Source organism: Vitis vinifera, chromosome 16 (genome assembly GCF_030704535.1).
Source record: "Vitis vinifera cultivar Pinot Noir 40024 chromosome 16, ASM3070453v1".
Lineage (NCBI taxonomy): Eukaryota > Viridiplantae > Streptophyta > Magnoliopsida > Vitales > Vitaceae > Vitis > Vitis vinifera.
This window is the reverse complement of record NC_081820.1, coordinates 26,641,452-26,781,751: the sequence shown is the minus strand read 5'-3', so window position 1 is coordinate 26,781,751 and position 140,300 is coordinate 26,641,452. Positions and strand designations below refer to the sequence as shown.

The 140,300-nt window shown below is 35.5% G+C and overlaps 18 protein-coding genes, 2 long non-coding RNA genes and 1 pseudogene across 24 annotated transcripts; 7 read left to right on the top strand and 14 right to left on the bottom strand.

The window, feature by feature from the left end:
- The first annotated feature begins 2,246 nt into the window (after nt 1-2,246).
- Nucleotides 2,247-9,017, top strand: LOC100853219 (two-component response regulator-like APRR5). Of its 2 annotated transcripts, none has more exons than XM_010664632.3 (8): nt 2,247-2,713; nt 4,594-4,755; nt 4,865-4,995; nt 5,094-5,249; nt 5,836-5,950; nt 6,039-6,378; nt 6,928-7,705; nt 8,448-9,017. In XM_010664632.3, exons 1-8 carry the CDS (start codon nt 2,518-2,520, stop codon nt 8,577-8,579), a joined length of 2,010 nt encoding a protein of 669 aa, XP_010662934.1. In that variant the 5' UTR covers nt 2,247-2,517; the 3' UTR covers nt 8,580-9,017. The 2 variants fall into 2 exon arrangements, with proteins under 2 accessions (XP_010662934.1, XP_003634174.1); XM_003634126.4 differs by having other exon boundaries at nt 5,779-5,950.
- A 2,192-nt stretch (nt 9,018-11,209) lies between these two features.
- Nucleotides 11,210-12,196, top strand: LOC100233032 (NDR1/HIN1-like protein). Its single transcript, NM_001281037.2, has one exon. The coding sequence runs from the start codon at nt 11,366-11,368 to the stop codon at nt 11,996-11,998; it is 633 nt and encodes a 210-aa protein (NP_001267966.2). The 5' UTR covers nt 11,210-11,365; the 3' UTR covers nt 11,999-12,196.
- A 4,564-nt stretch (nt 12,197-16,760) lies between these two features.
- Nucleotides 16,761-18,179, bottom strand: LOC100854009 (uncharacterized). Its single transcript, XM_010664633.3, has 2 exons — nt 16,954-18,179; nt 16,761-16,868 (listed from the first exon to the last, which is right to left on the bottom strand). Exon 1 carries the CDS (start codon nt 17,855-17,857, stop codon nt 16,979-16,981), a length of 879 nt encoding a protein of 292 aa, XP_010662935.1. The 5' UTR covers nt 17,858-18,179; the 3' UTR covers nt 16,761-16,868; nt 16,954-16,978.
- A 13,332-nt stretch (nt 18,180-31,511) lies between these two features.
- LOC104882247 (E3 ubiquitin-protein ligase RHA2B) lies at nt 31,512-34,030 on the bottom strand. Its single transcript, XM_010664634.3, has one exon. It carries the CDS (start codon nt 32,474-32,476, stop codon nt 31,913-31,915), a length of 564 nt encoding a protein of 187 aa, XP_010662936.1. The 5' UTR covers nt 32,477-34,030; the 3' UTR covers nt 31,512-31,912.
- Nucleotides 34,031-36,465: 2,435 nt separating this feature from the next.
- Nucleotides 36,466-39,017, bottom strand: WDR1 (WD-repeat 1). 2 transcript variants are annotated; one of them, XM_010664551.3, is made up of 2 exons: nt 37,893-39,017; nt 36,466-36,718 (listed from the first exon to the last, which is right to left on the bottom strand). In XM_010664551.3, the coding sequence occupies exon 1, from the start codon at nt 38,901-38,903 to the stop codon at nt 37,893-37,895; it is 1,011 nt and encodes a 336-aa protein (XP_010662853.1). In that variant the 5' UTR covers nt 38,904-39,017; the 3' UTR covers nt 36,466-36,718.
- A 14,531-nt stretch (nt 39,018-53,548) lies between these two features.
- On the top strand, nt 53,549-57,044 carry LOC100854106 (flavanone 3-dioxygenase-like). Its single transcript, NM_001281065.1, is given in 4 exon segments — nt 53,549-53,749; nt 53,837-54,084; nt 56,302-56,626; nt 56,802-57,044. Coding segments are annotated over 4 exon segments (1,017 nt in total).
- A 4,607-nt stretch (nt 57,045-61,651) lies between these two features.
- On the bottom strand, nt 61,652-64,470 carry LOC100232862 (caffeic acid O-methyltransferase; the record flags this gene model as incomplete). The annotated part of the gene is given in 5 exon segments (NM_001281171.1): nt 61,652-62,109; nt 62,434-62,498; nt 62,715-63,025; nt 63,495-63,502; nt 63,976-64,470. Coding segments are annotated over 5 exon segments (1,137 nt in total), but the record flags the coding sequence as incomplete, so codon positions are not given.
- Nucleotides 64,471-71,381: 6,911 nt separating this feature from the next.
- LOC100854172 (caffeic acid 3-O-methyltransferase) lies at nt 71,382-74,400 on the bottom strand. The gene is given in 5 exon segments (XM_003634113.3): nt 71,382-71,558; nt 71,560-71,814; nt 72,154-72,218; nt 72,435-72,745; nt 73,793-74,400. Coding segments are annotated over 5 exon segments (1,185 nt in total). The 5' UTR covers nt 74,209-74,400; the 3' UTR covers nt 71,382-71,420.
- Nucleotides 74,401-79,511: 5,111 nt separating this feature from the next.
- On the top strand, nt 79,512-80,420 carry LOC100853301 (RPM1 interacting protein 13). Its single transcript, XM_059743438.1, has 2 exons — nt 79,512-79,796; nt 80,289-80,420. Exons 1-2 carry the CDS (start codon nt 79,512-79,514, stop codon nt 80,418-80,420), a joined length of 417 nt encoding a protein of 138 aa, XP_059599421.1.
- An 861-nt stretch (nt 80,421-81,281) lies between these two features.
- LOC100854239 (nascent polypeptide-associated complex subunit alpha-like protein 2) lies at nt 81,282-83,542 on the top strand. Its single transcript, XM_003634115.4, has 4 exons — nt 81,282-81,566; nt 81,656-81,752; nt 82,769-82,887; nt 82,967-83,542. The coding sequence occupies exons 1-4, from the start codon at nt 81,501-81,503 to the stop codon at nt 83,315-83,317; spliced, it is 633 nt and encodes a 210-aa protein (XP_003634163.1). The 5' UTR covers nt 81,282-81,500; the 3' UTR covers nt 83,318-83,542.
- On the bottom strand, nt 82,967-85,692 carry LOC100854291 (peroxidase 5-like). Its single transcript, XM_003634116.4, has 4 exons — nt 85,461-85,692; nt 85,199-85,390; nt 84,962-85,127; nt 82,967-84,866 (listed from the first exon to the last, which is right to left on the bottom strand). The coding sequence occupies exons 1-4, from the start codon at nt 85,677-85,679 to the stop codon at nt 84,454-84,456; spliced, it is 990 nt and encodes a 329-aa protein (XP_003634164.4). The 5' UTR covers nt 85,680-85,692; the 3' UTR covers nt 82,967-84,453.
- Nucleotides 85,693-86,147: 455 nt separating this feature from the next.
- On the bottom strand, nt 86,148-88,790 carry LOC100853331 (peroxidase 5-like). The gene is made up of 6 exons (XM_059743437.1): nt 88,736-88,790; nt 88,556-88,635; nt 87,515-87,661; nt 87,214-87,405; nt 86,811-86,980; nt 86,148-86,759 (listed from the first exon to the last, which is right to left on the bottom strand). Exons 1-6 carry the CDS (start codon nt 88,788-88,790, stop codon nt 86,318-86,320), a joined length of 1,086 nt encoding a protein of 361 aa, XP_059599420.1. The 3' UTR covers nt 86,148-86,317.
- Nucleotides 88,791-88,962: 172 nt separating this feature from the next.
- Nucleotides 88,963-95,098, bottom strand: LOC100853355 (uncharacterized). Of its 2 annotated transcripts, none has more exons than XM_003634129.4 (6): nt 94,989-95,098; nt 93,965-94,737; nt 90,795-92,443; nt 90,232-90,420; nt 89,961-90,138; nt 88,963-89,897 (listed from the first exon to the last, which is right to left on the bottom strand). In XM_003634129.4, the coding sequence occupies exons 2-6, from the start codon at nt 94,716-94,718 to the stop codon at nt 89,161-89,163; spliced, it is 3,507 nt and encodes a 1,168-aa protein (XP_003634177.2). In that variant the 5' UTR covers nt 94,719-94,737; nt 94,989-95,098; the 3' UTR covers nt 88,963-89,160. The 2 variants fall into 2 exon arrangements, with proteins under 2 accessions (XP_003634177.2, XP_010662937.1); XM_010664635.3 differs by having other exon boundaries at nt 93,965-94,753; nt 94,989-95,085.
- A 1,205-nt stretch (nt 95,099-96,303) lies between these two features.
- Nucleotides 96,304-98,655, top strand: LOC109124237 (uncharacterized). The gene is made up of 3 exons (XR_002032160.2): nt 96,304-97,654; nt 97,832-97,962; nt 98,547-98,655. It is a non-coding gene; the product is annotated as an uncharacterized LOC109124237 (long non-coding RNA).
- Nucleotides 98,656-98,658: 3 nt separating this feature from the next.
- Nucleotides 98,659-99,623, bottom strand: LOC100853393 (heavy metal-associated isoprenylated plant protein 28). The gene is made up of 2 exons (XM_019226094.2): nt 99,500-99,623; nt 98,659-99,063 (listed from the first exon to the last, which is right to left on the bottom strand). The coding sequence occupies exons 1-2, from the start codon at nt 99,621-99,623 to the stop codon at nt 98,822-98,824; spliced, it is 366 nt and encodes a 121-aa protein (XP_019081639.1). The 3' UTR covers nt 98,659-98,821.
- Nucleotides 99,624-106,360: 6,737 nt separating this feature from the next.
- On the bottom strand, nt 106,361-108,842 carry LOC100241862 (heavy metal-associated isoprenylated plant protein 9). Its single transcript, XM_002269239.4, has 5 exons — nt 108,205-108,842; nt 107,889-108,078; nt 107,622-107,794; nt 107,436-107,526; nt 106,361-106,998 (listed from the first exon to the last, which is right to left on the bottom strand). Exons 1-5 carry the CDS (start codon nt 108,220-108,222, stop codon nt 106,535-106,537), a joined length of 936 nt encoding a protein of 311 aa, XP_002269275.1. The 5' UTR covers nt 108,223-108,842; the 3' UTR covers nt 106,361-106,534.
- A 94-nt stretch (nt 108,843-108,936) lies between these two features.
- Nucleotides 108,937-111,682, top strand: LOC109124236 (uncharacterized). The gene is made up of 2 exons (XR_002032158.2): nt 108,937-110,416; nt 111,006-111,682. It is a non-coding gene; the product is annotated as an uncharacterized LOC109124236 (long non-coding RNA).
- Nucleotides 111,683-112,819: 1,137 nt separating this feature from the next.
- On the bottom strand, nt 112,820-116,212 carry LOC104882248 (IAA-amino acid hydrolase ILR1-like 5; annotated as a pseudogene).
- A 3,127-nt stretch (nt 116,213-119,339) lies between these two features.
- On the bottom strand, nt 119,340-123,347 carry LOC100246990 (IAA-amino acid hydrolase ILR1-like 5). Of its 2 annotated transcripts, none has more exons than XM_002269190.4 (5): nt 122,677-123,347; nt 122,474-122,599; nt 121,292-121,606; nt 120,462-120,590; nt 119,340-119,822 (listed from the first exon to the last, which is right to left on the bottom strand). In XM_002269190.4, exons 1-5 carry the CDS (start codon nt 123,004-123,006, stop codon nt 119,448-119,450), a joined length of 1,275 nt encoding a protein of 424 aa, XP_002269226.1. In that variant the 5' UTR covers nt 123,007-123,347; the 3' UTR covers nt 119,340-119,447. The 2 variants fall into 2 exon arrangements, with proteins under 2 accessions (XP_002269226.1, XP_019081708.1); XM_019226163.2 differs by having other exon boundaries at nt 121,292-121,643; nt 122,677-123,323.
- A 1,248-nt stretch (nt 123,348-124,595) lies between these two features.
- On the bottom strand, nt 124,596-127,643 carry LOC100255616 (NAC domain-containing protein 91). Its single transcript, XM_010664637.3, has 6 exons — nt 127,328-127,643; nt 126,951-127,228; nt 126,209-126,523; nt 125,841-126,113; nt 125,212-125,643; nt 124,596-125,125 (listed from the first exon to the last, which is right to left on the bottom strand). The coding sequence occupies exons 1-6, from the start codon at nt 127,491-127,493 to the stop codon at nt 124,853-124,855; spliced, it is 1,737 nt and encodes a 578-aa protein (XP_010662939.1). The 5' UTR covers nt 127,494-127,643; the 3' UTR covers nt 124,596-124,852.
- A 6,508-nt stretch (nt 127,644-134,151) lies between these two features.
- Nucleotides 134,152-137,712, bottom strand: LOC100260686 (uncharacterized calcium-binding protein At1g02270). Its single transcript, XM_002270085.4, has 10 exons — nt 137,038-137,712; nt 136,843-136,947; nt 136,634-136,739; nt 136,222-136,442; nt 136,046-136,122; nt 135,838-135,946; nt 135,623-135,748; nt 135,293-135,403; nt 135,073-135,180; nt 134,152-134,980 (listed from the first exon to the last, which is right to left on the bottom strand). Exons 1-10 carry the CDS (start codon nt 137,188-137,190, stop codon nt 134,741-134,743), a joined length of 1,356 nt encoding a protein of 451 aa, XP_002270121.1. The 5' UTR covers nt 137,191-137,712; the 3' UTR covers nt 134,152-134,740.
- Between the last annotated feature and the right edge of the window lie 2,588 nt (nt 137,713-140,300).

Below are 140,300 nucleotides of genomic sequence, written 5' to 3'. Positions count from 1 at the left end.
AAACGTACCTCTTCTGCAGCTCCCCTCCAGGTGTCAATCCCTGATTGCTCCTCCAACTCCACTATTGTGATTCTCTAGCAGCTAGTCAAAATGTGACACGTGGCTTCCCCCAGATGGTGACACTTGGCTAAAAGCAAGCTGCAGAAAATGAGCCCCAAATGGGGGTCTACACTTAGGATTCTCTTTGATTGATAACATGTTTGCTCATTTCTTAATACTCTTCACACTCATAGTTTATAATTCACCTCAATATCAATAAATTTAAATTTGCTTTTAGGAATAAATAAATAAAAATAAGAAAAAAATGTTAAGAAAAATATTTTTTAATATTTAATTTAATATAAAACATATGAAAAATAATCAAATATAATTAAAAGAAGGAAAAAGTGAAATGTATTTGAAAAAACATTTAGAAATAATTTTGATATCATATTTGGTTTCAAATAAGTACTAAGAAAAGAAAAAAGTTTTAAAATTATTTTCTTATTTTGTTTTTTCATGGAAAATTTTGATATAAATAAAAATAAAGTAAATTTAAATAAATAGATAAAATAAATGTTAGCCCAAGGGTTGCTCTAATAATTTTTTTTATGATAATAAAATATGGATAGAGTACTAATAATTTAAAATCAAGAAAAGTTTAAAGTATTAATTAAAAGATTTAAATGAGAAATTAAGTTAATCATCAAAGGATCCAAGAAATGCAGGATTAAGAGAGTATAGGACTTTTCAAGTATAGGATCTTAATGTAAGATGAATATTTGGGTGCATTTAGAAATTTTGTTTCATTCATGTGTCATTCTCATAAATGGGTTAAACATTAAAAATTTATTTTATTTAAGCTCAAGTATTTATTTAAAAAAATTTGGTAAATTCACTCAAAATTAGTTTATAAACTTACATAAAAACCTTGTTTAAGTGTTAGAATAAATTTGAATCGAAAAAGATGGGTTTTTTTTTTATAGCTAAAAACGTCTAATTGAACAAAGATGGGTTCAACCAATTAAGGAACTAGGTGACTAATTACCTTTTCCCAATTGAGGATTGATGGGTGCAAAAGTTTTTTCTCTCTTCTAGAATGGTTATTCTCCCAAAATGAGGAAAATCCATTTTTTGGTTAAGGGTACCTTTTCCCATTAAACCTTCTAATGATTATTTGTCAAGCATTAAATGTCCAATAATTAGTCAATTGCTCGATTGAACCTTGATGAGGAAAAGCCTATTGGTATATTTTTTTCATGTCCTATATTGAGAACCTATAAATAGAAAATTTTTATTCATTTATTACAATATAACACTTACATGAAACTCCGTATTTATTTATTTCTCATTGTCAAAGCTCTCGTTCTCTTGTTGGTTTATTAAACTCTCACTTGCAATTCATTTTCCGTGCATCCATATGTTCATCTTAACCTTCTTTGTATGTGTTTATTAATTGTGTTAGGTTTAAATATTTTATTTTAAAAGAACTTGTGGAGGGTAGACGTAAGTTGAATTGATCGAACCAATATAAAATTAATGTTTACAATATTTCTAACTCTCTTTTCAATTCAATTTTTTCTTAATTATTGCTTGAAATTCTTTTTTTAGAAAAATTTTAAAAACCTAACTCATTCCTTTTTTTACTTGGGTTCGTTAGCCTTAATTTCAATTTTAAACTTATTATTATTATTTTTCATATTATTTTTACGTTGTTTTTTTTTTTAAATATTTCAAAAACCAAACACAAGATGAATTTATTTTTCATTTTTTTATTGTCCACTCACGTCTCAAATCAATTCAAGTCATATCAATTTAGGTTGACTTTGTCCCATTGAGAATAAATCCACGCCATTGAATTTAAAAAATTGCCTAGAAAATAATATAATAATACTCTGACTTAGAATTTAAGATTTGAAGCAACCACCCACCACGGCGGCCAACAAGGAGGAGAGTAGATGTTACCTTATCATACTCGCAGGTCTTATATCTCCAATGTGGCAGCGAGTAGCAAACCACTTTCAGAACCTCGGCGAGTGGGGAATCTGATTAAATATAAAGGATGGCGGTGGGAGAACTTCGAAGCCACAAACCAAGCACTCCTGATATTCTTCCACGTGTCACAATTCTGTCCACGAGATCCAATACCGGGTGAGGACGGCGCAGTAAATATTATAAAAAAAGGCAAAAATATCTTCCAAAGTAGGACCCACGCCCACACACAAAATATCCTAAAAAAACAGGCAGTTGAATGAAGGCCTTACAAATGCGCCAACGACGAGAGGCCAATGGCACCTTTCCTTTTGATCTGGCTAGATTTTACGCTGACGTGGCACACCCGGGCCCACCCAACACTCCTTTGAGATATTTTGTGCCTTCTCGGTTTGAGGCGGTCATCGGTGAGCTTTGCGTCTCCACCGTCCGATCGTTCAATCTGCGCCGTCAAATTCACTGCGGCATAGATATTTTTGTATTTTAGTTCTAGTTTCTGGGGCAGACGCTGTACCGGTGTAGGTTTTGTGGGCGTTAGGGTTTTTGATGGGTGAGGTTGTGGTGAGCAGTGAGGCAGGAGGAGGAGGCATGGAGGGTGAGGTGGAGAAGAAGGAGGTGGGCAGTGGGGTTGTGAGGTGGGAGAGGTTTCTTCCCAGAATGGTTCTCAGGGTTTTGTTGGTTGAAGCGGACGATTCCACCAGGCAAATTATCGCTGCGCTTCTCAGGAAATGCAGTTACAAAGGTTTGTTTATGGGTTTTCTTTGCTTGCTTCAGGTTTTGATTTGTGTTTGGTTTTTGAGCATTGTTTTTCAAAATTTGAATTGGGAATTTGGGGTTTGGGGTCTTGTGATTTGGGAAGATTAGGCTTGTGAATTTGGGGTCTTTCGTAAATTGGGATGTTGAATTGCCTTTGTTGTCAATATCTTGGGAATGTTTATTTGATTTGGAGGGATAAAAAAAATGCTTCTCTTTAATTTTCATGAGCAAATGAGAGCAATGGTTTTATGAGTAGAGTTGCTTAAACAAACTTCTTCCAATTTGGTCTGTACAATTCATCTATTTCTTTCAAGGGTAAAATTTTTAAGGTTTTATCATCAATACCGTCATCTCTCATGAATACCCTCCTTGATCTTCTAACCTCCTATTTCTTGGAAACTATTTCCATTTTTTCTGGTTCATTCTAATGGAGTTGTGTTTTGGGTTAAATTTTTGTTTTTGAGTTTACGTGATATGGGAATGAAAATATTCCTTGTTCTGCTGAAACAGAGCAAGAATTAAGTGTTAAGCAAGGAGTTAAGAAAGTTGGTTTTGGCTTTTTATTTTCCCTTTTTCTTTTGAGTTTGTGTCCTTTGGGTTTTTGTTTGGCTAACTTTTTGGGAAAATCCATGTTTTTGCAATCTGATTATTAGTGAGGCATGTTGGTAATCTTTGCTCTTTAATGTTGCAACCGATGTTCCAGATCCCCTTGATTGGCAAAACTATCTTCACAGGTTGATGCTAAATACTAAGTACAAGGTTTCTTGCACTGACCTGATCATTCCTTGAACTACCCTTGAGTGTCTAATCTTTGGGTAGGAGACTTTTACCCATGGTCTTCAGGGACTTGCCAGGTTCAAAAACTGAAATCTGTATATGTGGGCTCGTATTGTTCATGTGATTTTGTTTATTTATAATCTAGTTCGTTATGGACAACATGAATCTGATTTTTTCTTTAGACATAAACAATCGAGGGAATCATTTACAAGCAGGAAAACTCTGCTTAAGTGTATAAGTCTCCGTTATTAGAAGGATGGCAGTAGGCAGGTATAAAGTCAGAAGCTTAATTTATCTCCCTGTATACTTGGATGCATTGGCAATACTTAAGACTATGTTGGGGTTTGGACAGTCTCCTTAGATGCTCCATTGACACTCCAAGGAGCATCGGCAGGGTTCCTCAGAATATATCTTTTGGCTCTGTCACTTGTATTCCCAAAAGAATAGCATCAAGTTCATGGCTCAAAATAGGCAGTTTCTATAGCCTTAGAAAAAGTGCAAACAACTTTTCTAATTTAAATTGAGTCCTGGCCATTAATACCACTTGTAGGCTTCTTTCAATTGAACTGTTTGGGTCACCTGTGTGAGAAGAATGAACGTTCTACATTTGTACACCCAAGCACTGATAATAATAATAACCAGCTGAGGTCAACTTTTCTCAGGAAGAAACTTGCCATTCTATAATTTGATTCTATTCATAATCTTGTCAATTAGATTTTCACCTTGAAGGCACATCTAGGATTAACAAAGGAGGAACAATAATTCCTAAAAGATCCTGGGCTAACAAGGAATTATCTGAAACAACCCTACCTTTGATAAAGACTGCTTGAGCTTCATGAACTGATTTAAGCAACTTTTACCCGTCTGTTAAAAACTTAAACTGTACTTTTGTGTAGAACATTGAGATTTGATGATGTTAGTAGGGAGTGCTGGATTGGTCCCTTTAAGAATAAGTGCAAGAGCAGTAGCATTCACTTGAAAAGCAGTTCACCTCTAATGAATATCTCCTTCAGGCCCAACTATTTTTCTATTGAATTCATGTAGATGTATTGTTCTTGTAACTGAAAACAATTCTTTTTCTATTTGCAGTTGCTGCTGTTCCTGATGGCTTAAAGGCATGGGAGGTACTGAAGGCTAGACCCCACAACATTGACCTCATATTGACAGAAGTGGAGTTGCCATCAATATCTGGCTTTGCTCTCCTCACCTTGGTTATGGAACATGAGATCTGCAAAAACATTCCTGTTATAAGTATGGAATAGTGAACAATAACTTCTGAATATGCATACCGCAAATTTGATTTTCACCATGTTAAATTTTATCTTAAAAATAATTTAGTGTTTCTTGTGTGATAATGCAGTGATGTCCTCACATGGTTCGATAAACACGGTTTATAAATGCATGTTGAGAGGTGCAGCTGACTTTCTTGTTAAGCCTGTTAGAAGAAATGAGCTGAAGAATTTGTGGCAACATGTCTGGAGAAGACAATCGGTATGCTTAATCCTTAAACTTGTCAGAAATATTATATGCTTCCTTTTGGTTTCTTAATAACTTATAACAAATCTTGATTTACTATATTGTACTATCAGTCAACTGTTAGCGGAAATGGCCCCCAAGATGAGAGTGTTGCACAACAGAAGGTCGAAGCCACTTCTGAAAACAACCCCACAAGTAATCACTCAAGTGATCATGTTGCTTGTATTCAGAAAAATAAGGAAGCACTCAATAAAGTGAGTGATGCTCAGGTTAGTGTTTCTCATTTTCTGGACATTCTTTTGATGGAGCAAATGTATTCCTTTTAATATATAAGGATCCATTCATAATGTTGTCCCATACAAATAGTAGAATGCAACAAAGATGTGTATTAATTGATTGGGCATTTCCTTTGACCTGTGTGAAGAGACATTTGGGGGTCCATGGAAATGCAATCATTTATTTAACCATAATATTTACATTAGAATTGGCTGTAGGATAGGTTGGGCCTTGTTCTAGAACCCTAAGACAAGCCACCTTAATGGTTTGTTTCTGATGCCATGTAAAACCATACTGGATTGGTTTCATTTTTCCATCCAGTATGCTGCCCTTTTAGCTGAATGTAGATTACTCATGGATTATTTAATTATGTTGCTGGGTATATATCATGTATACATTATCCAGGATCCATGATTATATACATTTATAAGGCTACTTATGGGTAAAAGGAATTTCCTCTCAGTTTAGGTTGGCTACATGAAATTTCACGTAGAGACTGCATGTTTGCTGTCTCTTGTGCAGAGCTCTTGTTCAAAGCCAGACTTGGAAGCTGAGAGTGCCTACATGGAAACTATGCAGGATTTCTCAAATCCGACATGGAGCAGATCTCTTGTGAGTGACACAAAAATGCAGAAGAATGAAGAATGTGCCAAATTGGGCCCGAAATTTCTTATGCACAATAAAGAAGCTGGGGGTAATACCCTTGTTTCCATTTGGCATCTTGTTGTCTGTTTGTTTAGTTCACTAGAGAAGAATCTTATATTTGCAAATGTATGAAATAGGAACACTGGAGGCTGCCTGCAGGGATGTGAACACAATGACTCAGCCTGAAGCAGTGGAACCAGAAAATGATGGGCAAGGTGCTAACGCTCCTAGTGAGGCTTGTGGTAACAATGCCATATTGGGCAGCTCATCTAGAGAAGCCATCGACTTGATTGGAGTATTTGATAATTCTAAAAAATGCACTTATGGAAATTCTTCTTCAAATAATGGCACCAAAAAGAGTGATTCTATTCCACAGTTGGACCTTTCCTTGAGAAGATCTCATCCTAGTAGCCCTGAGAATCAAGTTGCTGATGAAAGGCATACACTGAACCATTCTAATGGCTCGGCCTTTTCACGGTGAGTCTCCATTTTCTATTCCTGATTATCCTTTTATGATTAGTAAGTGGCAACTTTATTATTTCTCCATCTATTTTCTAAACAGACAGTACATGGTTTCTGTTGGGGAAATATTATGCTTTAGTGCTTAACCCATTTAAAGTTTAAAACAACTGTTATGTATTCTTCAACATTTTATGCTTTAGGCTCTTTTGGATGCTGAAAAGAATGAGGGAAAGGAAAGGAAAATGCTGAAGATTTCTTCAGAATGGCTTCCTTTTTCAAGCTATTATCATTATGTGCCTCTTCTTTGTGTCATTCTCTTAGCTCCCAGTGGAGTCTTAAGGTGCATAAAAGGCAAACATAGAAATAAGCTGAAATTATTGTAATATCAGAAGTTCTAAAGAGGAAATCTGATCTATTTGAGTCATTTTCTCTCGTTTTACTCTTTCTATTTTTCTTTTTTACTTTTTGTTGGGATGGGATGGGGCTCCTTTTCTAAAGTACACCATACTTTGAATTATCAACCAAGTTCCTATTTTCTAATCAATTCAGAGATCTTTTGTGCAGCTACATAAACAGGTCATTGCAGCCACCACATCTACCATCAACAGGTGTTTTCAATCAGCAGAAAAACTTTGGAGCTGATTCTGATAAACGTTTATCTCAGCTGGTTACTGGTTATAACTCTGATATTACTAGTCCCACACTGAGTACTCAAAGAAGTGTGATCTCTCTAGCTACTAGTCCATCTGGACGAGTTGAAATTGCACTTTGTGGCCCTCAACAGAGAGCTTTTCCTGCTCCAGTTCCAGTGAGAGGTGTAAGGTTTGATGGTCTGTGTACTGGTTATAGTTCTGTGGTTCCCCCAATATTTTCTGCACAATCAGGCCCATCACCTATGCCAAGTCCGGGTTCAGCTGGGCAGCACGAACTCTCCTTTCGAGCAAATCCATGTCACCTATCCAGACATGAAACCAGTGATTCTCAACATCTTTGTAACGCACTTGAGCAAAATGCCAACAATTCCACCAGCCAGACTAATCACAAGCCAGAGCACAAATTGGACTCACTGGAGGGTCAAGGGCACTTCTCTCCTGCCACTGATCAGAATTCAAGTAGTAGTTTTGGTAATGGTGGTGCAAGTAATCTGAATAGCTTTGGGTGTGGAAGCATTTGTGGAAGTAATGGGAATGCCAATACAGTTGCTGTTGTTCAGGCCGCTGCAGAGGGCAAGAATGAAGAAGGTATCTTCAGTCATGAAGGACACTCTCAACGATCTATCCAAAGAGAAGCTGCTCTAACCAAGTTTCGCTTGAAGCGGAAAGACAGATGCTTTGAGAAGAAGGTATGTTATTACTGCTGTTGTTTCTAAATGTCTTTTTCATAAACCATCCCACATTTTACCCCAAGTTCTGCAAGACAGGCAGTTTTCCATCCCGATGGGCATTGGTTTAAACCTATATAAAATGAACCAGAGGCTTCCCAGGATCAAACAACTACCTCAGGGAGATAACCTTAGTGTCCTTTAGATGAGCAACCTTTGGTTTTTACATGTGGATGGCAGGACATGGTCTGTTTTGCCTGTATTTTGTCTCCTGTTTGTAAACCTTGTTCCTGAAGAACATGATTGTTTCAGCTGATAACATACCTTGAAAGAGTAGGGAAGTGATGGTTTCCAATGAAACTAGTATTCTTATGGCTGTGAGGTTGGTTTGATATGTAATGAGATGTGGAAAACCAGTCTTTTTCTGGGAATCAGCCACCCTAAATTGTGGTAGGAAGTCAAGTCCTTTATTCTGAAGGATTATGTTTTCTTGCAGCTTGAAATCTCTTGAATCATTTCCAAGCTTGTTTCCTCAAATACCAAATGGAGCTGAAAATGAAAATCAAAGCAAGAATAAAGCTCATTCCCTGCTAAAACTCCCATTATCATTATAAGCATTAGTACTGTTACATTGTACTTGCGAATTACATAGATGTAGCAACAGGCTGTGCCCCATATGTATTAAGTAATCGATTTTCAGTTGCAGATCACACCCAATGTGCCCATTTGCTAAAATTTTTGAGACTCAAAACTTTGTTCACAGGTTCGTTATGAAAGCAGAAAGAAGCTTGCAGAGCAGCGACCCCGAGTAAAAGGACAGTTTGTTCGACAAGTGCATACCATCCCCCCACCTGCAGAGCCTGATACATACTATGGCAGTTCGTTTGATGGTTAGTCACTCAACTTCTTCCAGAAGGGGAAGCAGATGCACCTAACTGCATTGAAGATCTCAGATGATCTGCAAGCACGAAATTTCCACCTCTTCGATTTCTTGAAGCTTGAGGAACAGAGAGGAGGGAACACAAGGAGCATTGAAGGTACTTTCTAATTTCAGTAGCTTCTTGTCTCCCTTGTGGGTTTTGACTTGAATAGTCTTTGTATTTGTTGTGAAATGGGTTTTGTAAATTTCCAATCCCGCCTTTCTCTGCATTATGTGCAGGAGCTGTTGAGTTAATTTTTTGTTTTGTCCATATGTAGATATCTTTATTCAGTAACTCTCATACATTAAATAGTATATAATTTTTGCATTACTCATCCATATCCAAGTTTAAATGATCTTGGGTCCAAGGGCTCTGTAGATTTTTATGAAGTGAACATTGGTTACTTTTGTTCAGACAGTTCCGTGTGGTTTGCCTTTGCCCAACTCTGAGAAGGTTGGTGGTTTGGCTTTTTTTCCAAGTAAAAAATGGCTCGTTGTACTGTTTCAAGCGAGGACATGTTGATCTTTGACTACTAACCTAATAAAACTTTTTCAAATGCAACAATATTTTGATCTTACTTTTTACTGTAACTTCAGTTTGAGATGGAGCTATCAAGAACAATCTGGTAGCCGCATATGCCCATAGAGAAAAATACAAGGGCTTGAAAACAATACATTTCACGGGCACTCCTACCAATATGGTGGTAGCAGAGCTATCAGACGTTGTATCTTTCCTTCTGAAATGTTTGGTAATGCTCTTATGCTTTACCAGAAAGTAGTAAAGTACCATACCACCATAAAGTTGGGTTTAATTTAAGTGCCTTAAAACTGCTGGATTGCAATAAGGTTTTTACCAAACACGGTAGACTTAGAACCTGCAAATCACCGGGTTTTCGGGTTTTCTAGAAGACACAAACAGCCAGTAGGGTGTAGGTGATGGGATGAGAAACCCCATAATTGCATACTTCCTATTAAAATTCAATGAAATAGAAAAGGTGAAGATCTTTCTTTACCTGTTCTAATCCAAGACATATGGGGCTTGTTTTGGTCCCATTGCGAAGAAATTAAGCCAAAAATAAAAAGGAAAGAAAAGTAGAGGAGAAATCACTTAAAAAACAATGGGGTCGACCAACTTTCTCTTGATTGCAGGCGGGGCTCGATATAACTGAAAGGTTTTCAAAAGCAAAACAACTCTCCCTAATTTCAAACCCCTTTAATTCCCAGACTGTAATATTCTTTTGAAGATCCTGGCCAGGAGGGGTCCTACAGCTTTACCAAAAACATGAAGTTCCTGCTGCTAAACCATGACAATCACCATCCTACACCAGTGATCAAAAGATGGATGGTTGAGATTAAATCAGTGTCATCTCAACTAACAATTCTACTCTTTTCTTAACTCAAAAGTAACAGCCAAATGAGACGCTATAATACCCTAGGAAAATGGATGCTTCCTAGGGCCTTCCTAAAAGCCAGTTTTCAGATTCCCCATGTCTTCTTTCTTTTTGAAGTCTTTTTCCGTGCACAGCTCAATAAACAAACGATACCCATAACTTCAAAACTCTTTCATTCCATACAAATTACACATCCTTGCTTTCACTTCTCTACTTGCCAAAACTGATTTCATTTTCATGTACAAATTTTTGTCTGCCAAACAAGGCGGAAACAGTAAGAGGCCATTCAGCTATTGTATCATTTCTAACTTATCTCCAAACACTATCTCTTAGCCCTTTATAAAGCTCTACTTTGGTCTCAATCATTCTATAAGCGTGCACTTTCCCTCTGATTCGGCTCAGATAGATATCCCCGCATCACTCTCTCAATCCCATCAGTCATCATGGTGTGCATAAAAATTTGTAAAGCAAGAATAAAATATGCAACTTGTTAAGCACGGTGTCTCTCCCTTATGAGATAGCAAAGATACATGCATATTCTTGATAGGAACTGGGAAAGATGGACCTAACAGGGAAAATTGATACCTGTTGTATTTTGGGTGTCCCTACATGTATGCTATTTCAACCATCAGAGTTGTTTCAGCTGGTAATCACCATGACACCTTGCATACCAAACTTTAGCTCTGATAAACTTGATTAACATATAAACTATGTACCACATTCCTAGTGGTCTTCTATTTTCATGCTAACTACTCAATAAAACGGCGTTAAAAGGTGAATAGTTTTTGGTGCATTCAATTTTCATGGAACATGATCAACAGGGTTATGCTTGATAAAAGTATCGAAACTTGAAACTTGTCTAGTACCAAACACCTAATATAGAAATGATGGTAGAAGGAATTCATGTGTTTTTATTTGGAAAGTCAACAAATATGAACATCGAAGAAGCTTTACCTGCTTTTGAAAAAGGTTAAGCTCCTCTCACATCAATGGCTTGTTCCTAATTCAGTTGGTAGACTATGGCATGCATTATATAATCAACAATGGAAGCGTGGAGCGGGGACTACTTTTAAGGGGTAGTCGACTGATCCAACGGTTAAGAAGATGATTTTCAGATGGGGGAATCATGTAATTATTAGCCAAAGCGGTTCAGCCTAAATATAAACGTTGATTTGAGAAATCAAATGAGTAAATATCTCACAGCTACCATCCACCACCAGGAGGAGCTGCCAGTCAAAAGGTGGGAAGGGCAAAATAATTGCTGCTTTCTGTTCCCTATTGCTCCTCCCCTTTTTAAATCCACTACCTCTCATTGCTTAGCCTTGTAAACCTCCTCCCTCTCCTCCTCCACCTTCCTCTCGCCTTCTGCAAATGTCTAAAGTCGATTCAAAATCTCCCAAACACTGTGCCGACAAAGGATTGAACATTGACAAATTCTACAAGAAGCTATATTGGTCTGGCTTTACCTTTCTGTTCTCTGTTCTCTCACTCATCTTACTTGTCTGGCTTATCCTACATCCCACTAAGCCTGAGTTCAGCCTCAAAGAAGCCGATATCTATCAGCTCAACCTCTCAGGGCCTCATCTTCTCAACTCCTCTATCCAACTCACACTCCTCTCCAAGAATCCAAATACGAAGGTTGGCATTTACTATGACATGGTACAAGTTTATGCCTCTTACAAGGGCCAACAGATAACTGTTGACACCTCTCTTCCTCCCTTCTATCAAGGTCATGAAGAAAGCAATCTCTTGACGGCGTCCTTGGTTGGAACTGCCCTACCGGTGGCTCCATCTTTTGGTTATGAAGTTGGACGTGATCAGACGGCAGGAAAACTTGTTCTGAGTTTAAAGCTCGATGGCCGGGTTCGATGGAAGGTGGGGACTTGGGTTTCTGGCCGATACCGACTTAACGTTAATTGTGTTGCTGTGATGGCATTTGGACCCTCCATCCCATCTGGTCCACTGAGTTCAAAAGAAGGAACTCAGTGCTCTACTACTGTTTGAATTAAGATTTAACTATTCACATCCAGTGAGTTCTTTCTTTGTGTTTGCATTGTTACCTATTTTGCTGTCTTAAGGGTTCATGTGTTTTGCTCTTCAGTATCTGTAATTAATAAGGAAAGATAGGATTGAAAGTTACAATTATAAGTGAGAATGAAAAGCTTGTTTGGATTGTGTATCTTATCTTCTCTTTTTCCATCATTCTGACTTCATTTCGCCTCACATGTGATGAGGAAAGATAGAAAAAAGAAGTTTTCTAGTATCTTTTTTAAGCGGTTTTTTGAGAGAGTGGAACGATGAGGCGGGATTCTTTCGCCTTTCCTTCTTTGATTGTTTTCTGGGCATGGAGAAAGATGAGATTCCAGGGAGAAAAGAAAACATAAAAGGCGGGAATTCTACTGCTTTCTGGGTAAGGAATCCTAAAATTTCCATCTGAATCCCTCACCTTTAAATTATTATAGAGCTAATGGAACTCTTGGATCCCTGCACAGCCCCAACTGCTGGGTCCCTTTGTGCCTTTGGCTTTCTGTAAATTTTTCTCTTTCTTGGTGCTTTGAATCATCCCCAAGACATGGAATTTGGGTGTTTGGAAAAATGGGCATACTGAAGAATATACTCATTCAAATATATGGAAATAGGTGTGTCTTGATGGGCTTGCTTGTAGGTTTAATTCCGTCCATTCCACACTTACACTCGTACAAAGAGAATAAACTGATTCTCTTTTACTGTTCTAGTTCTGTTCTTAATACTACAGTGGCACAAACCAAGCAAGACTGGGAGGCTGAGCTCGATTCATTTACTGAGAAACAGGATGAGCTCGATTCCTTTATCAGAGAAACGATCTCACCTTCAGTCAAGGAGTTTTGATTTCCACCCTCTCCTTACTTCATCCTACCAGCCATATGTTCGAAAAACTCTAGAGACCCACTAACTTAACAACTAAGACAATTGAAAGAAGTAGCAGAAATGAGCTAAACCACTAGCCCCTGAACTGATCATATCAAGCTTCACTCACTAAAGTCCAAATGAGTGCTGACAATCTTGGGTTTTGCTTAAAAGTAAGTACTCGGAATAATTTCCTTTTTATTGGACAAATAAGGATGATTTCAATGGAGTACCTCATCAAGCCAATAGTTTGTTATACATTCCTAAATGTTTTAGATATTCAGTCAATTTTCATCCTTTACTTTTTTTTTTTTGTCTTTTTGACAGTTGGGTTGGGCTGTTGTCCCACTTCCTTGGCAGGTGGTAGCTGAGGAACCATTTCTCATAATCTAATAGTAAGATCATAGATACAGACAATAACAGTTCTATCTCTAAAGAACTGAAAAAGGAGAATGAAAGGCAGAGATTGGGTGCCACCAATTCCAAAAGTTACACTACTTTTTGAGGATTTCAAAAGCCAGTAATTTCCTACACATAAAGTCCCTACAAAAATGAAAATGAAGTGTCTAGATAGACCTCAAGAGCCTGCCAAAGTATGAAGGATTAGGTTTCAATGACTAGGGATATCGAACAGTCTCAAAGACGATTTTGAATAGGCTGCAGCAGTAGCAGCAACATGTGAATGAGTTAGTCAGGCAGTCTATATGCTCCATGCATAGTATCTCCGCACGAAAAAGTATTGACAATAGATCAACTCCAAAAAAGAGGGTGGTCATCGGTGAATAGATGTTCTCTTTGTAAAATCCAAGGGGAATCAATTGATCACATTCTTGTTCATTGAATCAAATTAAGGATTCTATTACAGCTGTTGTTCTCTTTTTTTTGGCATTAGCTTGGCTTCCTTTTTTGATCAAAGAAACTCTACTAAGTTGAGATGACTCATTTGTAGGAAAAAAAATGGAAAAAGTTTTGGAAAGCTTCTCCCCTATGCATTTTTTGGACATTGTGAAAGGAAAGAAACCAACATGAGTTTAAAAACAATGAAATGTCGGATCAAAAGTTGAAATATTTGTTCCTTAGTAACCTCTTAGCATGGGTCAGGACATACATCAGAGAAGGATCAATACCTTCAATTGATCTTGTTGATTGGTTAGGAACTCGCTGCGTGAGAGAGAGAGAGCGGGGGGGGGGGGGGTTTTGTGATCTCTTTTGTAGCTTGACCATTTCTTAGCCCATTCCATATATCTTGTGTGCCCTTTTCTTTTGCCTTATTGCCTTATATATACATTTTTAATTGCATATCAAAAAACAGAAAAAAAAGAAAAAGAAAATTATCCATGCAACATCCACTCAAACAAAGACCTCTTGTGCTATGATTAGGCAGTCCGTCGAGTTCTTTCCAATTCTTTTCCACCATTAGATTGAACTACTCCTGGTTTTTCCTTTTGGTTTGGTCCATGAACAGTGGCAAGTCCCAATCACCAAAGCGGTATGATGTGCATACTCTTATTCTGATAAAAGCCCTGGAGTCCACTCTCATCTCCGCAAAATGTAGCTAGCATCTAATATAAACTTGGCTGTTGGCTGTAGCACAGCATGTCTTCCATATCCCTCTTTCTATACACAAACAAATTCACAGATGGCACCAGAAAGTATGTTCCAAGTCCCTCTTTCTATACACAGATACTTCTCCAAAGCAAACAGCGGCCATTCTAGTGAAACATCCAACATCAACATCTACACAGTTTCCTTGCAAGACAACATTTTAGGCTTCTCAATGCCTTGAAACTTGGTTCAAGCACACGCTTGATAGAGAAGTGAGGTTGATCTTCTGCTCTGTTCTTCCAAATACTCTTTCAGTGTGAAAAGGAGCAAAATCCCAGGGACCTTAACCAATCAACCAATTCTGCTATCCCCATTTCCTTTTCCCCCTTTTTTTTTTTTTTTGATAAATAAGCACGAAAATAGTATATATATATATAATGTATATGATAGGTACTAAAAGTTGTTGCCAAAAAGAGAGAAAACACACAAAAAATAGTTACTCCCTCCCCTCAACTAGATTCCACCCAATCTACAAGATGAATTAAAGACATTGATACTTCTATGAACAAGCTAACCCATGGCACAAGTTTGCTAAGGAAAGAATTGGCTACTCCTTGCTTTTTGAATAATCTTTTTTCTTTTTTTTTTTTTTAAAAGGCAAGAGACTATTATTAATAACATTTTCAAAAGAAGTCACACTAAAGTACACAAGGACTGTACAAAGGTGCCACAAAAGTAAAAAAAAATTCAAATACTCTGACTTTTTTCCTTCCAAATTGTCCAAAAAATGCGTTTATGGACTGGCTCTCCAAACCTTCGTATGTTTTCTTTCCGCAAAGTAGTCATGCCAACTTAAAATAATCTTTCGGATCATAGAAGGAAGGACCTATATAATGTTGAACAAAGAAAACAAAAGTTGTCATAGTGTCCTTACTTAGATGCAGTGAAGGAGAATGCGATCTATTGATTCTAGTTCACTTTTGCAAAGAACAAATCTATTCACCATTGACCGCCTTCTCCTCTAAAGCTGATCCATGGACAACACTGTGCCTTTGCTAGCTTCCTAAGCCAAAAAAACTTGCTTTTGATGAGATCCATGAATTCCAAATAATGACCACAATTAAAGGAATTACATGCATTAGGTCTGTAATGGAATATATAGATTTGATAGAGAAAACCCATTCCTAGAATCCATTCATACACTCTTATCACTCTCTTCCCTCTTCAAGGACCTTTCTTGAAGCCTTGAGAAAAGAGATTTTACATTATCTAGCTCCTAATCATTGAAGTGTCCAGTTAAACAAGGATTCCAGTGGCCCCCCTCTCCCAAATCATCCTAAACATCTGCCACCAAGCCTCTTTAGATGATGCTAAGGCATACAAGGGAGGGAAAGCCAAACATAAGGGTCCTATCCTTCCAAAGCTTCACCCTTATTCCATGATCAACTTCTCAAAGGATACGCTACTGTCAGCCAAGTCCTATGTATTCCTGATGTTTTTCCAAACCCCAACCCCATACCCTTCCCTCACTTTGCAAGAACACCAAGCCCCTCATCCTCTCCATACTTTTCCTGAATGACGTTTTTCCATAAGGCTTCTCATTTTAAAGCATATCTCCAACACCATTGACACATGAGAGCCCTATTAAGCAAAGGGAGGCCTCTAATTCCTAGGCCTCGTTTTCTCTTCTTCCAACAAACAATCGGTTATTTCATTAAATGCATCTTTTTTTCTAAAGCCCCTCCTCCCCAAAGTAAGTCTCTAAATTTGCATCTTTTTTTCTAAAGCTCCTCTTCCCCATAGTAAGTCTCTAAATTTTCTCAAGCCTCAGTTGGGCATTTATTCAGGGACATGAAATAAATAGACAAATCAAGCAAGGTACTTCAAATTATGGTAAGCCTTCCCCATCTTTTCCACAACCATAGTCTTCATCCATCCTCATTTCTACAACTGTGTAGTGATAAGATGCCAGTGAAATGATAACCCATTTGTCTAATGATCAATGCAAACACAATCCAACCATCCAAGTGACCTATCTGCCTCAAAAATTCAAACACATGATTCCAGCTACATGGGATTCTCCTCGTTGTGGGTACTTTGGTGCACCCTTTTTGGCGCTTTTTGATATAAATCTCATTTACTGATATATATAAAAAAAAAAAAAAAAAAACCTACATGGGATTCTCTTGAAAAATTGAAAAACGAAAAAAAAGAAAAGAGTTGCTTATGGATCATAGTTAAGTCACTATACCATTACATTTCCCATTCCTCCTGCGATCAAACTTGAAATAAACACACAGATGCAATTCAGTGATTAAAGCAATGACCCTTCAAATTGAATGAAGCAATTCAATCATTCCCATCTCAAATGCCATTTTACTAATTGTAATCATATTACAAACTCATTCATAAACATCAGAAAAGTTTCGGTTATTACGGTGATCTGCATCAACGGACAAAATTATCTTAGACAAAGAAAAAAAGAAGTGATAAACCCTGTAAAATGTCAGAGAGAAGTAGTGACTCACCAGTCACCACCCAGATCATCAAACATCACACTGAATCAAAATCAACCCATTTCCAGTAATGCCTTTTCACAGAAACGGCCATCTCTGCAATGCCCATCCCATTCCAATCCCTATATTCTTCCTCTTCCGTACAAAATTCTCCGTCAGGTAATCCATCGACCCACGCATTCACAGAATGCAACACATAACAGGCCGGCAAACCCGGGTAGGAAGCCGAAACCCTCTCCTCCACCTTCTGCTCATACGACCCCGGCACAATCCTCACATTCCCATTGCCCTGAATTATCGATCCTAGCTCTTCCTTAACCGCCCGATGAACAGCGCATTCAAGGGTCTCGCCGGGCTTCATTTTCTCCGACAAGGGCCGGCATCGTTCCCGAATTGTGCCGTCTGACAATTCCTGGTGCGACTCGAGGAGAATTCGGTTGTCTTCGCTGATAATCCGAACCGTGACGACACGTACTGTACGGATAGGAGGAATGGAATCGGCGAGCGAGGTTTCGCCCTCGGAGAGCTCAAGCCAGAGATTGTGGACATTCTTGGTGCCGGGCTTGACCCCCCAAGAAGCGAAGGAGTCGGAGGGGAGACGATGCTTGAGCCAATCGGTGAGAGACTGCGGGGATGAGAACTGGGTGATGGGTTTAGGATTCGAGGGTGAGATCATGGTGGGGGTTTTGAGAAAGCGACGAGGGTTTTGAGGGAAAGAGAGGGAGGAGATCTTCGAAAAGAGGGTCTGGGGTTTAGGGGAGGAAGGGAAGAGGAAGAGGAGGGAGAGAGCAGTGAAGAACAGATCAGGCAGCGATGTGGGTTTGGGCAGGTGCTTACAGAGGTTGCTGTGGCAGTTGCTGATCGGCGCCTGCTGCGGTGGCTTCGGCGGAGGGGGAGGCGGGGACGGTGGAGACATATCACTGGGTGTCGTTATGGGGCGGCGGAGGAGGAGGTGGCGGCAGCTCTTGGAGTTTGAAGATGGGTTGTGTGATGTGGGTTGAAGAGTCCATGATGAGAATGGGGGCGAAAGAGAAGGAATATGAATATGTGATTGTGGATTGAGGGTTGGAAGAAGAGGTGGGTTTCCTCTACTTTCTATACTTCTGGTTTGGATTGGATTCTAACTCCTGGATTTGATTTTGCATTGGGGATCCCATTTCAGATATTCCTTTATGTCATTTGATTCGTCATTTTTCTCATCTTTTCTCCTTTCTCTCTCCTTGGGATTTTGGGCCACAAGAAGGGTTGAGTTTTCAATATGGGCGGCGAGTTGATCTGATCCAAACACTTGGCGGACTCAATACTCGGTTGGGCTAAGTTTAGACTTGGGTCAAGTTTTTGAACATGAGCTTAGTTTTGGGTACGCTTAGATCAGGCTTCAGACAAATCGAATTCAATTTAATATCTTTATAATATTTATAATTTTATATAATAATATTTATTTTATTATATATATATTTTTAAAATATCAAATTATATTATACGAGACATATTTTTTTATTTTTTTTGAAAGATATATAATTTTTTTTTTGTTACTTTTTTGTCACTATTTTGAAATTTTATCTAACTATTATTAAAATTTTAGTGAAAATACCTTGAAAAAAAGTTATTTATGGATAAATTTTGACTTGTGCAATCTAATCAACCCTCAACATTGTGTCTAATCTAATCAACCCGAACTTTAGAAAAATGAAGTTAGATTTGATTTGGGTTGAGTATCTTAAGTTCAAATTGGAGTTTGACTCAAATTAGTCATCACAAACTCTTCCAAATTATAGCCCTAGTTTTCACATTTGTTAGACCTCAATCCGAAATAATATATTTTCAATCAAAATTCTAAAAAATTTCACATCTAATCCAAAATGTTCAATTGAGTTAAGTCATTTCCAATTGTTTTCGGTTTGGGTTAAACTTAAGTTATTTGGATTCTATTACTTGAATTTGAGTTGGTTTGGATTAAACTTTTGGTCATTTTAAAATAAATGATATATAATACAATTAAATATAATATTTTTAAATTATTTGAAATAATATAAACATAATAATGTTATATATAATCATATAAATTATAAATATTACAAAATATTAAATTGGATTAGGATTTGATTCTTGTAGGACTTTATGTACTACTAATTCTCTTAAAAGTAATTGTTATTAGAAAAGGTGCGCACCATGCATACCCAAGCGCCCACGACATTCGAATACAAGGAGAGTTGATGGATGCGACTAACCCTTCGATCTGTCAACAATTTCCCCCTTCACAGACACACCTGGGTTCCAACCTATGACCTCGACTTTGATACCATTTATAGGACCTCAGATTTTACCAACTCTTTTAAAAGCAATTATTATAAGGAAAGACACACACCTTAACCTTATAGTACATTCACTCAAATGATCACGACGTTTAAATATAAGGGGAGTTGATGGACGCGACCAACCCTCAAATCTATCAACAATACTCGAGTTGTCCAAACCCTTAGGTTAAACCCAACCCCTATTGAGTTTGATTGGAGAAAATTTAACTCAAGTTCAATTCAAACATAAAAAATACTTATCCAAACCCTCCCAAACATCATATCGATTTAAGATTGGATGAAGTTAACCTGAACAAGTTATCTAGCTCCAAATTGTGGATTTGGGTCATCTAGATCAATGTGTTTTGCTTTATTGGTTGGCTCATATGCCATGCTCCTTCCTTTTTTGTTAAGATGGGGTCAAAGCATAAGCCCAATTTCTAGCCCCAAAATCTTCTCACTTGGGCTCAAGCAACGGAGGGAAGATGCATATGGAGAGGTTTAAGGGGTACTACGGTATTGAGTTGAGTTGGTAGCAAAATCAAACATTAAGCCTATTTGTTTAATTTGTTTATCAATTCGAATTCGCTTAAAAATTTGTATTTTTTTCATGATTGTCTCTTTTTATTTTTTTCCAAATAAGGTAAGGACAAAAAAGGAAAACATATATAGCTTTTGACATCATCCTTTTTGTAATTTGACAAGTTCATAGAAGATCAATAAAAAAAAGAAAAGAAATCATCTAATAGATTGTAATATTAAATAGTTGGATTATAGTTTTGCATTGACAAAAAAGAGGTTCTAATTTTTTTAGTTTGGGTTAAAATTGAATTAGACTTGGATTAATAAGTATAAACATATAAACAATTGGGTTGTATTGGGCCCTTTTGGTTTCAATTGAAGCCAAGCCCATGTTAGTTTAAAACTTTTAATTTAAGTTATTGATATATAATAAAATTTCTCGAGAAAAAGTTTATATATGAATTCCTCTAAATCTTACATATGTATTTTAAAGTTGTAAGTTCTTTGTTGAATTTAGAATGAACAATATGTATATGAGAGAGAGAGCAAGTTATTATATTTATAATTAAATTTAGATCATTACATGATATTACAAAAGTATCGTTGAACTACCAATTTTTTTAAAAGTTTAAGTCAATAGGATAGACAAACTGATAAATTGGGAAACAAATATGCAAATGGGGGAAACAAATATATATGACCTCCCATCAAACAAAAATTTGATATCATGTTGAATTATTAATTTTTTTTGTGTAAAAAAAAAAAGATTGGATATAAATCAAGTAAAAATAAATAAAACATATATCGATTTTGAATCAACCATTTTTGGTATTTGTTTCTTATTGATCAATTTTTTTTTTGGTATATATGGTAGGGAAAAGCCACTCTATGATTGGATGAAGCATAATGTGGGGACAGTAGTATTTAACTAATCTAGAAGAAAAGATAAAGACAAGAGTAGAATTATTGGAGGTAGGAGTGGAAGATGATATTGGAATGAAGACTTGCTCTCTGCAGTATGAAAAACCAGGTACAGCATCAGAGGCAGCAAACTTGGCCTCAAACAGCAACCAAATGGGGCCCAAGCCATTACCCCATCACATAATCTTCACCAAATAAGTAAATCATCCTCTCCCTCCTCCATGGACCTCCTCCATTCTTGATCATCTCGTCCCTTCCATGTTCATCTGCAGCTGTAGGTAGTAGCTTTGATCTGCACAGAGGGCAAGTTGCCTGGCCCTGATCCATCCAAACATCTATACACTCTTTGTGGAACACATGACAGCAGTTTCCAAGCTTAGGAATGGCAACGGGGCGGGTTCGGGACGGGTCGCCCCCATCCCAACTCTGCCCCGTTTATTTAAAATAAATCCCATCCCCGTCCCATTTAAAAACTTAAACGGGGCGGGGCGGGGCAGGGCGGGTACAATAAATTCTTATACCCGCCCTGCCCGCCCCGTTTAACTTTTTTTTTTTTTTTGAATTCACCATTGAAACCGGCGAGACAGGGCTTACTGCCGCAGTGCCGCCGCGATAAGGTCTCTATGGGTAAAGCCAACCACCACCCCTCCTTCGTGGACTGCCGCAACACCGCCACAATCAGATCTCTATGGGTAACGTTGCCGCCCCTCCTTCGCTTACTGTTGCAGTGCCGCCGCGATCAGATCTCCATGGGTAACGCCAGTCGCCGCCCCTCCTTCGCGTACTGTCGTAGTGCCGCTGCGATCAGATCTCTGTGGGTAACTCCAGCCGCTGCCCCTCCTTCGCGTACTGTCGTAGTGCCGCCGCGATCAGATCTCTGATTGTTGAATCTGACGACATCACAACCTGGACTGGCCAGCTTCCCCTTCCGGTTCTTCTCTTCGTGTCCTCTCCGGTGAGTCTTGGAAGTGGAGAAGAAGCTCTTTGGTTTCCGGCGACAGGAAGCTGCCATACCCAGAACGGTGGAAGAGTTCAAGGGCAAAAGTGTGATGGAGGATCGGGGCGGGGCGGGGCGGGGTGGGGCAATACCCGCCCCCGCCCCGAACCCGCTTTGGGTTTTTTAAACCATTCCCAAACCCGTCCCAAACTCGTTTAATAAAATTTAATCTTGTCCCATTAGGGGCAGGTACCCGAAAAAACCCGCCCCATTGCCATCCCTATCCAAGCTCCCTCACTTCATGCTCCTCTCCTATGATATTCAAGCACACTGCACACTGTGAATCACCTTCTTTCGTGGCTTTGGACTCGTCGAGAAGCCGGGTGTATTCCACCACCCGGAGCTGGTCTTTCAAGGACTCAATTACACAATGGACAGGAACTGGGACAAATAAAGGAGATGGGGTGTTGTAGTTCTGTGAAGAAGTTTCAGAATCTTGTGCATCTGCATGGGAGTCGGCTGAGAGAGGGGTATAAGAGAGGAGAAGCTTGAGCATGTCCTTGAAAAAATGGCCTGATGAGAAAAGGATTCGGAGGATTTGTGATATGATTATTGTGCTCTCAAAGCTAAGAGAAAAGAAATCCATGATCAGGTAAAGGGAAGAGTAGTGGAAAGGAAGGAATAAGAGAAAGAAGAAGAACAAGGAGTTTAAGCCGACCATAATCCATTTGTTGAAAAAAATGGTAAGATTAGTACCCATTTCAAAATATTTGTTAAACTAATATTTTGTATGCACGTAAACATCCACATAGATTTTTTTTTATTTTTTATTTTTAAGTATAAAAAATCACCGTTGGTAACTGTGGTTTTAAAAGTTTTAAAAATATCTTTAAAACCACAATTAGTAACTGTAGTTTCAAAATTATTTTTAATCCACACTCGTTTTAATAGTATTGTGATTTTAATATTATTTTTAAAATATTTTTTATCATAATAACCATAAAAAAATATTTTTTGTCATAATAATCATAAAACCATAGTCTATGATTGTGGTTTTAAAGTTCTTTAAAACCACGGTTAGAGGGGGACATGTAACCATAACTAAAAAAACTATATGAGATTTTAGAACTTTGTTTTTTTATTTTTAATTTTAGTATAAATTATGGATGTACCAAAATTTCTTAAGGATGTACCAAATTTCCTTAAAGTTCATTTCTTATAAATTTCCTTAAATAAATATTTTATTTAACATAAATATATAAATTTTTATGGGAATGCATGTAGGAAATGAATTGTCATGAATTGTCAAAAAAATAATTTTAAACTGACAATGGAAAATTGTAAGAAATTTTCCTCACTTATAAATGAACTTTTTTACAATGAAAAAATTTAAAACAGTTTGTGACTCTAGTTTTAAAGAAAATTGTAAAACCACTGTCTGTGACTGTGATTTTATGATTATTATGACAAAAATATTTTTTTTATGGTTATTATGATAAAGAATATTTTAAAAATAATATTAAAATCATAATACTATTAAAATGGGTGTGAATTAAAAATAATTTTGAAACCACAGTTACTAATTGTGGTTTTAAAGATATTTCTGAAACTCTTAAAATCACAGTCACCAACAATGATTTTTTACACTTAAAAAGAGAAATCTATGCGGATGCTTACATGGATATAAAAGACTAGTTTGACAAATATTTTGAGATGTGTATTATTCTTACCATTTTTTTCAACAAATGGATTATTTTGGATTTAAACTCAAGAACAAGCTAGCTCACAAGAATGACGAGGAGGAACATCATATCTAAGTGGGGTTTCCTTTTTATAGCAAGATCACGTTGATGGGTGAAAGTGGTAATAGGTGGACCTCGTTGGTTGATCTCTGGCTAAAAATAATAAATTAAGCCCAAACTTGTATAATGGGAGAGTCGTCCCATCATGACTTGTGGATTTAAAGGATAGGAATGATCAAAAGATGACATTGGTTAATAGCATTGAATGACATTTTTTTGTACTTATTTTGAGAAGTTACCATTAATTAGATGGTTCACTGATACATTTTTTGGTTCTATTGTTTGTATTATAGTCTCATTTTTTACCCTTCTACCTTGGTTTCATTCATTTGTATCATTGTTCAATGGTTTAGATCTCGTTATACATATTTTAATGGTCCATATATCTTGTTCGGTAAGTTATAGTACCTTAGCATTTTCCTCAAAATACCCATGTAGTCTCTTCCTTGGGATTTGCCCCTAATGAGATGAGAACAAGGAAATGATAATCAAGGGTTTGAATTTAAGATGGGGAAAATTGAATAAATTTGAACCGAAATGAAACGGGGTTGGGACCCTATTCCCATTAACACTTAGAATATATTATCCCTTGTTAAGTGAACCGTAGAACAATAAAAAAAATGTTTTCACCTTCAATTATAAATAAAATGTCTAGAGAAAATTCCAAGAAGTTTTGCATAAATAAAATTTGTGGTATTCTTCTTACTATTGGTTATCGAGAATTTGAATACACATTTAATAGAAAATCATTATCAACAAAAGCTGGTTCTTTTTTTCAACTTCATCAATTAATTTACTATAAAATTGCCATCAAATCTTAATTTGAAAGGACTTTTGTTATTTTTGGAACAAGGAAAAGTTGATCCAAATTCAAAAGATCAAGCAAAATTTTTAATTTTTTTTATATGATTAGAAATGACCCCAACCATCAAACAATATAAAAAAAAATCCATTGGAATAAAGAAAATCAATACAATAGTTACTCGATGGTCATACAAATTAATCAACAATTTAGAAGAAGAGGAAGGAGAAATTAAAGAAAGTCATAGCAATGGACTATAAGATTTGTTCAAGAAAATCCAAACATGTAGAGATTAATTTTTACTAATAATGTGCAGATATTGATACTTATATCGATAGTGTTAACACTAACAAAGATATTAGTAATTCTGATCAAACAAACTAGATAGCTTTGATCCATTGACCATCATGTATAATTTACTATCTAGAAAATAAAACCCTAAAATATAAATTCTAAAACGAAAAATGTGATGAAGATGTAAAACTTGTTTCCTTAGTAGGGATTTCTTGTCTCAATCCACCTAATCTAATACAAGAAATGAGACAAAAATAAGAAACATATATGTAAACAATGACAAATACAATTGATCTCTCATCTACCTTGTCCCATTTTTGTCTCTATCCATACCTACTTATTCAAATTGAAACTCTTTTGCTTTCAAAATTTACATAAATCAAAAAAACTTTCAACATACATAGATTGCATTGGTCATAAAATTTTCATCCATAAATAGAGTTTTATATCTTAGAATGAAACACTACCGATCGATTGATTTTTCGTTCTTTATTGCATCAAAACACAATTTATAACATAATTCACTATTCTAGAGTAGTTTGTATCCGATCAAAAAGTGGTTTTAGTAGAAACTACTACAGTATAGTGGTTTTTAGGTGTCGTCCATTAGGATGAATTGTTCTCGGTAATTAAGACTTGAATGAGAGGAGAAGAAATGATTGTGATCAAGTGAAATTGATTTGACAATTTATGATAAAAGTTTAAAATAACAATGATTTCAAATTGAGAGGAATAATAAAATGTGAAATAGAAGAAAATTAATAGGAAATGAAATTCTCAGAGTTAGAATTTTCTAGAAAACAATCTCTATGGTGAATAAATATTAAGATATATTTTTCATCAAGTTAGATTGAAAATCTAAATTTTCATTTAAACTGATTTTTTATTTAGCTTTAGGTCTAGATCTAATTTCTCTTTAAATTATATTATTTAATCCAAGAGACCAATTCAAATAATATATTCAATTCATTTTAAATTATCTTCAAATGATTCACACAATGCAACTATTCAATCTCATCAAATTTAGCTTTAAGAATTTAATGAATCCACCTGATTTGCATTATAGTAATCATTCAAAACAAATTGAAGAGAAAAATCCCCAAAATTCAATTAATCAATCAATTGGATCAAATTACCTTTGCAATTAAAGTTCATTTCTTTAATTCCCCATAGATTTTGCCTCTAGATCCTCCTTCATCGGAGAAAAACGGGATTTAGCCACCCATGCTTGGAGATTTGGTCTCACAAGGCATGTTTGGCTAGTGAGAAAATGAAGGAAAATAGAGAATTCTATTGAGAGAGAAAATTTAGAAAATTCTACAATTAGAAGTGTCTAAAAAGAACTTTTTTTTCATAAGAAAATCAAGTTTCTATTTATAGGCCAATGTCAAGTGGACACTTGGCATCATTTAAGAGGTCTTTTAGAAGCTTCTTCATCAAGCAATTTGGAGTTTAATAATAAAATAACCATGTTGCAAGAGCTTAAGCAATTTCGCATGATTGTTCAAAATAAAAAATGCAGTAGTAGCAATTTACATCTTCTTGAAGCATTTCGCATGATCATGTGAAATCAATTTTGAAATTCTCCTTGGCAAATCCACCTTTTGGTCCATTTCGCATAGTCATGCAAAATTTTCATATCATCATGCGAAATGGAAATATTTGATTTTTAAGTTTTTTTTTTGTCATTTTTTCAATTTTTTTTTGTTTTTCCACTTTAACTACATCCAAATCAGCTCAAATCCCGATCAAAACCAATTGCATTACTTCTTTCATTATGCATTTGGATCATTATCAACATTATTTGTTCTATTCAATTTGATTTATCTCTTTTGTCACCAATTTATTAAAATCCTATCTTGAAATAACTCCAAAACTTCATAAAACTTATTAATAACTCTTGCAAGGGAAACAACATCTGAATTGAGTGTTTTAGGCATAATTACTATTCAAAAGATGTGAAACTCATGATAATTATTATCTAAAATATGCTCTTTTTGAGTAGTAATCAATTACCCAACACAACCTAATAAAATTTTCATTAATATATATCAACTCTCCATTGATTCTCCCATTATTTTTAATGGTAATGTGAGTCATCACACAACTCAATTTAATATCATGTCTTCCAATGATTCCAATCTTTCTTAGTCTTATGCACAGCCCAACAAAATAGTTATCAAGTATGATATCATGTCTCCTATTTTCTATAATTCTCATCTCTCTAATGGTGTGAGTCATACACAACCTAATAAAATTTTCATTATAATATCATGCTATTCAATGATCCTCATTTTCTTTGTGCTGATACGAATCACACAATGTCCAACAAGCTCAAAAAATATTAGCTCTTCAAAATGCACTTGTATTTTTTTATTATTACTAAGAGATAATCTCTCTTGGATAAGAGTGGAAAAATAGGGTAAATTGATGATGAAGGAAGGGGATTGTAAGGAAAGTAGTGTAAGTGGTGAAGGTCAACGGTTCAATTCTTAATGCAAATGGTTTCTAAATGAATTTCATTTGACTCCAATCATCCAATATGATTGGAATAGTGTTTTATAAACGTGTTTTAAAATTATGGGAGTTCGTTGAGTTTAGAGCAAACAATATTTAGATAAAAGGGAATGAATCATTTAAATGGTATTTGAGTGAACCTTTTATTGGGCTGTGAGACTTTAAGTGAGTATTTTGAGTATATACCTCTCAATTTCATAAGATATAATATCCTTATTGTGTTTACATAAAGGGTAATTGTAATATGAAATATATAATGAGTTTCTCTAGTTTAATCATGCATATATATTTTAAAGTTATGAGTGACTTTAGACTAAGTGGAAAATAAGCTTTCCAGGAACAATATCGATATGAGAAATTAAAGGCTCGTTTTACATTCACTTTCATGTTAATGATAAGGCCTAGAAGGCGATGATTTGAAATAATATAGAAGGAAGGATCTTGAATCTTGAAAATCCTAAATATTGTTCAATATTAAGCTAATTGGATTACCTAGTTGATGAACCCAAATATTCTTGAATGCCAAAGATTCTCCATAAACAAAATAGAAAATTTCGAATATATAGGGGAAATTAATGGTAAAGTATTGAATGATCAGTATCTAACAAACTCTATCTAGACTATTGAATGTGTGCAATAAAATTTAGATAGTTGAATAATAATACAAATAAGACTGAGATATAAATGGTATCGTACTACAAATAAACGAGACTAAGTATTGTTAAAACAAATAAAACTCAAGTGTACAATGACATGTTTTCGGTATGGTGGTAGTAAAAAAGTATTGTTTGGTATTGTAGTATGCCCAAGTCAGTCATAAACTCCCATCTTGATCTTTTCACAATAATGAAGGTGGTTTTCTCACCATTAATTCAACCCCATGGTTGATCTATGATCATTCATCCTCCCACCTGTGAACCTACCCAACTGCACTGAGCTTCTTATTTGAATTTTTGGTAAAGTCATTGACCTCAGGCGCCTGGTAAATGGAAAAAGCAGGATATCTTACTAAGTGGGTATATCCCAATAGTAAATTACATGTATCCAAAAGAGTCCTTTCGAGTGATTTCATCAATTCAATCAAATTTTGAGTGGTAAAAGAGAAAGATTTTTAATCCTGAGATCAAATCACTGATCTCTGAAAGATGGTCTTTGGTCTTCTTATTGAGCCTATATCAAATAAACTTCCAATTAATCAATGATGAATTTTTTAAGAAGGTCAATGGTGATTGCGATGTTGCATTTCTCCCTCAACCAACCACCCAACTCAAAGTTGAATGGTTAGGTTTAACAATTCCACCTGTTGAACTCATGATTAGGGATGACACTTATCCACTCTATCCTATACCATTAATGATGGGTTTTGGAAAATGATAAACGAGTTAGAAATGAGTTTAGGGATGACACTTATCCACTCTATCCTATCATTAATGATGGATTTTGGAAAATGATAAATGAGTTAGAGATGAGTTTGAGAAATTTTTTGAAGTTTAAATCAGGTTCAGGTATTTTTCTTGTTTCAATGGGCTCGATTATATGTATACTTGATAAAAAATGACTTTCATTTAATTTTTTTTTCATTAATTTTTTCATTCTTTTAACACATATAAATCAAAATTTATTTTTCACTAAAATAAAATATAAAGGTATATGATATTTATATACTTACAAATTATGTTTATTTTTAGGTAATTAAATTTTAAAAAAGTTAAAAGAAAAAAAAAACATGCTCAAACCCGTTTTTTTATTTTTATTTTTACTTTTACTTTTTTTTTTTCTTTTGTGTGTGTGAGGATGAAATATATTTAAATAATAGGACGAGTTACAATGATATTAACCCATCTCAAACCTGTCTTATTGCCGTCACAATCCTGTCTCATTGCCATCTTTATTCATATTTCATGATCAGGTTAAATGAGGATGCAGCTGCAAATCACATCTAGTCTGAGATCCACAAAACCCGGATGCTGGTTTGATCCAATATGATCAGTGTGAGGAAATGGGTGGTAAATATGTCCAGGTTTAGTATAATCCACTCTGCCCTAAAAAATGTGCTTTCTGCTATTCATCCAGGCATATGGAGAGAGCAGCCCAAAATAAGTTTCTCCAAACTGGTTATAGCTATATATGTTCTTATAGATTCCAATGGAAAGCCAGTAGTTACATACACTTGAGAAAATTCTTGGGAAGTTGTTTGTTTAGTTGAAAAAGGTGCTCTAGGAGGTGTTTTTTCGGATAGGTTTTTTCATAAGATATAGATGAGGCTGTTTAGAGTTGTTTTCACCATTGTTTCATGATCAAGGGAAGCAAATATGGTAGATTTGGAAGTTTCACAGGAAAACCACTGATGCCATCTATCAATAAAGTTAAATGATTCATCACCTGCTTGGCATTGCTGTTTGCAGGTTTTTTTTTTTTGTGGCAAATCAACAGGCAGCAAGGTCTCAACAGCTTGTAGATTTCATGTCCCATTATTGATGAGATATTGCAACAGCTTCTTGTCTTCTTGCCTTTTCTGGGGAAAAAGGGAAATCACCCATGAGATATAAATGAGAAGTTTTCTAGAGGTCATGCATCCAAGTAACAAACCATATCATTTGATTATAAGATTGAAGGCAATATCCTACATTAAATAAGGGAAAAAATTCCTAAACCTATATATATGTATAAACTTCTCTTAACGACCGTGAATGTTTTTTTAACTCTGCAAATGATGTTTCTTTATTCGACCCCATAGTCCTATGAGATATAATGAGGATGTTGTATTTATATAGAAGGTGATTATGATATAACATATTGGACCTTATGAGACATAATGAGGACATTATATTTATATGAAGGTTAATTGTGATATTTCATATTGGATATTATGAGATACAATGAGAACATTGTGTCTACATAAAGAGAAATTGTGATATCTCATATTGAAGAAGGGAAAATCTAATTGTGATATTTCATATTGGATCTTTGGAGATACAATGAGGATGTTATGTCTACATTGAAGAAAATTATATATGTATGAGTTCTTAACTTTGTGGATATGTTTTAAAGCCGTGAATGCTTTTTAGGCTCTCTTAACCTTGTAAATATGTTTTAAAACCATGATTGCGCTTTAAGCTAAGAGTGTACAATATTTACATAATTGAAAGCGGATCCTTACATACAATGTAAGACGGTGGTAGTTACTTAGAAGGAAAGACCAAAAAATTGAAATGGATGTCCAATAAGTTGGGTCATCCCAAATGACCTCAAACTGCAAATTTATAGCCCTAACTAGTATCCATCATTTTTAATCATTCTTCATGTTTGTGTAATTATTTTTTAAAACAACCTTCAAAAAACAAGTGAAAACAATTGAAAAATGTTTTATGAAAATATCATGTTTTCCTTTTATAAGAACAAAAAACAGAAAACAGTTTTCTCGTTGACAAATGTATTTTCCCTTTTTTTTTTTTTTGAAGAACAAAAAACCATTATTGAAAACAATTGCCAAACAAGACTTAAATCATTCTTTACTTCATGGATCTCCTCCATACTTGATCTCCTTTCCTTGTTCATCAATCTGTTGTCAGTAGCTTTGATCCACACGGAGGGCAAGTTGCCTGGCCCTGATCCATCAAAACATCCATCCATTCTCTGTAACACACACGGCCACAGTTCCCTAGCTCCCTCACTTTATGCTGTTCTCCTACGCAATTCAAACACACAGCACATTTCCAATCGCCTTCTTTAGATGCTCCTGCCTTCTCAGCAGGCCACTGTATTCCACCACCCTTAATCAACTATACAATAGAAAGTAACTGGGATTAATAAAGAAAGAAACAAGATAAAGAGAGGAAAAAACTCACAAGAAAGAAGCATCTCAGTGGGTTCTTCCATAGCAAGTCTGTATGTTTGGACAGGCATGACATAGTAAAAATAGGAGATTAGAATAGGTTCAAACTTGTATACAATGGGAGAAATGGTGTTATTAGTCGCTTGCCAAGCGTGACCATGCATAGTCTATAATGCTGTGACTAAATCATTTAGTCATGGTTACAAGCAATCTTACTGTGAATCAGGTGAACAACCCAATCAAATTTTCATAATATCGTCTGTTCAATGATGCTCATCTTTTTTATGCTAATGTGAACCCAAGAAAACTAATCCTCACCCTCTTTATGCTAATCCAAACCCGAGAAAATTAATCCAACAAGCTCAATTAATAAATATCCCATCTTCAACGTGCCTGTAACTTTCATAATAAATAAGACAACTCCTCTCCTTATCCTAGTATAAGGTTTTTGTAGAAGAATAAAATGATGGGATTAAGAAATAAGAAACATACTAATCTGTTAGCCGTTGGATTATAAGTAAAGTTCCATTGGCTAAAGTCAACTTTGATTTCTGCATCTATCAATTTGAGCGGTTGCTTTCTTGAATACAGTCCCTTGATTACTGCAATTTACGACATCCATAAATGATAAAAACCATGCGGCTACTGCATAATCCTCACTGAAACTTATGTTTGAGAGGAAAGGATTAGCACAAGATTACAAACACATATTCTAACTTGAAGCCTACTTTGCTGATATTTCCCGGATTAAATCGGTTTCTTCTTCAAACAGGAGAAAGCTCAAGAAACAAAAGCACCCTTTTAAAGTCGTAGATTCTATTAGGCTTAGAGTGGATAGAATCTATAATTAGAGAGAGAATCATTCGTGGGGACAGTAGTACCTAGTAATCTAGAAGAAAAGATAAAAGACTAGTACAATTATTGGAGGTAGGAGTGAAACATGATATTGGAATGAAGACTTTCTCTCTCCAGTATGAAAAACCAGCTACAGCATCAGAGGCAGCAAACTTGGCCTCAAACAGCAACCAAATGGGGCCCAAGCCATTACCCCATCACATAATCTTCACCAAATAAGTAAATCATCCTCTCCCTCCTCCATGGATCTCCTCCATTCTTGATCAGCTCATTCCTTCCATGTTCATCATCACCTGCAGGCATTAGCTTTGATCTGCACAGAGGGCAAGTCGCCTGGCCCTGATCCATCCAAGCATCTATACACTCTTTGTGGAACACATGACAGCAGTTCCCAAGCTCCCTCACTTCATGCTGCTCTCCTATGATATTCAAGCACACTGCACACTGTGAATCACCTTCTTTTGTGGCTTTGGACTCATCAAGAAGGGGACTGTATTCCACCACCCGGAGCTGGTCTTTCATGGATTCAGTTATTGAGAGGACAGGAACTGGGACAAGTAAAGGAGATAAGGTGTTGTAGTTCTGTGAAGAAGCTTCAGCATCTTGTCCATCTGCATGGGACTTGGCTGAGAGAGAGGTATAAGAGAGGAGAAGCTTGAGCATGTCCTCGAAAAAATGGCCTGATGGGAAAAGGGTTTGTAGGATTTGTGATATGAGTATTGTGCTCTCAAAGCTAAGAGAAAAGAAATCCATGATCAGGTAAAGGGAAGAGTAGTGGTGGACATAGAAAGGAAGGAATAAGAAAAAGCCAGCTCACAAGAATGATAAGGAGCATTATATCCAAGTGGGGCTTCCTTTTTATAGCAAGATTTTATTGAAGGTTGAAAGTGGTAGTAGGTGGACCTGGTTGGTTGCTTTGAGGTTAAAACTAATGAATTAAGCTCAAACTTGTATAATGGCAGAGTCCCATCATATGACTTGTGGACTTAAAGGAATATGGGAATGACCAAAACACCGGCCATGTAGCCTCCTCCACGGGATTTGCCCCTGATGGAATGAGAATATGGAAATGATAATTAGGGTCTAGATCGAAGATCGGGAAAATCAAATAAACCTAAACTAGAAATGGAATGGGCTTGGGACCCTATTCCCTGCGAACCCCAAAAACATATGATCGTTTTTTAAGTAGATCATATCGTATAGAAATCAAAAAACTATTTTCTCCTTCAATCGTAAATGAAACTTCCAAAGAAAATTCTATATATAGAGGAGTTTGAGAAATAAGAAACATGCTAATCTGCTAGCTGTTGGATTTGAGCAGTTGCTTTCTTGAATATACAGTCCCTTGATTGCTGCAATTTACGACCGTAAGAGATAAAAACCATGCAGCTACCGCATAATCCTCGCTGAAACTTATGTTTGAGAGGAAAGGATTAACACAAGATTACAAACACATATTTTCTAACCTGAAGCCTACTTTGCTTATATTTCCCTGTTTAATCAGTTTCTTCTTCAAACAGGAGAAAGCTCAAGAAACAAAGGAGCTTTCATGAGATATACATAGCAGTTCATAGAAGGAAGGAGGAAAAAGAATTGATCAAAATGCATCATTACCCATCACATAATCTTCACCAAACAAATAAATCATCCTCTCCCTCCACACTTCAACTCCTCTCCCTGATCAGCTGGGGAGAGCTTTGATCTACACAAAGGGCAGGTTCCCTGCCCTTGATCCATCCAAATGTCTATACACTCTTTACGGAAAGCTCTCTCACTTCCTGGCTTTCTCCTATGCGGTTCAAGCACACAGCACATTGCCCATCATCTTGTCTAGGTGCTCCTGACTTCTTGAGAAGGAGGCTATATTCTACAACCTGGAGCTGCTCCTTCATGGATTCAACTAAGCAGTGGGCAGGAACTGGAACTGGGACTAATAAAGGAGATGGGCGATGATATTCCTCTGAATAAACATCAAAATCTTGAATATGTCCATGTGATTTTTTTAACGGAGGAGGATAAGAGAATACAAACAGGAGCATATCCTTGATGAAATGGAATGAGAGAAGGTTTTGAAAGATCAGTGTTATGGAAACAAAGAAGAATCCCATGATTTAATTACAAAAAGGTGTATCAGTTGGTACCCAGAAGGAAAGAATACCAGAGAGAAGGACCTTTCTGGTGTGGGGAAACAAGAGGATCATATGTGGGGTTTATTTGTAACAAGTCAGCATCTTTCAAAGGGAAAGAATACCAGAAAGAGAAGAAAAACTGTATTTGCTGAGGCTAATGAATATTAAGTTCATAACTCTTTGACTGGAGATGTCCCACTACTTGGCTTTTGCCACTGTTCCAATATAATAGTTTGATATTGGAATACAAGGAGCTCCACAAAAAGAAGGATTAAAGAAATGAGGAAAAAAAAACAAAAACTTCTCTGAATCAAGACATAAAATTTCCTCCAATAATGCACTCTCAGGTTCCCCCACAAAAAAAGAAGAAGTTGAATTTGATCTCCTGCTTTGCAATAATGTGGGGAAGGTGTTGTTTACACTCCACCTCCCATATTGTCAAATACTTACAATCTTGTGTGGCCCATTCCACTTTCCCATGCTTTCTCTGTTTTACCTGGCTAAAGAAAATCACATATCATCTGATTGATCAAGTGTATGAATTTTGGATTCTTAAACCGAAGCCTTGAAGTTGGGCTTTTTCTAGTGGCAAAAATCTGTGATAACCATTCGGTGTCATTCTGAAATTTTAATTTGATTGTTCAAGCCTATGATAAAATTTGAATGCAGTAAATAAGAATATAAACAAATGAAAGTAATATACAAATAAATGAGATTACAGTACAAATTAATGGGATCAGGTGTAATAATATAAAATAATAAGACATTAGGTACAAGACAATGACACTAAAGTGGGATTAGGGTCAACGTAATCCTTAATTAGTGATGCCTTTTCGTATTGAAAAAGAACACTTGGGCACCATGGTGAGACCTTTGGTAGTAACACATTGTTTTTAAAGCTGGAAAGATAAGATGTGATTTGAGTTGTAGTCTTGATTGAACCTAGGTGCACCTAACTCTGCTAATTTTCAATCACCAAAACAGCTTCTTCCTTCAAACTGGGTCTTCTTATTTAGAACCGTATCAAGTTGCCAATTGATTTTCTAAGCTGGCAAACATATGCTGAAGACTATGCAGAGCATTTGACATTGGGTTCAAGCAGTTTGAACAAGCCTCTCTTCTCTTGATAACTCTGCTGAAAATTGTCAAAACTTGTACGAACCATGCATCTACCAAATTCAGACGCGGCTTTCCTCAACATCACAAGTCCCTTGAATGCTGTAATTTACAACATCCTTAAACTATAAACCCCATAGACATAGCATAACCTGTTACAAACTTAGGATTATATGCTTAACAATATAGCATAAAGGAGAATTGGGTATGAACCTTTTGGTCCCAAATTGGGGGGTAGAGAATTTTAGAGGAAAAGACTAGGAGAAAGAAATGAATGCAAAACTCAAAAGTCTATTAGGTGGTATGCATGGGCCACATTGACTTTCAGATGAGAAACAAAGACTTCCACCAGTCTCATAAACTTGAATCAAATGCAAAAAGGGGTGGAAAAAAAAACTAGAAGACTTTCTCAAACCCTAACCCCTAAACCCTAACTATGTAGAAAACTGGTTGTGGTTTAAAATTAAGATTCCACTAGACATAGATGCAACATTCTTTTTTGTAAAATTAGAAAGATTTATACTGTGTGTTTGTTTGAGAACTCTTAGAACTGGGAAAAACAAAGCAAGGTAGTGGTGTTCTGCAATGGTTTAAATCACAAACGCTTAGAACTGGAATGGGAAAGCTTTCTGCCATAAAACCATTAGAGGAGGGTGAAAAGAGTAGGATTAGAGAAGACCGTGTGAACAAAGAGTCTTGTTTTCAACTTACAAGAAAAGGGGGAGATAGGATGTAAGTGGGGCGGCCCTTTGACTTGGGCTATTCAAGATCATGAAAAGCTGAAAAGTCGCTTTGTGGGACACAGAGCTTTATGATACTTAGGATTTACATGAGAAGCTATTTGGGAGAAGATCTTTAAATGTGGATATGCTAATGAATAGGGGATGATCCATGGTCAACAGAGCGCAATCTTTGTAATGACAACGAAGAATCAACTAATCACGTCTTCATTGATTGTATTAGTGCTATGGAATTTTTTGTTAGCGTTCTTTAGCTTGAAATGGGTGTTTTTGGTTTTAGCCAAAAACCTCCTCGAAATGAAAATTTAATGGGCTTGATAAAAAGAGAAGACTTGTTTGGTGCATGGTCAGATTTGCATACTTTAGTGCATTTGAAAGGAGAGTAAGAAAAGGGTGTTCGATGAAGATTAAAAATTAAAGGAGTTTTTCATTAAATGACTATTAGAGTGGTCTCATGCTTCTCTGTAATGGAAAACCCTCTATTTTGGAGTCCTATGATGCTCTTCATTGTGGATAGCTTGACTCGTTTTTGCAGGCTTACCTTGTAAATGTTTGGTGCTTGCATTGCAATGTTTTTTGTATACTACCTATGTATATAGGGTGTGTCCCCTCTTTTTGGTGCTTCTGAATACATGCTATAGTTGGCTATAAAAAAAAAAATGATTTCATTTTCCATTGAGACAAATGGAGAGGTCAAGAGGAACAGATCAATCAGATTTAAAGGGGAGGGGGGAAGTAGCTACACTAAGCTGTGTCATGATCTAAAGGAGTAGTTGACACTGCAATAATTATCTTCTTGAAGTTTAAAATATACAACTACAAGGCTGCAAATCCGTAATAATACAACAAACTATGACTGGCCTTGAGAAGCTAAATGCTTACAGAAGTACAACATCCGAATCAAGAACCAAAGCATCTGGAGAGCAATTCCTGCCATGCTAGCCCTTGTGCTTGACCAAGAAAACATGAAGCTGAGACCATCTCCCTCAGAATGCCACTATCACAACAGACTGCAAAAAAAGGAAAACATGAAGCATATCCCAATGAGGAGAAATTGGATAAATAGTAAAATCAATCCATCAGTTAAACTACAATATTTGATGCATAACAACCGTCAATAACTATGGAAAAATTGGAATGAAATTATAAAACCAAATCTATAGCTAAATTTGGTGAGGCTATCAATCAAATTATAAAACCTTAAAAGCCCCTGTTTTTTACCTTGATTTTAATCCCCTCTAATTTCTTCTACCCTGCCTACATTGGTTAATCTCCTCAGGTTGCTTACCCACTCAACATCAAGGTTTTAAGACAATTTCTGGCTATTTCTGGCTTCTACGGAAATCAATAAGTTACCTTGTCTTTCTATCTATCTTACAGAAAATCATATTATGGTAAATTTGATGAGCATCTGATGGCTTCTAGGGTATATATGGAAGTTTGGGAAGCAAATGGTCAGTTTTAAAAGCAAAGAAGGAAAGTAGCTCCGAACTTGAGAAGCAAACCAAACCAAGCTGTTGTCTTATGTGTTAGTCTGGTTTAATTCCTTCCTCTATTCAGTCTGGTTTCTTGTTCGACAACCAACCTTGGTCAGTATGGTTCTGATATGACACCAATTTGAATTGTGTTGCACCCCAAAACCCAATGCCAGAGGAAACTTAGGTCTGCAATAAGTCGGTTTTTTCATTGAAGAGATTTCAGAAGAGCCAACTGATTAATAAGAACAGGCCAAATCCATCCTTGTGTTTTCCTCTGATCCTAATACCAAATTTATTCCCATTTTACATAGAGCACAAAGAACTTGAACGAATGCATTTAAATAACTTCCATTATGTTTCATGTTCTTCGACCTTTTTCCTGACAAAACAAATAAAAGAATTTGAAATTCTTTCTTACTTCTTTTTCCCATTTCCACAGTACTTTCAAGATTCAAATGAAGTCACAGGATCACAAAATGGACAAACAACAAAAAAAATAATTCCAACATCAAAGCAAGCAACTCAAACATTCTGAATAGTTGAGTAATAAAGTTGTGTATCTCAGGCTACAAAACTAGCTCTAATAACTTAGCAATAGTTCTCATTTTTTTCTATAGCAATCTCATGTTGTCTGAAGAAGAAGCGTAATCGAACTAACAACACATCTAAGTTTGAATTACAGATGACAAGAGAAATGATCTCACACCTAAACTTTAAGAAGCTGCAGTTTGTTGGAGAAGGCAATGGCAATCCACTCTGGCTGAGCTGCAGACCACTGCAGCTGGTTAATTTCAGACGAAGCCAAGTATACTGACATTGGATCGATTCCATTGGGTCCAGCAAGCGTAGGCAACTCCCAAATGAGTGCCTGTGAATCATCCCCTCCTGAACAAATATGACGGGAACTCTGGGGAGCCCAAGAAATGGCATTGACACTAGCCCGATGCCTCTCCAACTCCGCAACCGGCATTGTTGGCGACCTTATATCCAATATGACGATCTTATTACTATCCATCAGAATGGTAGCCATGTACCTCACATCCTGCTTGTTCCAGGCCAATCTAAGCAATGGAGTATCAGGCTGGGGGCTCTCGTATATGATTGTAGAGTGCTCCTTATCCCTCAAATCGAAAATTCTCACTGACCCATCAGCGGAAACCGAGGCGAAAACCCCTGCTTCACCCCAAGCAATGTCGTACACCTCCTTATCGTGGGCAATCAGCTGGGTTTCAACAACACCCCTCTCCACGTCCCAGATGGTACAAGTGGTGTCGATGCTGGATGTCCCAATTCTCCGAGGCTCGACCTCGTTCCAATCGAAGGATGTTAATGGGGCGCAGAACTCGCTGGTTTTGCTGTTGTTGAGAACCGAGAGGGGTTGAATCGAATTGTCGCGAACTTCCCAGAGACGGAGGTATTCGCCGGAGGAGGCGAGGTGATCCGGGGATGTGCGGGAGTTGGGGTGGAACATGAGCTTGGTGGGTGGGTAAGGGTGGTCGAAGGAGAGGCTGGGGTGGGTCCTGATTGCTAGGGCGTCTTCGTCGAAGGAGACGATGTCGACCCTGTTGCTGAGTTCTTCGATGAAGCTGCCAATGGCGATGCGGGGGTGGTGGTGCTGGGTTGAAGAAGAGATTGCCATGGAGTAAAGTGGGTACGGGGACTCGTATGTGACGCAGTTTTCAGATCTCAGGTGGGATTCTTGGCTTGATCTCTCCATTTTCCTGGTGGTGTTTGGCGGGTGAGAAATTTAGGGTTTTGATGAAGGTTGGGATCCTCTCAGTACAACTAAAACTGGTTGGTGGGTCAAACAAAAACAACCTTCGCTTTCTTTCCTCCGTTTCTTCGTCGTCCGTCAACGGTGCTTATTGGGTTCATTTCTCCGTTTCTTCTTTTACATTTCTCCGTTTGGTTCTCTCATCGAAAACATACAAAGATTTCATTTTTTTCCCGAGCTTTTCTTTATTTCTAATATAATTTTCTTATTGTTTAATGTTGTACATAGATCCTCGTACCATCAATATCCGATAATTATATGACTCAAGTTAGCAAATTGTCCAATCTCTAATATGATCATACGTTGATATTTTTCATAAGACTTTTATTAATCTTCATTTGATTCTGAACTTGATGAATATCTTTAAAACTAATACCAAAAATTTTACACCAAAACTCTTCGTATCAAATATTTATCCGTTACACCTCGATAACAAACCTCTAAATTAATTACATTTTTGTGTTATATTATTATAAAATGTCATTATCATACCCCCAATCTTACGACAATATGTTACATTTCATAAGCTTATAGAAGCTTATCATATCCCCGATCTTACGACAAATTTAGCATATATCCAACTATCCCCTAGTAGAAGTCAAATTCTAATCACCACCCATTGCCGAGACAAGTGGCGTGACTCAAAAGTTGTTAGAAAATATGACACATGGTTGGAAACGTTAGACTACAAAATTAAGCTTCTTTCACAAAAGAAAAATACTTCATCCCCTTGAAAATTTGCATTACAAAGAGTTGGTCAAGTTCAACTAGTGTGCATGCTGTGCATTGAAATTTAAACTTTTGATTCCTTTGTCTAGGATGATTTTGGTCTCATCCTCGTGGCTTTGACATTGCCTGAATTCACTAGAAATTTGATTCACGCGGCTTTGAGTTGTACCCTATATTCTGAGGTAGCAGGTGTGAGAAATTTCAAACCAAAGACTTTAGCAGCTTCCATGACTATTCTGTGGGTTCTTCAATTATTCAAAGACTCAGAGAAATTTCAAGCCAAAGACTTTAGCAGCTTCCATGACTATTCTGTGGGTTCTTCAATTATTCAAAGACTCAGATTGCAAGCTTGGAGATCAGAATTAATATTAAAGCATAGCCAAAGGTGGTGAAGGCCCAGCCGCCATCTACCATATTCTAGAATAACTATGACATTGTGGTATGGCAACGAGAAGGGTTTAGTATGGGTCGAACTTTGTCCTGCCCCAATAATATTTTTAAAATTTTTAATTTATTTTTAAAATTAATTTCTAAAAATGTTATTTATATTTAAAATAAATGTATTTTATAAATAAATAAATAAAATATTATAATTTTGTAATGTATTTAATTGAATTAGTTATTTTATTATTATTTTATATAAGTTAAAAATGAGAAAATTTTAAAAAATAAGTTAAATTATTTTTTAAAATTAATTATATATATAATTGAGAGAGGATAGGTGGGGGTAATACTAGTACCCGCCCAAACCTATCTCAGGTTTAAAATAAAATTCAAACCCACTTTTAACTTGTTTATTTTAACCTCAAACCTATTTGATTAGGGATGAGGCAAAGTGGGTTCATAAAAAACTTTGGCCCATTATCATCCCCATAGTTTTAAAAGGCTCAAGGCGCAAAGTAGTCCTGGAACCTAAGGCGCAAGGCGCATCTAAGGCGCGGGCTTTAGTGAAGTGAGGCGCACCCTAATTTACATATATATTTTTATATAATATAATCAAATTTAACAATCATTTATTTATCCTAAACACATAAATCATCAAATATCATCAAAAACTTCAATTTAAATAACAAAAAACATAAAAATAAAGAACTCCAAACATAAAAACAAATCCAAATCTATTTCCCCTTTATTTTTCTCCTATTTTCCCCCTATTTTTCTTCTTTTTTTTTTTCTTCTTCTTCACTTCTCTAGCACGGAAGAGGCTAGGGCAAATAATGGTAGTGGTCTCGGGTTGAGAAAGAGCAGAAAAGGGGGCTGGATGGAAGGAGTTTTTTTTTTTAAAAGAACAGGGTCCAAAACGACGTCGTTTTGGTCCCTGTTCACTTAAATGAACAGGCTCCAAAACGACGTCATTTTGGGCCCAGAAAATAAAAAAAAAATTAGGGTTGGTCGCGTCTCTGCATCTCGACTGGAGGAGGAAGAAGAAGAAGAAGAAGAAGAAGAAGGAGAAGGAGGAGCGCATACCTGGTCGGGCCGTTGGAGGCGACTCAGGCGACCGCCTCGCGCCTTGCTGGAGGCGAGCGCCTTGCGCGCCTAAGCGGCGCCTTCGTGAAGGGGCGTCGCCTCCCTTCAGGCGAGGCGCCGGAGAGTGGCGTTGCGCCGCCCCGAGCCTAGGCGTGCCTTAGGCGCGCCTTTCAGAACTATGATCGTCCCAGACTAGAGAGTGTTCCTATAGATTTGAGTTTTCCATTGCTTCTTCTTGACAATCAAAATAACACAATTTGAGGTACGGTATCTCTATTTTCAAGTCTTTGTTAGGAATGAGATATCATAAGAATAATGTACAGTGGGTTTACAAAGAGGTTAGGAAATTAAGAAAGAGACCCCTTCTATTGACTGAGTCTAGTGTGGGGGGGTGGGGGAAGATAATGTCTAACGAGTTAGAAGGAGATTGTTTAAGTTTGAAGTTTGTGGTGGAAAACGTCTCAAATTCCTAATTGAGATATGATTTTTTATTCTTTTATTAAATTTTTTTATATATGGTAAAGAAAACTATTAAGAATATCTTTATAGATATAATAAGTCATGAAAGGAAAAAAATTATAAAATATGAATAGACTTATGAAAATTATATGTGGTAGATAGAGATGTGAAGAAGAGTTGGACATATTCAATGAAGAAATAGAGCTTGTTGTTCAAGACATAGATATAAAAGAGGTGGGAATTTGGGGTATTTTGGTATCTAATAGTTGTATATGTATTTTTTTTTATAAAATTTTTTACATATACTGAATTTTTTTTTTTTCATCTGTGAATATAGGTATGGTTCATTGAAACATTGTGTACCTTTATATATAGATATTGTTTGATCTTTGTGTTCTAGCATTAGCATATTTGCATTGTACCTTTCGTTAGCACTACAATTTGTATAGTTTTTTTAATTGAAAGTTAGATTGTTCTTTTAGCCATTTTGAAAGGTTCAACAATAAAAATCAAAAGAATTACAATGTAAAGATTAAGAGTTTTATGTCAAAATATGCTTCAAATGAGCCTTTCCATAGGTTTATATAGAGCCTAGGAAGTTTTTGGAGACTCATACACTTAGCCATTAATGGGAAGAGTGTGGAAGATTCTAGAGATATCTAGAGAAGTCCACACATCTCTACACTATGGTGGAAGGCATGAGAGGAGTCCAAGGCTTTCTAGAAAATTCTAAAGATCTCTTGTATATTCTTGTACATAGGTTTGTACATAGAATTGTGTAAGGCATTCTAAAATCTTCTTGATTTGTAAGGAACCCTCCAAGGTTCCAAAGAGTTCCATTGGTGCCTATAAATAGGTGAGAACCTCATTTGGCCAAGGTACCAAGCAAGTGAGTTCCTAAAGCACTTGTAAAGCTTCCTTTGAGCAATAAAAACCTCCATTATTTAAGAGTTGTCTACTACGTCTTCTAAAGCTTCCAAGTCGTGAGCATCTTATCCTAGCAAACTAAGCATCGGGAGTAAGGTTGACTTAGCAAGCTCAAGGGTCTTGACTTGTCTAAGTGTCGCACGAGCTTAGAAAAAGACTAAGTCTATGACAATTGGTATCAAAGCGCGGCTATGAAGCGGGCATAGTAAAAGAAGCATGTCGGGTTCCAATATAAAAAAGACTAGCGAGCAAACCCGTGGAAGGGAGACCAAGTCTACTGCATAGGGCAGAAACAGGAAAAATAGATCTTGTGATGTCATTGCCAACATGGAGGCAGGACTAGCCAAGGTAGAGCTAGTCATGGCAAACACCCCGGAAGTGGTGGACTTGATCAAGCAAGGCATGGAGAAGGGATTAGAGGATCTAAGGGAGTAGATCTAAGACCTTTGTGAGGTGGTGCTAGGCTTACAAGTTCAACCGGTGTCACATGAGGAGTTCATGTCCTTCTAAGACAAGGTCATGATCATGTTCGCTAGTATGGAGTCAAGGATGGAGGCCTTGGCTGCTCGCATGGAGACTCGAGACTAGGAGATTCTATAAGAGCTGGCCATCTACAAGACTATTATATCAGCGTGAGTCATGGCCATTCATGAGGCACCAAGGGTGGAGGTGCCCAAGTCACACATGTTCAGTGGCAAGAGAGATGCCAAGGAGTTGGATAACTTCTTGTGGCACATGGAGCGCTACTTTAAGGTTATCGCACTAACAGATGAATCCACTAAGGTATGCACTGCGACCCTCTACGTCACTTATAATGTTACTCTATGGTGGTGTCAGAGGTTTACCGATATATATATATATATATATATATAAAAACATGCACCATAGACACATGGGATGTCTTTAAGCGAGAAATCAAAAAGAAATTCTACTTTGAGGATGTTGTTTACCTAGCAAGGAAGAATATGAAGCATCTTAAGCACACGGGCTCGATCCATGAGTATGTCAAAGAGTTCTTTATGCTTATGCTTGAGATACCCAACATGTCCGAGGATGAGCTACTATTCAACTTTATGGACAACTTGCAAAACTGGACCAAGCAAGAGTTGAGGAGACGTGGTGTCCAAGACCTAGCCATGACCATGGTAATAGTAGAGTCCTTGGTGGAATATAAAAAAGGAGAATCCTCCAAGCCCAAGCCACAATCCAAGGTTAATCATGCCAAAGGTAGAAGATACGATGGATTAAGGGGGTATACCCCTAATGAATGATCAAGTAAGACCTCTAGTGGCAAGGATGGTAAGGGTAAAAACAAACAAAAGGAGTTCACACCCAAGACCAATTGCTTTCTATGTGATGGGCCACACTAGGCGCGAGACTACCCCAAGAGGAAAATCCTAAATGTTATGATCGAGGAAAATGAGAAGGAGGGGCAATGCTCGTGTGGGATCATTACAACTCCTAAACACTCTCAAAGCCAAACTGGTGCCTAAGACGCCTCAAAACAAAGGGCTAATGTATGTAGAGGCCCTTGTAAATGGGAAAGCCACCAAGGTCTTGGTGGACACTGGTATCACTCATAACTTTGTCTCGGAGGATGAGGCAAAGAGGCTAGAGCTCCAAGCATCCAAGGAATGAGGTTGGCTCAAGGTAGTTAATTTAGCTGCCAAGCCATCACACGGAGTAGCTCATAGGGTAGCTATGCACATTGGCTCTTGAGAAGGAAGAATCAACTTCACAGTGGCACCCATGGATGACTTCGAGATGGTACTTGGGATGGACTTCCTACAGAAGGTCAAGGTCGTGCCACTACCCTTATTACGCTCAATGGCTATCTTAGAGGAGGAGAAACCATACATGATCCTTACGGTCATCGAAGGTTTTCCCAAAACCCCTCTGTTATCGGCTATGCAAGTAAAGAAAGGGTTAAAGAGAAAATAGGTGACCTACCTTGCCACCCTTAAGGAAGAAAGGGATGATGGGTTGGGAGGACCCATGCCTAAGGAAATCGAGGAAGTTCTTGATGAGGTCAAGGACATGATTCTACCCGAGTTGCCTAAAAGACTCCCTCCTAGAAGAGAGGAGGATCACAAGATCGTGTAAGAGTCGAGAGCTAAGCCCGTTGCTATGGGGCCATACAAAATGGCGCTACCTGAGCTGGAGGAGCTAAGAAGACAACTTAAGGAGTTGTTAGACGCAAGACTCATCCAACCATCCAAAGCTCCTTATGGCGCGTCGGTCTTGTTTCAAAAGAAACATGATGGGTCCCTACGAATGTGCATCGACTACCGAGCACTCAACAAAGTGACGGTAAAGAACAAGTACCCTATTCCGCTCATCATTGACTTGTTCGATCAACTTGGTAGGGTAAGACACTTCACGAAGCAATACTTAAGGTTGGGCTACTACCAAGTAAGGATTGCGAAAGAAGATGAGCCGAAACTACATGTGTGATCAGGTATGGCTCATACGAGTTCTTATTGATGCACTTCAACCTTACCAATGCCCCAACGACGTTCTGCATACTCATGAATAAGATCTTCCACCCATATTTAGACAAGTTCGTGGTAGTGTACTTGGATGACATAATCATCTACAGTAACACTTTGAAAAAGCACATAGAACATTTAAGGAAGGTCTTCAAGATCCTAAGGCAGAACGAGCTATATGTAAAGAAGGAAAAATACTCATTTGCTAAGGAAGAAGTAAGCTTCCTAGGGCATCACATCAAAAATGGCAAACTGATGATGGATAATAGCAATGTGAAAGCCATCCAAGAATGGGATCCACCAACCAAGGTACCTCAACTAAGATATTTCCTTGGTTTAGTTAATTACTATCGGCGGTTCATCAAGGGCTATTCGGCAAGGGCAGCTCCACTCACTGATCTTTTTAATAAGAACAAGGCATAGGAATGGGATGAAAGGTGCCAACAAGCCTTTGAACATCTAAAGAAAGTTGTGACTGAGAAATCGGTGTTGGCACTACCTGACCACACCAAGGTTTTTGAGGTACACACAGATGCCTCAAACTTAACTATTGGGGAAGTCCTTATGCAAGAAAGACATCTGATCACCTTCGAGAGCCACAAACTAAATGACATAGAGAGACGCTAGACAGTGCAAGAAAATGAGATGACCACCATCATCCATTGTTTGCGCATCTTGAGCTACTATCTTCTAGGGTTTCACTTCATAGTGAAAACCGACAATGTTGCCACTAGCTACTTCTAAACACAGAAAAAGTTAAGTCTTAAGCAAGCTAGGTGGCAAGACTTCCTAGCTGAGTTCAACTATACGCTATAGTATAAGCCAAGAAGTGCTAATCATGTGGCCAACGCCCTAAGCTGTAAGGCAGAACTAGCATCCATGACGAGTCAGCCACAAAGAGACATAATGGATCTTCTAAGAAAGAGGCAACAACATGATCTAATGGCTAAGAGTCTCATCGTCCTAGCTCATGAAGGGAAAACTAAGCGGTATTAGGTGGTGGACGACCTACTCTACACTAAAGGGAGACAACTCTATTTGCCTAAGTGAGGGAACATAAGGTGGAATCTAATTAAGGAATGCCATGACACCAAGTAGGTTGGGCACCTTGGGCAACGACCCATGAGGGCACTACTTGAGTCAACTTACTATTGGCCTCAAATACGGGATGAAGTTGAGGCTTATGTGAGGACTTGTCTTGTGTGCCAACAAGACAAGGTGTAACAACAATAGCCTAGAGGCCTGTTGGAACCACTACCAATAGTAGAGCGCCCATGGGACAGCGTCACCATGGACTTCATCATCGAGCTGCCCAAGTCAGAGGACAATGACTCTATCATGGTAGTAGTGAGCAGGTTCTCTAAGTATGTGACCTTCATAGCAACCCCGACTAACTACACTGTGGAGGAGACGACAAGACTATTCTTAAAGCACATAGTCAAGTATTGTGGGTTGCCTAAGTACATTATCAGTGATCACGATCTGCGTTTCACTAGGAAGTTTTGGATGAAACTCTTCAAGTTTATGGGTTCAGAGCTTCACTTCTCCACAAGCTTTCACCCGCAGACAAATAGGCAGACTGAGAGGATGACCGTCTTACTAGAGCTATACTTGAGGCACTTCATGAGTGCCAACCAAAAGGATTGAGCTAAGTTGCTAGATATAGCTTAGTTCTCATACAACTTGCAAATAAGTAAGGCAACCAACAAGAGCCTGTTTGAGCTAGCCATAGGGCAACAACCATTAACTCCTCACACACTAACAATAGGCTATACGAGGAGAAGTCCAGTGTCTTTTAAGTTCGCAAAGGGGTGGTACGAGCAAGCTAACATAGCACTCTCATACTTGTATAAGGTCGCTAGGAAAATGAAAAAATGGGCTGAAAAAAAGCGATGTCACACAGAGTATAAGGTTGGAGACATGGTGCTTGTTAAACTCCTTCCTCAACAATTCAAGTCATTAAGATCGGTGCATAAGGGCCTTGTGAGGAGGTATGAAGGACTCTTTCTCATACTTGGGAAGGTCGACAAAGTGTCCTATAAAGTTGAGTTACCACCAAGGTTGAAGATTTATCCTGTCTTTCACATAAGTTACTTGAAACCATATCATGAAGACAAGGATGATCCAAGCCGAGGGTTTTCTAAGAGGGCACCTACATCGGTTGTGACCTCCTATGACAAGGTGGTAAAACACATTATTGCAAACTGAGTCATCAGGAGACGATGCGTGTCTCCTGCTATGGAGTACTTAGTGAAATGGAAAGGAATGCCAAAGAGCGAGGCTAGTTGGGAGCTAGTAGATGCACTATGGTAGTTCTAGGAGTAGATTGAGCGGTTTTAGGCGAAAGGCGCAACGAGGACGTATGCGGCTTAGGTGGGGGAGAATGTCATGGGATGCTTCAAATGAGCCTCTTCATAGGTTTATATAGAGCCTAGGAAGCTTCTGAAGACTCCTACACTTAGTCATTAATGAGAAAAGTGTGGAAGATTCTAAAGATACCTAGAGAAGTCCACACATCTCTACAATATGGTGGAAAGCATGAGAGGAGTCCAAGGCTTTCTAGAGAATTCTAGAGATATCTTGTATATTCTTGTACATAGGCTTGTACATAGAATTGTATAGGGTATTCTAGAATCTTCTTGATTTGTAAGGAACCCTCCAAGGTTCCAGAGAGTTCCATTGGTGTCTATAAATAGGTGAATGCCTCATTTGGCCAAGACACCAAACAAGTGAGTTCCCAAAGCACTTGTAAAGCTTCCTTTGAGCAATAAAAGTTTCCATTCTTTAAAAGTTGCCTACTACGCCTTTTAAAGCTTCTAAGTCGTGAGCATCTTAGTCTAGCAAGTTAAGCATCGAGAGTAAGGTTGACTTAGCAAGCTCAAAGGTCTTGACTTATCTAAGTGTCACACGAGCTTAGGAAAAGACTAAGTCCGTGACATTTAACTATATATGTAGGAAAATCAAGTGTGAAACTTTATGTAAGTATCTTCTAATTCCTTTATATTCCACATAAAAAAATTAATTGTAGGAACTAAATGGCTAGTTGAATAATTTCTATATAAGAGAAAGCGGGCTATGAAAAATGTTATCAAAATCAGTTTTGTATATATATACACACATACATACATATGTCATCTTAATTAAGTAGACACATTTTAGGGTCTCTACAAAAAGTAATGGACCCTAAAGGAATCCACTAACTATATAGTGGAAAAAACTTCTTTCTCCACAAGGGATACCAAATAGGTAGACATCAATCACCTTTGAGTTCAAATCAAATCAATTCCCAATTGCTCAATATAGAGACAAGACAAGCCAATGAATGTAGGTATATGAGCTCAATAGCTAGCCATGGAAAAATGATGCAATTTTAGTTTTGTTATCTGTTGTGTGGATGTTTCTCTATTTTCAAGTCTCTGTTAGGAATGAGATATCGGAACAACAATGTAGGGTAGGTTTAGAAAGAGGCTAAGAAATTAAGAAAGAGAAAATGACTTCCTTCTGTTGATAGGTCTATTGTGGGGTTGGCCAAGTTTAATTTTCTGTTAATGTCTTCAACAAGTTAAAAGGAGTTTGTTTAAGTTTGTGGTAGAAAGTATCTCGAATTACTAGTTGAGATATAATTTTGTGTTTATATGAAAGATAATAATAATAATAATAATAACTACTTAGAATATCTTCACAGATATTATAAGTCATAAAAAGAAAATATTATAAGATAAAGATAGACTTATAAAAATTATATGTGATAGATAGAGATATGAGAAAAAAAAATGAAAGATACTCTATGGAAACAAAAAAGTTTATTTTTCAAGGTGTGAATATAAAATAAGGGAGAACATGGAATGTTTTGATATATAATATCTATAGCTATTTTTTTATCCTATGGTATGCTAAAATTTTCTTTCATGGATGTAAGCACGATTGATTGAACCACTTTAAAACGTTATGTACTTTGGTATATGGACTGTTTGATTTTTATATTTTTATATTAATATATTTGCATTGAAGTTTTTGCTAGCACAATAGTTTGTATAGCTTTTCAATCGAAAGTTTGAAAGATTGTTTTTTTAACTCAAAAGAATTACATTAATATAAATGTGGAGAGCTTTAGTGATATATGTAGGAGAATAAATTATGAAGCTTCATGTAATATCTTTAGGTTTGTTTATATTCCATGTAAAAGGATTAATTATAGTCTTTAGATGATCGATTAAATGATATCTATATAAGAGGAAGTGGATTATTACAAATGTTATCAAAACTAATCTAACATGAGGGGTGATTATGTAGTTAGGAGAAGAAGTTTCTAATATTATATGCACAATCATCTCCTTTTAATTAGTAGATATTTTTCCTCTTATATGAGTAAACACATTTTAAGGTTGTTACAAAAGGGAATGGGTCGTAAAGGAGCCCACTACATATATAGTGGTAGAAACTTTTTCCCTAACCGACATGGAATACCAGACAAATAGACGTCAATCATGTTTAAATCCAAATCAAATTGATTCCCAATTCAATATGCAGACAACCCGACAAATACATGTAGATGAGTTTGAAAGCTAACCAGGGAAAAAAGGGACGCATATAATCCAAGGTCTAAGGATAGAGTGCTAAAAAAAATGAGGCTAAGACAAATGGTTGTAGAAAAATCATATTATCATCAATAATCAGCAGAAATGACTCGATCAATCTCAGAGGTTTTGTGTGTCCTTGTTTTCAACTCATTTTCTAATAAGAATATGTTTTGTAATATTTTTAGTAAAATTGTTTCTTTTATAATTGTTTTCTAAATAATCATTTATCAAATGTTTTTTAAGAAAATATTACAAATAATTTAATTTTTTTTTTAAATATTTTATAAATTTTATCGAACACCTTGATTTTTTTTAAAACATTCTTTATACTATCTAAAAATATTGTCAAACGCCCTTTTTAAGTAACTATATGATAATGGCGACAATAATCCAATTTAACTCCAACAAGCAAGCTAGAAGATCACATGTGGAGACCTTGAGACATGTCCAGAAGTGGGCGATTTTTTCTACAACTGCTGTCATAGCGTGACGTAGGTTCACAAGGACACCCTTGCCGTCATCTCTGGCATCACATGCTTCACAGTCTGGCAATTCTCTATGTATATGTACGCCAAAATGTCTTGACCTGAGAATTATTTGAATGGGTTCATAATTTTTGGTTAAGTCCTCCATCACCCATCCTCACTATAGTTGATAAACTTGAACTTAATTGACATCCACGGCCTTGCTATGGGTGTGGATAAGGAAAAGATGAGCTCATACTCTTTCATAGTAGTGTGTAGATAAGAAAGAACTACTGGGTGGACAACGACTTTCTTTATATTTTACATTATAACAGTCATCGCTTTAACTTGCCTTGTCAGCATCTACAAGGATTCAACTCCTCATATCTAGCTACTACTTCACAACTTGCAATTAGGGTTAGGATTGTAATTAATACTTCTCAACTTGCAATTTGGATTAGAATTGTAACCACCCGTTATAAATATTATCGGTTCTGAGTCCTTTAAATCCCGACAACTTTAAAATATATTTATATGATTATAAAAAGAACCAATATTTATGATATCATAAACTTTTTTTCACATCTATTATAGGATATCATTTTTATGTAAGTATAATAAATATTATGAAACCAAATAAACAAATATCTTTGTAGGGTTAAACGAACTCTCATACTAAAATCAAGAATCTAACATCATTTATAATAACTCCTTTTCAATTATGTAGAAATTATTTACTTTGAACCATTTAAGTGGTTATTATAATATCTCAAATTGAGTAGAAGAAAAAATTTATAATATTATATATGTATGAAATCCTTCTAGATAAGATAATATTTATAAGATTACGAGCGATTATGAGCCGGGGATTGCGGGAGAGAGAAATTAAAGGGATCATGTGTCTCACTACGTGTCACATGCTTCCGTGGAGAATTTTCATCCATTTCTATATTGGCTTCACATGCAGCTGGAAAGTGTCCGCCACTCGACAAGAGCTGAACCCTTTTATGGCATATATGTGGAAATTAAGGAAAAAAAGCATCTCAGAGAGGACCCAGTGCATAACATTAACCGCGCACATGGGAAATGATCTCATAAATCCAATGTACTGGGTCTGATGGGAACCACCCAGAACCACCCACTCACCTATTGTCACGGATGTTATGGAATGGTCGAGACCCAGGACGGTAAAGGGAAATTAAATTAGAAATATCCATCCACAATTAGAAAAGCATTTTGACTAGAAAGTCTGCGTGGTTGGAGCTTAATTGGTATTGCCAGAAGGGAAAATAAATGACAGTTGTGTAGTTGCAGATGGGGATGGCAACAGCACGAGCTAGTGTAGGATAAGGAATACCCTTCTCTCAAAGCAGTTCCTTCACGCTTGGCCTGGATTAATGTGCAGAGGATACGATCATAGCCTATTCTGTTATTATTGATTCAACCTCCTCGGACATTATGGAAGCTGTTCTGACTACCTTCTTATCATCCATTCTTTAGCAGCTAAGGCGATTGAACGAGATGAGTTCATTCTTTAGCAGCTAAGGCGATTGAACGAGATGAGTTCAAACCCGAAGCAGACCTAATAAGTTAAGTATAGGCTTAGAACCAATACTTCATTATCTAATGGATCTTTTCGTTCTAATTCTTCATCCGAGAGTTATCAGTATTACCTGAACTTGTTTTGGATTTTAAAAAATCTCAAATCTGTCCCTATTTATTATAATTCTAAACTCATCTTCTTAGAGGTGAGGAGGGATCGGTACTCGAAAAAATCTGTCTCATTGTCATCCGTAGTTGCAGACGTCACATGAATAATTGTTGATGATATCACAAGGACAAGTAGGGTATGTCCTGGCTGTTTATGTCAATAGTCTCTGGCTCTTCTCCTATTGATGATGAGCATCACTACAAGAGGTCGAGACATCACAGGTCTAGTTGCAGGAGTGGAAACCTTCAGCATGGTGGGTGCCTCTTTCTATGACTTTTCAAAGATTACTCCCATTAAAACATCAAAATGATTGCAATTGGCTTATTGCAAACAGTGATTATCCATCATGTATGTAACCAACCCTCTGGCGTGTGTTTTGGGCTCAATTCCGATGTGGGATTTTTTTTCTCGAGACGTGTAGTGAGGGTTGGGGGGATACCATACTACATCATGACACTGACATTGCAGGAGATCATCACTTACCAAAGTTTTCTTATTAATTAGTGACGTCCCTTTTGTTGGATGAACCTTTGTAATAACTTCATCTCAAGTCTTTCTTCTGATAAATTAATCCTTGCCAATATGACTTGAAACTCATCCAAAAGTTATCCATGGAGATCTGGTACGTTTTGCCACTATTCTTGCCAATATGACTTGAAACTCATCCAAAAGTTATCAATGGAGATCTGGTACGTTTTGCCACTATTCTTCCCTGCAGCCGCCGCCTTTGGACACATTCTATGGGCAAACCATGTCCGCAAATTTTCTTTTCATTTTCCTTCATCATGATGATCACATGTATAAATTAGCCTCGGCACATGTAAAAACACGACCCCATTGAAGCCATTCTTAGAGCATACTTGGCCACGTTTTTAGTGAAAATAATTTTTAAAAGTATGAAAATCACCTATCAAGTATTTTTTCAAAAGATTACGAACAGACTCTTAATTTATAACTACCCACAATTACTTTTGATTAGGAATATATGATTATCTCATTAGTATACATACTAGCTAGCTTCATAATTTTCAATAATTTTGGTAGGTCCTACTATATATATACTTTCGCTTTCAAGATTTTTACTGCAAGTTTTCTAAGTAAAACCGTTTCATTACAGTGTGATCATTTCTGTGGATATAAAACAAAGAAAATTGTGATTATATGGAAGTTTCGACCATTATTTAGCTAAATATGATAGATGACAATCTTCTAGATTTGAAAATACCATTTCCCCTTTGTTTCAACTATTAAAAAAAAAAAATTCATTTTTAGTTTTTTTAAGTTATGTTTGATTCTTTGAATATTGAAAAAAAAAAGTGAAAAAAATAAAAAAAAATGATATAAATCTTATAAATTATTCTTATATTTACTTTAAATTCATTTTATTTATCTTAACTCTTCCATAAAAATTAAATAATTTTAAAATATGTAAATTTTTAATCAATTTTAAATATATTTGATTTTTTTTTCCATATTTTTCCTCTTTCAACCAACTAGGAGGAGTCATTCTCCTTAATAATTATTGTTTTCTCTCTCTCATACTTCTTCGAATGAAACATAAGATTAATGATCTCTACAAGATAAAGGTAAGATGAATATGTGGCTAGAAGACTTGAGATATCGAGTCAACCCAACTTGTCCCACATGCCCTTCATTCACGTATATATGTATATTTTAGTGCAAGTGATCAGACTCATCTTCCAGGAAGCTGCTTAGTAGAGTGGTTATCCAATTTTCCTTAGGTTGCTACATATATAAGTCCATGGAATCAAAGGTGTTGTCCACCGGAATCCGGTACTTGACCTTGCCACAAAGTTACATCAGGCCAGAGCCGGAGAGGCCGAGACTCTCCCAAGTGAGTGAGTGTAAACATGTCCCCATAATCGACCTCGGCAAGGACGTAAACAGGGCCCAACTCATCCAACACATCGCCGATGCTTGCAGGCTCTATGGTTTTTTCCAGGTCTCCAAACAAAACCATATATATATATATATATGTTAGTAGTTTGAGACTGACTCCATGGATGAACTGATTTAATTTTTGTGCCAGGTGATCAATCATGGGGTAGCTGCAGAAATGATGGAGAAAATGTTGGAGGTGGCCGATGAGTTCTACAGACTGCCGGTGGAGGAGAAGATGAAGCTGTATTCCGATGATCCCACCAAGACAATGAGGTTGTCAACCAGCTTTAATGTGAATAAGGAGAAGGTCCATAACTGGAGAGATTATCTCAGACTCCATTGTTATCCTCTGGATCAGTACACGCCTGAGTGGCCTTCCAATCCTCCTTCCTTCAAGTAAGTCTTTGATTTCTTCTCCTAAGTTATCTCTCTTTTTGTATGAATTTGATTTCTTATTCTCGAACCTGTTCTAGCAACTTTCAACTTTCTGCCTAATTCGTCCTCATCCTACTTTCAATGGTAGAAGTAGGAATAGAAGTAATTATTATTAAATCACATTAAAATATGTTTTAAAAAAATTTCTCCATCATAGGTGTTGTAAGTCGAATATAAAAATCATTATTTTCTTATTTTGTATATACAAACTAAGACTTTAGTTTCGACCTCTTCTTGTTTTCAACAATAGAAAAACAAAAACAAAAGTAACTAAAGTCAAAAATCATACAAACAAACGTTGAAACTAGCATAAAACTTTAATTTTAATGTTTAAAAAACTCTTTTAGGTCATAGATGTTGTAAATTGATTATGAAAGAAACAAAAAATTTTATGTCTTCTTGTTTTGTATGTACTACCAAAAATTTTATTTATTATAATATTCATGTACTACACCTAATATTCATGTACTACACGAGACAATGATTCTGATGATCACATGAAATAATGAATTATAATATCATAAATCTCATAATATATCAAATATTATGAACGAAACTCAATCATGTTATTTTATTTTCTTAAATTCGTAATACTTGATGTCATGCACAATAGAAAAAAATTAAATTTTATATGATAAATAAGCAAAGTACATTGAATGAATCTATAAAGTGGTGAAATAGATTCCTTTTTGTCTTTTAGCTAACTTTAGTGATATTGCAAATTTTGGGTCGAAATCTCATTGGGCATGTAGTTATTCAAAAGGTATCACCTTAATTCTTAATTCAATGAATTTGATTTAGAGAATCCCTTAAAGTTAACCATGTGGTACATATTTTTATAAAATTCCAATAGTTGGATTTTATCGACATCTAGAATATCAGAACCAAACTTTTTGTCACATCAAAATAAGAAAAATAGTATTACCACTTTTATTTTTATTTATATAATTAAAAATATAAGATACAAAAATTATATTTATTGAATTACATATTTGACTCGGTAAATTTGTGTGATAAAACCTATATCGTTGTATGATATACAAATAAATGAGATTAAAAGTTTGTTTGACGGTAGTTTTAAAAAATGTTTTTAACTTAAAAAATATGAAGTATTTGACAAATTTATAAAATATTTTTAAAAATATGAAAAAATCATTAATAATATTTTTAAGATAAACACTTAATAAACGATTCTCGTACAAATATTTTTAAAGCAAATACTTCAACTAAAAACACTTTTAAGTATCATCGGATATAAACATATGGATATATAATAAAAACCCGATATACAAATTATGTCTTTTTAATATATTATTGAAAAAGTATCACTAAATTGAAAGTCCCATATAATAATTATTTGAAAAATATTATGTTATTAATTAGGTATTATATTAAAATCAAATTTTAAATCCTTAAAAGATATGAATAAATTCAGTTGTTGAAAAAAAAAAACACAACGACTGAATTTCAAAAGAAAATGGTAATGAGATTTAGGTATATCTATGATAACGTAAGTGATAAACTACCTTATTAAATATGTTGAGCAATTTTTGACGCTTTTGAGCTGCTAATGGCTCCAAAAGTCTTACTTTTGGACGGTGATGACGACATCAAATGGTGTGGGCACATAGATTTGTCAGTTTTTTGACATGATACCAATTTTATAGTGTTTTCTAATTGACAATGGATTGAATTAGAATCCGCGTCGACGTAAGCAAATTGAATTATGTGTACATGATGAATAGGTGACGTGTACAATTTTTCATGGGCCCAGGTAGACTCCACTAGAAGCCCCAAAAAGAGTGGTTGGGTCAATAGGATATATGAATAAGCCAAAAAAGCCAATTTTTTTATTTTTTATTTTTTTGTTAATGAATAAAGTTTTAATAAAAAAGAGTTTAATACATGCTTCAAACCTCGTTTACTTTACACTTGAATTTAATTTTATTATTTTATATGTTAATCTCGTTTATTTATATTTGATTTCATTTCTTCATTTGATTTAGATTTTACTGTATATTTTGAATGATTTAAATTACATCATTAATAAATATTGATCTGATATCTTAAAATTTTTTAATTCTCTAATTAAAATTATGATTTTAACTTTGACTTCTAACTAAAATCAAGAAAAAATTCTCGAACAAATCCTAATTCAAAAATTTGTTGTATTCTTAGGGAAATTGTGAGTAGTTATTGCAAAGAGGTAAGAGAACTTGGGTTCAGACTACAAGAAATGATATCAGAGAGTTTAGGCTTGGAAAAGGATCATATAAAGAATGTTTTTGGTGAACAAGGGCAACACATGGCTGTAAACTATTATCCGCCATGTCCACAACCCGAGCTCACTTATGGATTGCCAGGACACACAGACCCCAACGCCCTTACCATTCTTCTTCAAGACCTACGAGTGGCAGGTCTTCAAGTTCTCAAGGATGGTACTTGGCTCGCTATCAAGCCACATCCCGGTGCTTTTGTCGTCAATATAGGCGATCAATTACAGGTACAATAAGAGTTCATTTGATAGTGATTTTAAAATAATTAAAAGCATTTCCTAATATTTAGAAGTACTTTCGGGTTTTAATATTTGCCCGGTTTTTAAAATTTAAAAATTTGTTTTAATGATGGAAATGGGCATGTGCTAATAAAGGGTTGCTGACAAGTTAGTATGATTATAGGCTGTGAGTAATGGGAAATACAAAAGTGTATGGCATAGGGCCGTTGTGAATGCAGAGAGTGAAAGGCTATCAGTGGCTTCTTTCCTCTGCCCATGCAATGATGCAGTAATTGGCCCTGCAAAGCCTCTCACAGAAGATGGATCTGCACCCATTTACAAGAATTTCACATATGCTGAGTATTACAAGAAGTTCTGGGGCAGGGACTTGGATCAAGAACATTGCTTGGAACTATTCAAGAACTAGAAGCCTTTCCTGTCTAGTTTTCGATGACATTTCAGTAAGATGTGTAATAATATGGTCAAGTTGAACTTTCCTTGATTATTGTTGTATTTTGTGGTTCAAGTCTTTCTCGCAAGTGCTACATGTTTTTAAATAAAGTAGTCTCTAATTTCTTTCCTTAATATGTGTTTAGTGAATCATGTGCGAAGAGAACAAAAACGAGAGGAAGTGGAACCAGAATGAAATGAAATCTGAATCGAGAATTCAATTAAAGTGTTTTACGTGACTGAGAAAATGAAATGAAAATGAAAATGATTGATTTTCAACTATTTTCTAAAGTTTAAAAAAAAAACATTTTTTTATTGTTTTTTATCAATGACTTATTATAATGTTATATTAGTAAAACTAATTTTTTGATAACTCATTTCTCTGCACTAGATGATTTTAATGACTTTAAAAACATTTAAATATATGAAATGACTCGATGTCTTTAAATATTTGAATATTCAAATATTTATATTTAAATTTAATTATAATTATTTATTTTAAAATATTTAAATATATAATAAACATATATAGACCTCACTCCCTATTTTGAGGAATTGGAATGACATTCCGTAACTTCACCCAAGGAAATCATTAAGAATGAGTTTCTTAGTTTTATCTCGATTCCACTTTATGTTTTAATTCTTTAAGCTTAATGAAAGGAATGAGAGTCCGCTCATTGATTTCATTATCTAATGATGAAGTTAATATGTCGTGGATTTGATATGTGAGAATAGGAATAAAAATAGGAAGAGAATGGAGGGAAATCATAGTACCATGTAAAAGAGATGAATTAAAATCCTAGTAAGAGAGAGATTTAATTTTCATAATAATGATTTTTTTTATTATTATTATCATTCTAACAAACAATCCAAACATGTTAATGAATAAGAATAGAATTGATTTTTTATTCTTATTCTCTATTCCAATGTTCCCTATGTGATTAGTCTCTTAAGCAAACAACTTTCCTAAAAACTTCATGTATATGAAGTAGTGGGCAAACCATTCATATCACATGATCCAAACATCCTTTCAAGACATGTTTTGTCAGCTCTCTTAAAAGCATAAGCTTCATTGGAGAGACAAATAAGTAAGGTTTCCTAAAAGCTTAAATTAATATCTTTTTAGCCTAAATGCTACATATTTGTCAATTTTCTTAATAGTTTAAACTTATGATAAGATAAGTAGATTTTCCTAAAAGCTTAAACTAAATGGTATGCATTTGTGCTCATGCTCGTAATTGAAGAGAGAAATAATTTACAAAGTTATTATTACAAATGAATAGATATGACAAATTTGTGATTGTTAATGAAAAATCTTTTTTCCTAATAGAGGTGGTTGGTATGGACGATAAGTGTCAATGCCTCTTCTCGGGAGAAGTTGTATCTCCTTCTACCCGCTCTCTATTTATAGGATAATGACTTGGACAAGAGAACCAAAAACTTGAAAATTTATGTGCAAGCTTAACAACTTTGAAAATTACGAATTTAGAGTGAATTTTTATTTGTTGGTAAGTGTGAAGCTGGAAAGGTTATTAGAAGACAAGATTGTTAAACTACTAATTTTTCAAATATATATTATACTCTTTAATGTAAAAAGATACAATCTCACAGATAAACAACTGCAAATTAGTAATCGGCCGATCATGGTTTCGGTCTAGTCCAATCATTTAGGTTAAAAAGTGTTCAGACCGGAATTAGGTTGGTTAAATCGGTGGTCCGACAGGTGAATCGGATAAATCGGACGGTTCGAGGGAACTATTTGATTCAACTTTTTTTTTTCCACTATCGTCATCCCCGCCAACAGGACCCCCCCACCCGCAACCCCACTGGAACCCCCCCCCCCCCCCCCCCCCCCCCCCACCCCGTGCAGGAAAAGCCTCTCCCACTTGCCGTCTCCCGCCGATAAAACCCTCCCGCATTGGAAAAAGAAATGAGAATCCAGAGTAGTGGTCGGGTGCGGTGACTTATAGAGAAGATCAATGATGAGGAGTCCGTTGGAGAGACGACCAGTTGATTTGTGGAAGAAGGTACAACCATTGGGGAAGTTGACTGGGAAGTCGAGCCTAGCGACGAGTCTGCCAGTGTCAAAGTTGGAATTGCCGAAAGAGAAGATAACAGGAGTGTGGTGGCACTAAGAGAGAAATGAGAAGCCATAGAAGAAGAAGGAAGAAAAAATGGGGAGGAGGAAGAAGACGAGAGAGTAGTGGAGAGTAAGAGTGAGATTGAGAATTGAGAAGCCCTTGTTGGGAACTCTTGTCATTTTTGCCATTTTTTTTTCTTTTTAAATAGGCATGTGAGTTTTTCTTTCATGATTAAAGAAGAATCATGACTATTACGAGACTAATTTAATGATTTTTAAATAAAATTTTAATTTTTAAATAATATATAAATTATTATTTTTATTTTTATAATTATTTTAAATTTTAATAATTTATAAATTATATATTTATGACATCATCGATTCGACTGTTGGTTCAACTAGTGAACCGTGAACCAATAACTTTTTTGGTTCAATGACTGATCCAGTTCTGAAAACATTAATAATAAACAAAGAAACTAAACAATGAGATATGGTCAACCCCATACCGACACATGCAGAATATGGAATGACAAGACATATAAACAAATAAATCAATATTTGTGATTATGAATAAATAAACAAATAAATAAATGCATGTGGAGAGACAATCAAATAGGCAAATCAAGTTCTTGAACCTAGTGGTGGTGATGGTAAAGGTGAAGACTAAAAACAAAACTATTAACATGTGAGACAAGAGAACTAAAAACACAATCCACCTCATACTCACATGGGAGTTGCACGTGGAGAAATTAACAAGTAGGCATGCAAATCCAATGTTTTCATAATCGGACCGGTCATTGAACTGGAAAAGTTATCGGTTCACGGTTCACTAGTCAAATCGGTAGTCGAATCGATGACGTCATAATATATAATTTATAAATTATTAAATTTTAAAATAATTATAAAAATTAAAATAATAATTTATATATTATTTAAAAATTAAAATTTTATTTGAAAATCAGAAAATTAGTTTCAAATTAGAAATTTAAATTAAAATCATAATTTTAATTTAAAATTTTAATTTTAAATAATTATTTTTAAATAAAAAAACTTATTTTAAAATCAAAAATTAATTTAAAAGTGTAATGTTTTTAATTTTTACCATTAAATCATATCTCATACATATAAAAAGCATTTTTTACTACTCCCAATCTCCCACCTTTGTTGTTGTCTCCTACCCTCGCTGTTGTGAAGACCCACCAACACCACATGCAATTGCAAATTTGCAACTATGCAAGACCCAACATTGGAGGGGGAGCAATCTGACTGTGAGGGGGTTGCCTTGCCAACGTCACCGTTGTAAGATTTAGTCCACTTGACAAGTCAGCATCGCCAACAACAAAGCTTCTCCATCCGGTAATACTCGATTTTCAGGAAAATCAGGTAAGTAAATCCTAAATTATGCCCTCATCCTTCGGTGGTTTCTCCTCTTATTTTCGAATAGATCACGGGTTGAGTTTTTTCTTATTCATTTTCTTTGATTTTCTGAGTTAAAAGTTCCAATTTCAAAATCCTGAATGTTTGCTTTTGAAAGGGGAATACCTAATTTTTATTTTTTATTTTGAAAATGTTATGATATGTTATTGTGATTGGGAAAAAAATGACAAGGTTTGAAAATTTTTTTGTAACCTAACTGAATGTGGGTGGGAGGAGAACATTTTGGAAGAAGGAAAAATAAAGGGAAGGCATCGTTTTGGAAGCTAATAAACAAAAAGGAAAAAGTTCATTTGAACCGTTCAATTCGTTAAAAACTGGTCGGATCGGTCTATCCACCGGTTCTGATGGTTCGATGATGGTTCAAATGTTGGCCGGTTCAAAGAGGTGAATCAAACCGGACTGGTGATCGGTCGGACCGGTCGATCTGGTCCAATTTTTAAAACGTTGTGCAAACCATAAAAATTGTGATCACAAATAAATTAATAGATAAGTCAATACGGTCGACCCCACACACCTAAGTGGATCCCATGTGGAAAGACAAATAGGTAGGTAAATTAATAATAAATTTGCAACCATTGATTAAGAACTTGTACCTAATGGGGGGTTGTCAAGGTGGTGGTAAAGGTTAAATTTAAAAACAAAATGATTAATGATAGCCATGTCATTGCCACCGCTATGGAAGGAGCCTTATCTCTTTCTACCCACTCCATTAACAAGACAATTCTTGACAAAATTATAGTAACTTAGATGCAAAGACAAAAAAACTTGAAAATTATCAAATGGCATAGTGATAGCCTTCATCGACTACCAAAGATGGACTCGTTTTAAAACCTTGAGGGCTTATTAGGCCTAAAAACGAACGAACATAGAAAAAGATGCTACATTCATTTTAAAACCTTGGGGGCCCATGAGGCCCAAAGATGGACAAACAAATAGATGTGCACAGCCCATAATTGTATTAGCCCATTAAGGGCCTCTAGCTTTGATACCATGTTTTGGAACAAAGAGGGTAAGATCGCTTTCACTTTTGAAGGTTTGAAGAGATCATTATAGATTGACTAATCAACATGAAGAATCTTATTTGATATAAGAAATGACAAAAATAGCTTCTGATTTCATTGTATAACAACTTCATACACAGTATGAAGCCACTTATGAAAGAAGACAAGATATAGAATCAGGATACTCACAAACTACTTGCAATGGACACCAAGCTAGAGGCTCAAGCAGTTTTACAAAATTCCATGATCCAACTGTTGAAGGCACAACACACTACCTTGAAACCTTGGAATCCAGCTCCCTTGGCTAAGGCTTCGAACTCTTTCTCTGTCCTCGCTTTTCCACCAGTGTTATAAGCCAACATAATAACGTCAATATGGACGGCAGTCTTGGTGGCTAGGCTGGTGTCTGGGACCACAGGAAGGATGCACTCAGCAACAATTACCTTTCCATTGTCTGGAAGTGCCTGATAACAATTCTCCAAGAACTTCAAGCAATGAGCATCATCCCACTCATAGCACATCCACTGCAGGAAGACAATTTACATCCATTAGCATAATTGAAGGTACAAAATATACCACATCTTGCTATCTCATGTGACTTCATCTTATGTTCAGTTTGACGGGTCATTAGCATAATTGAAGGTAGAATCAGTATGATTTTAGAGGCTTATTATCATTTAGTAGTAATTTCATATGGACCATATTCAATCTCAAAAAGCTATGTCTTCAATCTCTTTGGAAGCACACCCACGGGTTGATCATCATCCGTCTTCTTATAACTGGCTCCCACTGAGATGCTAGTATGCCAATTTGACAGAGTAAAGGCTATATAAAGAACACAAATTCACCTTCATGAAGATGGCATCTCCCTTTGGGACACTCACAAACATGTCTCCCCCAACATGCTCCACACCTGCAGCCAGATTCAACCACAGAAACTGATAAGAGGAACAAGATGATCATAGGGATAAGATCCAATAGCTCAGCAAATCATTGGAAATGGTTAGTGGGGTTTCAACTCTGCCACTAAAACTCAACCCTCTTTTGGCCAATCAGAATGATAGCTCCATGACTATCTTTGAAGGATGGTATGCAGATGAATTAATTGTAGAATGATGTGGATATGTACCAGGATAAGATGGGGCATCATCAATAACATGAGGCAAGTCAAAGTTAATGCCCTTAATAGTGGGGTATTTGGATATGATCATGTTAAGGGTGGCTCCAGTCCCACCACCAACATCAACAATTGAGGTGAGGCCCTCAAAACCCTTGTAGGCTTCAAGAATTTTCTTCATGGTAATGGTGGGATGACCAGACACTCCATTGTTGAATACCTTGTTGAATCTAGGTTCTGTGCCATGATACTCAAAGTCAGTCATTCCATAGGCCTTGTTGAAGGGGATTCCACCATCAAGAACTGCATCTTTCAAATGGTACCTACAATTAGCACAAAGAAGAATACCAATCAATCTTCACCTACCATAGAACCTACAAGACCTAATTTTTCCTGTACAAGTTGTTGAGTCCAATCAAGAACCAAAACTTCAAAAGCTAACAAAAGTAAAGTAGGCTTCATGATTGGTATGAAGAACTGTCCCAATCTCTGTTTTCTTATTCTACGGTGGACCCAAACATGATGGGGTTCAACTCCATTCTATTGGTCAAATCATGTGAACAAAGAAGAACAAAATGAAGAAAAATATGGAACTGAGTTTGGTTAATTCACAAGCACACGATCTAGTGAAGAATAAAATCAACAAAACAGAGGGTTAGAGAGATGCCCACATCCACACCCAATACAAGAGAAGAAAATGTAAAAACATACTAGAGTGGGTTCTTGGTGGGTGTAGTGGGTGCCCATCTTTTTGGAATCATTTCAAAACACATCACAACAAATTTATTTTACCTTTTGCTTTGAAAATCTCTTTCAATTTCTTCTCCACACGAAACCTCAAACCATTGCCTCACTATTCAATGCTTCATAAAAGAAAGGAATAAAAAAAAAATTGTTACAAAATCTTCTAAGATTAAATTGCTAGATTAGATCATTAGGTAAAAATATGGGTTATTTGATTAAAAGGATGAACTAATCCTAATTTATAAATCTAATTTTTCACATTTTTTCAATCTAAAAAATACCCAACACAAAAATGCCTTCAATTTTATTTTTTATTTTTTTTTAAAATAAGCTTTTCTTTTTAAAGCAACTTGAATGTCAATAATGTTAGAAAAGTATTTATGTCAAAAAAAAATTAAAAGATGTGTTGGATTTCCGAATTTTGGTTTAATCCTTGAAATGTTTCCTTTTAGGATAAGAAAATATGGAGGAGAGAAAATGGGGAGCTAGAGAAAGAGAACGATGACGAAAAGATGGACTGATACCAGCTCTGCATGGGGACCTTGTCCTGATTCATGAGGAGAAGAGGGGCTACAGACACCCCATCTTCGTTCGTAGTGAAGTACTTGCAGACAGGGCCGAGCCCATAGAGCCTCTCAACCCCTCCATCAGGGCTGTCGCGGAGAGAGCACTTGACCACATCATAGGTGGCAAGAAGGCGGAGGATACGGTCTAGCATGACAGGGGCTTTTGGGTTGCGTTTGGTGACCTTAGCAGCAATCTCAGAAGTGGAGACAAACGCCCCAGGGCCAGCCTTGGCGATTATCTCAAGAAGGTCGAGCTCCAAAGCTGATTTGAGGGCCATGGGGAGAACTGAGGCACTGGTGAGAAGAGTGGCAAACACAAACGTATCTTCCTCTGACTTTGGGATAGTTGCTGGGACGGGGGAATTGAACTCGGCAGAAGAAGAAAAACCTTGGTTCATACTGTTCGAACCGCTGTTGAATAGAAGAGTCAAGCTCTGTTCAATGGAATGAAGAGTGCCTTTGGCATTGGCTTTATAATGGAGGGCTCACAGAATTTTTCATTAATTCATTGAACCCGACTGAGATTGCGCATATGCGTTGTCTTCTTTCAGTGGGGTAGCCTGCTTTGGCTGGGCTTGATAGCTGATTTGGATGATCCATTACGACCTTTGACACGTTAACACTCTTTTTCAGGCGCATATGCGTTTTGCCTTCTTTCAGTGGGAAAGCCTGCTTTGGCTGGGCTTGATAGCTGCTTTGGATTATCCATTCTGGCGTTTTATATATATATATATATATATATATATATATATATATATATATATATATTTTGACTAGTGTTCTCTTTATTCAAATCTTTTTTTTTTGCTAACTTTTTTTTTTGTTTTTCAAGAAGAAAAAGATTCACCTTTTTCTAATGAGTGTTGACCTTCATCATCACCAAAGACAAATTTTATTTCAGGTAATTTATTTTTTTTATTAAAAAAATTATCTTAATATTTGAGATAGAATTTTTAATTAACTTAAATATTTATAAAAAAAATTAATATTTAAAATTTAATCCTCGTGTAATTAAGTCGTAACCCTAACACGAAACAGTATCATATTTTCGATACACATGTAATCAAATAGTAACCACTCTCCTACATAGGCTTAGTAGCTTCTTGGAAGATGAATATAATCACTTGTACTAATACATAAATGAAAAGGCATGTGGGGCATCTTGGGTTGACTCCATAGCTCGTCTTTTAGCCACATATTCATGTTTGCATTATCTCATCTTGGTAGAGGTCATTAACCCTCTGTCTGGTTCGAGAGAGTATGAGACAAATAAAAAAATTATTAAGGAGAACTACTTTTTTCTGTCGGTAATATGAAAAATATTAAAGAAAAGTAAATATATTTAAAATTGATTAAAATTTTATATATTTTCAAATTATTTAATTTTTATGAAAGAGTTAAAATAAGTTAAATGAATTTGAAGTAATTGTATATACAAATTTCATAAAAGTCCTATAAAATTAGCAAAACAAATAAAAAAATAATATGAATAGAAAATTTATTAAAATTAAAAATATTATGAATACAATCTCAAATATAATATTCTTTACAAAAGAATATTTTCCTTCTTCCGATTCTTTAGCTTTGACCACAACTTAAAGAACGATTCAAATATTACGTGTAGCAGTTCTTTTACCAATAAAATAATAATAATTTTCTTATTATTATTATTATCTTTTTTATAGTTGGAGATTAAAGATATTTATTATTATTATTATTATTATTATTATTATTATTATTTATTCATTTTGAAAATAAAATTAGTGGTAATTTAATCCACTAAAATTTTTTTATGTTTACAAATGCCCCCTGTAAGACGCATCATATACATGCATTGTTATATGTTCACCCCGAGTCCTGAAGTAATTTTTATTTTTATTTTCAAAGAAATACTTTAATAGAAAGTTTTCTATTTTTTCAAAAAATTATTTCTTTCCTACTTTTTTCCAAACTCTTTCATTTTCATTTCTTGCTTTACACTTTTAATTATCTTCCAATTTATCATCCTTATATTCTTTATTTATATATATATATATATATATATATATATATATATATATATATATATATATATATATATATGAAAGGGACAATAGTTGAGTAACTTGACTTGAACTTTTTTTTAGAATGTTCTTTTGATCTTTGAGTATTTTTCAATCAATTTGAGAAAACCAATTTGAATTCTTTGAAAAAATTCTTTCAATTTTTGAGTCATCTCTTGGCTCGAATTCTTCGTGAGAAGTCTTCACCTCAACCAATAAGTGTTCTTTTTTTATCTTTTTTTTTGTTATATATATATATATATAAAGCTTAACTTGGGAATGTGGAGATGACGATGTGGAATGATATGCCGTCGGTAGAAACCTTGTTATGGTGTCCATGACATGCTATAGCGAGGCGTCAACAAGGGTGGGCGGTCCGTTAGAAACCTTGTCATGGTGTCCACGGCGTGCTATAGAGAGGCGTCAACAAGGGCGGGCGGTCGGTGGCATTTGTGTGGTTGATAATGGATGATGACTTTATATATATGTTTGACACGTGAACTAATTTTTCAGTTATATATATATATAAAAAGGAAGCAAAAGATTTACCTTTTTTGAATGTGGATTGAACTTCATTATTTGTGAAGACAAATTGGATTTCAGGTAATTTATATATATTTTTAAATTACCTAAAAGTAATTTTTAATAAACTTAAATATTCATAAAATAAAAAATATTTAAAATTTGACCCTCATATAATCAAGTTATAGCTTTGACACGAAGCAATATTGTATTTTCAGCACACATGTAATCAAGTCATAACCATTCTTTTAGATTGGCTTACTTATGTTCGGGATAGTATGAGAAAAATAAACAAATTATTAAGGAGAACAACTTTCTTGTGTTTGGTTGTAATATGAAAAAATATAAAATAAAAATTAAATATATTTAAAATTGATTAAAATTTTATATATTTTTAAATTATTTAATTTTTATGAAAGAATTAAAATAAGTGAAATGAATTTAAAATAGCATATAAGAATAATTTATGACCTTTAAAATTTTTTATTCTTTTCACTTTTTTTTTTATCTTACAATACTCCACGAATCAAACATACCTAAAAAAAAATGATAAAAATGAGGTCTTTTGGATAACTGAAATAAAGGGGAATGAATATTTTCACATCTAGAAGATCGTCATCTATTATGTTGAGCTAAATAGTTGTCGAAACTTCCATACAATCAAACATCCTTGTTTATTGTTAAAGTCTCTCATCACAATTTTCTTAGTTTTATATCCTTTTAAAGACAAAATGATCACCCTATAATGGAATGGTTTTACTTAGAAAGCTTGTACTAGAAAAATCTTGAAAGCAAAAGTATACATATATAGTAGGACTTACCAAAATTATTGAAAATTATCAAGGTAGCTAGTATATATACTCATGAGATAATCAGATATTTATAATCAAAAGTAATTGTAGTTAGTTCCAATTTGTTAATTTTATACTAATTTTGATTCAGAAGATTTTTTATAGTAAGAGAATGTTTGACAATGATTTTAGGAAATATTTTTAGTGTAATTTTGAAAAAAAAAATAGATATTTCACAAAATTTAAGAAATACTCATAAAAATGTGAAAAATCATTTATAGTGTTAGAAAATCATTTATAGTCTTTTGAAAAAACTATTGGTAAGTGATTCTCTTAAAAACACTTTTAAAACATATTTTTACTAAAAATATGGTCAAACATGCTCTAAGAATGACATCAAAGGGGTAATGTTTTTTCATGTGACGAGGCTAATCTTATACATGTGATCATCATGATGAAGGAAAATGAAAAGACAAGTTGTGGACATGGTTTGCTCATGGAATGTGTCCAAAAACGATGGCAACAGGGAAGAATTGTGGCAAACCATTCCAAATCTTCATTTATAACTTTTGGATGAGTTTCAATTCATATTGGCAAGGATTAATTATCAGAAGAAAGACTTGAGATGAAGTTATCATAAATGCTCATCCAACCATGGTTTTAAAAACTGGATAAGACTTATCGGTTTGATTAGTCTAACCGCCAACCAATTACGGTTTTGTTTCGATCCAACTAATTAAGTCGATCAAGGGTTGAACCGGAATCGGACCAGTTGAACTAATAGTCGAACTGACAAACCAAACAAATCGGTCAATTCCCTTCAAACTGGATGGTTCAACCTTTTTTTTTTTTAAGCCAAAAAAACCTTTTTTTTAAGCCATTTTTTTTAAAGCCAAGAAAATATTTTGATGCATTTTACAACAAAACGACAACACTTTCTAAGGAAGCCAGATCACTCCATGAGGAGCATATCCAGCTCATTTGTCATCAAGCCCAATAAGCTTTTAGTCTTACAAGTTAATGATTATTGCATGCCTTTTATACCCCACAATTCTTTCTTTTCTTTTTTTAATCCATTTTCAATGTGGGATTAGTTTGTGAGAAAGAAAATTTTTTTGCAAACTAGAGAGCTTGAGTTGAGACCTTCAGGTGTAAAAATTAAAGTTTAACCATTAAGTTATGAAGTTTCTTCATTATATTATATTTGTAAATAAAAATATATAACAAAATTAATTTTTTTTTTCAAATTTTTATTGTATAAAAGTATAAATACTTTCACATTTATTTTTATAATAATTATATAATGTAATTATAAAAATAATATAAATTAATTAATATAATAATTTCAAAATAAAAAAATACAAAAGACATGCAAATAAAATTAAATATTATATTTTTTTTCATTTTAAATATATCTTTATATTTAAATATTATAAATGTTCTATTTAATAAAATTTAATATATTAATATGTTTATTTTTCTCTTCATTTAATTTGATATGTTAAATATAAAAATAAAATATTATCAAAAATTTTAATTATATATAATTTTAATTTCTTATAATTATTTAAAATTTTATATAATATATAAATTATTATTTATGACATCATCAGTTCAATCGTTCTAATCACTGGTCTAATCAGTGAACCGTAAATCAATAACTTTTTCAATTCAATTATCGGTGTGATTCTTAAAACATTGCATACGACATCACTCATTAATCAGAAAACTTCGGTAAGTGATGATCTCTTGCAATGTCAATGTCATGATGGAGTATGTTTTCCCCCACTACACGTGTTGAGAAAAACATGGGAATTGAGCCCAAAACTCATGCAAGAGGGTTGGTTACATACATGACCAATGATCACTGTTTTTTAATAAGCCAATTTCAATCATTTTGATGTTAGGTTTTAATGGGAGTAATCTTTGAAAGGTCATAGCATGAGGCAGCCACCATGCTGAAGATTTCCACTCCTGCAACTAGGCATGTGATATCTCAATCATCAATTGGAGAAGGGAACATGCAGAGAATATTGACATAAACAGCCACAAGGGTCCCTTGTGATATCATCAACAATTATTCATATGACCTCAGCAACTATGAATGAGTCTTGTAAGTCGAATATAAAAATCATTATTTTCTTGTTTTGTATATACAAACTAAGACTTCAGTCTCGAACTCTTCTTGTTTTTAACAATAGAAGAACAAAAACAAAAGTAATTAGAGTCAAGAAAATCATACAAACAAATGTTGAAACTCGTGTAAAATCTTAATTTTAATGTTTAAAAAACTCTTCCAAGTCATAAATGTTGTAAAATAAATATGAAAAAACAATACATTTTTATCGTCTTCTTGTTTTGTATGTACTATTAAGAATTTTATTTACTATAATGTCCATGTTCCACACCGAACGATGGTTTTGATGATTACATGAAATAATGAATTATAATATCATAAATCTCATAATATATCAAGTACAATGAACGAAACTCGACCATGTTCTTTTATTTTCTTATATTTATAGTAATGAACTATAGTTAATTATATCTAAGCAAAATAAAAAATTTACGTTATATAATATGATATAAATACTTGATGTCAAATCATAGACAACAAAACGAAATTAAATTCTATATGATAGATAATGAAGTACATTGAATGAATCTATAATGTGGGGAAATAATCTCCATTTTATCTTTTAGTGTAACTTTAGTGATATTGCAAATTTTGGGGTCAAAATCTCATGGCCATGTAGTTTATCAAAAGGTAACACCTTAATTCTTAACTCAATGAATTTGACATAGAGAATCACTTAAAGTTACCAACGAGCTACATATTTTTATAATGTTCCTATATTTGGATTTTATCGATGTCTAGAATATTGCTACCAAACTTTTTGTCACATCAAAATAAGAAAAATACCATTACCTTTTTTATTCTATTTTTATTGTTTGATTGTCCTTTCATATTTATATAATAGAAAATGAAAGATACGGAAATTATATCTACTGAATTGCATATTTGAGTTGTTAAATCTATGTGATAAAACCTGTATCATTATATGATATATAAATAAATAAGATTAAGAGTATGTTTAACAGTAGTTCTAAGAAACGTTATTGGTTTAAAAAATGTTTTTAAAAATAATAAATGAAGAATTTGATAAAGTTTAGGAAATACTTTAAAATTATGAAAAATCACTTATAACATTTTTTAGAGAAACACTTATAGATGATTCTCCTACAAATACTTTCAATAAAAAATATTTTTATTAAAAACACTTTTAAGTATCACGAGATATAGATATATGGATCTGTAGTCAAAACTTAGTATGTAAGTGATGCCTTTTCAATATGTTACTGAAAAAGTATAATTGGCTTGAAAGTCTCGTGTAATAGTTGTTCGGAAAATATTATGTTATTAATTAGGTATTATATTAAAATCAAATTTTAAATTCTTAAAAGATATGAATAAATTTGGTTGTTGATAGAAAATATATAGAAAAAAAGGCCACAACGACTGAATTACAAATGAAAATAGTAGTGAAATTTAGGTATATCTTTGATAACGCAAGTGATGAACTACCTTATTAAATATGTTGACCAATTTTTTATGCTTTTGAGCTGCTAATAGCTCCAAAAGTCTTACTTTTGGACGGTGATGACGACATCAAATGGTGTGGGGTTGATATCACCAATTTTATAGTGTTTTTAATTGACAATGGATTTAGAATCTGCATTGACGTAAGCAAATTGAATGATGTGTATATGATTAATAGGTGACGTGTACAATTTTTATGGGCCAAGTAGACTCCACTAGAAGCCCCAAAAAGAGTGGTTGGGTCAATAGGATATTTGAATAAGACAAAAAAACCAAATTTTTTTATTTTTTTATTTTTTTTATGTTAATAAATAAAGTTTTAATACAAAAGAGTTTAATTCACATTTACTTTATACTCGAGTTTAATTTTATTATTTTATATTTTAATTTCATTATTTTATATATTAATCTCATTTGACAAAATTAGCTTCTTATTTCATTGTATAACAACTTCATACACCGTATAAAGCCACTTGTGAAAGAAGACACAATATAGAATCAGGAAACTCACAGACAACTTGCAATGGATACAAAGCTAGAGGCTCAAGCAGTTTTACAAAATTCCATGATCCAAGTGTTGAAGGCACAACACACTACCTTGAAGCCTTGGAATCCAGCTCCCTTGGCCAAGGCTTCGAATTCTTTCTCGGTCCTCTCTTTTCCACCAGGGTTATGAGCCAACATGATAACGTCGATATGGACGACACCCTTGGTGGCTAGGCTGGTGTCTGGGGCCACAGGAAGGATGCATTCAGCAACAATTACCTTCCCATTGTCTGGAAGTGCCTGATAACAGTTCTTCAAGAACTTCAAGCAATGAGCATCACTCCAATCATGGCATATCCACTGCAGGAAGACAATTTACATCCATTAGCATAATTGAAGGTACAAAATATACCACATCTTGCTATCTCATATGACCTCATCTTATGTTCATTTTGACGGGTCATTAGCATAATCGAAGGTAGAATCAGTATGATCTTAGAGGCTAATTATCATTTAGTAGTGATTTCATATGGACCATATTCAATCTCAAAAAGCTATGTCTTCAATCTCTTTGGAAGCACACCCACAAGTTGATCATCATCCCTTTTCTCATAACTGGCTCCCACTGAGATGCTAGTATGCCAATTTGACTATACGGAAGGTAACAGAGTAAAGGATATATAAAGAACACAAATTCACCTTCATGAAGATGGCATCTCCCTTTGGGACACTCACAAACATGTCTCCCCCAACATTCTCCACACCTGCAGCCAAATTCAACCGCAGAAACTGATAAGAGGAACAAGATGATCATAGGGATAAGATCCACTAGCTCAGCAAATCATTGGAAATGGTTAGTGGGGTTTCAACTCTGCCACTAAAACTCAACCCTCTTTTGGCCAATCAGAATGATAGCTCCATGACTATCTTTGAAGGATGGTATGCAGATGAATTAATTGTAGAATGATGTGGAAATGTACCAGGATAAGATGGGGCATCATCAATAACATGAGGCAAGTCAAAGTTAATGCCCTTAATAGTGGGGTATTTGGATATGATCATGTTAAGGGTGGCTCCAGTCCCACCACCAACATCAACAATTGAGGTGAGGCCCTCAAAACCCTTGTAGGCTTCAAGAATTTTCTTCATGGTAATGGTGGAATGACCAGACATTCCATTGTTGAACACCTTGTTGAATCTAGGATCTGTGCCATGATACTCAAAGGCAGTCATTCCATAGGCTTTGTTGAAGGGGATTCCACCATCAAGAACTGCATCTTTCAAATAGTACCTACAATTAGCACAAAGAAGAATACCAATCAATCTTCACCAACCACAGAACCTACAAGACCTAATTTTTCCTGTACAAGTTGTTTGAGTCCAATCCAGAACCAAAGCTTCAAAAGCTAACAAAAGTAAAGTAGGCTTCAATGATTGGTATGAAGAACTATTCCAATCTGTTTACTTATTCTACAGTGGACCCACACATAATGGGTTCAACTCCAATCTGTTCAACTCCATTCTCTTGGTCATATCATGTGCAAAAAGAAGAATAAAATGAAGAAAAATATGGAACTGGGTTTGGTTAGTTCAGAAGCACATGATCTACCAACTGATGGGTGAAGAATAAAATAAAAAAACAATGGGTTAGAGAGATGTACAGGTCCACATCCACATCCACATCCACATCCAACACCAAAACAAGAGAACAGAAAATGTGAAAACAAACAAGAGTGGGTTCTTGGTGGGTGTAGTGGGTGTCAATTCTCAAGCTTCAAGGAATTTGTGGTGCACATCTGTTGGAATTATTTAAGAACACACCACAACAAATTTATTATACTTTTTTCTTTGAAAATCTCTTTCAATTTCTTCTCCACACGAAACCTCAAACCATTGCTTCACTATTCAATGCTTCATAAAAGAAAGGAATAAAACTAAAAAAATTTCACAAAATCTTCTAAGATTAAAGTGCTAGATTATATCATTAGGTAAAAATATGGGTTATTTGATTAAAATGATGAAAAATTCCCTAATTTATAAATCTAAATTTTCATATTTTTTCAATCTAAAAAATACCCATTTGGCACAAAAATACCTATCATTTTTATTTTTTTTATATTTTAAATAAGCTTTCCTTTTAAAACTAAATTTAATATAAATAATGTTGAAAATTTATGTCAAAAATTGTAAAAAAGATGTGTTAGATTTACAAATTTTGGTATCATTTCCTTCCTTTGAATCAATTAATCTTTAAAATATTTCCTTTTAGGATAAGAAAATGAGGAGAGAAAATGGGGATCTAGAGAAGCAGAAAGATGAGGAAAAAATGGATTGATACCAGCTCTCCATGAGGACCTTGTCCTGATTCATGAGGAGAAGAGGGGCTACAGACACCCCATCTTCGTTCCTAGTCAAGTACTTGCAGACAGGGGCGAGCCCATAGAGCCTCTCAACCCCTCCATCAGGGAGGTTGCGAAGAGAGCACTTGACCACAGCATAGGTGGCAAGAAGGCGGAGGATACGGTCCAGCATGACAGGGGCTTCTGGGTTGTGGGTGGGGATCTGAGCAGCAATCTCAGAAGTGGAGACAAACGCCCCAGGGCCAGCCTTGGCGATTATCTCAAGAAGGTCGAGCTCCAAAGCTGATTTGAGGACCATGGGGAGAACTGAGGCACTGACGAGCTGCATGGAAAACAGAGATGCCTCCTCATCTGACTCTAGGATAGTTGTTGGGGTCATACTGGTCGAACCCATATTCAATTTCAACAAGAAAGAAAAACCCAAGAACCAGAATCAGAATCACAGGAAGAAGAAGAAGATGGGGGTGTGGGCATGAGCTGCTTTGGGTGGCCGTTATATATATAACGGGAAGTGCTCACCAACCTCTGTTTTTCCCCCTTTTTCTCTTTCTTTGCTCCACTGTCCTTTCCTCACCAACTCTCTTTCATTGTACCCCACTAAGAATGCGAAATGCCTCTAATCTATTTTCTAAATTTTTGAACATGTTTTCAAAAACAATTTTTATCTTTTTTATCTAATTACTTTTCATATTTATATAATTATTTTTTAAAATAATGGATAAAAAACAAGTAAAAATAAATAAAAGATATTACGTGAAAATATAATACATTTTCAATTTTCTAATTATCAAACTTATTTTAACAACCATTTCGAAACCTCAAATTCATTTTTGTTTTGAAACATTTTCATAATTCTAATCCATTTTAACATAATAATTTTCTACATAGATTATAAACAAAAATAAAAACAAGACAAATTATTGCTTCTAAATCATGATTTTGATGTTAAGTTTAAACTCATAACCAGTTATTAAGTTTTTGCATTTTTTTTAAATGGATAAAATATTTAAGAAATAATTAAAAAAATATATTTTTTTATAGTATTTTCAATAATATTAATTAAAGTAATTTATTGCTTGGCTAAAAAACAATTTTCATATCCTTTTAGATTCACTCCCAAACTATAACTAATATACATCTAGTATTTTATGTCTTTTAGCTTGAAAGCAAGAAGAGTTTGTTTTTATTTTCTTTTAGATATGTTTAGTTTCCAAAAATTTGAAGGAAAAGAAAATATAAAAAAATGAATAAAAAATAAAAAATATTTATATAGTTCTTCAAACTTATTTCACTTATTTTATTTTATTATATAAAAATTAAATAATTTTAAAATATATAAATTTGTAACTAATTTTAATTATATTTTATTTTATTTGACATTTTTCATCATGAAACCAAATATAAAAATATAAAAAATATAAAATATTTTTTTAATATTTTTTTCTTAGTATTTTCCACGAGCCAAACATAAACTTTGACCATGTAAATAAAGTGAATTTTCCATGCATAAAAAAAAGTCCACATGAAAACTCTATGCTTTTCCTTAATAAAGACAAAAAAAAAATATGTAGAAAATCAGGCAATTTTCTCTCTCAATTTTCTTCCATGTGCATGCACAACAACCTTTACTATTTCTATGGTAATAATTACCAAGTAATCATTTATCTATCCAATTTTTAGTGGTTTATTCATTAATTGTATTTTTATTAGAAAACTATGAATATTTCTTTATAAAATTAAAAGTGCTTTTAATAAAACAACTATCAACAAAAGTGTCATAAAATATCACTTAAGAAATCAATTTTTGTTGAAGAATTATTTTTAAACAATATATTATTTTTAAGAACCAATTTGATATGCTTTCAAATGCTTTTTGCATATCATTTTAAAATACATTATGATTCTTTAAAAACTTATAAATTGTACATAAAATAATGATACCTTAATAAAGAATGAATGTGGAAAAATTATTTTTTATATTTAAATTCTTAAATAAAAATCTATTCAAAAATAATTGAGACTTGCTTCTAAAAACATTGTTATGTGTTATTCGTTTTTCAAAGCAATTTTTTTTAGATTTTAAAGTGTTTTTTTTTTTAACTTATTTGTTATTTTTTTAGATTTTTTAACTAAACGGAAAAAGTCAAATTTTTTTGCTTTTTCTAAATATTGAAAGTAATTTATTGATATTTATTTATTTCTTAATATTTAATAAAAATAAAATATTTAAAAAAATAATTTAATATTTAATATTATAAAACATTATTTAATTTTAAATTCTGTTTAAAATTTAACTCAAAAAAACAAATAGAACCTTACTCCAACTTCAATTATTGCGACTACATAAACTAGGACCTCCATGGCATTGAGCAATGGCCAAGGAATTTTTAAAGTATGAAAGGAATTACATGTTTGAAAAAACTCCTACGAAAAACTTCCACATACGAAGCATTCAAACTCATGATTTTAAGGTCATCCCATTCCTCCTTCTCCCTTTGATTGTATCATTAACCTAATAAATTGACCTTAGAGTCTTTCTACCCACCTTTAACTAGTTGAGAATCTAGTAAATCTACAATGTTATTTACATAAAATGTACATTTTTTAGGTTAGGGGTCAAGATCAATTTCATTAGTGGACCCTTTCTTTAGGGTTTTGGGTCTGATTTCAAGGTTTCTTGACATGGGGTTGCTTCAAAAAATAAAAACAATTATGCCTCCCCACTTGAATATGATGGGTGCCAAAATGAACTTCTTAGGAGCCCTTTTAAACCTCTTTTCTAATAAAAGGCCTTATAACTTTAATGAGTTTGATCATTTCTCCAACCATTTGTTGGAGATGAATTGAAATTTTGGTTCTGAATTAATTATTGTAGATCAAACATTTTTTCCAAGTGGGTCACTATTTTTATTGATGTTTTCATTTAAATCTTAAAAAGAAAAAATATGAAGATTCGTGTAGCTTTTGGTGTTTAGATGAAAGAAAACACTTGTTAAATTGAACATCAATCATCTCACTTTGACAAAAGGGTATGTTGATGTTGATGATTTCAACATTTTTTGATCGAAGCTTTCCAATCTACTTCTGTCGTATTAATGAAGAATCAAAGGATTTATTTGAAAACTATTTTTAAAATCAATTTTTTTTTTTCTAATTTAAAAAACATGTTGACAACTTTTTTTTAAAACAATTGTTTTATAAAATAAATTTAAGATGTTTTAAAATATATTTTCTAGATTATTATAAGAAACAATTAAAATATTGAGAATATTTTTACATCGTAAATAAGCATACAAAAAATTATTTTTTATATTTGGATTTTTAAACAAAATCTTGTATATTAAAATAATTAAAAATATTTAAAAAAAAACTTTTCTTGAAAACTATATATTTTTTAAAAAATTGCTTTCATAAGCATTATCAAATAAATCCTAATTTTATTTGACACTCCACCTATTATAATATACACATTTTGAAATGAGTCAACTCTTATTAAGATTTTGTTTTGATGATTTAAACATATTTTCATTCTTTAAAATGAAACAAAAATAAATTCAAAAAATGGCAAGACATGTGATATGAGAAGTTTTTATACCCTTCCCAACCTAACTTGTTAAATTTTTTTTTGTTATTTTAAAATTTTTTAATTACACTAAAATAAATAAATTTATAAATAAATAACTATTATGATTATTTATAATTTATTTTTTTAAAGAAACTATATATTTTTTATTTTATATATATATGTTAAAAAGAGGGAAATTAAAAATAATAATTAAATTAATATTTTTTATTTAATTTTATATGTAATCGGTATGGGATAAGATGAAACAAAGTAATATACCTAAACCCACCTCAAACTTGACTTTAAGGTTTTTTTTTCCACTATTAACTTATCATTGTTACAAAGTCATGTTATTAGTTAGAAACCAGTTTGGGGTGAGCTCATGCACAAGTCAACAAGCTTATAGCCATGGCCATATTTGATTTCCAAAACAATTTGGACGAAAAACACTCAATAGGGTCATGGAAAAGGGATTTCTTTTTTTTTTTTTTAAATATTATTCTAAAAATAAATAAAAGAAAATGACCCTTTTGACTAAGTTGCATACTAATCCCTCTTACCTATCCCCATTTTTTTTTTCAAATTAAAATTTATTATTATTTTAATTAAAAAAAAATTGTTGTACTCCTTGCAAAAAGGCCCATGGGAAAGGACAGGCATGATGAGTGTGAGTCATCGCTGAAATGGAGTTGGGGACAACATCTTACCAACTCCTGAAAAAGATGTTGCAGCCATTGGTGACTGCACAGCCACTCCACTGACTTCAACCCCACTCTTGCTCTAGAAGCTCTTGAATCAGACAAATTACCTCCAACTTTTCCACCAACCATCCCCTATTTTCAAAGGGCCATAAATTTGTTACTATTACTAGTTTATATATTTGGTTCTTAGTCTATTGATGGGGTCAAGGGCAGGCAAACCTAATCTTTGTGTGCTTTGTTGAACTTAATTTTTTTCAGTCAGCCAAATATCATAGTGGGTGTTTCTCCAAAACTAAATGGGTGGTCTATATTATTGTATTTAGTTAAGAGAAAGTGGTGTTACACACAAATGATTGAGTAAAGTCTATGGTGCATTTGTAGACATTTTTCAAATTTAGATTTTGAAGTTTTTACCATTTGGCAACCCCTATGCCCAAGTATTGCACGAGGAAAGTTCGAAGGATTTTTAGGGTATATTTGGTTCCAAGAAAATATTTTTTTTTAAAAATTTATTAGATATACCAATGAAATGTATAAAACTTGGGAGTGAAGCATGATATAGAAGAGGAACCGACACACAAAAATATTGGGCACTCACTTCATGTGCACATGGATTAGTGTTTGCTACCTTTCACTTTGGGTTCAAGTCCTGACATTATTAGCCAAATCACATGGTTCAAATATGATGGTGGTTGTAGTGACATCATCAAGTTTTGGGCAAAGCAAATGGAGATTGGAGGATGTGGGTTGGCTTGGTTGCCCCATGAATAAGCAAACACTCCCCCATTATGGTGTTGCCAATTAATTGTGATTTCAATAGATTGGATGTAGTCATTTCCCTCAAGTAATCATAGTTTTTGATTCCTCAATTGGCCTTGTACTAATACCTAAAAAGAAATGGACCATGGACAAACCCTTAAAGTGGGAATTCACTATATTAAGGCTACAACCAACTTAGGTAGATTGATAAGGTTTTATATTAAATTTATAAATATTTAACTCATGTCTAACCTAACTTTAATTAGTCAAAGACATTTATTTTTTTCGGGTTGGATTCATACCCATTCAAGTTCTAGTGTTACCTTAAAGACATCATTACCATTAAACTCACAACCAACCCAACTTCAATCTACTTAAGTTTTGTACTTTTTTGGATTGGGTTGGACTTGAATTAACATGTTATACTTAATATCAAACACTGTGATGAAACCATTGGCGGAATTTTGATCACAAAAAATCTTCTTATACTTTATAATAATCTTTTATAATGCATTTTGCTTGGCTTCTTTTTAAATTTTTAATAATTAATAAAAATGAGTTCTAATAATAATTTTGTTGAGGAGGCAAAGCCAAATAATTCCTGAAAAGCTATTTCCCAGTGTAAGTAGCTTAAACGGCACCCTTTCATTTCCCTGTTATTGGGGTTGGAAAATGGGGGAAGAAGGGAATGAAATGATGGAGAAATTGGAATCACCATCAACAAAAGAAGGTGAAGAAGAAAGAAAAGTGATTCAAATCTACTCAACATCCTCTGAGGAAGAGCCCATTATATGTCTAAGGGACATGGACATGAAAAAATTAGAAGAAACCCAAGATTGCTTCATCTTGGATTTTGACCCTTTTGACTCCAATATTCATCTCTCTAGTCTCTCCATCACTGAAGAACATGCTGATTCTGATGATGCAGATCTTCATGTCATCTCCCAAAAAGGCCAGGTACAACTCAATCCCACAACCCCATTAACATTTCTGCAGATGGGTTTGCCATTATTAGGGGAAAAAAGTGAGAATTGGATCATGTGTGTAGGTGGCTTGTAGAGACTACCCCCATGCAAGGCATCTGTGTGTGAAGTTTCCCTTTGAAGAAACCCCCCATGAGAGATACTATTACTGTCAACTGGTAATGACGTTCAAACCTATAGTGAAATGTGTTATTTTTGGTTGATTTGTGGAAGTGATATTGAGATGGGTTAATATTTGAAAATTCTTATAATAATTTTTAAAAACAAGTTTATTTTATAAAAATTTTTAGTGTTAGAAAGATTCGAAGTGTTCCTAATCACTATCAAATAGATTCTAATAATTTATCTGAAATCATTTCAAACAGTTCTCTGAGCTTATGAACATGTTTGGTAATCTGTTTTTAAAAATAGTTTTTCAGAATAATTTTTGGAACTGATTTATGATGGGTTCATTGTTTGGATGCAGTGTTACTGCTACGTCTGTGATTCAGCTGCCCCTTGCAAGTACTGGACTGCTCCTCAACCTGGGCACTGCCATGCCACAGAGCAAGATGCCCACTGGAAGTTGCAGAGGAAATGTAGGATGATTGAAATCTAAAACACCCACTACTCATCTTGTCTTTTTTCCTTTGTGGGGCCAATTGACATTTGTAAAAGGTGGCCAAAAATCAGACCACAATCATCGAAGTCAATGACTTCTTCTTTAGCTATGCTACTTCAGTATTTGAAGTTGATGTTTTTTGTATGGTGGGATGGTTTTTGCTTGAGAAGAACCCATTTCATGGAGTTCTTTTCTCTGATTTATTTTCCCCTGATCCAAACATCACTTAATCAAGGGTACTAGCAGTCAATTTAATTTCCAAGATACATAAGATCGAATTTGATACGTCCATTGTATCATTGCATTACGTCATCAATATTTTAATAAGTAGGGAATTTTAGTCGTTGTAGCTGTCGGTTTATTCTTCTGAAAATAAACATATTTTTATAAAGGTTAAAATTTTTCTTATGTTTAATTATCATGAAAAAAAAAATTAAAATTAGTTAAAAATTCATATTTTGAAATTACTGAATTTGAAAATCATTTTTAATTGTATTATGAAAAATGGTAAAAAGAAAATAATTAAAATTGTGATATTACTTAGTTTATATATATAAATAAATTAAAGTAAAATAAAAGAATTTAAAGTAGTATCAAAATAGAAAATATCAATATTTTAAGAGTTTTTTTTTTATTTTATATTTTCATAAATTTTAATAAATTTTTGGTTTATCGATATTGTATATTAAAATATCTATTGATATATCTCCGATATATCCGTAAAATCAAAGTATTGATATATCCGTGATTACTGATATTTTCATTATACTACATAAAAATAATTTATTTTTTAATTTTTCTTTGTAAATTTATAAATTGTTTCAAAATATTAAAAATAAATAGATGAACAAATGAATGAATAAAATAAACTCTTGTAGGCTGCTGCAAGTTACAACTTACAGTCCATGAGGTGATTTAATTTTCTCAAAATTTTTCCTTCAATTTCATAGCAACCAAACCAAACAGAGGAGCCAGATATATAAAGGCCCTTATGGGCAAACCCAAAACTTATCCGCAGCAATAAGCCACACAACAGAGCACTCCATTTCCTCACCCTCGAGCCCAAACCACACCCAGATGCCAGAAGCCGAGGCTGAGCAAGTTGCCTCTCTCGAAGAGGATCTCCAGAAGAAGAAGCTTCTCGTATGTCATCGTCTTTCTTGACACTTGCCCTTTTTTTCTTTTTTTCTTTTTTTGGGTTTTTGGTTAGTTTCTTACTTATTTATTCACAGGAAGAGGAGCCCGTGGTTGAAGACGTCAAGGACGAGGAAGAGGACGACGATGACGACGAGGACGACGAGGACGACGAGAAGGAAGATGGGGCCCAAGGTTGTTGCTCTATAAGTTTCTTGTTTTGGGTTTAGGGTTTCATACCATAACCATTGTGTGCTTCATCGATTCATCATGGCTTGTTTTTGGGCAGTAATAGTTGTTTATGAATTTGGGTTTATTGCATTTATTGATTTATTGGGTGTAACGCGAAATGGATCTGTGGGGTTTTAGCCAATTCCGAGTTCTGCGCTGCCATTCCCTCTGGGTGTTTGTGTTATTATCTCATCTAGTTATGATAAATTTTTTTATAAATGGGTGATGATGTAACATGGAAATGGAGTGGCTCTGCTGTGTTTTCTATAGGATTTAAGGTGCTGGGTCCATAATTCTAATGGGATGTATGTGAAAATTTTATGGTTATCTCTTAGTTATTGCCTGGGTTAGTTCATTTGTAAATTAATTGAAACATGGGTGTTGCCCCATTGCTTTTGTTTTTGAAACATGGGATGACCCTTGGCTTGTGATAATGTTATGATACTCTGCATGGCAAGGGTATCAAAAATTGCAATTTTCGTTCCATGGGTTTCTGCATAGGGGTAATGTTTGACTGGTAGTGTTCTGGATGATGTTACGATTAAGTAAATTGATTTTCGAAGTCCAAGAGAAAAAATCCAGGTGTCTAAAAGTTAGGTTTCCTTTTTCGGTTTTGATAGAATGTGCAATAATCTGTGAATTGTCTCTAAAAGAGTTTCTCTCCTTGTTAGGAATTTTTTTTTTTCAGTTTACTTCTACAGTTGTACACTGAAGCATACTTGCATGTCTACCCCATGGGTTGTGAATGAGCAATGTTTTAATTTCTGTCTCACTGTTTTTGCTGGCAGTTTTTGGTTTTTTTGTGGTTTGTTGTTACTCGACTGTTATTTTGAATCTAGTGTGGTTTGTTTGGCTATTTCCATTTTTTCAAATACAGATTCTGTATCCAATTATCTAATTCTTGTTTACATACTCTTTTTAATATTCAATTACAATGAAGATTGTCCTTGAATTTATCTCAGTTGGGAAATGAGGTGCAGGTGCAAATGAGGGCTCAAAGCAGAGCAGAAGTGAGAAGAAGAGCCGCAAGGCAATGTTGAAGCTCGGCATGAAACCCGTTACTGGTGTTGGAAGGGTCACCATTAAGAGAACAAAAAATGTAAAATTTTGTCTGATTTCTGTTCTTGTATTCACTTGTATCATGAATGTTCTTTACCAGTTTTTCCTGGGCTTGGCAGATATTATTTTTCATCTCAAAGCCTGATGTCTTCAAGAGTCCAAATTCAGAGACCTATGTCATATTTGGGGAGGCGAAGATAGAGGATTTGAGCTCTCAGCTGCAGACACAGGCTGCACAACAGTTCAGGATGCCAGATATGGGGTCGGTGATGGCAAAATCAGACATTTCTGCTGCAGCTGCTGGAACACAAGCAGATGAGGAAGAGGAAGTGATTGATGAGACTGGGGTGGAGCCTCGAGACATTGATTTGGTGATGACTCAAGCTGGGGTGTCAAGGAGCAAGGCTGTTAAGGCTCTCAAGACTCACAATGGGGACATTGTCAGTGCTATCATGGAGCTCACCACCTAGGTAGCCTTAATAGTTCACTTCTCAGTCTTTTCTGAGGATGAGTTTTTGGTATTGATACCACTATTTTGTTTATCGTAGTTAAATTGGCTCCTATCTATTAGGTGGCTAGACTTTCCTTTTTCTTTTGGTTGAACTTAGACAATTTGCATAACAATGAGGGTCTGCAATATGCCCCCTTCTCTGTTATATTTCTTTTCACACGCTTATTGCTCTTTCCATTATTCATTCCTTTTTTTTTTTCTTTACTAGCGTTTCCCTGGTCAAGGGAACCAATGCCCATCCCTGAAACCTTGACCATATTTCTTTCTTTATTACCAATTACTTATTGCCTCCATTGAAGGATTGTTTATTACAAACCAAGACCTAAGTGGAATAGCATGATTGAGGATTATTAAATGCTTGAGTTAATGGACTTGTGTTGTCATCATGCAATAAATATACTCATGTGACAAATCAAGCGTATCAACATGAGCTAGGCAATTTGGATTGAAGTTAGATGGTTATGGGATTTTGCCTGCCTTTGCTTCAAGTTAACTGGCTTGTACCAAGGCAACTGTACCTTCTAAGGAGTTAGATGGTTAAAGTTAACTTGCATCAGTGCCAACTAAGCGTGTATAGTCCAGCAACAATGTCGGCATGTTCCATAAAGGATGATGTGCTGTCTATCTGGGGTCTCTTTCTTGCTTGAGGCCAAATGGCTTGGCTTAAATCATGGAATAGATGAATAGATGCTGGTGTGTCAATGACATTTCTTATTGTTTATTCCTTATCAGGTCTGGCTTTTTAATTAGTTATCGTGCTTTCTGACTTTTGAAACCCAGATAAATTGCATTCGTGTTGCCATTTGAGTTTGTTGGCATTGATAGGTGAAAGCATTCTACTTTCCATTGTTGAGTGTGGGCTAAGAATGGGGTCCAGTTAGGGTGTGGTAATTTCTTTCTTGTAGTTGATTAGGCTGAAATGTTCATTTTGGATTATCTATTATTTCATTTGCAATCAATTATTATCCTGCTCACCGACATGCCATTGCTTATTTCATAGTTGCACACATTACAAACACAAGATTCAAAACCAAATGACTGAAAGTTGACAGGATGAAGCATCCAGCTTGTAGATACTTCAATCCTCTACTCTCTTTAGCTGTTGATAACCCTGCAATTGGCTCGAATCTGTCCTGCTTCACCAATTAAGACACCAAGTTGGCCCATCTTCACCATTGCAGAAGCAAATTTGTTCTTCCAGAGAAACGGATTCCCTGCATTTTGTCTTACTTGGGTTGCTGTTGTTGTGTCTGTTAGGAGAGTCTGATCTGATGTAAACAAACCTCTGTTTCTTAGAACATCGACATAGTAGCCTACGTCTGTGATGCTTGGGCTAGAGGGGTTCATTGGAACCACCAAGTTAGTATTTGTGCTACCTTGCGGGCACTGTGTCTTCAAACTGGCTGCATACTGGGGATCTAGAGTAGGGTCCTGGCCCGATGTTCCATTGAAATTGTACAACCTGTTGCTGAAGGAACTGCAATGCGAACGGCCAATTGTGTGTGCTCCTGCACATACACACATCTTATAATATCGAGGAGTTGATTCCATATCTTAGTTAATGGGTTGAGTCTGATTTTGTGCGATGGTTGGAAGAAGTTACCACTGAGAGTCACCATTTCATCCTGTGTCAATCCTTTGTTTGAAAAGAACTGAGTGAGTTGGTCGACAGTAAAGGTCGGGGGTGGTAAGTTTGTCGATGCCTCTGAAGCTAGTGAAATTCTGCCATCTCTTCTTCCTGCAGGGACATCATAGCCAAGCCCTCCGGTCTGCATGAAAAATTAAGGTTGTTTCCACATAATCTAGGCAACTTTATCAAACAAAAAAATAGTCTACTTACTATCTCCACGCTATCCCTTGCTGCAAAGGCAACTATATCAGCACATGAAACCACTCCCTTGCACACAGCTTCGAGTCTAGCCTTTGCACTATCAATGACTTCAAACCCTCTAAGACTAGGGTTGTTAGCAGGAGAATCCTTTTCTGCTGTGTTTGAGGGAGTCGAATCGATGAGCACTGACCCATCGCAACCCTAGAAATACAACAATTCAACTTAATATGCTGTAGAACTCAAAGATGATAGCCATTAATAAATATCTTACCCTAACAAAACAATCATGAAAGTGCATTCTGACCAGGCCAGGAGCCACCCCACTGTCCCGAATGAACCCTTTCCTAACCTCATCTTTCACTATGAATTCAGCCAAGCCACATGAGGTTCTATAGAACCCCACTTGAAGCTGAGCTTCCAACTCAACACTTAGACATAAGAAAACCAGAACCCAAGTTAAAGACAACCAAGTAACCCTTTTCGAACTCATTACTTCTTTGTGCTTATAGGCTATAACATTGTTATAGGTATTTATAGTAGAAGTCAGAACCATCTTAAATGGATATGATTGGTTCCCTAATTGAGTATTATTTTCATTCAGTGCCATCCGAAGAGGCACAAGGCTGGAATGTCATTGTTTCGTATTCGGTGGAAGATTATTAGTATTCGCACAAAGAAGAAGAAAAATACTAGTGGAGTGGTTTGATGCAGTGGGACATATATTATACAAAAATCCCTTTCCCTGGGTTCACGGGGACACCAAATTGATCTCAGTTGACTTGGATGCAACAAAAGCCAAAGTTGGTGCGTGGATAGATATGGATACCCAAAAAAAGGCTAGACAGAAAGCCGATAACAATGATATTGATACATGACATTGTCTATCATGTGTTTGTCTGCATCTTTTATCTACATTCTGTCTTGTGTCATCTTTTGCATGAGTAGAATGAGCTCTAATAACTTGTTGCAAGCTAAATTTATTGTTTGAGACTTTGTTCTTTGATCATCTTATGCATTCAGTCCTTTAATTTGGTGGGTGAATCCTAGGTAGTTTTGCTATAGACTATTACACCTCAAACTGCAGGTTTTTTATTAGGGTTTTTATTGTCAGGTTCCATGAAGTAAACCCTAGTTATAGTTATTGATCACCCTACAGTTGGTTCGAATCTCTCCATCAGTTCCTGTTAGTACTTCAATTTGACTCATCTTCACCATTGCTTTAGCAAACTCCGACTCCCAAAGCAACCTATTTACTGCATATGTGGTCACTTGCCTGGCAGTAGCCTGGCTGGTTGTGAGTGCCTGATCAGACGTGAACAGGCCACGGTGATGAAGAACATCTGTGTAATAGCTCGAGTCCATCACAGCTGGGCTGAAGTTCATGTCCACAACGAGGTTAGGATCAACAGTTCCCTGTGGACCTCTTGGGCATTGTCTCTTCAAATCCTCAGCATATAGGGGGTTTAAACTCGGGTCTTGGCTAGACGATGCATTGAAGTCATATAGTCTGTTGCTGAATGAGGTGCAATGAGCATGGCCAATTGTGTGAGCGCCTGCAGGTGTTGTATAGCTAACATTAGCGACTAAATAATAGAATGGAATGGTACTGTGTTAGTCCTACAAATTACCGGAGAGCGTGACCATCTCTTCCTGTGTTAGTCCCTTCTTAGCAAAGGACTGGGTGAGTTGATCAAGGTTAAGAAATGGAGCAGGTATGTCTAGAGTCTCAGAAGCAAGTGACACCCTTCCATCTCGCCTCCCTGCTGGAACTGACCACCCAAAGCCGTTGCTCTGCATAGCCAAAACAAATACTGAGATCAAGATTAGTTCAGGTGAAGTTTCTCTGCTTCTGGTCATCTGGGGCTGAATAAGAAGCATTGCTTTCTCTGAATGAACGAATAGAATGATTGGATTCTGTATTTCTTTTGGCTTTTAGAAACAAGTTAGGCATGAGCTCATGCTCGAACCCCACTAAGTGAAGGTCATAGTTTAAAAAAACCGACTTAAAAATTCAGTTTCCTTACTATTTCTACAGCATCTCTTGCTGCAAATGCAAGAGTATCTGCACAAGAGACTACTCCTTTACATTCAGCTTCTAGTCTAGCCTTGGCACTGTCGATCACTTCGGTCCCACGGAGAGTATTGACATTGGGTGGACCATCCTTCTCGCCTACATTCATTGGGGTTGAGTCTACAAGGATGGATGCATCACATCCCTGAGACAATATCATGAAATCAATGTTATGTTCTGCATTTTTTTAACCTGATGATAGATGAAGTAGGGGGAAAGGAGAAGCTGGTGATGGGGATGATGCATGTGTTTACCCTAACAAAGCAATCATGAAAATGCAGTCTCAACAGACCAGGAGCAATTCCCCTGTCTCTGTCGAAGGCCTTTTCAACTTCGTCCTTCACAATTGATTCAGCTCTGCATTTGTCTCTGTAGAATCCCACTTGAAGCTCAGCTTCAATCTGAGAGGTCAGGGAAAATACTAATACCAAAACTAGAGGTAGCACCATCTCCATCTTGAGTAGTCAGGTCTGTAGCAATTTATAGATAAAGAATTCAGCCGCCTACGACACTACTACAAAAAATAGGAGAAAATGACAGATTTGAGAGTTTAGCCCATCTCCCCCACTTGGGATGGAGGTTTGACATTACTCTGAAACTGAAGGATGCAAGTGGTTAAAGATAACAGAGGAGACACCAGATATATGGTATAATATAGGAGAATGATCGGAGAGTGAAAGAAAGTACGGTCTCATATTAGCTTGTATATTTATCAGTAGCAGGGCAAGCTAGCCCTACCATTTGCAGTCCTCAGCGTCCCTGTATACATGATTGTAAGACACCAGCTCAAACCTTTCACAGAACACCTAAGTATGCAAGACTGACTGATAATGTCTAAAAATCGCATTCTAATGGAACCTAATCGATCAAGGAATGATCCTTTTTCAACTACATTAAGAGCCAAACATACCCTCTTCTATAAGTTATAATTCCAGACAACCCTACTAATCATGGAGATGACTCCAATCCAAGAGATCAGCATTTTGTTCTTGATTTCTTGGGCATGTTTTATTAGACTTTGGAAGCATGGTGGTGAGTGATGGTGATAGGTAACCTTTGGTGAGACAACTTAGAGAAAGTAGTTCTGAGTGTATCAGTAAATTCTTGAGACTGCACATGGAAACTTCCCTACAAGCTTATACTTCAAAATTCAAATCATAGCAAATCAAACGGGATTTTTATTTTTTTAATTTCCTCTTGACTGACTCCATATAAACTGCAGAAAATCTGGATTCCGATAGCAAATCTAGGGCTGGGGCCTTGAAAAAATAGCCACTATTCCTCCTTTGTCAAACCTGACCCATGTTAATCTTCTTTATATAATCCTTCTCCACAACTGGAGCCAAATAATCAATTGATTTTGGTGTTGGCCCATCTAACCAACCAAAGAAAAGGATCCAAAGAATCCCTAAATCTGTTAAGGTTGGATTGAATTTGGAGGAACCAATGACCAGGCATCTCTTTTTATATATAACCTTTCAGAAATTTCTGGTTCCAAGAGCAGAGACTCTGAAAAGATTCAGAAGCCATTACACTTCCCTATCAAAGACTACATTCCAGTTCTCTGCGCTACATAGATTCTTAGAAACATGGCCAACACAGAGCCTTTGCATTAAAAGCATGCAACCTACCTGATAGTAAGAGCGATGGCTATAACAGAAAAAGGGCAGATAAATACTCATTAAAGCATTGACAAGCAAAGTAAACCATAAGTTTTGAAAGTTTTTAAGTTAAAAAGCATTTTACAAGTTTGGCAAAAGCCAGACTCTTAATAGAGTTATCAACCACAACGTGCCAGTCATAACATATATACATATAAGTGTCTGTTGGGGAAGGAGGAATGGTAGCAAAAAGGAAAATTTATTATCTGAGGAACCTTCAGGTACCAAAGTGAGGTTCATCAGTTCCCTCCGGGAAGCTCCTCCTTCAGCACATGTTCCCAATCTGCAGAAGAGCCGTCACTAAACCCTGCAGGAAGCTGATTCTGAAGCCTGTTGGACCTTGGCAGTTGGATCACTGGATCATCCATGGCATGTTCATGGAACTCCTTCACAATTTCACAGTCGAAATCATCTAAATATGAGTCAAATCTATCTTTAGTATGGTTGGCAATGTGAACCTGCAAGTCAGGTCCCAAAGTGACATCCTCCACTCTGTCTTTAATAAACATCCAATGGCTTCCCTTACCTGCAAATTCTAGATCCACTTCTTCAGGTGGCTGTTGTCTTTCAGCATTCATGGGATTGGATTTGTCAGCACGACATTTTAGGATACGAAATCTGGCCATAACATCATCCGACTGGGTGCTTGTGCTTATATTAGGGGAATGGTCATCCTTAGCCGCAGGTGCCAAGTTATCATCAGAATTCATATCATGAGAAACTTTGCAGCTTGATTGTTTCCCCACATCTTTACTATTCAAGGAGTCTGAGTTCTCATACCGACGTTTCAGGATATGAAATCTGTCAACAACATCAGCTGCGTGGCTCATTGTGGTAACATTAGGGGAATCCTCGATGGTGATATCTGGCACAGGGTTTTCTTGAGCCTCACGCTCAAATTTGTCAACCATACTTATATCAGAAGAAACCTTGGAGCTTGACTGCTTCTCTACATCTATAGTGTTTTTCAACAAATCTGAAGAAGAAAATCAGGTTAAACAAAGGTCACAGACGAAAACTTTAAACTAAAGATTCTAACCTTCTGTTTTGCGCAACTTGAATTTCTCCATTTCAATCTTCATGCGGTCAAAGCGAGCTCTGTAACTAATAGAACATAATGCAGCTTCAGCCTCAAGCCATAGATTCCTATACAAGAGAGCTTGAGGGTCTGTTTCTTCCTCATCATGAAAATTCTTATCAAGAATCTTTCTTATAGCCTGCAGATCACATTACATGATAATAGAACCATCTTTCCCTTTTTCATGGAAAGAAATAATTGTTGTTTCCTTGAGCAATAAATGGAACCATACCTGGATTGTGCTATCATCATTTACTGTGTCTTCATCATTGACTAATGAAACAAAATCTGAAAGTTTCTCATCTTTGTTACCAGATACAGAGCAATGCCTTTTACCCTTGTGGTCACTCTGACAGTGAAACTGATCCTCAACATTTGCATCTGCCACCTTTTTCCCCAAGGGCCAACTAGCACTGGCACTCTGTAAAGATGTTCATCAGCTTAAGAAGAAAATCTATTTTTGAGTAAGAATTTAAACATTGAAAGATTCTCAACCTGATCAATTAATAGCCAATAGCTTATCCATACATGTAGAAGTTCAATAAATTAGTCAGCTTCTTGTAGCATATGACAGAATAGCCATCCATACATATACAAGTCATAAAATGGTTGATTTCTTACAGCATAGAACACATTATGAATGACATGGTATAGTAAAGGGGACAGCATAATCGAATGACGAAATTCTTGTTACCATAATCGTATTGAATGATTTTCAAGAAAATCACACACTTCCCCATTCCAGTCCATTAATAGTGCCATAGGAAATTTCATAAGATTATAGAAACAATGTACCTTGTTAAGGTCAGGTAACTCTCCAAGAAAATGAGAACTGCCTTGCTCAGCAATTTTTTGACCTTTCTTTGTCAAACATGCATCAAAATTGTCAATCACGCGCTTAAGGGTCTCATGGTCTTGTTCCTTCAATGAGAATGCATTGTCAGAACAATGTGATAAAAGCAAGACTGACAGGTCCTGCACTGTGTTGATAAGCATGTGAACATCAATTTTTGGGGTTGATTCTGATGCAGGTTGTTTAGTAAGCTTGGTAGAAGCATCATCTCCAGACAAAGGTGAACAAGAGATATTTTCTGTTAGATGATATGTCTCATGAGATGACCCATCTCTAGAAACATCATTGATATTATTCCCGGTGACTTCAACACCAACCCCTGATGAAAGCTTTCTTTCAGATGTAAACTTCACTTCCTCAAAACTTTGTCGCATGGTATGAGAAAGTTCAAGGTTATCACTTTTTGAACTGTTAAGCAGTGAATGATCTCTTTTTGGTTGAATGATGTCATTAGAAGACTGATTCCCATCACCACTGCTCAGTTTCTGACAATAAGGTCCTGTTTTAAAGGCATCAAGTGATCTCTGTTCTCTTGATGGGTGATTAACAACAGATGGCCTTTTCCAAGAAGGTAATAAACCATTTTCTCCACACACATTTTTATGGTACTCAGTGTTTTCATTTGGCTTCAGAGAGGAGACATTTACAGCATCATCACTATTGAGGGGGAAAATATGATGCCCTTGAAGGTTGAAACCATCTAATGCTTCTAACTGCTCCATAAGATTATGGGGACTCAGCGCTTCAGAAACTTCAAATGGAGAAAAATGGGAAGTTATCGATCCTTTCCAGCAGGGTGAATCCACAGCGGGATTATAATGATCTAAAGTCTCAGAAGTATTGTCTATTGAATTGACAGCTTCAATACTATTGGGTGAAAAACTGAAGCCATCTTCCACATTCAAATGAGGAATTTGAAGCTCAGATCTTGCTCTCAACAAATTATCTGTCTCCTTCACACCCATCTCATTGTTTAAGAGCTCATGCTTTTTAGTAGAGGATGATTCCATAGAGAGGTGATCATTTCTTTGCCAGTGACCATTGAGTTGGCTTGTATCTGAATAAAGTTCTCTGCCTTCAGAAATCACAGGGATGTGAGGTTCCTCCATGTTAGAGAGATGATGACCAGAAACATTCTCACTGTTATCAGTACAAATCATGTTCCTCGATGAAAATGAATTTACTCCCAAAGAACTGGGGCTATTGGCTGGTGGCCTAATTACAATTGCAGGGGAAGATTTTGCCTTTGATACTGGATCATCTACACAAGAATCAATTTTTCTGAAGCATTTTTCATATAAAGCACTTTGTGGCTTCCGATAATTCCAAGAATTTGTTACTGGTTCCAGGGATGGGGCCCGAGGATGAGGAGTTTCAGGAAGTACTGAAGTAGATCCCAGGAACGATGTTCTTGGAAAGTCAAGAGAAACAACCATGGGATTTGCTTTTGGTTCATAGAAGGACTTATTATTGAAATGATCTGGGCTGAGAGATCCAACACAATTGTCCCTTCCCAGAATATCAACATATTTTCTATCTGAAAGTACAGAACCTTCTTCACTATTGCTCACACCCTCAGCAGTAGGATCTCCTACAAATAAAGTTACAAAGTGAAAAATCTCAAAACAATAACTGTCAACAGCTGCTTTAGACAAGGTTTAGATCAGGGTAACTCTATACACAATACCATTTGTATCACATCACTTTCCCTTTCACAATTAAGAAACCAAATATTCTTCCAGAAATAGAGGCTACACACAGATAAATATAGGGTTTCACACAGTGAGGGAAGAACAAGTTGGCCAGTGCTTTAGACAGTATATTGCCATAAATATTCAGAATAGCAAACAACAACTCAAGCAACTAACCTCACTTGGGAAATGAAGTTGCTAAGCTTAGATTAGACAAAGATATTTAAAGATGGCATGTCTCATCTGTGTTAGGCATAAAATATATTCCTTGTCATTCTATCTTAATAGACCTAGAAAAATCACGACTAAAAAAAAAAAAAGGTGTTAAAAAAAATCCCAAAAGAACAACCAAGATTATTTTTTTCCTTCACAGTTCCTCAATAGGCAGTCATCATCTGCTTTTCCAATGTAGCCATGATTTCAAATTTGTGACACGCTTCCACTACATTTTCCCACTTAGTTGCAAACTGTCAATTGTTTTTATTTCTTCTTTTGGATGATACTGTAACACAAACTAAATATTAGTAAATACAAATAACAACAGTATTTACAAAGACAGAATATTAAGATAACAAAAGGGTAATCCCAATTATTTTGCCAGGCTGCACAAATCCTATTTTGGCAATTCCAACCTAACTAAGCTCATACTCCATTAAATATCATTTTATTGTTTCTCACCACCCAATCCCCATTCTCTTCTGGATACCCATTATCCATGCAAAGCCTTTAGGCACATTACCATAATTTCAATTAAATAACCGGCTATCATGACTTTTTTCACAACCCCCATGTCATTTTGTCCTTCCCATTATCATTGTAATATCTGTGGCCTAAACAGAACAAGAAAAATTGAACTAGACCAAAACAATGCTGATGTGCAAATTAAAAACATGAAAATTGAAGAACAAATTATTTCCTTGGCAGCATGTTCCATCTCTTTCAATATTTAGAACCACAAGACCAAAACCAAGCAAGGTCCCCAGCATTTTCAAAATAAACTTAAATATTTGAAGATGAGTGAGCATTCTGGTTCGTGGAAACTACTGGGGCATTTTAAACTCATGCTTGTGGTATTTTAAGTTATGGAAAGAAGAATATAACTGATTAATAACCCCAAATACATAAACAAATAGTTATCATCAGAAAAGAAAAAGTAATCACAAATTCACAATGGAAGCTGATCAAAATTATGAATTAAAAAAAAAAGGACAATGTGCTAGCAAGTGACTAGAGAAATGAAACTAGAAATGCAGGCTGCAGCAGAAAAAGATAATGAAGAGTCTCAGTTAAAGCAAAAAAGATAGAGAAAGAGAGATCAGAATAGAATAATAGAAAACTGACCAACCATAACAGAAATGAAAAAATGTGGAATTTATGGAAATGATCTAGGGTCTATATATCCTACAAAGATGAGGATTTACCTTGATTGATATAACTCCTGTAAATGGATGAACCCACAAAATTCGACTCCTTTGAGCAAAGGCTCTCATCAAGTTCCACTTTTTTACCCTGCTCAATATCTGCCAATCCATTCCAAAAGCCACACCACCGAGAGGGGTACTCCAAACCAGACATACTTTGAGTGTAATCATCTAGGGAGGACGATCCATTCAAGTGAGCAGCATGGGAAGTAGATAACAAATCATAATTAGGTTCATTAAGGACCACCAAGGGACTATTGTCCTCAATTGCAGGAGCGACGTATGGGGGATAATACGGTTTGGCTTCAACAAGACTAGTCTTCATGCGGTCTGAGCATTGACCGAACGAGAACACATCAGTTCCAGCAGACACAATAGGGCTCAAAGGAGGCAAATGGGCTATCCCAGACACAATATGGCTCAAAGGAGGCAAATGGACAACCGGGGAATTGACAGGCTGAGAGACGGAGTATCTATAAGCATTAGAAGGCGGTACACCAGTGGCCTGGACCGAATCAACCGCTGAATTGGGATTGGAAAAGTAATCAGGTCTGGAGACGGGAGACTGAGGATGAACCCAATTGTGCAGAGATGAATTGAAGGGAGCAGCATAAGTTGATTCCGTGAAATTCACAAGTGGGTTTGAAAGGGGTTTGGAAACTGGTCGATCAACCGTAAAAGGCGGGGCTAAAGCCGACAAATTGGAAGATGATGAAGAAGATCCTCCATTACCAAAAGACCCAAAACCCATCATTTCCCCCCTTTTTTTCTACCTGATAATCGAGTCAACTGATCAAAACCCACAAAAATTTACATCAAAAGGAAGGCCATTGAATTGATTATCATAGCTCAAAATGAAAATAGCAAAAAACGATCAAGAAGAACAGTAATCAAACAGCATAAAGACAAACAAAAACCCAGTATAATCGCGATAAAACAATAGTAAATGGAATTAATCAGAGGATTAAGCATGAGATAAGCTAAAATTCAATGGGAAAATTGATGAGAAAACGAAAGCGAATACCAGTAGAGCAACGGCAGAGACCCAACGAGAGACGGAGCTGCGTTCTCTCTCCCCTTCTCTCTCGCTTTCTAGCTTTTGGCTTCATTTTTGTGTTGATTTACCTATATACCCCTGTAGCCTGGGGTAAATTCCTCTTCCATTCACTGCTTTTTTGTACTTTCCCATGGGTTTTACATGGTCATCAGGGATATTAACCTTTGATTCTTACCCATTTTTAAAAAAAATATTATCTTTATAATTAAGGTAAATAATTTCAATTTAGGGTTTACACAAATTCAAACTATGACTTTGTTGGAATTTATAAATTTTTTTTTAATTACAGAAAAAAGGGCTTTGAAATTTTGGAGTAATTTTGACCATAAATTTTGTCTATTCTTATGGGTGTGGTAAAAAAAAAAATGTTAGGGTGTTTATTCAAATGTATTTCTTTATTTTTTTTGTTTTCAAAATTAAATATAAAAATATAAATTTATGTAATATATTTACAAATTACTTTCAAAAATTTTAAAATTTGATTCAATAATTTTTTTATGTTTCAATTTTTTTTTAAATAGTTTTAGAACCTTTATCTTTTAAAGGTAAACATTTAAAAGTTTTGATACGACAAATTAATCGCCAATAATTTAGCATTTATTTCAGATATATTTGTTATTTTTCATTTTTAAAATTAAAAACTTTTATATAAAAATATAATATTTTATACCAAAATTATAGATTTATCCTATATCTTTAAAAATCACTTTGCAAAAATTTAACATTTAAAGTGGTTAATATTTTATTTTTTCAACATAAGTCTTTAAAAATTACTTTATCCTCTATAAAAATTACTATTATTATCTTTTATTTTAAAACCAAAAAAAAAAAAAAATTGTAATCAAACGGTCACTTAGGTTATGTTTTGGAACGGTTTTTTAAAACAATTTTCTATTTTCTGAAAAAAAAAAAACAGAAAATACACTTAACGGCAAAAAATTATTTTATATTTTCTGTTCTTAAAAATAAAAAATAAGGTGTTTTCAAAAAATATTTTTTAATTATTTTTTATTGTTTTCACTTGTTTTATTATAACTGTTTTAAGAAATAATTAGTAGAATTATTAAAAATAAACATTACATATAAAAATTATTTTTAAAACATATTTTAAAATATTAAAAATAGGTTAAAAATATTTTTAATTTCTAAAAAACCTTTTCTACAAAAATCATACAACAGTTTTTAAAATCAATCTGTTTTTAATTTCGAAAACAATTATCAAACAAACCCTTATTTTTTATTTTCTAAAATTTTCATGATCAAACAGGACTATGTGAGAAAAAAAATTCTATTATATATATATATTTCTTTTTATATATATGTTTTTTCTCTGATTTTCTTTTAGCAAACATACCCTTAAAAGAAATTGAATAAATCTATATGAAGAGTTTGGCATACTCCCACAATGAAGATGGTCATGGGCCAAGCAAAATGCAGAGCCCATTTGGGACTTGAACATGGCCATTTCTTATACCAACAGCTAGTGGCTGACTGATCAGCTTCACCCCATCACTATTATCAGCCCAAACTCTTCTGGAGCGGATGGGGATAAGAAGCAGTACTAGTTACTGCATCCATAATTTATTGACCTTAAGCCTTAGTCATGTGGGTGAGCATTTGGTGAAGTGAATTTCCTTCTATTTTCGCCACTTTCTTTTATTTTCCACACAAACAAACAGAACTTGCAATCACAATTATGGAGAATTGGCACTAGGTACTTTGTCTTGTTGCTCATAGGGAACAAACAATGATGGGATTCAAGAAGTCCCAGCAACCCAGCCTCCCAAGTCATCTGCCCGTTCAAATGTACCCTGAATTCAGCTCTTTTGATTAGGTTGAGAAATTTTGGTGAAGAGAGAATCCTTTTTCTTCATCTTATATCACAACTAATCTCTTCTGCATGGTGGGTTCTGCATTTAGTGCATAGAAAACCAAATTGTGATCTTGGTCTTCCTCATTCCAAAAAAGGGGGAGACCCCACAAAAGAAATCCAACCATTTTCAAAGCTCATTTCAACAAATGGGTGTAAGAATTTCAATATTATTTCATGAGATGGTATTTGAATCTCACCAAAAAGCTGAGATGAATTTTACATATTTGGTAAGAGAAACAAAGGAGATATCTCATCTACACACTCTGCACTGCATAAATAGAAAAACAAAAAGCGTAAAAAATCCAAATCCCAACCCAAACAATGAAAAAATAGAATAAAGAGAAAGAGAGAAAGAGAGAAAAAGACCATGAACAATTCAAAAACACAGAGCTGAAAAACTCTAGAAGTAGAGAAGGAAGGAAGAGTTGTCTTGAAGGGAAGAGGGACTGGAGAGACGGAGATTCCTGATATTGAGGGCACCCATATTATGCCTTGGGAGGAACAGCTGCTCTGTCATCCTTGCCAGCACCACGGTGTATTCCTCTAGCAGCTCTGTAATCACAGCCACCATTATCATCTTCTCTTCCTCTCTGAAAGCTTTTGCTCAATGGCTATTTCAAAGGGAGCCCTTCAAGGTTGAGAGGCCAAGTAATGATTTTTCCTTCTAAGCTTCCGGTGTGGTGGTTATATTGAGATTGAAGGAGGAGGTGTAATGAAGCCAAACTTATAAGCTAATGGGATTGACCTACTTTAATTTGTGGTACTTCTCAATCTAGCACACAGAGATCTTAATTATGATTTCATATATTAATATCATAATGAGATTAGTTGTAGTCTGAGTTTTGTCAACTCATTCATCAATTGTAATCATGGTAATGTTTTACTTTCACATGAGACTCAAATGAGATATATACTCAAATCACATCTTTCCTTTTAGGCTGATGATGTGTGGGGTAGAGTGAACTGAGTTGAAGAATCAAGGGTGGAGATGCAGTGGTTTCCAAGTTTGAAATTCAGTGTTGGCACCGGTCTGGCCCTACAACTCCTTGGGACATCAGAAAATGCAAGGTGAGCTGCAGTTGCTTAAAGTAAAATCGTGGCCATGTGCATGTTAACTGTCGTGTGAATTCCTATATAGGGTAAAAGAACCTGTTGATTTCCTAGCTAATTAAGAGCCCTATCTCCACCAACCCCACTCAACATTTTGACTCATGATGTTGTTGAATGTAACTCTCCTGAATAAAACATAAATATCTTATTCGGGTAGTTTGATTGAAACCAATGAGGCTCTCACCATGAGGACCACAAGTTTTCTTGTTTATTTTCTCTCCCTTCCTGTGAAAAAATGGAGACCTCAATTAATGCCAGGGTGTGTGTTGTTGTCTTTACGTCATTTGCAATATTGCTTTCATGTAGGATCCGAATGAAATTTTCTGTTTCAGGGGTCATTATATGTTTCATATCTCAAACATTGTGAACACAACACATGACTCTTTTCCTTGGTGGGGTAACTACATGCCGTTTCACCTTTTAGAAATCACCATCTACTAAATTTCTCTCAGCAAATGATATGAACTTGCGAGTTTGTGATGAGATTTTGATGCATCAGGGTAGAAATCATTCTTCTAACGCGTTGTGGAGCCCTTGAACAGGAAGGGACTATTGGCGCACACCCTTGCTGACCTGTTAGATATAATTGAAAGTGCAAGGACTTTTCACAAAACTTACCAAACAAGGCGAAAGAAGGAAGGAGAAGCAACCGAATTTGTCAAAAAGATATACATTTAGGAAGCCGGAATGCTTGAAGAAACAGTGGTCCACCAACTGATCATGTGGGAAATGTATGTTGGCCAATTTACATCAAATCAAAGTTCTCAGAAATGAGGAAGTTGTGTTTTATTCTTATTTATCCACTTCCAATTTTTCTTTAAAAGGAATATGATCTCTTGAAGACCATCCTCCATGCTTTCCAGCTAAGAGAGCGAACTCTAGTTAAAGTCATAGGCTTGGGATCTTTCACGGGTTCTTCCATCTCCGCGTTGTCTTCATCATTCCAGAACCGGGCTTCTTTCCTCTTGGTCCTCATGGTCGTTAGCACATCATATTTGTTGCATATTCCCCACACTGTCACCTTCTGCTGATTATAATCCACATTCACTGAGTATATCCCTGCACGTCATCCAAATAAAATGAAAACCATATATTTCAAGGACTAGGACACATCAATTGGCCTGGCTTTGGTTTGCTTGGCTGCCCTTCTCTCTTGAATGGGCTGCTGGCCATGGTTGAGACCCCTCCATTAGGTGGAAGCTTGATTCTTGAAGTTTCCCCACTCAATGGGTCAGAGTGATGCATATCCTAAAAATATGTTTACCATAGATAGTAAAGATTAGGATGGCTTCTCTCTGGCCCATGAATAATTGTAGGCATGTGTTTTCACTTTATTTGTCTGGTATGGCATTGGGCTTGGCCAAATTACAAACTTTAACAGAAGTCAGTGCTCAAGCCCAGGACAATTAAGCACAGACCAACCAACCAACAAATCACATGAAAAATGCTCTGAGAGTAAAGAGAGCTATATTGGCATGCATATTTTTGGATTTACCTTTAATTCCGGCTAATGTCTTCTTTACTTTCTTCTCACATCCATATGAGTACAGAGGCACCATCATCTCCACGTACTGTGCTTCCACGTTGTTGGAAGCTGGAACAATTTGCAGGTTCGCCATTGGAACCTTACAGATTATCGATCTTGTTCTGGTCTTGAGCAATTATTATTGTTATTATACTCATGAATGTTAGAATTTCATGAGAGTTTGCCTTTGAAAATGTCTTAGTTAGACTTAGTCTCTGTTTTGCTATCTCTGTTTTTCAGTTTTTCTGTTAGTAGAAGTAGTCATAGCAGCTGAGAGTTTTTAGCATTTTTAGTTTGGTTGTAAGCCTATAAATAGGCATTCTCTTTGGTGAAATAGTGTGTGTGTCTTTCTCCAACTCAGTACTCTAATATTTTCTGAAAGTTTTAGTTCCTTTCTCCAGATTTTTAACAGTGGTATCAGAGCAAAATTCCTACGGGCTGTGAGGCAAAGTTTTTGAGTGTTTTGAGTACTAAACACAGTGAGGTTGAGTGCAAATACTAGTGAGGTTGAGTGATCTATTTTTTCAGGCAACTGTGGTGCAAACATGACTCCTTCTAGCAATATTTCCTCTGTAATTCCAGTGTTTAATGGTGAACACTATCACATTTGGGCTGTCAAGATGAGGTTTTACTTAAGGTCTCAAGGTTTGTGGAATGTTGTGATGTCAGAAGCTGATCCACCACCATTGGGAGCAAATCCTACAGTTGCTCAGATGAAAGCATATGAGGAAGAAAAACTCAAGAAAGACAAAGCCATCACTTGCCTACATTCAGGACTTGCAGACCACATCTTCACCAAAATCATGAACTTGGAAACACCTAAACAGGTATGGGACAAGCTCCAAGGTGAATTTGAGGGCAGTGAAAGAGTCAAAAATGTTAGACTCCTCACATTGAAGAGAGAGTTTGAGTTGATGAAGATGAAAGACGATGAATCTGTCAAAGATTATTCTGGCAGGTTAATGGATGTTGTAAACCAAATGCGGCTTCTTGGTGAGGCATTTACGGATCAAAAGGTGGTAGAAAAGATCATGGTTTCAGTGCCTCAAAAGTTTGAAGCCAAGATTTCTGCAATTGAGGAGTCTTGTGACTTGCAAACTCTCACAATTGTAGAGTTAACCAGCAAGCTTCATGCACAGGAGCAAAGGGTCTTAATGAGAGGTGATGAAGCTACTGAAGGTGCTTTTCAAGCAAATCACAAGGGAAAGAATTCTGGAAACTTGCAAGGAAAGAAGTTCTTCAAGAACAGCAGAGGGAAAGCTGAAGGGTCTTCAAGAAAAGGAAAATTTCCGCCTTGCTCTCATTGCAAAAGAACCAACCATGCTGAGAAAGATTGTTGGCACAAAGGTAAACCTCTCTTTAATTGTAACTTCTGCAATAAACTTGGCCACAGTGAGAAGTATTGCAGAGCCAAGAAAAAACAATCACAACAGCAACCAGAACAACATGCAAGTGTGACTGAAGAAGACAAAAATGATGATGAGCATTTATTTATGGCATCACAAGCACTCAGTTCTCATGAACTGAATACTTGGCTCATTGACAGTGGCTGCACAAGTCACATGACCAAACATCTGTCAATATTTACCTCCATTGATAGATCAGTTCAACCAAAGGTCAAGTTGGGAAATGGTAAAGTTGTGCAAGCCAAAGGAAAAGGGACAATTGCTATCAGCACCAAGAGAGGTACAAAAATTGTCACTAATGTTCTTTATATTCCAGATTTAGATCAGAATCTTCTTAGTGTTGCACAAATGCTAAGAAATGGATATGCAGTCTCTTTCAAAGAAAATTTTTGTTTTATCTCTGATGTACACGGAACAGAGATAGCAAAAATTAAAATGAATGGAAATAGTTTTTATTTGAAGCTTGATTTAGTTGAAGGTCATGTCTTTAGTGCCAAGATTGATGAGAGTGTTGTTTGGCACAAAAGATATGGTCATTTCAACTTGAAGTCACTGAGGTTCATGCAAGAAGCTGGTATGGTTGAAGACATGCCTGAAATCTCAGTTAATGCTCAAACTTGTGAAAGTTGTGAGCTAGGGAAGCAACAACGACAACCATTCCCTCAAAATATGTCCAAGAGAGCTACTCACAAGCTGGAATTAATCCATTCAGATATTTGTGGACCAATGAGCACAACCTCATTGAGCAACAATGTGTATTTTGCACTATTTATTGATGATTTCAGCAGAATGACTTGGGTTTATTTTCTAAAAACCAAGTCACAAGTGCTCTCTATGTTCAAAAGCTTCAAGAAAATGGTTGAAACTCAAAGTGGCCAGAACGTTAAGGTGCTCAGAACTGATAATGGAGGTGAGTATACCTCAAAAGAGTTTAGAGTCTTTTGTCAAGAAGCTGGAATTGTACACCAGCTAACAGCTCCATACTCACCACAGCAGAATGGAGTCTCTGAGAGGAAGAACAGAACCGTAATGGAGATGGCAAGGTGCATGCTATTCGAGAAGAAGCTACCAAAGCTTCTATGGGCTGAAGCAGTCAACACCTCAGTGTATTTGCTTAACAGACTACCAACTAAGTCTGTTCAAAGCAAAACACCAATAGAGGCATGGTCTGGTGTAAAACCTTCTGTCAAGCACCTGAAAGTTTTTGGCTCATTTTGTTATCTTCATGTGCCATCTTTCAAGAGAGGGAAGCTTGATGAAAGAGCTGAGAAAGGTGTCTTTGTTGGTTATGCAGCAGAATCAAAAGGTTACAGAATTTATAGCTTGAGTAGAATGAAAATCGTGATAAGTAGAGATGTGCACTTTGATGAAAACTCCTATTGGAATTGGGACTTGAAGAAAGTTCATAAATGTGATCAAACCACTCCATCTATTCTTGAACCAGCAATAGAAAGTACAATCATTGAAGGTCCACTTGATGTTGAAGCAACTTCAGACACACCAGTGCTTAAGATGAGGCCATTATCTGATGTGTACGAGAGGTGCAATCTTGTACATGCTGAGCCTACATGTTACACGGAAGCTGCAAGATTTCTAGAATGGATTGAGGCCATGAAAGCTGAAATTGATGCTATTGAAAGAAATGGAACCTGGAAGTTGACAGAACTACCTGAAGCTAAGAATGCAATTGGTGTAAAGTGGGTTTTCAGAACTAAATTTAATTCAGATGGTTCAATCTTCAGGCACAAGGCTAGATTGGTTGTGAAGGGTTTTGCTCAAGTTGCTGGAGTGGACTATGGTGATACATTTGCACCAGTAGCCAGACATGACACTATAAGGCTACTACTTGCACTTGCTGGTCAAATGGGATGGAAAGTGTACCATTTAGATGTCAAGTCAGCTTTTCTAAATGGTATACTTCTTGAAGAAATTTATGTTCAACAACCAGAAGGCTTTGAGGTTATTGGCCATGAACACAAAGTGTACAAGCTACATAAGGCTCTCTATGGTTTGAAGCAAGCACCAAGGGCCTGGTATAGCAGAATTGATTCTCATCTGATCCAACTTGGATTTAGGAGGAGTGAAAATGAAGCTACTTTGTATTTGAAACAAAATGATGATGGTTTGCAACTGGTAGTATCACTTTATGTTGATGACATGCTAGTGACCGGAAGCAATGTAAAATTGCTAGCTGATTTCAAAATGGAAATGCAAGATGTATTTGAGATGTCTGACCTTGGCACCATGAACTACTTCCTTGGAATGGAAATATACCAATGCAGCTGGGGTATCTTCATTTCACAAAGAAAATATGCTATGGATATTCTCAAGAAATTCAAGCTAGAATCATGCAAAGAAGTAGCAACTCCGCTGGCACAAAATGAGAAAATTTCAAAGAATGATGGTGAGAAACTTGAGGAACCCTCTGCATATAGAAGCTTGGTGGGCAGCCTACTATACTTGACAGTAACCAGACCTGACTTGATGTTTCCAGCTAGTTTGCTTTCAAGGTTCATGAGTTCACCTAGCAATGTTCACATGGGAGTTGCAAAGAGGGTGCTAAAGTATGTTAAAGGTACAACAAATCTTGGCATTTGGTATTTAAAGACAGGAGGAGTTAAGCTAGATGGTTATGCTGATAGTGATTGGGCAGGAAGTGTTGATGATATGAAGAGCACTTCAGGTTATGCATTTACAATCGGTTCAGGTGTCATATGCTGGAATTCAAGAAAGCAAGAAGTAGTGGCACAATCAACTACAGAAGCTGAGTATATCTCCTTAGCAGCTGCTGCAAATCAAGCAATATGGTTGAGAAAATTGCTTGCTGATTTAGGCTGGGAACAAAGCTCACCAACTGAGCTTTACTGTGACAATAAGTCAGCCATTTCCATTGCTCAAAATCCTGTCCATCATGGCAGAACCAAGCACATAAATGTAAAATTCCACTCCATAAGGGAAGCTGAAAAGAATTCACTTGTTAAGCTGCATTATTGCTCAACTGATGAGCAACTTGCTGACATAATGACTAAAGGACTTCCTAAATCAAGGCTGGAGTTCCTAAGGTTGAAGCTTGGTATGTCCAAGGCAAATCTCAAGGAGGAGTGTTAGAATTTCATGAGAGTTTGCCTTTGAAAATGTCTTAGTTAGACTTAGTCTCTGTTTTGCTATCTCTGTTTTTCAGTTTTTCTGTTAGTAGAAGTAGTCATAGCAGCTGAGAGTTTTTAGCATTTTTAGTTTGGTTGTAAGCCTATAAATAGGCATTCTCTTTGGTGAAATAGTGTGTGTGTCTTTCTCCAACTCAGTACTCTAATATTTTCTGAAAGTTTTAGTTCCTTTCTCCAGATTTTTAACAATGAACTAGTAGTTGGGGATGATGGTTGTCTATATTATATATAAGAGCACTGATGGGGGGCTAGTTCCTTCTTGTGTTCTCTGGAAACAAAGGAGAGTAGGCTGTAGTCTCTTTTTCCTTTCTTTACTTTGTTTATGTTTCTTGATTGATGATGTTGTTTTTCATGCGCCTTCCTGTTCATGCACGGCGGCTTAATTAAGTTAGATAGATTATGAGGTTTGTATTCAAAAGATTCTTTGATTAGGTGATTGTTGTTTGAAGGGGGAATGGGTTGTGACTTGGACAAAGTTAAAGATGTGTCAGCAACTTTGTTGCCTAAGAAAAGGGCTTTGTACCTTTTCATGGGAATTGGATATCTTGAAGTTTGGCTCCCATGTGGTCTGTTTTCCTTATTGAAGAAGTTGCCTCTTCTAAGATTGGAACTTGTGAAACCAAGATCCATATAACCATGACTAGCATCATCATTTGTGCACTCATGGGTGACACCACCATGCACATGCTCAAGTTCTTTCCTTTGCAACAAAACCAAAGTGCCATCTTTGAATTATAGAGTTCTGTTAAGAAACCTCCAAAAATGGATTTGGATCCTCCCCAACACATCACACTTCATCATCTCAGTATAAATCTTTGTTTAGTAGAGTTGTGTGCCATAGGAAAATCACATAAATATCGATCTTTTTACATCGTAGATGACAAGATAGCCCATGCTTCCCACCTTTAGAAAAAGGTAATTAATTGATAAGCATATATACTTGTGAATACATCCAAAGTTGAAAGTAACTCACACCTTCAACACCCAAATATGGATAAGATGCATTGCACATTCATGCTGATATCATAGTCCACATTGATGTGGTTTCAAAACCAATACTTTGTTGTTATTCAGAATCTGATTAAAAGGGGGGAAAAGGAAGGATAAAGGATAAAAAGGAGAGAGCACATATGTATGAGTACTGAGACACAACCCATATTTACGGGTCATGGAGGTACATGCTTCACAGGCACATACAGATAAAACTTTATTTGACCCAATGGTAGAGCCTCCATGGTTTCCCAAAGTGGCCCATTCCTATCTATTTTGCCCCACAGATGGCTAATACCTAATCTCAAACAGGGTAGGGTAGGAAAGTTGTGGTTATCTCCCAGCTAAAACAGGACCCTTCTTGCTTTTTTGGTCACTAACCTTTACTTTCCCTGTTTAATTGTGGTGGGAACTTTGTCATTTAATTTGGGGTGGTGCTCCTCTGAAAGGACAGCCCTTGTGCCATCCCTTTCAGTAGGTACATGGCATAAAATTGACTGCAGAGGGTTCCTTCTCACATCTAAGTTGTAGTGTTTTGAGCCAAGAAATTCAGACATGGTGGTGATAAAAATGGGCAAGGAAGAAAATTTGTTGAATAGTTGTGTGATAATGTTGTTATCTTTAGATGGGATTGTCAAATTTGTTTTATTTTCATCTTTTTTCAAGAATGCAACTCTTAAAAGAACTTTACTACGTGGTATGTCGGTTAGGCGTATGGCATATAAAAAGAGACAAATAGACAGGTGTTTGATGGCCTCACCACCGCCATTGCCACGCAGCATTTGATAAAGGGTCCCATAGTTCTCTTCCTTGCCTTCTGGTCCCTCCATGGGGGCTTCACCATGTGAATCCCACGTCTCTGATTTCTCAGGGAATCTCTATGCATCTCTATTATCCCATCCTTCCAATTGTAACGTGACATCCACAAAACTGGAACCTGCAGATCATGGTAGTTTTTAAGAATTCAGCAACTTGCATAAGGTGCTAGATGACATATATGGTTTTGTTAGTTTATCTTGGCCTCTTGGGGTATGTGTTAGAGGGTTAAAGCTTTCTTTATTGCTCCACACGAGCTTTTATTTTTTTGAGGAAATCTGTTCATCAATGGGAAAAGTATCATCCATCTTTTGATTAGTTAAAGATGACAAATGCCTCTGTGACTTTTGCGATGTAGCAGGCACCTGATACACCACTTTCAGTGTCCATTGTGTTACATTCTTCTTTGGAGTTTATCATCATATTTGTTAAAGAATTATACCAAAAGGACAGCATGATAAATGGATCATGTATAGATTATTTAGTATATAATACATAAGATACAGAATGATAAATGGATCTGATACCATTCATTGACACTCTCCACCAAAGTCCTAAGTTCTCATCCCCAGGCAGTGTATTGAAATTACATCGTAGGATAATAGCTTAATTTACTAAGAAAATTTTGATTATGAGATGCAACAGGCATTGGGGTTCTCATCACTGAAGAGTTGGGGAGGTGGCATTCGCTCAATGACATAGAGCGGTTGATAGTAGTACATCATCCTCTTCATTGTTTCATCATCCATGGGGATCTCTCCAACTTTACCCTCTTCCTTGTTTTCACCACCCTTCTCTTCTTTGCTCTCATTATTTTCACCACCATTGCCTTCCTCACCTTTCTTTGCTTCTTCTGGTGGTTTGCCCTCCTCTGCTTTCTCTGCATTTTCCTCTTTCTTTTCTTCAGGCTTTGTTTCTTCAGCTGGCTTCTCACCCTCTTTGTTTTCCTCCTGCTTCTCAGGTTCAGGCTGTGGAACAATACGTGCTTGTTTTTTGGTGCGTCTGTATACATAATCAACAAGCCTGTCTGCATCCATGGTGCCAGTAACTGTGACTTTACTGGTACTCAGCTCCGTCTCCGCCGTCTGTACTCCTATATTGATTTCCACAAACATCATATATCAAGCACTGAATCATCATACAATCAGCAATAGGATGGTGCAGTTACATCCCAGCTCAGTTTCTTAGAACTTCAAGAAATTCCCTTCTGGCCTACTTTCTTTCTCCTTTCTCAGAAAATCAGGACACACTAATCATATATTAGGAAACACCCTTTGGCCAATTAAGTTTATTAATCTCCATTGCCACCTTTCATTATTGTTCCATGTAGTTGGCCAGTCATAATCCCAGTGGCACGACACGTGTAGAGTCATCTAGGGACTCTGATAGAAAAGCCAAAAAAATATGGAATAACCGAACCTATCCTGAATCTATTAGAATTAATAATCCTTTCTAATGGAATATTTCTGCTTATACACCTTTTTGATCGGTGCATACAGCGATTTGTAACCGATATAAGGGAGTACCTACCTCTCATTTTTAGTATCTTTCTCTTGAGTTGGGCAGCACAGGCCTCACAGTGCATGTTCACATTGAGTTCCACAGTTGTTAATCCACTAACCTGGAGAAAATGGAAAATGCCATCAAATCAGCAGGAGAATTTATTTTATTTTATTTTATTTTATTTTATTTTTCAAAGTAGTTGCTGCAGCAAACCTGTGAACTAACAACTTCTGGCATGGGCTCTCCCTCAGCTTCAGGCAGAGGGGATAAGACTTTAGCTCTTCTCTTGGTTTTCTTCATTATCCTATTGCACACAGCTTGTGGTTCAACTATTCCCTTTATAGTCACCTGGTTTTGAGCCATATCAATCATAACCTCCTCGACTCCTGCAAATGATGACAACAAAGACAAAGAATCAGGTAATGAGAGAGCTGTGAGTGAGCTATATTCATGTTGACAGGAAGAAAGAGAGAGAGAGACCTCTTATTTTCATGAGGGACCTCTCTATCTTCTTGGCACATCCCACACAATGCAAATCTACAAACAAGACAAATGGTAATGGTGGCTTAGGTTCCTCCTTCGGCTCTTCTGGTTTTTCTTCTTTCTTCTCCTCTGCTTTTTCCTCCTTCTTCTCCTCTGCCTCTGGTTTAACTTCAGCTGGAGCTTGTTCCTGCCCAGATAACATTATCAATAAAAGAAATCAATGCAGGACTGAATCATACATAAAAAAATAAGATCCACTGAAAAGAATGAAGTACTCAAGAAACAGAAAAATAATCCTAAAGCCCCATTTCACCTTAGCTTCTTCACCCATTGATTATTCTCTCAAACTGAGAAGGATTCAGTGAAAAATGAGGGAGAGGCCTGAGAAAAGAGAGGAGGCAGCTTTTATACGTAGAAGTCAGATTGTAATGGGCGGTGGGTTGTGCAGTTTTTATCATATAAAGCAACCACACTGATTCCAGAGCACATGCAACACCACTAACTGTTCTGGGTACCTATTACTTAACTATTTCTTTTGGAGTTGTTTTCAATCTCCAAGGCTGAGAAGAAGAGAAAGGGGGGGAATAACAACTGGGCAGGGTCGTCAGATTTATAGAGAGAAGAGAGGAGGGCTGATGAAGCCAAGCAAGAGAGAATGATACATATAATTAAGAAGGAAAGCACTCCCATCACCCACCAACTGGTGAATTTTACATTTTTGTTTATAAGGTTCCATGAGAATGTGGTCAAGTGGCAGACATGTGTGACGAGGTATCTAGGCAATCTGGAAACCAAGTTTGTCCGTAAACTTAGAATGGATCTGGTGTGGGAGACACCACACATCTACAATGACCAAAACCAAGTAGGTCAATTTTTCTGATTAAATCTAATGACCGACATCCATATTAGAGGAAATGGGTCATTATAAAATGATATCAGAACCAATCCCAAACTCCGATGTGACACTTTTTCTGCTCGACCTCATAAGAAATGTTTGTCTATCTGAGTGGTCATGTAATCATGTAGGATAGAACAAGGATGTTGTGTTTGCATTGGTAGTAATTGTATTTAGTAAAGTTCTTCTTACTATGTAAATGTGTTTTAAAGTCATGAGAGTTTATTAGGCAAGAGGCGGGCAACTCTTTTTATCAATATATATTGCCAAAAGTAGCCTTATCATGTCTAGTACTAATAGCCTAGTGCTACATCCTTTCTATACAATTTAGTTGGAAAAGAAGGTATTTTAGTAACTTAGTAGCTGGGGTGAATGAAACTTAGGGATGCTAAAGGGGTTAGGGTTTTGCGTGTAAAGATCTGCATAGTAGAAAGTAGGGATCACATGGGTTGCTGCATTACCATTTAGATCACAAAGCTTCACCCTTTTTTTTCCCTTTTTCAATGGCTTTCCCTTGCTGCTCTTTTCGATAATTGGAAAGTTTTTCTGTTAGGCCTCTCTTTCTCATCAAGTGATTAGTTGTTCTTCAACATCAGATGGGTGGGACATTGTTTCCCTAAATATGAACTCTCACTACCATATACCAAACTGCAACCTACCCTCTACTTAACCATTTAGATTGACAAGCTACATTTCTCCTCCCCCTCAATCAAATCAAAACCAAAACTGCCCTTCAAAGGAAAATCTGAAAACTCATCCCCACCCTTTTGGTTTCTGGCTTTTGTCTCCAAACTTCGATAGAGAAACTTACACCAAGAGAAGAAGAAACCCAACTCAATTTAGGTGTCAAACGTGGAAATGACTCAGCATGGGACAGTAACAAGCACCAACCATGAAAAGATTGGTCCAAGATCTCAACCACTAAGAAATCACCGACCAACCTCTCTCACAGCGTCCAGCCAAAAAGAAGTTAAACCCCAAAGCAAATTTCAAATTTGGTTGACCCCATGTAATATAACCTTCTCCCTTTTTGTATAATAAAGATTATACTGATGAGGGATTAGTGGGGTCATAGAGCTATATTGGATGTGAGGTTAGCTGCATCTTGATGCATCTGCTCAGTCTAGTTATTAGGAAAAAGGAATCATACTCAACCACCCATTACTCTTTTAGTTAATCTCCAATCACTAAAAACACTTAATTTTTAGAACTAATGATTGAACAACTGCTAATTCCCACCAATAGAAGTGGCTATCATTCAGGTACATGGCTTGCAGTCACTGGCTTGAGAGATTACTTTAAGGGTCTTGCCTAACATATCCAATTCAAAGAAAAATGAAGCCCCCATGAGATTCAATCCCTTTCTCTTCTTACAATCAAAAAGTGCATAAAAATCTAGGTGTAAAGGCAAGGATCTGACTCTATCTGGTCTATAAAAGTTCACAGGAGGAGCTTGTTTGGAACAGTTCCATTGAACATTAAGTGATCAGATCATTTTAGGTAGAACAGAACAGACTGATGTCTCTAATTCTTGACAAGAGAGGTGGAGGGGGAAGGAAAAGAGCTATGAAATTCCCATATACGTGTTGAAACCGAAAGTTGAGGGAAGAAAGGAGTGAGCATTACAATGGTGAGGCCCTGCAATTACATTGCATGAGTCATGTGTCTTGATTCTCTGTTGTGCTCTTTCAGTATTTCTTTAAGCAGGGAAACTTTTTAGTCATGCTCTTTATGCTTTCAGAGACCATTTAAATTCTCTATTTGCATGTTGAAAATCTTCTTATTCGGGTACTTGTAGCAAAAGGCAAAATTATTGGGCAAATAAGTATTGCAGGCACTGTTAGTACCTAATGAATTATGCTTCTTTGGTCTGTCCTATTAGGAATTATTGAGTATTTAAAACTATAGGAACATGGAAGCAGCATCAAAGGGGATTTGCTAAATATTTTCTGGTTCCAAAATCATGGAAAGGCACAAAGCCCGTCCTTGAAGGAGAAATAAAAAAAGAAAAAACAGAATCATTGAGGAAAGAAACACATAGAGGATTGTATGGGGGACAAGAAACATCATGAAATGGGGATCTCTTGTGCATGCATCAAGCATGGTTGCTTTCTCAGTTCATTCACATACATTGCATGGATATTTTTACACATCTTCCTGGCCTGGAAAAAAGTATTTGAATGTTGTATTCCTAATCTTTCTGGTTCGTAATGCATTAGGTAGTGATCAATCTTCATAAAGGGGCACACTTCCCTCAATCATGAGTTTTTGATTCATCGGGTGAGGGGGGGCAGTTACCGGAAGACTAGAGAATGAATTTAGGCCAAGTTCAGAGGAAGGTTTAAGCTTTGAAAGACAAGAATGGTGTGCCACATGAAATGGAATCTAGTTGTAATGATCAATGAGAGAAAGACAGAGAGGACATGCCTTGTGTAGTGTAGTAGCAGAATGGGAGTCCCTCATGATCTATAATGAAATCTTTTACTTGAAAATACATATAGAGACAAGGTAAGGCTGGGGCCAGAGGAAAAGGGAGCCATCATTCTATGGATGCTTGGATGCAGTGTATACAAGTAGGACTCATGGGGGGTGGGTCTTCTCTTGTCCTTGGGTTGTGGCCATGTCCACACCTTGTTGTAGCAGTGACTTAAGTGGAGGTACTGGTCAAACAACCACATTATTGTGATTTAATCTCAGGAAAAGCCATGGCTCATAGTCTCATATTATCTGTCTTTTTTTTTCTTTTTTTGGAAAATACCAAGGTATCACAGTGATACCTATCAAACTCCAAATCCGGACCATTAAATGTGTATGGTGAAATGTAAGTTATTGAATGAAGATACAAATAAATAAAACCAAGGGATAAGAGTACAAACAAATGAGATTATAATACAAACAATGAGACTTATGTATATGTAGCACTATTTCATTGATGATGTCTTTTTGATATCTACTAAAAAACGCATATTTCGATATCCCACTGAAAAAGTACAGTTTGATACTGTAGCTAGACCTTTTTTCTTTTTCTGTCAAAATATGTACAGAGGCTTCCAAATGTCCTGACCCTAGGTACCCATCCAGAGTTGGGAGTCCAATTGCAGCTCAAGGGCGGTTCTGCTTTGCCTCCAGACCCTAGATTTAAAGCCTGCTGACTAAACAATGACACACCCACTACAGTTTTGGTTATTGCATTGATGTGGTGAACCTGTCTTGAAGAATATGGGTCCATCTAGATGTGGAGCAACCGAAAGCAAGGATAGGATAGGGTTTTAAATTTCTCAAGGAGTAGAAGCTAAGGAGAGAAAATTGGGTCCCCTCTTGATTTATGCTAGACGGTTAGCTTACATAGTTTCTCAACTAAATCAGGCTATTGTCTAATGTGTCACACATCTTATCCCCATCCATCGTCTTGAGTCAGTCTTTTCCAAATTTCTTTTCTAACTTCCTGATTTTTATGTCTCTAACTTTGAGATCATAAACCAATCAAACACTTTTCTTTTCATCGGTAAATAATGAAATTTTATAAGCAAGCATAAAAAACACCGTACCAAAGTACATAAGAAACACCGAGTGGGAGTGAAAACACATCCAAAAAGAGGGAATGCAAAAAACCACTCTACTTTCTTAGATGACATAACCACCCTTTCCTTTATCTCGTCCCCTCAAATAGTCAATCCCATTAATTTTAATCCTAGTCATAAAATTATTTCGTTAAGGATTAGCCTTTTTATGAAAAAACTTTTTGGTTCTATTACCCTCCTTAGATTTCTACCTCCATGAGCCATGAGGCTTCTTTAGCCCACCTATGATACTCCTCCCTTGCTATCCTACTTGCTTTAATCCCCTTATAAGAAAAGGGCATCCTCCCTCTCCTTGGAGTCCCCAAAACCCTCTTCATTAAAGGCTAATTCCTTCCTAATTGAAGCATTATCCAACACCTCTTTGTTCCAATTTTCAAAATCTGATTTCAACATTTTCACCTTCACAGCAGGATGAAGGCATAAGAGCCTCTAAAATCATACCCCATCCACCACCCTTTAAGCAAGTCTTTGAAGTCTGCCTCCTTCAACCACATATTTTCGAACTTGAAAGGGGTAGAGCCTCTTCTGATCCCTCCACATTGCACACACATCAATTAAATGAAAAAGGAAAAAAATATCTAAATCAATATTTTCTTAGACACATTCATATACTTATTGCATATACAAAACCAGGGGTTCTCCAGTGTCCTCTGAAAATATTAAGGTAGAATGGGATTTTGGTGCTCATCCAGATACATCTCAGCTATAGCAGTGTGAAGTGCTGCCCTAATTGGAAGGACAGCCTCATCAAGAAAGAAGTGAGAGGAGTGAAGGGGGTGAACAGAACCCACTTGCTCATTTCTAACTCCAATGCCAAACATAACTCCAGGGATCACTTCTTGGTAGAAGGCAAAGTCCTCACTTGCCATCACCTTGTTAGCTACCTGGGTATTCTCAGGACCAAGCAGGAGTTTCCCAACCCTCACCACATGCTGATGCATGACCTCGTCGTTAACAACCGCTGGAAGAAGGTAATCTTCTTCTGTTCTGTAAAAATACGCATTACATCGGTGTACAGCTGCCTGCCCTTCAATAACCTGCAGCAAGCTCCATATGTGAACTAGCAGCTTACTCATCTAAATTGTTTGTTCTTTTGAGAGAAACTACTAGTTGATTTCTTCAATGAATAGAAATCCATCCAATATGAGAAAAGTAGAATATAATGGCAGAGATTAATCCCTGGGAAACTCAAAAACAGTCTCTAAATGCAACAATTTACCAACACCTAAGTATGCAGCTTGAAAAACTACGGCAAAGAATTGTGGGAACTGGAAGGATGCTTTGCCTCATTGCTTAATTCTACAACTATATGGCTTCATCACACAAAATATAGCCATGCCAATAGGGTTTAGGGTTTAGGGTTTCAGGTTTTGGGATACAATGAAGGCAAGTAAAAAATGAAAAAAAAAAGATACAAAATTGAGTTGTAAATTTATGATTTATTTTCAGCTGATTTTCAGGGGTTCACAAGGGAAACTGGCGTAAGTTTGAGAAAAAAAATCACCACCAGAAAGCCGATAAACTAAAAGGAGTTACTCAAGGGAGTGTCTATTCAACAGACAAGCCAAAGGAAGGTGTGTTAAATCAATCAAACCATTGTTTGGACTGTGGACATGAAGGACCAGTCTTTACCTCTAATATTTTGAGGAGAAATGAAAGGCAAAAGTGACAAAGTTCAGAATTGGTGCATACCTCTTTGACTCTCTTCTGGAGTTGTTTCAAGCCTTCCGTGGTATGACTCCTTAAGCTTCCTCCAAGCACAACATATGATGGAGTTAGATTCAGTGTTGTCCCTCCTTTGACAGAAGTAACAGACAGTACCTTCCATAGAAAAACTAAGCATTAGCATTAAGACACATCAGAAAATATTCTACATGTTCACATTTCCCATAGACCTCATTTTTTCAAATGAGCAAGTAATAATCATGAAGGATTGTTTTAGAAATCACTCAGACTTGAATAAAATTTGCCTTAAGGCTCCTTCAAAGGGTTCAAGCAAATGTCTCCAGCCATGTTTATAGGTACCAAAAAGACAGATAAAATAGGAACATACTTGGCAGTCCAGGAGATCTAATTCCCTTGAGATGAGCTGTTGCAATGCCAAAATTGATAATGATGCTGCAAGTATTGGATCCACATTAGTGTGGGGTTCTGCAGCATCCCCACCTTTCCCTTCTATTCTTGCTTCAAAGGTGCACACTGCAGCCAGGAGAGGCCCTGAACGAGACGCGATCCTGCCTGTGGGTTTTTCATGAGAAACATGCATTCAAGATATAGCTTCAGCATCACCAAGAGCACCTTCCTTGATCATTTCAAGAGCGCCCAAACCTCCCTCCTCAGCTGGCTGGAAAAGAAATCTCACAGTTCCCTTCAATACAAAATAAGAGGAAGTTACGAAATTCCATCTGTGGTATAACAGATTAATTTAGATAAGTACCTTAAAAAAAAATTCTGCATGGGCATATAAATCAAAGTAGTTAGCTAGAGAGAAAGAGCGAATTACTCAACCAATCAAAACTTGAATGAACCTATAGCTTCTGTAGTAACACTTACTCAGCACACAGGAGAGTTTAATTTTGTGATGCATTGCCATTGAACTTACTAGTAGGTAAATGAAGGAGAGGGAGAGGCGGGGGGGAAAGAGAGAGTTTAATTTTCTGATGCATTGCCATTGAACTTACTAGAAGGTAAGTGAAGGAGAGGGACAGAGAAGAGATTCTCTCATACCGTGAATATGCTGTCATTACATAAGAATAGGGGTTTCAAGCTGAGAGAACAAAATAAGACCAAGAAACAAAGAAAGAGGGCTAATGACAATTTCCTGCAAAGATACTATCCATTTTATGCTATGAGTAAGGCAATGCAACTGCTACTTCCACCTCTTAATTGATATATGGCACCAAGAACAAAAGTTCAGGGTAAGAGGAGCCATTTTCCTCTCTTTGTTCTAATCCAGAAAGAGGCATGGACTATATGGTTCCACTGAAGTTCGCACTGAAGTAAAGCATTTTTAATATCTATTTAGCTTCCTTCATTCCATCAGACTCAAAGAATCAATGAAATAACCTCTCTACCAAAACACAACAGAAGAATCATTTTGTGACGAAAATAGAATCAATAGCCATTTTTTGTTGTGTTCTCAGAGGCTGGCTATATACACAAACATTCAATCAAATAAACACTGAGCTAAAACCCAATAGATGATTTCACAACCTTCAATTCACACATGAACATCAAGGCATTCACTTCCAAGTTCAAAAACAATCATCTTAAAAAAAAAAAAAATAATTTCAAGTATTCTATAGACTCTCCAACCTTAAGTTTATGCTTCCTTTTATTAAGCAACTTGGCAGCACCGAGCAGCATAGTGGTGTGGGCATCGTGGCCGCACCCATGCATTTTCCCATCAATCTTGCTCTTATGCTCCCACTCAACAAGCTCCTAAAAACCATAAAAGCAAATCAAAACAAAACCATCCAACCAAATTCTCAATCTAACTCAAAACTGCTGTGGGTACCTGCAGAGGGAGAGCATCCATGTCAGCTCGAAGAGCCACAACTGGGCCAGACCCAGTGCCAATTTCTGCTACAATGCCAGTCTTGGCAAGTGGGTGTGTGTAGGAGATGCCCAGTTTGTCGAGTTCTCCACGAATAAGAGCACTGGTATTGTATTCTTCGAATTTGAGCTCTGGGTTTTCATGGATTTTCCTCCTTATTGAGACTAACCACTCTGCCTTTCTTGGCTGAGCTCAAAATTTGGGTTGTAGAGCTCTCCTCCTTTAAGCAGAGGCATGCCCCCAACAGAAGCAAAAGAAGAAGAACTTGGGCAATCGAATCACAACCCATCTTTTTCTTTTCTTTTTCTTTAATCTCCTTATGGCAACAACTATGAAACCAGAATCAAAACAAAGAAGAGTGGACCAGTGATTGAATTGATTGCTTTTATGTAGAGAAAACAGAGCCAACCAAAGCATCCACGATGGAAAGCATGAAATTGAGTCTGTTTGACCTTTTTTTAGTATGTGCGTCAACCATGATCAATATATCATTTTTATTTTTGGAAATATATATATATTTGATGAAAAATCAGGATTGATCAACAGACTTGGTCCGTAATTTTGCTGCATTGAAAATAACTATGCTATTATTATTCTCTTTTCATTGGATTATCTCGGAGGAGGGACCAAAAACTGCTAATTGATATAGAGCCATCAAATCAAAACTGCTCCTTTAACAGGTGTTATAATGGCTCTATTTATGGTATTCATATCTATTATTTTGAAGATTTATAATTTTTCTATTTTATTTACTTTCATAAATATTTTAATTGAATTATATGTAATGATCATTAAGTTCAAACTATGAAACAAAGGATTATCTCGGACGATATTGATGATTTATTCTCAAATATCATATAATAAAATATGATACGTGGAACTCATTCAACACTTGATTTATTACTCAACAGAAAATCAGATTTTTAGTTTATTACATTGAATTAATTAGTTCAATCTCGACAATTGAATAATAATAAATTATTATGATTTCAAGCAAATTGATGCATGTATCCTATTTCAATGGGAACTTGGTGAGTTGATCGGCCTATAGGAAGGGTCAATGTTAATGTCTATACTACTTTAGTGGTAATAATGGAATACTTGGCTCATGGAAACAAAGATAAATGGATGTATTCTGTATCTAATAAGTATTAATGCACAATGGGTCCATTGCATTTTCTACTACTTAAGACACCCATATCTGTTCATCATTGAAAGGTTCTATTTGTTATAAAAAAAAAAAATTATTTATTCTATCCTCTTTTTATGAACTTATTCAATTTAGGGATGAAATATGTACATCTTGATTAATGTTAGAGGGTATCTAACTTAATTTCTCAACTAAATCAAGCTTTTATTTAATATATCATACATCTTTTTTTTATCCATTGCCTTGACTTAGAGGGTATTTGATAAAACTTAATATTTATCACTTGATAACTTAAGTTGGTTTTAAATTAAATTATATTTAAGTTGTTAACTTAAAACTTATTATTTAACTCTTACTTTAAGCATTAAATATGTTTAATAAAATTAACTTAAAACTTATTTTAAATCATCAAATTGACATATTCATCCTCATTAATTACCATTATAACGGAAAAAAAAAGGGAGAATTATGTTTTGGGGGTAGATGGGCCCTCAAATTAACAAAAGGTCCATATAACTCTTCAAATTGAGCCCAAGACCCAATGAAAGTATGGAAATTAAGTTGAAGGATATCATTCTTCAGTATTTCCAAAAATGTCATTTGTTGATTTTGAGAAAAAATAATAATATTTTTGAAAAATACTTTTATTTAATTTAATATTTTAAAAAAATATTTTTATGTAATTTAATATTTTTTAAAATACTTTTATTTAAATTTAATATTTTTTAAAAATAAATTTATTTAATTTAATATTTTTTTAAAATAAAAATATTTAATTTAATATTTAAAAAAATATTTAATTTAATATTTTTTTAAATACTTTAATTTAATTTTATATTTTTGAAAAAAAAATATAATTTAATATTTTTGAAAAAAAATTATTTAATTTAATATTTTTGAAAACTACTTTTATTTAATTTCGTATTTTTGAAAAAAAAATTATTTAACTTAATTTTATAAAATATTTTATATGTGTTTTTGAAGGGTATATTTGTCCGTTACTATTTCATATCCTTCAACTCAATTTGAAGAGTTATATGGACCTTTTGTTAATTTGGGGGTCCATCTACCCCCAAAACATAATTCTCCCAAAAAAAAAATAGTCAAATGACAGTGGAAGTCATGGAATAACAAAGAAGATCATCGAAATAATTAGGGTAAGTGGGGGTAAAAAAAAAGTAAAATGAATATATAGATTTAAGAATAAGTTAATTATTTTTATTTATTACTTAAAGTTATTTTTTTACTTTAAGTTATACCATTAAATTATTTTACCAAACATACTTAATGACTCTAATTAAGTTATTAGATCACTTTAAATTATTAAGAGTGTGTTTGATAATTATTTTAGGAAGTGTTTTTAGTCTTTTTAACACATAAAAAATTTTATCTTTCAAGCATAAAAAAAAAATAAAAAATAAAAAATTAGAAATACTTCCCAGAATCACTACAAAATGCACTCTAAGTTCGTTTACCAAACACCAAATTAGTCTAGTCAAAATTTTTGTTCTAACTTCCTTATTTATGTGTATGTTCTAACTTGAATATCTTAAACCAATCCTCCACCCCTTTTTTATAGGTAAGTAATGAAATTTTATAAGTAAGCATAAAAAGCAACACATCAAAGTAGACAAAAAAGTATTCAATAGGAGTGAAAATGCACATCCAAAAAGAGGCCACATACAAAACACAACTCCCCTTCTTAGAGATAGCCTAGCCACCCCTTCCTTTATTTCGTCCTCCTCAAATAGTCAATTCTCATTGATTTTAATCCTAGTCATAAAATTACTCCTATGAGAATTAGCCATTTTATTAAAGAACTCCACGTTCCTATCACCTTTGTTCGGCCAAATCTCCTTAGATTTTTGTTTCCACAAAGCTCTTGCAAAAAGAGCCCACTCATGATACTCTTCCCTTATCCCCCTCCTATGAGAAAGGACCTCCTCCCTGGGAGTCCCAAAAACCCTCCTCTTTGAAGGCCAACTCCTTCCTAACCGAAGCATTATCGAACACCTCTTTGTTCAAAATTTTCAAATCTGATTTCAACGCTTTCACCTTCATAACTAGGATGAAGCCATAAGAGCCTCTAAAATTATACCCGTCCACCACCCTTTAAGCAAATATTCGAAGCCGATCTCCTTTAGCCACATATTTTCAACCTTGAAAAGGGTAGAGCCTCTCATCATCCCTCCCCCATCTAATCAAGCACAACTGAGAACCCGTAAGTGATAAATAAGTACTGCAAAGGATGTAATTGGGTTAGCTATGATCACTAAAAGTCAATATTTTCTTAGATACATTCATTGTTTATATCATACACTAAAGGTTCAAAATAGGAGATACACCAGGGTTTCTTCAGTCTCCTCTGAAAATATTAAGGTAGAGTAGGATTTTGGTGCTCATCCAGATATATCTCAGCAAGAGCAGTGTGAAGTGCTGCCCCAATTGGAAGGACATCCTCGTCAAGAAAGAAGTGAGGGGAGTGGGGGGAGTGAACAGAACCCACCAGCTCATTTCTAATTCCAATGCTAAACATGACTCCAGGAATCACCTCTTGATAGAAGGCAAAGTCCTCACTTGCCATCACCTTGTTAGCTATGAGGATATTCTCAGGACCAAGCACGAGTTTCCCAACCCTCATCACATGCTGATGCATGACCTCGTCATTCACAACTGCAGGAAGAAGGTAATCTTCTGTTCTGTCAAAGTACGCATTACATCGGTGTACAGCTGCCTGCCCTTCAATAACCTGCAACAAGCTCCATATGTGAACTAGCAGCTTTACTCATCTAAATTGTTTGTTCTCTTGAGAGAAACTACTAGGTAATTTCTTCAATGAATGGAAATCCATCCAATATAAGGAGAAAAGTAGAATATAATGGTGAAAATTAATCCCTGGGCAACTCAAAAGCGAAGGCAACAATTTACCAACAGCTAAGTATACGACTTGAAAAACTAGGAAAAAGAACTATGGGAACTGGAAGGGATGATGCCTACATGATACTATGCCTCATTGCTTGATTCTACAACTCTATGGCTTCATCACACAAAATATAGCAATGCCGGTAGGGTTTTGGGTTTAAGGTTTAGGGTACACCGAAGGAAAAAAAAATGCAAAATTGAGTTGTAAATTTATGGTTTATTTTCAGCTGATTTTCAGGGTCTCAGGAGGGAAGCTGGCATAAGTTTTGAGTAACCAAATCACCACCAGAAAACCGATAAACGAAAAGGAGTTACTCAAGGGAGTGTCTATTCAACAGACAAGCCAAAGCTAAGTGTATTAAATCAATAATTGCTTGGACTGTGGATGTGAAGGGTCATTCTTTACCTCTAATATTTTGAGGAGAAGTGAAAGGCAAAAGTGACAAAGTTCAGAATTGGTGCATACCTCTTTCACTCTCTTCCGGAGTTGTTTCAAACCTTCAGTGGTAAGACTCCTTAAGCTTCCTCGAAGCACAACATGTGATGGAGTTAGATTCAGTGTTGTCCCTCCTTTGACAGTAGTAACAGACAGCACCTTCCATAGAAAAACTAAGCATTAGCATTAAGACACATTAGACAATAGTCTACATGTTCAAATTTTCTATAGACCCCATTTTTGTATATCCAAACAGCTAAAAGGTATAGAAATGGGCAAATAATAATTGGAGGTGCCAGAAATTGGACAGCCCACACCTTTGGCATTCAGGAGGTAACCCTCTTCCTTGGAAGACGATTAAATTCACCCGACTGGCAACTTGGCCATAAAGAAATAAAACACATCTGACAAAAAGCTAAAAGCTGCAAACTTGGAACAAATAAAAAGCCTGCAAAAAACTAGTGCCACCATGCCAAGCAACGCATAGAAAGAAACCATAAAAAGGGCAAGCTGGGCCCCTTGTAACCCAAGGCAAATTTCCTGTTTCCAGTAGAAAAATAGAAACTTTGCATCTTTAATAATCATGAAGGATTCTTTTGGATATTACTGAGTCGTAAAAATTTTCATGCCTTTTGGCCAATAACTAAACCCCCTTACCCAATGTAGTCCTATCTCCAAGATTCTGGGTTTTGAACCTGTGCTTTAGGAAGAAAATGATCTATAAAAGAAACATATAAAATCAAATAGTTGAAGGTTAAACTAAGGTCATAAAAGGAGTTTGTCTCAAGGCTCTCTCAAAGGTCTCCAGCCATGGTTACAGACTTATAGGTACTAAACAGACAGATAAAATAGGAACATACTTGGCTGTCCAGGGGATCTAATTCTCTTGAGATGAGCTGTTGCAATGCCAAAATTGAAAATGATGCTGCAAGTATTGGATCTGCATTAGTGTGGGGTTCTGCAGCATCCCCACCTTTCCCTTCTATTCTTGCTTCAAAGGAGCACACTGCAGCTAGGAAAGGTCCTGAACGAGACGCTATACTGCCTGTGGGTGTTTCATGATCAATATGCATTCCAAATATCACTTCAGCATCACCAAGAGCACCCACCTTGATCATTTCACGAGCGCCCAATCCTCCCTCCTCAGCTGGCTGGAAAAGAAGTCTCACAGTTCCCTTCAATACCAAATAAAGGGAAGTTACGAAATTCCATCTGTGGTATAACAGATTAATTTAGATAAGTACCTTAAAATAAAAATTCTACATGGACATATAAATCAAAGAATTTAGCTAGAGAGAAAGAGATAAGTTACTCAACCAAAAAAGGCTCCAATGAACCTATAGGTCCTATAGTAACACTTGCTCAGCACCCAAGAGAGTTTAATTTTGCAATGCATTGCCATTGAACTTACTAGTAAGTAAGTGAAGGAGAGGGAGAGGGAGAGGGAGGGAGGGAGGGAGAGAGAGAGAGAGAGAGAGAGAGAGGGATTTCCTCATATTGTAAACGTGCTGCCATTAAATGAGATTAGGGGTTTCAAGCTGAGAGAACAAGATAAGACTAAGAAACATGAAAGAGGGCTAATGACAATTTCCGGCATAAAGAGTCGATACTATTTTCCATTTATGTTATGAGTAAGGCGATGCAACTGCAGTTTCCAACACTTAATTGATACATGGCACTAAGAACAAAAGTTCAGGGGCAATATTAGCCATTTTCCTCTCTTTGTTATAATCCAGAAAGAGGAATGGACTATGTGGTTCCACTGAAATTTGAACTGAAGAAAAGCATTTTTCTCTACCAAAATATAATACAAGAACCATTTTGTGATTAACACAGAATCAATAGCCATTTTTTGTTGTGTTCACAGAAGCTATACACACAAACATACAATCAAATAATAGAAATTTTTCCCAGAATTAAACATCAAGCAAAACCCAATAGATGATTTCACAACCTTCAATTCACACATGAACATCAAGGCATTCACTACCAATTTCTAATACAATCATCTAAAAAAAATTCAACCATTCTACAGAACAGACCTTAAGTTTATGCTTCCGTTGACTAAGCAACTTGGCAGCCCCCAGCAGCATAGTGGTGTGGGCATCGTGTCCGCACCCATGCATTTTCCCATCAATCTTGCTCTTATGCTCCCACTCAACAAGCTCCTACAAACCATAAAAGCAAATCAAAACAAAACCCATCCAACCAAATTCTCAATCTAACTCAAAACTGTTGTAGGTGCCTGCAGAGGGAGAGCATCCATGTCTGCTCGAAGAGCCACAACTGGGCCAGAACCAGTGCCGATTTCTGCCACAATGCCAGTCTTGGCAAGTGGGTGAGTGTAGGAGATGCCCAGTTTGTCGAGTTCCCCACGAATAAGAGCACTGGTGTTGTATTCTTCGAATCTGAGCTCCGGGTTTTCATGGATTTTCCTCCTTACTGAGACCAACCATTCTCTGTCTTTCTTGGCTGAGCTCAAAATTTGGGTTGCAGAGCTTTCCTCCCTTGAGCAGAGGCATGGCCCCAACAGAAGCAAAAGCAGCACAACATGGGCAATAGAATCACAACCCATCTTCTTTTCTTTTAATCTCCTTAGGGCAACAATTATGAACCAGAATCAAAACAAAGAAGAGTGGACCGGCGATTGAGTTGATTGATTTTATGTACAGAAAAAGTGCCAATAAAAGCGTCACGGGAGAAGGGAGAAGGGAGGAGACTGTTTGACAACCTTTTCTGGAGTGTGTGAGCCAACCAGGACTCATCTATCTACGATAATTGTCAAACGAACTCTTCTTCTATTTTGTTGACTACAATGGAATAATTTTGTTAATGGATCCATTCCATACCTATTAAGTATCAATATGTAATGGGTTCATCACATTTTTCTATTGTTGAATGCACCATATTTGTTCATCCTTGGAATTTTCCATTCTTAAAAATTTTCTTTTATTTTATTCACTGTCCTTTTTATGATCTCACCCAATTTTAAGAATAACATATCTACATCTTTAAATTGGACAGTTGGAAGCCTGATGATAATGGTGAAATTCAGAAAAATTGTATATCTAATATAAATTACTAAATTGATGGACCAGTACATTGACCTGGAATTTTAACATAACTGTTCAACAATGAAGCTTGTAAAATAGGGATGATTTTGAGCTGTCAACTCAAAGGCTTTAAGTCTTCTTTTGTTTATTTTCTTTGATCGGAGGCAAAGTTGTCAATAAAATATAGTTCTTCGACCTTAGTTGATTTTGTTGGTTGAGTGACAATCCGTTAAGGGTGTGGGTAGGACTGCTCCTCGGGCCTTGGCGTACTGCTAGAGTGTGAGAGGTGTTTTTCTGTCTTGTAATTTAAGCCACTGATTTGGTGGTTTTTTAATACAATCTCTTTATTTATCTGAAAAAAAAAAATAGGGATGATTTTATAAATGTTAAAAATGGATATTACCTTGAAAGTTTGTTATTCTCTGTTTGGTTTTTAATGCAAAATAGTAGACAGAGGGGTGATTTATAGAAATAAAAGCATGCAAAATGGGATGATTTATAAAAATTTAAGATGCCTTCAATAGTAATCAATTATATTATTTCCAAAAATAGCTTTATAGCTCTAGAAAATGCATAAACAAAAATGGAATAGTCATAAAAAGTGTAGGTAAATTGGCTGCTTAAATATAATGGAATATTTATAAAATTGCATGTGGAAATGGAATAATCATTAGCAAATTAGCTGAGAGAGGTCAAATATTCCAAAAATAAAAAAAAAAGGTGAAGGAGAAAGAGTTCTGGACTGGTGACTGGACTTAGAGAGAGAGAGAGAGAGAGAGAGAGAGAGAGGGAGGGAGAGAGAGAGAGAGGGAGAGAGAGATCAAATATTCCAAAAATAAGAAAGTAAAAGAGAAAGAGTTCTGGACTGGTGACTGGACTTCCACAAAGAGAGAGAGAGAGAGATCAAATATTCCAAAAATAAGAAAGTAAAAGAGAAAGAGTTCTGGACTGGTGACTGGACTTCCACAGAGAGAGAGAGAGAGAGAGAGTAGATGCTGGGTTAAGAAGGTCAACAGCATGACACATGTAGGCCATTTCAACAAACTCAGAATAGATGCCCTAAACTAGAACCCAGCAACATCAAGAACCACACTGACCTAAAGCCAAAACAGAAACAACAACAATATGCTCCGTTTTAGTTATATGCATCTAAGCTTCCATCACAAAAGAAGATACAATAAAACCTCTCAAGGTTGAAGTTTCTGTACATCAAAGTCTCAACTCAAGTAACATCCCACTATCAAGTCAACATAAATACTAACATACATGTCATAAAACTATAAACCTAACAGATCTATCCCGCCCTAGTATCATAATTAGTTACAAAAGATTAAACAGGGGCAGAGTTACATACAGAAAAAGTGCCCCCTACGCGACTGAATATTCACGGCATATCCAGGTGCCGATAAAAATTACAAACAAGCCTACAAGCCCAACTACCCTAAGCAAAGAAACAGACGAGGCAATTAGGTGACATGCAGGAGGAACCGGAACCTTTGAGAACACGGATGGAACCTTGTATTTTGACCTGAACCTCAGCAGGCTCATGCTCATTTTCAGTTCTTGATCAACTTTCTTGACTTCAATTTTCTGGTTCTCATCAGTGGTACCACTAGTATCGCTTTGTGAAGCTTGTCCCACCTGCACATGACAATTGGATAGGCCTCAGAACCCAAGAATTTATCATTAGAATTCTCATAATTAGGTTCCCTTGGTAAACTTCTCACCTCAGCTTCTTCCTTGCAGTTCAAATCTCTTGACATGCTGCAAGCATGTCTAACTTCCAGTTTTGTCTGCAGACGAATTCTTCTTCGTGCCGTTCCTTGTGGCCCACAGTTGTTGGCATCTGATTGAATTTGTGGTTGCCGTGTCCTTCTCTTGATTACAGGTCCAGTAATATCACTACTGCCAACTGCATTTGTGTAACTGCTTGATTCTTCAAATCTATTGAACAAATTATCTAACTGGTTGACAGTAGAACCAACAGAGAAAGCATCATCACCGAAGTTATTATGTGAGAAACCCATATTGCCACTGTACTCGACAGCACTGTTGCCAGTGGTAGTCTTGAAAGCACTGATATTTGTTTCCATCTCTTGTAGTGCCTCTGTTTTAATGTTATCAATGATGACCGCAGAAGCATCAAACTCCACATCAAGCTGAAGATAGAAGAAAAAACTTAAAAAAAGAACTTGTAAAACAAATAATTTATCTGGAAGGACGAACAAAGGCAAATAACCATTGAGGAATAATGCCTTTATGGCATTCAAGATCCACATTGACACAACTCAAAGTTTGGAAGTGGAACTTACAATACCATTCATGAACAATAAGGATCTCGGGAAAATTCGTTTACCTGTGTTTGACTCACTGTATCTGACTCACTGCATGATCCATTTTCCTTGAGGACTGACTCCAAAAATTCAGTAACATCAGGATCCGGTTCATTTGTGCCATACTCATTTTCCCCGTTGTGCCCATTGCTGAAGTTGCCAGTGACAGGGTAGCTCACATAAGATTCTAACCCCATATGCCACTGCGAATGCACCGGGGAGAAAAGCTGGTAATCTAATTGCTCTAGCATTTGATCCTGAAAAAAGCCAAAGTCCTCTTGCAGAGATGGATCCACCTGAAGTAGAAGCAAAGAATAAACAAGCTTGGTATTTCATTCATTCCCGACTAAAAATCTTAAATATTTAAGCTGAAGTCATTTCCCCTTCTCACCTCAGCAGCTGTTAGTTTTGCCAATGAGTCTTCTTCATCATAGGCATTAAGGGGATTGCTGCAGAAACCAACAGGAACGGAACTCTCAGCGGTCATTTCATCAGGATTTTCACCTGGACAGCCTTCAGCAAAACCAGGTTGCTCTTCTTCTTGCTTTTCCACTGGAGCTACTTGAGGTAATGCAACCTCAAACTCTGTTTCCTCGGGAGAATTAGCTGGGGTAGGGGATGGAACAGTGGGTTCAATTTCATCAGGGTTCGACCCTTCAGCTTTCTCATCTTGCTTCTTAAATAAGCGACAGAGGACAAATGCTGCCTGCAGAATGTGAACAATTGAACAAATGAATTCGGATCAGGCATCACGGTATTGTCACTAAAATTCTACACAAAAACATTATACAACAGAGGAAATTCGGAAACCAACAATTTACAGGCAAAAACAACTATGCAATGTTCCTCACAATTAGAGTTTCAACTTTCGAAATATTCACAGAAAATTTCAGCTTCAAAAACATCCGATTGTTTCAGATACCCCTTTCACAATCTAAGATATTTCAGGAGAAATTGACTCCTATGATGATTGATCAGTACAATTTGTAGTAAACAATCAAAATTGGGAAAAGCATTCAAATTGATTTCCGGAGAAACATCAACACAAAAGTAAAACAAAAGCATTCATGATCAAGATAGCTGGAAATGAAAATTTAACAAAGGAATCAACAAAAAGGGGAGAAGAGATGTACCTGGCCGGGGTGGGTACCATCGAGCTCTTTAGCAGTGGCACGGTACTCGTGCATTACCCAAACGGTCCTCTTCCCATGAGGAGCTCGCCCAGTATGGAAAACCAGAGTTTTCTTCATCCCCACCAAGCGCGTCTTTGACTTGATTTGCCGATCCCTTCCGGTGGCTTTCCAATACCCAGCTGCCGTCGCTCTGTTCAATCTGTGCCCATTTGGATACTTCCGATCCCGGGGACAGAAGAAGAACCACTCCATATCGTTCGTCCTGATCTCCGACAAATCTGCAAAACCCACAAACATGAAACACCCAACTCAAAAACCCACCAAAAAACCCAAAACCCAATTAGCCAACACCATAAAACCAAAAATCAAACACATACCAGGCAAATCCCAGGGCTCCCATTTGCATACATCGATCTCCCGAATGACTCTGACTTCCTCATCATTCCCACTGATCTTCAAGCGCAAGTAATGCGTAATCAGCTCCTCGTCAGTGGGTCGAAACCTGAACCCCAGAGGCAGAGAATTGAAAGACAGAACAGCCATCCCTAAAACCCAGAAAGAGAAGAAAATTTTGGGAAAGGGGTTTCAGAGAGGAAGCATTGATCGAAAATGAGAGAGAGAAAGAGAATGACTATATGGATCAGCCGCGTTCCGAGAAAGTATTCAGATATATATAGTAGGTATATACCGCGTGGATTGCAGGAGCGCGAATGTAATATTAGAAACAATGGAGGACCTACGTGGAAAATTCAGTAGTAAAAGCGTACTAGGAATGTAAAAAGGGTTGTGAGAAGGACCCAATGACGTGGCTACACAAAGATGGCGAACGTCACTTTCCACTTCAAGAGCCGAGAGGAAGCAGCAGGGAAGCTGGTTTCTAGTCAATGACTCAATGGCAGTTACAGTGCGGGCCAACTTGGGCCCCTGGATAGCGACTGATTTCACTTTAACGGCCCGGCCCATTTCTGGCCTGCTTGGGGACCAAGCTACACGTTTTACCTCCCAATTTATTAACTTGTCACCTTTTAACACAACACATAGCATTGGACTTAATATTGTTGTAGAATAATTTTATATTTGGAAATTATATTTCAAAAATATTTTTATTAAAAATAAAATAATAATAATAATACCTTTACAAATTTTAATTAATATAAATCTATTTCCATAAATTTTTTCTTATTTTTTCATAATATAAATAAATATATTTCTAAATAAATCAAATATCTAAGAAAACCAATCTAAATAAAATATTAGGATTCGAGTTACAAAAGTTTTTGTATCAATCAAAATAGAATTTTTACGAGAAACAAAATTTTTCTGCTTTTCAGAAATTAATCCAAACTAGTCTTGAATTTAAAAATTAAAAAATAACTAAAATATTAGGGAAAATAAGAGAAATTTTAATAAGATATAAATTTATTTTAATATAAAATTTAGAGAAAATTAATTATTTAGTTTATTTGTCACATCCTTTCATAAATTGCGTTACCCTTTGCCTTCGAACAACTTTTTAGTAAATTTTTAAGCATGATGCATCAAATTACATTATAAGCTATAGTCCAAAAGTGCTTTTAGGAAGTTACTTTTCTTTAGTTTCTTTCCCCATACCTCAAATGATTAAACAATTTAAAAGTAAAACTAATATTAATAATAAGAATAATAATTATAATAGTAATAAAAAATTAAAAAAATTAAAAGTAATATTTTATTTTTGGGTTCTTTTTGGAGCATATCCCTCTTAAAGAATTGACAAGTGAAGAGGCATCCACTTGTTGGTAAAACCAATTTGATAATCTTTTCCATGAACCCTACAAAAGATTCCAAGATTCCTTGATCATACCTCCCAAAGTAACTTTCAAAGAACTTAAAATAATTTCCCATATGAAACATTACTAAAAACATTATCAAAGTGCTTTTATAGTTTGTTTTTAACCAACATTTTATTCTAAAAATAGGTTGCTTTTTAAAACAAATTTAGAATGTTTTTAGATGTCTTTTATATTTGATTTATCTCAAAAGAAAAGAAAATTAAATATAATTAAAAGTTTTAAAAATTCATGCATTTTTTTTATACCGAATGGTTAAAATAAGTTAAATAAAATTAAAATAACATATAAAAAATAATTTATTTATTTTAATTTTTTTTTATCTCCATTTTCTTTTTATTGTATTTTCCCTCGAATTTTTCAAAAATCAAACATAATAGAAAAGATTTTGAGTTTTTAGACATAATTTTATTCCTATGGTTATGGGAAAAAATAAAAGAAAAAGAAAAATCGAATGAAAAAAAAAAAGTGAAAGAATCAATGAATTATTTCTACATATGTGATATTCGATAGCAGATTATATATATATGCAATCTTCTTAACCATGTGATCACGTTTTAAAACCGTGAGAACTTCTTTAGGTTCAAAACAAATAATATCTGGTTAAATGAGAGATATTTTATCTATTTGACCCTAAAACCCTTTGAGTGCATAGTAATAATTTTCTTTTCTTATTAATTTTTTTCTTTTATTAGTATTTTCCGACAACCAAATATAACCGAAAAGTAATTTTGTATTTGTAAATTTAACACCCAAGGTGTGGTAATATCGTGGATGAGTTACTACTCACTAGTGCGCTGACTAGTATGAAAGCGAAGAAGGAAAAAGGTCTGGAAAAAAGGAGTCGGTCGGTAGAGGCTATGGGCTGGGAATCCTTTCCTACAACCACAAGAGGAGGAAGGGTGTTGGAGAAAATTGGGGATTTAAAGGGAAAAAGATCCCAGGGAACAGAAAGAAAAAGGGAGTTTGATTCCTGGAATTATGTCACAAAATAAAAAATAAAATAAATAAAAAGGGAAGAGAAAAGAAAAGTATTTAATTGGTGGAAGTCCTAAAATAATCCTAACTCCCTCTCACATGGCTTCTTTTGAAAGCTTCCTACATAAAATATCAGCCATAAATTTAGTGGGTGTCTTTCTAGATGAGGAATTTAGGATTTGGTATCCTAATAATTATTGCACTTTTTCACTTTAGAATGAATTATAAAAAATAAAATAAAAAATAATTAATCGCTAAATTTATGAATTCATAAGAATCGGGTAATATTTAATAATAAAAAAACTACCAAAACCTTTTTTTTTTGCCTTAGTTTCCTCTAAAGGTTGAAAAGAGACGTGTATTAAATAGCAAAATAATAATTATAATAATAATATTTAGTTTTATTATCCATCGTGACCCACCCCTTTAAATCATAAGAATTAATTCTTTTGTTATATTTTAGTTGAAGGGTTGGAAAGAGATAACGGATCAAATCAAATTATCGGTAAAACTAACTTCATTGTCTTTTCCATGAGTCCAATAAAAACCTCTAATTAATTCTTATTAATAATAATTATTATTATTATTATCCATCATGACCAACCTTTTAAACCATAAGAATAGATCTTTATCTTTTGTCATATTTTACTTGAAGGGTTAGAAAGAGATAATGCCGATAAAGCAAACTTTATCATCTTTATCAAGAGCTTTATAAAAGCCGCCTCTAATTATCGTTATTTTATAATTTACATTAAATCTAAGCATTGTTCATTCTGGATCTAAGCATTGTTCATTTTGGCATTCATGCACTCATCGCTCCTTTATTCTATATTAAATCTAAGCATTTTTCATTTTGGCTTTCATGCATTCCTAGTGTTATTTCTTTGTTTTAATAAAGTTTTAAGTTTGATTGCTTTTAAAAATCGTGATTAAGTCTTTTTATCGATACTGAATCAATACTTTCAATTTTCTTTAAAAAAGTTTCTAACCCTCTTAATATTGTACACAAATGTGATTAAGGTTTCTAACTTAAAAACTTGTTTGATAATTTTAAATATATATATTTTTAAGAATAAATTAAGGGTACTTTCAAGTTTTTTTTTTTTTTAGAAAGCGTTAAATAATTAAAAGCTATTTTGAAAAATTATTTTTAAAAAATGTTTTGGAAAATCAAATATGCTCTAGTGTGAACATGAGAAGGAGAATGTGGAAAAAAGAGGCAAACGGTAAAGGGCCCCCCTAAGGCTACAAGGATGGTAACCTTCCCACACCACAAGAGGTGGGTTTTGGAGAAGAATGGAAAGGAGAAAGATTCTGAGGAAGATTGAGAAGTTGAGATACTTTGCATATGATGAAAGAAGAATAGGACAAAGAAAAGAAGCAGCCCATGGGAAATCCAAAAGGGTCCCACCAACATCATTTGGTATTTGTATGAAAAATAGAATCAATTTTATCTTGTATAATTATATTATTATTAGGTGAATTAGAGTTTATTTGAAAATAATTTTAAAAAGTGTTTTAAAATTTTTTTTAACACTTAAAAATATTTATAATTCAAGTGTTAGATAGACTAAAAACGTTTTTTAAAATCACTATCAAAAACAATTTTATACTTTATCATACCCTTTCAATCATAACCATCCTTGAGAATTCAACAATATTTAAGAAAAATAATTTTTAAACTTTTTTTGATATTAAAAAGTTAATATTAGCTTTCAACACCGATTAAAATATCTAACCACGAATGATGTAGCGTCCTTTGATCAATTAAAAAATGGAGTTGATGAAATACTTCGATGAATAAAAATTTTAATCTAAATTTTAACGAATCAAAGATTATATTTTATTCAAATGAGATCATGTTCTATGATGTTTCTAACATGGATTAACGGTGAGGAGAATGCTTATATTTCTGCATCAACATCATTAAAAATCAAAATTATTATTTCAATTTTGAGATGATCTTGTCCTTACTAAGCAAACATTGTGTCTCATCATGGTTTTTATGCAGGTGGCACCTTCAAGAGGGAAAAATTGGGAATGGGGTGTCATTTGGTCTCATGTCCAAACTGAAAAATCCAAGTGAAATCATGTTTAGGGCTAGACAGGAAAGGAGGAAACTTAGTGAAAGTGGTTAAGAAATCAAGAAAATACAGCTTGGAAATGGATGAAATAGAAGAGGACACAAGCTTTGTGGGACTCTTATGGTACAAAATCCCAATTCCAGACAAATTTCACATCCTATTTTCCTTCTAAATATCTTTGAAAAAATAGGTATTGGCATTTTGGCCATGTGGGTATGGGAAAAGTACTTTGACTAACCCACTAAACATCCAGATAGAAAATGCTCAAAGTTGCAATGCCCATATGGGAGGACACCCACAAGAGTCCCCACCCATACTCCATATCTAAAATGGCCCATCTCATTAACCGCCCACCATCATATCTCTTTTGTCATTTTCAAATTATGAATCCAATGGAGTCTTAGCTTTTGAAAACCCATGTTCAAAAGTCTTCTTTCCCCTCAATTCACACCTTGGAACTACAGTTTTAGCACAAGAAAAAGCTAAGGTAACGAATAGGTAAATATGATATTCTTAATCTAGGAATTTGGGTCGTTGAACGATGTTACAAGCACCAGGGCTAAGATATAAATAAATAATATTAAGGTACGAAAAGATGAGACTCATGTTATACAAACAAATGATAGTCGAATATAAAATTAATGGATCACAATTGAACACATAATATTAGTGGATCGATGATGTCTTTTTCGCATGATACTTTTGACTTATAATTCAACTTCACACCCACCTAATATGGACTCCTAATGTGGTGGTGGAACAGTTAAGGAATTAATAGGATCTACTAAAACTAGGTCTAAGTCTAGAGAGGGGTTGGGGTGAGTTTCAATTTTCTACCATATGAAAATGTTGAGATATATCGATATATTGGTAAACTCCGACACAATAAATGCATAGGAAATATCGCAGCCACGTCACCCTCATTTTTTTTTTTCCCCCAAAACTCTTTTGTTCAAGCCCAACTTGCATCAACCCACCCACCAAGGCCCAAATCCCGCTCATGCTTGCACGCCTATGAGTGCTCTACTTTTATATATATATATTATAAATTAATCAAAATTAAATTAATTTTGGTTATTGTGACTTTTATATAATAATTCCATATAAAATAAATATTAATTTTTGAATAAAATTATCAAAATTTTAAAATAAAAAAAAACTTATACAAATTATCATTATTTTTTTATGTCATTAAATACATCCAAATTAGATGAATATGCATAAAATATGTTTTCAAGTTATAAACATTATTATTACATATCACAACTATTAATATATAATCATTTATTTTATATTATTTAATATAATTGAATTAAATAGATCATAATTTTGATATTAAATATATTTTAAAATTAGATATATTATAGTTGAAAATCATAATATCATTATGAAATAATATTTTATGTAATTTAATAATAAATGCACACTTATAAAAATATGATATTATTATTAAATATGATAAATTATATTATGCATATATCAAATTCTTCAACAAAATAACTTTAAAATATCTATTATATTTCTAATTACATTTCTAAGAGGTTTTTCTTGCATTTTCATGCATTTTGATTAATTTTAAATCTATGAATTTTTTTTTTCAAAATATTCGTCGATATATCTCCGATATATCCGTAAAATTGAAATACCGATATATCCATAATTACCAATATTTTCATCATTGCTTTTATGTAACACAAAAAACTATTTTCAACACAAACTTAAAGAAAATGTCTTGTGTCTGCCAAAAAAATCTATTTTAACCGTAAGTTTCAAAATAGAAGGACCATATTGTGTTGCCCAAAGGGATCAATTTAACTCAAAACTCTTAGAAGACCCATCACACATGGGATACATATTTCTAATTTTTGAGCTAAGTCTAATGTTGTATACAGAGTTGGATGGAATGTGTAAGAGGAATTAGGGGAGTTTGGTTGGGCTTCACTTCCATTCTTGCAATTGGGGACTGCAGTTAGTGAACTCATGATGATTCCTCTTGTGTGGCTCTACAGGCCTAGATGCAGGCTTGGACGGTGGGCAGCTCAGGCAAGTGGCTATTATCACTCAAACAAAGATTGACCCATAGATTCTTTGAAGGAAAGGGTGGTTATGGCCCCACAGGTGGAGGGCTAGCATCTTGATCACCCCATGAACATGCTGCAAAAGTCCATGCCTTCCTCACACTTTGCTCTGTTCCTTTAGCACTGCCATGGCTTCTTTATGTGGTTTTAAAAGTAATAGGAAGATAATACTTTGTTTTGGAATTCAAGAAAGTAAAGGGTGGTCAGTATGACAACATCTTGGAAAAGGACATTATGGAAAAAGCTTCTTTCAGATTAAAAATTAAGATCTTTTGGGCATTCAAGCTATGTGCAAATCTGTATTCTGTACAATTTCTGTCGGGTAATGTTCTATCTGGTATATCTGATAGGAAGAGACTGAGCTGGGATCTATTACAAGATGCTTGTATGGTACTCAAAATGACAAAATTCCTAAGACAGACTGCACTCTCTCTCTGCTACAAAACAATGTGAGTGTATGGGGCTGCATATTTCCCAAAACTACACAGATTTGCAGTCTCTCTTTCTTCTCCTTTTTGCCTGTTAAATACACCAAAAGACTAAAACAAAACCGGATGATATCAGAGTTGGCTGCCAACAGAGCTGTGTGACAAGGAATGGATTTAGAACTTTCCCCCCTCTTTTCCTCCTTGAGTGTAAGAGAATCTGCATTCCCAAGCCCAGCAAGGGAGGAAGCAAGAGGCATTTCTCATGGCTCAATGAGAATCTTGACCATTATTGCTTTTGATCATCCATTGGCAGATGGTTTCTGTAGAGGGTTCCTGTATTCACTGTTCTTGCTATGCAAATTTTACACCAAAGCTGTATCCATCTGGGGTTGGTCAGAATGTAATCTGAGCGCAGGGCATCCTTACTGGTGAGAATACCACAGTGAGTCGAGCATGATCAGAAAGAGAATAGTTCTCAGGCCACATTCCTTTCTCCACTTCAGAGGGGAAGAGAACTGCATTCTTCACACTAAAACCAATGGCTTGCTCCTTGGGACCCTTCATAACTTCATCCCAGGCCTCGTTGATATTTTCATCTCTTTGCTGTGACCATGTTGGATTCCAAATTCGCTTCTGCAATGCCATTATCTCACAATGTAGCCACCATAACATGAAATACCGCAGGAAAACCATGGAAAGACAGACTCTTGCTGGATATAAGTTACCTGAAATTCCTTATAATCAAGAACACCATTTCCATCTATGTCTGCTTGGACCCAGAGGTCATTTATCTCTTCATCGCTCAGTCCATGGCAATGGCCTGTTAAATTAAGCTGCAGATTGACAGAATATTATTAGGCCAGCCTACTTTCTCCCTGGAACAAATGTCTTAAATCCTTCACCAAAAAAAGAATGAAAGGCTTAAATTGATGAATATACCAGTACCTGTCGAAGTGCTTCACAGAAGCCTGAATAGGTAATGCAATCACCATGATTATCAGCCTTCAAAAAGGCAAAAGCATCATCTTCTGTCAGCGAAGCTCTTCGTAGAAGATACTGAAAAATAAAAAGTTCCACTGTTAGAGATATGAGTCTCCATATAGCCTTTCATATCTAGAAGCCAATTATTGAATTATTCTAAATTCATAATGACTGTTGGTCATCAAGCTCTTTGATGGGCATCAAGGATTATAACCATGAGATCAATTCTCAAAGAATTAGCCCCTGTCCTGTAACTAGAAAAGGATGAAGGGTGGAAAAAAAGGAATTACACACCTTGAACATGCCAAATACTGCCTCACTCCAACTTGTCTTCAGTAGTTTTCGGTATCTATTTGGATTAAGAAGCCATATAAAATCTACACCACAGATGTTTCCTCGATGATTGCGGTGGCTAACCCACTGAGTGGAGAACATATGAAACATTAGAATCAAACATAAGCATCAGCACAAGAGATTGAGAATGTTACTGTGAATTCAATGGTATTGACCTTATGTTCATCTGCATCAGTGTATTGATGGGCAGTATCATATGATGACACAAAGCCTTGGGATCTAAGGAACTTGTAAACATGCCCACTCTTGCTGCCATTCCAGTCACTGCAAAAATATGGTGGAAAACATGAGAGTTGAAACCAATTGATCACAGTCCAAAAGCAGCAAGGAATCTATAGAACTGGAAGGTAACCATAAATTTACCCGCAGAGTATGATGGGCATGGGATTAAGCTTGTTTTCCTTCTGATAGGACTCCACATATTGCAGAATTTTGTAAACCTATTACAAAAACGCAAGAATTTACAGCCATGGGCTAGTGCAAGAAGCATCAAGCAAGAGCAGATATGATAACATGAACTGAATGGAAAATTGAATCACCTGTTGCAACCGAATTATACACAAAGTAGAATCATGAGGAAAGAGCAAGTGGGTGTTCACTATCAGAATTTCTTGGTGGGTGTTGCTGCTTCTGCAATGTGGAAAAGGGGCAACTAATTCAACATGTAGCAGCTGAGCAACGCGATCTCCAAAGTCGTTGAAGAGCAACGCCCTATGGTTCAGAACTCTAAAATAGTCCTTATGAACAGAAGTCAGCAACCCTGTAATCCCCAAAAGAAGGATCTCACATCAGGAGAGAACACACCAACCCCAACCACTATTGCAATCAAGGTCTACTACAATGTATAATTCTTCCATAGTTCAGTACACCCACAAGGAAAATATGAACCTAAAGGTGGGGAGGGGAGAAAGCATTGGAATTGAAATCAATGGAGGAAATGGAAAAGTTTACCATCTCCTCTGTTGTTCGTCCGGGCAAGTTTGAAATTGATATAGCCGGCATCGCCTAGTCTCTTCTCATACAAATTTACAAGCTCTTCATTCCCAACCCAGAATTCCTATGCCAAAAAGCATGCCAAACATAGAAGAGAAATTCAACACAAACGCAACATAAAGGACAATCTGGATTGATTGGCTTAAAGGGGTGAAAGCAATGCCAACCTGGAGACAAATAATGGAAGATCTTTCATCTATCAACCAATCCAATATTGCCCGGTTCCTGCTGAGCCAATATGTTCTGCAATCGCTTTCCCTGCAGTTGGTATCCTATGAACAATGATGAAATAAATTACATTAATTTGGGAAAGAAACGAATTGATTCAGAGATAATGCTGAATGGGGAATTGCAACAAGCACCTCATGGTTGAGACGCTTGTATATAGGAGCAAGGATGTTGAAGGTTGTGCAGGAAATACAAGGGTGGTGGTGGTGATCCCTTAAGGAGGAGGCTATGGCATAGTTCCCAATCCTTGATACCCTTCCTTTCTTCATTCTCTTCTCTCTCGCCATTGCAAACCCAGAAGCCAAAAACCCTAATGGAATGTATATATACTGCTACCAATTATCAACCAAACAAGGAAAAGGATGAAGACGATGACGATATGGATATGGGGTTATCTGAAATCGGAAGGAGACTTTGGGGAAATGGAAAATACAGGGTAATAAACCGAAATACCGGTAAAGGGATACCACCACTTGACCCACCAGGCTTACCAGAAAGCTACCCTTTTTTTGTTTATCTCTCCTCTCATCTCGTTTATCATATTAGTATTTAGCGGATGATTCGCTTCCATTTTCCACCTCTCTTCCCCACAAAGGGACGGTCCTGCTTTCGTTATGTGGGTTTTGGTTTTTGGAATATTTTCTAATTATAAACAGCAGCAGAAAGTGAGGGTGGCTGCCAATGGCTTTGTAGGGAATGTGTCTCTAGATGTGGTGAATCTGTGATGGGACCTTTTCCTTTGATCTTTTCTACCGAAAGTCACAGACAAGTGGGGAATCAGCATCATCAGCAATGGGAGCCTTACAAATCGGCTTGTGATGATTTTGGGAGTATAGACCAATGAATTCAGCTGAAAATGGGTCATTGTAAAAGGGATTATCAGCCCTGGGACCAAATCCATCTGAAATCTAGGGTATGAGAGTGAGGTTTCTGGGATGTTTCATGTCGGTTTTGTGGGTGTGCCACATTGCTTTCGGCTTCGATTTACGCCTCCACATTTTTTGCAAAAATGATTTTGGAAGTAGGAAGGCAACTTCAATTTCAAGAAAATATGACTAAATTATCTATAACAGGATTAAGAGTGGGTTTGACGGTAAATGAAAAAATTAAAAAGCTTTGTATTATTAAAAAATGGTTCCAATTAAGATCCGTTGGAAAACCGTTATTAAAAACAGTTTTGTAATTTTGAAAATATATTTGACAAATTTTCAATAAGAAACATTTTTTTTAAGAATTTGTTTTGAAAACTGATGTTGTTATTTAGATTTTTTTTTTTTTTTTTTATGTTTTTAGTTATTTAGAACCGTTTGATAGTGATTATAGGAAACATTTTTAATATTTATAATACTTGAAAATTTTTATTATTAAAATATTAAAATTATTAAAAATATTGTTAAAATCACTCACACGCTCTTAGTGTGTAATAATTAAAAATATGGAGAATATTTTGAAAATTTTTACATTATATATAAATATATAGTATTTTCAAGGAAAACAAGTTCGAGAAAATTGCTTTTTATGTTAGAGATTTTTACGAATAGTTTTCAAAAAGCAGTTTTTTTAAGAAACATTATCGAACAAATCATAAATATTTGATGAACTTTTAAAGCTTGGACAATCAACTTAAGTGGATGTTAAAAAATGAATTACGAGGTGATTCTATAAAAAATCACTAAAAAACATTTTTAAAGGCGTTTGACAACCATTTTAGAAAATGTTTTTAACACTTTTAATATTTAAAATATACAAATTTTTAAATATTAGAAATATTTTTTAAAATTACTATCAAACAAACTCTAGATTAAAGTTATTGTAATTGACTCGGGTTGAAGCTACTTAGAAGTTAGAAGCTTATAAAATAAGTATAGCATAACGGTGGGTGAGAGCCAAAAGAGTTAAATAATGGGAATTTGAATAGGTGGGTCGTCTCTTAAAAGGAGGCCAAAGAAGATAGAAAATGAATCAACGACCTACCACCCTTGTGTGGTTGTTGAAGACACGTGGAAATTTCTATTAATTATTTAATTATTTCCTTAAAAAAAAAAGAAAAAAAAAACCCAAAACGAAGAGATTTCTATATTGGTATGCCAAATAATTTGACTACAATGACATGGTCTCTCTTGTTGATTCAGAGGTCGTATATTGGTTGGTGAAACTGAAATCCAATCCTTCTTCAATTAATTATGGGCTTTTTATGGCAGCCTTGGAACGAGGGGCTGCCATGGTTTTGACTTCCAAGTCTAAGGGCATTTTTACCACCTTTTCTAAATTTGTTGTAGAAAACCAAACCACATACAAGAAATTTTGTATTTTTTAATAATAAATATTAAAATATAATATAATATTTTTTAAAATAAATATCAAACATATTTTTTTCTTTATTTTACAAACTAAATATAAACATAACATAATATATATCCCCTTGCATAACATAACACATCCAATAACATTAAAAATGATATACCAAAATATGCATTTCCCATTGAATGAAGAATATATTAATAAATTTATGATTTATAGGATACACATATCTTATGAATCATAAATTTATTTTTTATTATTTTTTAAAATTTTTATTATTATTTATTTTGCAAAATAAATTTTTTTATTAGAAAATCAAATTTTTATTTAAAAAATAAAACTAAAAAATATTTATAATATATATATATATATTATGATTTTTTATTTATGAACTTTAAATATTTTAATCATAAATATTATTAATAAATAAATAAATATTTACTAATTTTTAAATTATTGAAAAAATTTAAAAAAAATTGAGAAAATTTTTATTTTTTTTAACAAATATTGAAATGTAATATAATTTTTATTTTAAACAAATATCAAAAAATAAAAAATACTACATTTTTATTTTATTTTTATTCATTTTATAAACTAAATATAAACATTACACCACATAACATATGTTATTAGATATAATACATTCGGATGTCATGTCCTTTGGATATAATATTTAAAAATATCATACCTCATTGAAAATGATATCTTACAGCTTCTTATATGATAGAGTGCAAGTTTCGTAGAATAATGATAGAGCTATTTGGTTGGATGGTCTTAAAAGTTGAAGCTGAATTTTACTTGATGGAGTGCTTTTAAGACTGTGGATAGAGCTCCTTCATGTAAAGCTTGAACACTGAGCAAATGGCCACATGCAGCTTTAATTGAGTTTTAAATACCCCTCACATGGATTTTCCTTTGGCACGCCAACATCACAAGAAGAACAAGTAGCCTTGGCTCCATGCATGCAGTGAGTGGTTGATTTTTAATGGTTTCTTGTGTCCCCTATCATCCTTTCCTTCACGCAACTATGCACTTCAGGTCCAATGTCTTTTCATAACAATAAACTCATTATGTTTCACATCAAGGATCAATCGAG

Excerpts from the sequence above, each read along its gene's own strand:
- LOC100853219 (XM_003634126.4), top strand. The coding sequence starts at position 2,518 with ATGGGTGAGGTTGTGGTGAGCAGTGAGGCAGGAGGAGGAGGCATGGAG. Across the intron at positions 4,996-5,093 it reads ATGTCTGGAGAAGACAATCG|TCAACTGTTAGCGGAAATGG; the intron begins GTATGCTTAATC and ends TTGTACTATCAG. Across the intron at positions 7,706-8,447 it reads ACAGATGCTTTGAGAAGAAG|GTTCGTTATGAAAGCAGAAA; the intron begins GTATGTTATTAC and ends CTTTGTTCACAG.
- LOC100233032 (NM_001281037.2), top strand. The coding sequence starts at position 11,366 with ATGTCTAAAGTCGATTCAAAATCTCCCAAACACTGTGCCGACAAAGGA.
- LOC100854009 (XM_010664633.3), bottom strand. The coding sequence starts at position 17,857 with ATGTCTCCACCGTCCCCGCCTCCCCCTCCGCCGAAGCCACCGCAGCAG.
- LOC104882247 (XM_010664634.3), bottom strand. The coding sequence starts at position 32,476 with ATGGATTTCTTTTCTCTTAGCTTTGAGAGCACAATACTCATATCACAA.
- WDR1 (XM_010664551.3), bottom strand. The coding sequence starts at position 38,903 with ATGGAGAGATCAAGCCAAGAATCCCACCTGAGATCTGAAAACTGCGTC.
- LOC100853301 (XM_059743438.1), top strand. The coding sequence starts at position 79,512 with ATGGGGGAAGAAGGGAATGAAATGATGGAGAAATTGGAATCACCATCA. Across the intron at positions 79,797-80,288 it reads TCATCTCCCAAAAAGGCCAG|TGTTACTGCTACGTCTGTGA; the intron begins GTACAACTCAAT and ends GTTTGGATGCAG.
- LOC100854239 (XM_003634115.4), top strand. The coding sequence starts at position 81,501 with ATGCCAGAAGCCGAGGCTGAGCAAGTTGCCTCTCTCGAAGAGGATCTC. Across the intron at positions 81,753-82,768 it reads GAAGGAAGATGGGGCCCAAG|GTGCAAATGAGGGCTCAAAG; the intron begins GTTGTTGCTCTA and ends AATGAGGTGCAG. Across the intron at positions 82,888-82,966 it reads CCATTAAGAGAACAAAAAAT|ATATTATTTTTCATCTCAAA; the intron begins GTAAAATTTTGT and ends TGGGCTTGGCAG.
- LOC100854291 (XM_003634116.4), bottom strand. The coding sequence starts at position 85,679 with ATGAGTTCGAAAAGGGTTACTTGGTTGTCTTTAACTTGGGTTCTGGTT. Across the intron at positions 85,128-85,198 it reads CAAGGGATAGCGTGGAGATA|ACCGGAGGGCTTGGCTATGA; the intron begins GTAAGTAGACTA and ends TTTTTCATGCAG. Across the intron at positions 84,867-84,961 it reads TGAAATGGTGACTCTCAGTG|GAGCACACACAATTGGCCGT; the intron begins GTAACTTCTTCC and ends GTGTATGTGCAG.
- LOC100853331 (XM_059743437.1), bottom strand. The coding sequence starts at position 88,790 with ATGGCTTCTGAATCTTTTCAGAGTCTCTGCTCTTGGAACCAGAAATTT. Across the intron at positions 86,981-87,213 it reads CAAGAGATGCTGTAGAAATA|AGCAACGGCTTTGGGTGGTC; the intron begins GTAAGGAAACTG and ends TTGGCTATGCAG. Across the intron at positions 86,760-86,810 it reads GTCACGCTCTCCGGTAATTT|CTATACAACACCTGCAGGCG; the intron begins GTAGGACTAACA and ends CGCTAATGTTAG.
- LOC100853355 (XM_003634129.4), bottom strand. The coding sequence starts at position 94,718 with ATGATGGGTTTTGGGTCTTTTGGTAATGGAGGATCTTCTTCATCATCT. Across the intron at positions 92,444-93,964 it reads CAGGAGTTATATCAATCAAG|GAGATCCTACTGCTGAGGGT; the intron begins GTAAATCCTCAT and ends CTTTATTTGTAG. Across the intron at positions 90,421-90,794 it reads AGTTACCTGACCTTAACAAG|AGTGCCAGTGCTAGTTGGCC; the intron begins GTACATTGTTTC and ends ACATCTTTACAG.
- LOC100853393 (XM_019226094.2), bottom strand. The coding sequence starts at position 99,623 with ATGGCGAACCTGCAAATTGTTCCAGCTTCCAACAACGTGGAAGCACAG. Across the intron at positions 99,064-99,499 it reads GACATTAGCCGGAATTAAAG|GGATATACTCAGTGAATGTG; the intron begins GTAAATCCAAAA and ends GATGACGTGCAG.
- LOC100241862 (XM_002269239.4), bottom strand. Across the intron at positions 107,795-107,888 it reads GTCCCTCATGAAAATAAGAG|GAGTCGAGGAGGTTATGATT; the intron begins GTCTCTCTCTCT and ends CATCATTTGCAG. Across the intron at positions 107,527-107,621 it reads CAGAAGTTGTTAGTTCACAG|GTTAGTGGATTAACAACTGT; the intron begins GTTTGCTGCAGC and ends CATTTTCTCCAG.
- LOC100246990 (XM_002269190.4), bottom strand. The coding sequence starts at position 123,006 with ATGGGTTGTGATTCTATTGCCCATGTTGTGCTGCTTTTGCTTCTGTTG. Across the intron at positions 122,600-122,676 it reads TGGATGCTCTCCCTCTGCAG|GAGCTTGTTGAGTGGGAGCA; the intron begins GCACCTACAACA and ends TATGGTTTGTAG. Across the intron at positions 119,823-120,461 it reads TCCGGAAGAGAGTGAAAGAG|GTTATTGAAGGGCAGGCAGC; the intron begins GTATGCACCAAT and ends AGCTTGTTGCAG.
- LOC100255616 (XM_010664637.3), bottom strand. The coding sequence starts at position 127,493 with ATGGCTGTTCTGTCTTTCAATTCTCTGCCTCTGGGGTTCAGGTTTCGA. Across the intron at positions 126,114-126,208 it reads CAAAACTAACAGCTGCTGAG|GTGGATCCATCTCTGCAAGA; the intron begins GTGAGAAGGGGA and ends CTTCTACTTCAG. Across the intron at positions 125,126-125,211 it reads ACTGCAAGGAAGAAGCTGAG|GTGGGACAAGCTTCACAAAG; the intron begins GTGAGAAGTTTA and ends TGTCATGTGCAG.
- LOC100260686 (XM_002270085.4), bottom strand. The coding sequence starts at position 137,190 with ATGGCGAGAGAGAAGAGAATGAAGAAAGGAAGGGTATCAAGGATTGGG. Across the intron at positions 136,740-136,842 it reads CTTCCATTATTTGTCTCCAG|GAATTCTGGGTTGGGAATGA; the intron begins GTTGGCATTGCT and ends TTTTTGGCATAG. Across the intron at positions 136,443-136,633 it reads GACGAACAACAGAGGAGATG|GGTTGCTGACTTCTGTTCAT; the intron begins GTAAACTTTTCC and ends TGGGGATTACAG.